The sequence below is a fragment of the Schistocerca serialis genome, chromosome 3 (genome assembly GCF_023864345.2).
Source record: "Schistocerca serialis cubense isolate TAMUIC-IGC-003099 chromosome 3, iqSchSeri2.2, whole genome shotgun sequence".
NCBI classification, from domain to species: Eukaryota; Metazoa; Arthropoda; class Insecta; order Orthoptera; family Acrididae; genus Schistocerca; species Schistocerca serialis.
The window spans coordinates 9,728,051-9,872,229 of NC_064640.1; the positions used below are offsets into that span (position 1 = coordinate 9,728,051).

General features: G+C 40.4%; 2 long non-coding RNA genes and 1 pseudogene across 5 annotated transcripts; 1 reads left to right on the top strand and 2 right to left on the bottom strand.

The window, feature by feature from the left end:
* Nucleotides 1-41,059: 41,059 nt before the first annotated feature.
* Nucleotides 41,060-105,384, top strand: LOC126469664 (uncharacterized). Of its 4 annotated transcripts, none has more exons than XR_007586040.1 (5): nt 41,060-41,189; nt 41,262-41,358; nt 54,830-54,964; nt 60,930-61,060; nt 102,850-105,384. It is a non-coding gene; the product is annotated as an uncharacterized LOC126469664 (long non-coding RNA). The 4 variants fall into 4 exon arrangements; XR_007586039.1 differs by lacking the exon at nt 102,850-105,384 and adding an exon at nt 78,347-79,704; XR_007586041.1 differs by lacking the exon at nt 60,930-61,060.
* Nucleotides 49,223-49,340, bottom strand: LOC126471750 (5S ribosomal RNA; annotated as a pseudogene).
* A 2,569-nt stretch (nt 105,385-107,953) lies between the features above and the next one.
* Nucleotides 107,954-108,822, bottom strand: LOC126469665 (uncharacterized). Its single transcript, XR_007586043.1, has 3 exons — nt 108,578-108,822; nt 108,318-108,424; nt 107,954-108,151 (listed from the first exon to the last, which is right to left on the bottom strand). It is a non-coding gene; the product is annotated as an uncharacterized LOC126469665 (long non-coding RNA).
* Between the last annotated feature and the right edge of the window lie 35,357 nt (nt 108,823-144,179).

The window sequence follows — 144,179 nt, forward strand, 5'->3', positions numbered from 1 at the left end:
TCATCATCCCCCTTCTTATCAAATAAACCCCCCAAAATAGATTCTATTTGTGGTGTGTCTGACTTGTTATTAACACCAGTATCTTTTTCAGCCCAACTATGGAACTCTGCAATACCTTCAACTTCTGCACTTTCACTAACTACCTGTGCTTGAACACTGTTTTTATTAACTGTATCACTTTTATTCATAGTATCCCAAAACCTTTCATTAAATTCTAATTTATTCATTCTAACAACATCAGTATTTTCATGGTACTTATTCTTTACATTGTATCCTCTCCTTTTCCAGTTTCAGTTATGTGTTGTCCTGTCATAATATTGTCTAGCCCCAAAACTACGGACATCTAGTGGGGCTGTCCACCATTTCCCGGCTGGTTCCCTCGGTGTGTCTGTTTGTTGTTGTCGTTTTGTTCACTAGCTTCAACAAGCCCCGTTCTATCTTGTTCTCTTCCCCAGTACCTATTTATATCATTCCTGTTATCTCTCCTCCATCCTCCCTCATGTGTATTGTTTCTGAAATCATTTTCATATCTCCTGTCTCCCCTATTTGGAGCATTATTTCTAGAATTTTCAAAGCCTCTCCTCCCATAATAATCTCTATTTACATTTCTGTTCCACCCCCCCATACTGGTTGTTGCCAGAACCAAAACTTTGGTTATTTTCTCTTTCCAGGGCCCTATCTAATCTATCTACAAATTTCAGGAACTCTTTCACTGAATTGTCTGCTCCATGCACCAATTCCCACTGCATTCTCTCTGGTAACCTTCTTTTTAAAACATCAATTTGTGTCATAATATCAAAAGAGTTATTCAAGTGAGCAAGTTTTTTCAATTGATCTCTGCAAAATTTTTGCATTCTCACTACTTTCGCTCTATACACTGGTCCATTTAGAAATTCTGACTTTAATCTGACTTGTATGGATGGTGACCAAAATTTACAAATAAATTTAGCTTCAAACTCTTCAAAAGTATTTCAAGAATCATTATTCTCGTTTACCCAGGATAGGGTTTCCCCTTCTAGAAACCTTTTTACTAACTTAATTTTTATGTTATCTGACATTCCTACTACAAACATATCCTTACATTGGTGAATAAAGTCAATAGCATGCAGATTTTCACCAGAAAAGCATTTCACTTGGATGTGCCCATACATTGTATTTTGATTGTAAAACATTTGTTTGGGCATCACAGCGTCTTCCAATTGTGTATATTTAGTGTGTATATTTTCTACTTTTGTATCTAATTTGTGGTATACAGGTTGTATTCTTGTTTAAGGTTTTCTGATGTTTTGTCTATTCTCTGATCTAATCTTTCTACTTCAGTATCTACTCTGTTGTTGATGACAGCACTGCTGTCTGTGTTAGCTTGTATGTTTTCATTTAAACTTTCAACTTTAACTTGAAATTCTTTTCTGAAGTGTATCAACTGTTCTCTAGTGTCATTACTGAGGGTAGTTATAATTTCCTCACACTTCTCATTGAGATGAGAACTTAATAGATCAAAATTCAAACTTAACTTATCCAGTCTATCTCTGTTTTCTTTAAGTTTCAAATCTAATAGATCAAACCTGTCTGTGTTTTCTTTAAGTTTCAAATTTCTTCTTTACTCGATTGTTTAAGTTGCGAGCTTATTTGAGTTACATACCCTGTTAGCCACTCTGTTAAGATTAATTGTTCACCCTCCCCTGGTTCAATTTTTACATTTCCTACGATCTCATCACTCTCAGGTAGAGACATGTCAACTAAAAAACGACGACAACAACAACAAGATACCTTGCTTTTTTTCTGTAGCTCTGCTATGATGTCGTGGTCGGTGTTCCTTGTTGGCTTTCTTCTTTTTTATTCGGTTTTATCGAAGTTGAAGTCTTGTTTCATGAATTTCGTTGACATAATCCAGATGTTAATCTTCTGAGTGGTCGCACTTAGACGCGTTTTGTCACTTTGAAATATTTTCACTGTTGCCACACTGCACAAATAAACTTTTTTGTAGTGCTAAGCACCATCGATGCAGTGAAAGATCCCAGACGAGCCCTCACTTTTATAATGGTCGCCTAGTCATAGATATTGCTATAATCGCACTATTTCACTCCCATTTACGGAGCTTGTTAGCACTTGACGTTAGGTTGGCGCCATTAAAATGCATTGTGGTAATCGCTGCTGTTTGCTGCATCGCTGCTGTCTCTCGATGCTAATGCTGGCTCTAAATCTGGTTGTCTAGGGGTAAAAGATGAGGTCCCATGTTTTTGATGTGCTTTTGATGATAAATAATGAGCGAAACCAACAAATATTTAAGCTTCAAATATTTATTACTCTGGTGGCCATCTTAATTCCACTGTCCACCAAAGACAATGACACAACACAAAGTAGCACTTATTTTACATGTTCTTTGCAATGTTTATCCACCTCGAACAATAACACACATACACTTTACCAAAGTGACATTCAGACTCCGCTCCTTACCCTTCTTGCTGCTTGTATTTATAACCTTGTCAAAGAACTACTAAAAAGAGATATAGTTGATAAGTCACATGTACATCTGTTATCGTAATTTGTGCAGAAAAGTTATTAATTTACATCGAGTGACATAATTTAACAGGTTATTAAAATGCAGACAGATTTGTTGACTTGACATAATAATTCTTTGTTACAAAAAGGTCGTTTTTTAGACGTTTGTCAATTGACTTCTCTAATTTGCATAAATAAGTAAATAACATGAATTATTAAGAATTACATTGGTTTTCGTCTAAAATATACTGTGAATACTGAGTGAAAATGGTCCTAGTGAACAAATAGGTTTCAGTGGGTGATTTTTATTTAAGGAGATCCAAAATCCGTAAGTTGGCCACTATTTTTCTTACTTCATATTAATTATTTAAGATGAACTTAGTTACATGATGACATTTGCTGTATCAGTAATCAAGTGATATTAACTTTTGTGTGGGTCAGTTATTCAGTATAATTTAATAGGTTGACTGTTTATGGAGACATGTTATGTAATCATTGTTAACATACACAATAACTTTTCTACAATCATAAATACTTGTTACACTGGTTGAATTTGGAGGGTATCGCATACTTCAGTAAAGTAAAGCCTTTAATAGGTTCCGTTACACCACCCAACCTTACAGGAAACATCATTTGGTTGGATTGCGTCAGGAATGATACCTCCTCATTCAGTTAAGACTAATGCTCGACGAGTACTGTCATGCCTTGCATGCAATACCAGTCTTAACATTCTTGTCGAAAGGTTCTGGCAGCAAGAAGTGAAGTCTGTTTCTGTGCACACAAAAGAAGAGCGATTGTGTGAGGAGAATTTTGCGAAAACTATTCAGAGGAATGCAAATGGTAGATCTCGGTGAAACTACCAGTGAAAGATAATCATGCATTAGATTAGATTAGATTAATACTAGTTCCATGGATCATGAATACGATATTTCGTAATGATGTGGAACGAGTCGAATTTTCCAATACATGACATAATTGGGTTAATTTAACAACATACTTAAGTTAATATAACAACTTAATTTTTTGTGTTTTTTTATTTTTTTATTTTTTTTATTTTTTTAATATTTTTTTCTTAATTTATATCTAAAAATTCCTCTATGGAGTAGAAGGAGTTGTCATTCAGAAATTCTTTTAATTTATTCTTAAATACTTGTTGGTTATCTGTCAGACTTTTGATACTATTTGGTAAGTGACCAAAGACTTTAGTGCCAGTATAATTCACCCCTTTCTGTGCCAAAGTTAGATTTAATCTTGAATAGTGAAGATCGTCCTTTCTCCTAGTATTGTAGTCATGCACACTGCTATTACTTTTGAATTGGGTTTGGTTGTTAATAACAAATTTCATAAGAGAGTATATATATACTGAGAAGCTACTGTGAATATCCCTAGATCCTTAAATAAATGTCTGCAGGATGATCTTGGGTGGACTCCAGCTATTATTCTGATTACACGCTTCTGTACAATAAATACTTTATTCCTCAGTGATGAATTACCCCAAAATATGATGCCATATGAAAGCAATGAGTGAAAATAGGCGTAGTAAGCTAATTTACTAAGATGTTTATCACCAAAATTTGCAATGACCCTTATTGCATAAGTAGCTGAACTCAAACGTTTCAGCAGATCATCAATGTGTTTCTTCCAATTTCATCTCTCATCAATGGACATACCTAAAAATTTGGAATATTCTACCTTAGCTATATGCTTCTGATTAAGGTCTATATTTATTAATGGCGTCATACCATTCACTGTACGGAACTGTATGGACTGTGTCTTATCAAAATTCAGTGAGAGTCCGTTTACAAGGAACCACTTAGTAATTTTCTGAAAGACAGTATTGACAATTTCATCAGTTAATTCTTGTTTCTCAGGTGTGATTACTATACTTGTATCATCAGCAAAGAGAACTAACTTTGCCTCTTCATGAATATAGAATGGCAAGTCATTAATATATAATAAGAACAACAAAGGACCCAAGACTGACCCTTGTGGAACCCCATTCTCGATAGTTCCCCAGTTTGAGGAATGTGCTGATCTTTGCATGTTACGAGAACTACTTATTTCAACTTTCTGCACTCTTCCAGTTAGGCACAAATTAAACCATTTGTGCACTGTCCCACTCATGCCACAATACTTGAGCTTGTCTAGCAGAATTTCATGATTTACACAATCAAAAGCCTTTGAGAGATCACAAAAAATCCCAATGGGAGGTGTTCGGGTATTCAGATCATTCAAAATTTGACTGGTGAAAGCATATATGGCATTTTCTGTTGAAAAACCTTTCTGGAAACCAAACTGACATTTTGTTAGTACTTCATTTTTACAGATATGTGAAGCTACTCTTGAATACATTACTTTCTCAAAAATTTTGGATAAAGCTGTTAGAAGGGAGATTGGACGGTAATTGTTGACATCAGATCTATCCCCCTTTTTATGCAAAGGTATAACAATAGCATATTTCAGTCTATCAGGGAAAATTCCCTGTTCCAGAGAGCTATTACACAGGTGGCTGAGAATCTTACTTATCTGTTGAGAACAAGCTTTTAGTATTTTGCTGGAAATGCCATCAATTCCATGTGAGTTTTTGCTTTTAAGCAAGTTTATTATTTTCCTAATTTCAGAGGGAGAAGTGGGTGAGATTTCAATTGTATCAAATTGCATAGGTATGGCCTCTTCCATTAACAGCCTAGCATCTTCTAATGAACACCTGGATCCTACTATATCCACAACATTTAGAAAATGATTATTAAAAATATTTTCAACTTATGACTTTTTGTTCGTAAAGTTTTCATTCAATTTGATGGTAATACTGTCTTCCTCTGCTCTTGGTTGACCTGTTTCTCTTTTAATAATATTCCAAATTGTTTTAATTTTATTATCAGAGTTGCTGATTTCAGATATGATACACATACTCCTGGATTTTTTGATAACTTTTCTTAATATAACACAGTAGTTTTTGTAATTTTTGATAGTTTCTGGGTCACTACTCTTTCTTGCTGTCAGATACATTTCCCTTTTCCGGTTACAAGATATTTTTATACCCTTAGTAAGCCATGGTTTGTTACAAGGTTTCTTACGAGTATATTTAACTATTTTCTTGGGGAAGCAGTTTTCAAATGCATTTACAAAATTGTCATGAAATAAATTATATTTTAAATTGGCATCAGGTTCACGATACACCTCATCCCAGTCTAACTGCTGTAGGCTTTCCCTGAAATTTGCAATTGTCAAATCGTTGACTGAACATACTACTTTGGAGGACTGTTTAGTATTGCTGAATGGAGCTATGTCATATATTGTAACTAGCTGTGCACCATGGTCAGAAAGACCATTCTCAACAGGCTGAGCATTTATCTGGTTAAACTTATCTTGGTCTATAAAGAAGTTATCTATCAGTGAGCTGCTATCCTTTACCACCCGAGTAGGAAAATCAATAACGGGTGTCATATTGAAAGAACCGAGTAATACTTCAAGGTCATTTTTCCTATTACCCTCTTTCAGAGAATCTACATTGAAGTCCCCACAAATAATAATTTGCTTCCCCCTGTCTGACAGATAGCACACCAAGGAGTCCAAATTTTTCAGAAATAGATGAAAATTTCCTGATGGGGACCTATATATAAATGTGACTTTATTTAATTTAAGCTCACAGGCACATGCTTCTATATGTTTCTCTACACAAAACTTTTTTGTTTCTATACTTTTTGCACAATGATAACTTTTGACATATATGGCAACTCCTCCTTTCTCCATATTTTCTCTCATTACATGTGCAGAGAGCTTATAACCACTTACATTTACCTTATCCATATCAGTAACAATGTGATGCTCAGACAGGCATAGTATATCTGTTTCATTCTCAGCTTCTAAATCTTCTAAACAAACCAGAAGCTCATCTACTTTATTCTTTAAACTCCCAATATTTTGATGAAATATACTTACATTATTTTTAATTATACTTTTATGAGAACCTTTCCTTATTCTAACATTTGCAGTACTCTCCTGTCTGACTTTCTCATTGTGCTTAGGCCTAGTTCCTATACCAGTGGTCACATGGTGTTCAGAGAGGCAGATTATGTCAACTGGGTTGGGTGACTTTAATTCACCAATGGAATTACCTAGGACTGAGATACAACTTGGTGGAGATAAAATTTCTGGTGATTGGTGAAAATTTATAATTGATAGCTGTGATTGGTGATCCAATGTGCTAGAATTGTGCTGTTTAATTTCTTTCCTAAACTGAAGATTTGTTTCAATCCTGACCTCTCGTAGAACTTGACATCTTTCTGTCTTACCTATCCTAAAAAAGGTGCTGCTCCAACACCTGTAACCACTGGTATTTTACCATTCATGGCAGTGCCTCCCCCCCTTAAATTTCCTGCTATTACCCCAGCCAGTTTCCCCTTCCCTTTCCTGTTGAGATGTAGGCCGTGCCTGGTATAGTCCCACCTACTGAGATAATCAACAGGAACCACACCAATATGAGCCCCCGCACCCGATCCAAGCAGCCGTTCCAACTCCAAATTAACTCTCCCAACAGAAGAGTTCAAATGAGGCCGGTCATGGCGTCTCAGGACAGATACAAATTCAACATTGGTGTGTCTCGATGCTGACGCAATCTTTACCAGGTCACACTCTATACTGTACCCAGGATCTCTGTCGATGCTGTTCCCTGGCCCTCCCACAATAACCATGGTGTCTTCCCTGGTAAATCCTTACAGAGTGAACCTAAATCCTCTGTCACCTGATCCAGACTAGCACTTGGTTTGAAAAAATTTGTGACCTGGTATTCTGGTCCTAATTCCTCCTGCAGAAGTTGGCCTACACCTCTGGCATGAGAACTGCCTAACAACAAAACATTCTTCCTTTTCGATGACTTTCCTACATTCTTTTTCAATTTCCTATTGAAAGTTTGTTGTGTCCTGTCTACACCTACCTCTGCTTGAGGCTCACCAGTTTCTAACTGAAGCAACAGGTCAAACTTATTTTTGACATTCACCACAAAACTGTCAGACTTAGTTCTAGGCCTATTCCTTCTGCTACCTGTTGCCACTTCTCACCTCTCTTTGCCCTTCTCCCTCCGTAACCTGTCCAGATCTTCCCTAGCCTGATCTAGCTCAGCCTGAAGGGCAGCAATTTTCCCCTCCTGTTCCACTATCTTCCTATCTCTGCTGCAAATCCTACATAACCACTGATGAGCCTGATCCACTTTCCCAACACCCACGCCACTGCAGTCCCCCCAGTGAAAAAAACTACTGCATCCATCACACCAAACCCCGGAACTAACAATTCTACGGCAAGTCAGGCACTTCTCACTCATGGCAAAAATAATACTTTAGCTAGAATAAATCAATTAAATTACCGAAAATCAAAAAAGACGTTACAAGAATTAAGCCTATTCACAAATGTATATAAGCAAGTTTCTGATTTAAAATTCCGCTGTTTTTCTGAGATCTGTATTAAAACAACGAAGGTATACGCTATTTATTATATATTTCACTCGATGGAATGCAAAAAGGACAATTAAACGAGATACTTTAACTTTGATTCTCCAAAAACGTTACGAGAATTAGGCCTATAAACAAATGTATATAGGCAAGTTTCTGATATAAAGTTACGCTGTTTTTCTGAAATCTGTATTAAAACAATGAAGTTATACGCTATTTACGGTAGTTTACTTATTTGTTACCGAGAAACTAGTTAAATTACCGTGAAACAAGAAACAAACACGTTTACAAAAATTTAAGCCTAAGCGCGACTACGCGAAGTTACGATCTTTTCGTGTTTTCTGAAAAAATACGCAAAGAAAAGTCAAACCTTTAACGGCAAGACTAAACGATACACTAATGCACGTATTTAATTTGATGTCGGCGTTAAACTAAATTATATTCCTGTCTAAATCACTTAACTTTCTGGAAATGGTTTCTGGCGTCACTTACTCGGCGGCCATCTTGGAACGACGACATGACTAGGAGAGTCCGTAAAGAATGCTACATGCTGTTTACAACGCTTAGAGTGAAGGCTATAGCGACAGCCAGAATTAAGGGCACAGTATGTCAGTTTCATGAGAGAATATGAAGACTTGGGTCATATGGAACTGGTGACCATAGATGGGGAGAATTGCATGTATTACATGCCACATCATGCAGTGCTTAAAGAATCAAGCAGTACTACTAAACTTAGAGTACCGTTTAACGCCTCAGCAAAGAGGTCATCGAACACTTCCCTCAATGACATCTTGATGGTTGGACCAACAGTCAAAGATGACTTATATTCAGTTGTCCTGCAGTTCCGAACACATAGATATGCTTTCACTGCTGACATTACAAAAATGTACAGACAGATTGAAGTTGGAAAAGAAGATCAAGGCCTACAAAGAATTCTATGGCGTGAGTCTCCCAACGAACCAATCAAGGCTTATCGTTTAACTACAGTCACTTGTGGTACAGCAGCAGCGCCCTTTTTAGCAACAAGATGTCTATTAAAACTAGCAGAAGATGAGAGAACAACATATCCAAGAGCTGCAACCATGTTAGAAAGGGATTTCTATGTAGATGATGTTTTGAGAGGTGCTGACACCATGGAGGAGACACACAGTCTGCAGGATGAGCTTATTAGATTACTTCACAGTGGAGGGTTTCCTCTTCGTAATCAATCTCGCGTCAGGCCATCCTGATTTAGGTTTTCCGTTCAAAAATGGTTCAAATGGCTCTGAGCACTATGGGACTCAACTGCTGAGGTCATTAGTCCCCTAGAACTTAGAACTAGTTAAACCTAACTAACCTAAGGACATCACAAACATCCATGCCCGAGGCAGGATTCGAACCTGCGACCGTAGCGGTCTCGCGGTTCCAGACTGCAGCGCCTTTAACCGCACGGCCACTTCAGCTGGCTAGGTTTTCCGTGATTTCCCTAAATCGCTCCAGACAAATGCTGGGATGGTTCCTTTGAAAGGGCATGGCCGACTTCCTTCCCTTTCCTTCCCTAATCCGATGAGACCGATGACCTCGCTCTTTGGTCTCTTCCCCCAAACAACCCAACCCAACCTCTTCGTAAATGGTGTGCAAACGATTCAACATCGCTGGAAAACATCCCACCTGAACGTCGTGCAGCTCAAACACCGTGGAGTCTGGGCAATGAGCAGCAAGAAACAGTGAAGACTTTGGGTCTGTTGTGGCATCCTTATAGCGATACCTTCCAATTCCTAGCCAGTGATGCAGAAAACAGTAATGCAAGATGGACTAAAAGACATATACTTTCTCGTGTTGCCTCTATATTCGATCCTTCGGGACTTCTAAGACGAGTGATAGTGACTTGCAAGGCGTTTGTACAACATCTCTGGCAAAGACAAACAGAATGGCACACACTGTTACCAGATGACCTGAAGACACAGTGGGAACAAGTGAATAATCATCTACCATCACTGAATAGCATTCATATCGAACGAACGGAGGGTGATCAGCAACAGAGCTAAGTGGTTGGAGCTACATATATTCTCAGATGTCTCCGAGCAAGCATATGGAGCCTGCATTTACCTTAGAAGTGTCTGTGAAGAAAATAAATTCCCCATCAAACTTTTCACTTCTAAATCCAGAGTAGCACCGATCAAGCAAATATCACTGACAAGACTTGAATTGTGTGCAGCCCTACTATTAGCTAGATTAATGGAGAAGGTCAAATCTGGGCTACACTCAAACATCACCAAAACTTACTTTTGGACAGAAGCATACTAGTGTTGAGTTTGTATCTGTTCTTGGGCGCCATGGCCAAACTCATATGAACTCTTCTGTCAAGGGAGTTAATTTGGAGTTGGAACAGCTGCTTATGTCGGCTGCAGGGTCACACATTGGTGTGGTTCCTGTTGATTCTCTCAATAGGTGGGATTATACTAGGTATGACCTTCACCTCAACAGGAAGGGGAAGGGTAAACTGGATGGGAAAATAGCAGGAAAGTTAAAGGGGGGAGGCACTGTCATGAGTGATAAAATAACAGTGGTTATAAGGCTCAGAAAAGACCCTTTTTTAGGGTAGCGAGGACAGAAAGAAACCAAATTTTAAGAGAGGTTAGGACTGAGACAAACCTTCAGTTTGAGAAAGAAACCAAAAAACATAGTTCTAGCTTATTACATCAGCATAAACAGCTATTGGTTAAGAATTTTCAACAGTCAGCAGATATTTTAACTCTACCCAGTTTTAACTCAGTCCATGTGAAATGTCAGCTATCTTTATTGCATCAAAATATTCGAGGACTGAGAAATAAAATTAATGAATTAATTATCTGCATAGATGAATTAGTCTTCAAACCCAGCTCATAGACATTCACAAATTTTGCATAGAACAGCATATGGAAGCATGTGCAACAGAAGTACAATTTCACAAAAAATCCTTCATAATATTAAGTGTATATCGAGCACCTGCAGGTAACTTTAATCTGTTCATAAACCACCTTGAAGCTGTACTGGCGCATTTAACAACCAAAACAAGGAAATAGTGGATGCTGGTGATTTCAATGTAGATTTCCTTAAAGACTCTCCCAATAAGAACTTATTTGAGTTAGTAACACTATCATTCAACTTAATTCCCACTGTAAGGGTTCCCCACCAGGGTAAACAATTGCTCACAAATTGCCATTGATAATATCTTTATAGAAAAGTCCAATGAACAAAATTATATTACAGAACCAATAGTCAATGGCCTCTCAGACCATGACATACAGTTCCTTCTGTTAAATGTTAATACTGAACAGGATATAAAATCTGTTAAATCTGAGTTCAAGAGGGTAACCAATAAGCCAAAAATTGATTATTTTAGGACACTCCTCAGAGACATTCACTGGACTGATGTTTACAGTGCTCATGGCTTGAATTAAAAATATAACACTCCTGCTAATAAAGTGCTTACCTTATTCGAACACTGTTTGCCCCCAAAACTTACCAAGGTTAGAGCAAAGTCTACAAAGAAGCCATGAATTACTCAAGGAATAGGGATATCTTGTAAAACAAAAAGAAAACTGTATCTGTCAATCCTAAACAGTTCCGATGCTGATGCTATAGCACATTACAAGAAATACTGCAAAATATTAAAGACTGTAATACAGACATCAAAGCAAATATATTACAAGGAAAAGATAGTCATATCAGATAACAAAATAAAGACTATATGGGATATAGTTAAGGAGGAGACCGGTAGAACCAGACATGAAGAGTGACAAATAGCATTAAGAGTAAATGATTCATTGGTGACAGACGTGTATAGTGTTGCAGAACTTTTTAACAAACATTTTATAACTGTTACTGACAAGATGGGATTGTCAGGTTCTGTAGATGCGGCTATGGAATACCTCAGACCAGACATCTCAAGTAACTTCCATAATATGAATTTGACCCTCACTACCCCAGCAGAAATAATATCTATCATAAAATCTTTAAAATCAAAAACATCTGGTGGGTATGATGAAATATCAACAAAGTTAATTAAAGAATGTGATTCTGAGTTAAGTAATATATTAAGCTATCTGTGTAACCAGTCATTTATCAGTGGAACATTTCCTGAATGGTTGAAATATGCTGAAGTTAAGCGACTGTTTAAGAAGGGAGATAAAGAAATAGCATCACATTTCTGTCCAATTTCACTTTTGCCAGCGTTCTCAAAAATTTTACTAAAAGTAATGTACAATCAGCTTTATAACAATCTTATCTCAAATAACATACTGTCAAAGTCACAGTTCGGATTTCTAAACGGTTCTGATATTGAGAAGGCTATCTACACTTACAGTGAAAATGTGCTTAATTCATTAGACAAAAAATTGCGGGCAACTGGTATGTTTTGTGATCTGTCAAAGGCATTTGACTGTATAAATCACAATATCCTTTTAAGTAAATTAGAATACTATAATGTAACAGGAAATGCTGCAAAATGGTTCAAATCTTATATCCTTGGCAGGAAACAAAAGGTGTTATTAGGAAAGAGACATGTATCAAGCTATCAGGCATCATCCAACTGGGAACTAATTACATGTGGGGTCCCACAAGGTTCCATTTTAGGGCCCTTACTTTCTCTTGTGTATATCAATGACCTTTCATCAGTAACATTACTAGAAGCCAAGTTCATTTTGTTTGCCGATGATACAAAGATTGCAATAAATAGCAAATCAAGTGTAATCTTAGAAAGGTCAGCTAATAAAATATTTGTGGACATTAATCACTGGTTCCTAGCCAATTCTTTGTCACTAAACTTTGAAAAAACAACTACATGCAGTTTAGAACGTGTAAGGGGTGTCCCACGAGTATATGCCTAACATACGATCACAAGCAGATAGAAGAAGTGGACAGTGTTAAATTCTTGGAATTACAGCTTGATAATAAATTTAACTGGGAGGAGCAAACCACAGAACTGCTGAATCATCTTAACAGTTTTCTATTTGCAATGCGAATTGTGTCAGACATAGGGGATATAAAAATGAAAAAGCTGGCATACTCTGCTTACTTTCATTCCATAATATCTATTATATGGGATTATTTTTTGGGGAAATTCATCAAGCCAAGCTAAAGTTTTCTGGGCAAAAAAATTTGCAGTATGTGGTGTGAACTCAAGAACATCCTGCAGAAGCCTGTTTAGGGAACTAGGGATACTAACTACTGCTTCCCAATATATTTTTTCCTTAATGAAATTTGTCATTAAAAATATATCACTTTTGCAAACCAACAGCTCAATTCATGGAATCAATACTAGAAATAAGAGTAATCTTCACAAGGATTTAAAGTCACTTAGTCTTGTACAAAAAGGTGTGCATTATTCAGGAACACACATTTTCAATAACATGCCAGCAGCCATAAAAAGCTTAACAGCCAATGAAATTCAGTTTAAGAGAAGCCTAAAGGATTTATTGGTGGCCAGCTCCATCTACTCCATTGATGAATTTCTCAGTAGAACCAACTGATTTGTGCGTATATATGTATAACTACAATATAACTTCTCTACAATATCAGTGCACTAATGTGTTCATTGTAAATATGTGTGTGTGTGTGTGTGTGTGTGTGTGTGTGTGTGTGTGTGTGTGTGTGTGTGTAAGTACAATCTAACTTCTGCACCAGTTCAGTGCAGTAACTTGTTCATTTTAAATAAGTATTTAGTAATTGAATTACACGTTTATTACCTTATAAATAAATAAAAAACTTTTTTTACTTTAAATTCAGTGCATTAGTATTTGTAAAATGATTCTTTCATAAAATATTCATTAAAAAATGATGACCATACCACTTGGGACCTGTGGAATGGTACATCAGCCTATTTGTTTGAGTTGTAAATATTTGTCATGTATTGTTGTTTTTCTGACATGGTCTACATCCTAGAGGACCTCCTCACTATGGATCAATAGGAATGAAAGTAAATCTAATCTAATCTATACTGCTGTCTTAGCATTGTTGGTGAAGGAACCAACATCATGGAAAACGTTTGTTGGACATCGTGTCTCTGATATCCAGCAACTCTGCAGTAGAAGACCGGAACCACGTATCCTCTAAGAGTAACCCTGCTGACATCATTCTGAGAGGAACTGCACCACAACAGCTAGGTGACAGCAAGCTGTGGTGGACAGATCCTTGCTGGCTCCATCAGCCACCATCACCATGGACTGTTAAAACCATGAAGTATGCATACGAATCAGCTGACGCACCAGAGAAACGTGTTCAACTTGTTTGCTTACTCGCAACTACTTTCATTGTGAATGAGATAGTCCAACATCATTCTTCATGGTCAAAACTGCAAAGAGCTACGGCGTATGTGCTGAGATATATAAACAATCTTAGGCGGCAACCCACTGAGTGGCTTAGTGGAAACCTAACAGCAGGAAAACTTCACACAGCTTCGAAGGCAGTCATTAGCATGATGCAACAGCAAGACTATTACAAGGAAATTGAAGAACTACAACATGACCAACCAATCGCCAAGAAAAGCAAACTGAACTCACTTCACCCCTTTCTGGACGAGGAATGGTTGTTAAGGGTGGGTGGCAGATTGGAACAATCAAAGGTTTCTTACAGTCAGAAGCACCCCATGATTCGTCCACCTCAGCATCGTGTCACTAAATTAATAGTCATGAGCGAGCATCTTCGTTTGTTGCATGCTAGATCTCAGCTGCTGTTAGCAAGCCTCAGACAAAGGTACTGGATACCCAATGGAAAATCTGTAATCAGGCAAATAATCCACAACTGCCTTCCTTGCTACTACTTGAAGGCAACCACTGCAACACAGCTCATGGGACAACTTCCGTCCGTGCATGTAGAGCAGAGCAGACCTTTCCTTAATTATGGGGTTGCCTATGGAGGGCCACTACACGTAAGGAATGGGGGAAAGAAGGGCAAAACTAGGACAAAGGTCTACATTGCCTTGTTCGCTTGCATGGCAACAAAGGCAGTACACATCGATCTAGTCACTGATTTTGTCCTCCCAAGCTTTCATTGCTGCTCTTCGAAAATTCATTTCAAGACTAGGTGTTTGCATAAACATGTATAGTGACAATGGGAAGACGTTTGTGGGTGCAAGGAATGAGCTGAGTGAACTGCATGAACTGTTCAGCTGTCAGTTTCACACAACCTAAATCCAGAACTATGCATCGCAGAATGGTATCCACTGGCATTTTATCCCACCTCATGCCCCGCATTTTGGTGGTCTGTGGGAAGTAGGCATAAAAGTCATCAAGACACATTTGAAGAGAGTCATGGGAAACCAAGTGCTGACGTTTGAAGAATTATACACACTTCTAACACAAATTGAAGCATGTTTGAATTCCCAACCCATTACACAACTTACCTTCAACCCAGATGAATTCTCATACCTTACTCCAGGCCATTTTCTTATTGGTGAACCCTTAACAACTACCCCAGAGCCAGGCTTTCTTGCAGTGCCATCATCCAGGTTGTCAAGATGGCAGCTCATCCAGCAGTGCAAGCAGCACATGTGGAAACGGTGGTCAAGGGATTATCTGTCACAACTACAACAGAGAACTAAGTGGTCATTAACAAAGGTCAATCTACAGCCAGGTACATTGGATCTACTGAAGGAAGACAATTTACAACCCCTCGTGTGGTGGTCTGGGGTCATTGTTGGTACACATCCTGATCCTGATGGTACGGTACGAGTTGTTTCAGTGTACACAGCAACGGGAACTTATAAACGACCACTGTCGAAGATCTGTGTTGTTCCACAGGAAACATAGACTCTAGTACACATCACTATCAACTAACTGAAGTGTTTCTTTTGTTTACACTGGACAGTTTCTTCAATCATTTTATTTCCTTGTTTGTTTGTGTAATTTGTGCTATATGTGATTATTTGTTTTTAGTGTAATTTAGTCCGCAGCTCGTGGTCGTGCGGTAGCGTTCTCGCTTCCCGCGCCCGGGTTCTCGGGTTCGATTCCCGGCGGGGTCAGGGATTTTCTCTGCCTCGTGATGACTGGGTGTTGTGTGATGTCCTTAGGTTAGTTAGGTTTAAGTAGTTCTAAGTTCTAGGGGACTGATGACCATAGATGTTAAGTCCTATGGTGCTCAGAGCCATTTGAACCATTTAGTGTAATTTATATAAATTAGGTGGGCAGAATGTTCTGCATTGGTGCAACGTGACACAAGGGTGCAGCAGCGACCGGACGCTTGCTGCAGGTAAGGATTTTTTCTGCCCGCCCGTCCACACAATGTACGGCCGAACTGGCCGGGACAAGGGGGACCAGACGGGCCATGACCGCCAAGCAGCGCGCACGCTTCTGTAACTGTGTTTCTCAATGCAGTCTACAAATACAGTCCACTTTTACCAATCGTATATGTACTTAATTTTTACTGCCTTTCCTTTGCAACGAGTGATATGCATTCGTTTGGAGTGTGGAAGGAGCGAGGCAGCACAATATTTACAGCGCGTTTTGCGGCTGCCTACAATGTTGGAAAAGGGAAAATCATGTTGTTGACATCCTCCTATGGATTATATCATGCAATAGGTTCAGGTAAAGGTAAAATTTAGGACTGGTTCTTTATCGAAAAGGAAACCCCCTTTTAGTAGCTGTCACCACACCTCTTCTTTACAGGCCATTAGACCTTCTCTCCTGACATGGCCATACTAGGTTATATTAGAACAATTATAATTCCAAGCACTAGACCCTTCAAAGACTGATTACTCCCTTCTCTCTAGGACTTACAATTACACTTATTTAAACACTGACAATGGCATCTTTCGAATTTCCCAAATCTTTTACATTCAAAAGTCCACTAAGGACTCCCTTTGATGACACATCTTAATGCACCAAAGAGGCAAATCTGTCAAATTACAACTTAACAATGAAGAGATTCATTAGAACGATTTCGTTACTATCATTATCCACCTTTACTCACGCACTGAGACTACTCCTTCTGAATATTCTTCTTGGGATACTGATTAACATTGAAATCCATTGTATATCTATTTTACAGTCACTTCACTAGCAGTTATTGTCATCCTGTTAGATCAAGGTTATTTTCAACTTGCCGTCGCCTCCATCACCTGTTATTAAAAGTTTACGAGAACCTGATAACAAAGAGTGCACATATACATTCACACACCACATACAAATAATCAAGAACGCCTTAGCACATCTGACGTAAATCTCACTTATAGGGGATTAGAAACTAGTTTTTACGGTACCAATTCAGGTTATCTGATCACTTTGGCATAATGCTAGGATCTTACCATTCCTTTTACCATGTTTTATCATCTGTTCACTTTTTCTTCGCTCCTGTCGTTCTTCTCTTATCCATGTTTTTGCTGCATCTGACACACACTCTTACTTCCTCTGGAACACATTACAAAGCATACTCTATTCCTGGAACTCCCTAATGAATCTCACAAAAACCTCTCATCTCCACTAGATGCTCTGGGATCCTTGAGCCATTAATATGTGCTCCTATTGGCGCAATCACCATCCTCTCTAACTCCCTGCTTCCTGAGCAGTAGCCAAGGGCAAAAAAAATTTAAAAAAAACACACCCGCACACTTACGGCGCTACTAGGACAAATCCTCATCAATAAACTCTCCTTCATTCACATACTTTAGATATCCTCAAAGAAAAGTGTGTCTATCTCCCATATCAACAGCACTCAAAATTTGACCACTACCCCTCAATTAATCTCTCTACACCCACTGAACACTCATGTGACTAGAAATTGCCCAATAAGAAATTTTTCCTTCATTCATGGAATTCTTTTATGTTTGAAACATGGTGCACACCTCATGACTTTCCTCCGCAAATAGTTTCGACTTCGACAGCATTCTCGTGGACCACTCTCCCCGCACGTAACGGCCCCACATACACATTAAAAAACTTGCTAGCAAGAAACCTGGGTTTCTTAGATAAACGATTACCTTTAACTAACACTTTGTCTTCAGTTTTCAATATTAAGAGGCGTATCTTTCCCTTATGTCTCTTCTGCCGACTTTGAGCCTCTTTCTGAATCGCTTTAATTGCTAAGTTGACAATTTCACTATGCCTTAGCTTCCCTCTTGGAAGAAAATCCACCAACTCTCTCATTCCATCAGGTGGTGCCCGATTCGGCAGCACCATGATGGGACAGAGGCCTGTACTTCCATGTGGCAACTCATTAATGATGTCCTGGGAATCACCCAAAAAGACATCCCAGGTTCTGTGATGTTGATTGCAGTAAATCCGACAGAGTTTACCCAATTCCTTAACAACCATCGTGGTCGAGTTCGAGGCCAGGTTGAATTTGCATATAAATACGTCCTAATACGTTTTCTCTTCAATGTGGAATAGCACAGTTTAGACCTGTCCATTATCAGCAATCATTTTCTATACATGTCCTACTTCTTTCAGGAATTGTTTAATAAAAGAGGTGGCTATGTTCCTCGCCTCCTTAGGGGTACAAAGGTCACATACTTCGACACTAGTTCTACCGCAACAAAAACGTACTGATATCCGTTTATTGTTCGCGGCAAAGGCTCGAACAGATCCGTGGCCTCAAATTCCCTTAACCTGGCCGGCATAATCGCAAAGAGTGGAGCCATACACGAGACTGTAGACGACTTCACTTTCTCACACACTGCACACGTGCATAATACCTTTTCTACTCTCCACTCCATACTAATAAAGTACACCGATTCCCCCAATTTCCTACTACACTTTCGGGCTCCAAGGTGATCATAGCCTAGGTGATAGTACCAAATCAATTTGTTTACCATTTCTTCTGCTATACAGCTGGCCATTGTGACCAAGCGGTTGTAGGCGCTTCAGTCTGGAACCGCGCGACCGCTATGGTCGCAGGTTCGAATCCTGCCGCGGGCATGGATGTGTGTGCTGTCCTTAGGTTAGTTAGGTTTAAGTAGTTCTAAGTTCTAGGGGACTGATGACCTCAGATGTTAAGTCCCATAGTGCTCAGAGCCATTTGAACAATTTTTTCTGCTATACATACCACCCAGTCTACTTATCCAGATGTTTTCTGTAGAACTGGATTCCATCCTTCATTCTATAGAATTTTTGGAGGCCTCTCTCCCATTGATCATTTAGCTTTCCTTTAATTATTCGACAATTGGGATCTTTGTCCTGTTCGCCTCCTACCTTAGTCATGGCATTCCCTACAAAATTTCGAGGGCCACACCTCGCATATACAGTAGTTCATAAATATTCTCGTCAGGTTCAGCATCACCTTTCTGTGTAACTCCAACGGGACCTCTGGATAGAGTGTCTGCCACCACGTTTTGGGGGCCTGGTACATAGATAATCTGAAATTTAAATTCCTGAAGGAACATGACCAACCTCATTAATCTCTTGTGGGTTAACTTAGCTGTCATAAGGAATTGTAATGCCTTGTGGTCCATATATGTTTTTGTAACTCTTCCAAACAGATAGTACTGGAATTTATCGAAACCCCATACGATCGCTAATGCTTCCAGTTCAGTGACTGTATAATTTTGTTTGGCTTTATTAAGCACCCTACTCGCGAAAGCTATCGGTTTAGGCACTAATTCGCCATTTTCATCCCATTCTTGGAACAAGGCCACACCCAGACCGCTCTGGTAACTGTCTGAAGACATGCAAAAAGGCTTACTAAGATTTGAGTGTGCAAGTAAAGGTGCAGACAATAATGCCTCCTTCAAACTTTCAAACTCCCTTTGTACAACCTTATCCCATTTTCACAAACTCTTCTTTCCGGTTAGGCTACACAAACATGGGGTGGCAATCTTCTTAATCTTAACGAACCGCTCTTAAAAGTTAATTAACGCCAGATAGGCTCACAGCCATTTCTTCATCTTTGGCACTGGATATTCTCTAACTGCACTTAACTTCTCAGGATCAGGGTGTATACCTTCCGGTGTCACTATATGTCCTAGAAATTTTATCTCTCCCCTGCTGAGTTCGGACTTTTGGAGATTGAGTGTAAAACTGTACCTGCCAAATGCTTGTAGTACCGGATTCACGACTTTGTTGTGTTCTTGCCATGTCTGTTCAGCAATCAATATGTCTTCGACATAAAGTGTTATCTTCTTCCGCAATGATTTGGGAGTGACAGAGCTCAACGCTCGAATAAAAGCGGCTGAAGACTCACTAAGGCCGAATGGCTATTTGCGAAAGACATAACAATGCCCACACCAAAGGAATGCCGTATATTTTCGGCAAGATTTATCGCTCTCCACCTGCCAGTAGCTGGCCCTCATATCCAGTGAACTGAGAACAGTCACCCCACGGAACATTTGCAGTTGTTCATCAATTGTTTCAGGCCAATCGGATCGATGTCCCTGTTGATAATAGTCTTCAGTTGCCTCGAATCCAGTACAAGTCTCACTGATCCATCTTTCTTGGGAACAGATATAATGGGGTTATTATAAGAACTTACACTACGTTCAATTACTCCTTGTTCTAACATGGAATCGAACTCTCTAGATACTTTCTCTCTGTTGGCAAGTGGTGCTGTCCATGTCCACCGTTTATTCTTGTTTTCAATCTATACAATTATTCACATGCACACCCTATTATTTACCAATTAGTTAGGATGTGGAGCATTGTCTAGGTTGCTGCTTGCAACTGGGGGTTAGTCATGAACCAAGAGATCTGTGCACAAAATTTATGAATTTGCTAAAAAATTACATCACACACTTAGAGCCTGAAGTAACTCATACAAAATAACTGTATATTCTAGTAGGTTTCACACAGAATCATCATCTAAATTTCTCACCAGCATTTATGACCACGTGTTGAGCTAAGCAGTTGGGGTGAGGCCCCATGTTACCTTAGCAAGACCAGTAAGAAATTTAAAGCTGCAGAATGCTACTGCTAAAAGTGGAACTATATGATTTTTGATGGTAGTGCTGCTCTCGTGTGCTGAAGGCACTAACTGATTGCATTACTACAAATGGATAACGTGAGCCCTCCATGCTCACCTCTGGAAAAGAAACCATAACTAAAATTCTAATTTTTTTACAGGCAAATTTCTAAAAAAGAACAATGGTCGGAACGACATGCTAACTATTTTCATCCTGAGAAGAAGCGGATTAATAACAATATAATAACTTATACCTCATCCCAAAAATACTTTGGTGGCAAAGATGGAGATCGCCCTCGATTCCAACCACTCAGTTCAACAGCTTCCCCCAGAGTGATCCTGTCATGGCGGCCATCTCCATCCGTTCTCCTCCACCCTGGAGGGGAGGGGAACGTGTTACCAACCCTCAACTACCCCTGGCAAAAAGGTACATGAAATGGTTTAAATGTCTCTAAGCACTATGGCACTTAACATCTGAGGTCATCAGTTCCCTAGACTCAAAACTACTTAAACCTAACTAACCTAAGGATGTCACACGCATCCATGCGCGAGGCAGGATTCTAACCTGTGACCATAGCACCAGAGTCGTTCCAGACTGAAGCGCTTAGAACTGCTCGGCCACAGTGGCTAGCTAGCAGGTGCATCATCGCTGCCTTTACCCCAAATTTATGTTGGCACTAACCAACCTACAGAGTGACCATATCTCTGCCTTGCTGCTACTAGCAGATGAACGCGTAATACAAACTCGAAGTCAATTAACCCAAGGCAACATAGAGGGGTTAAGGAAAAGAACACATGCAACAAATGTGTCGCCACAGTTAGTGGCACACTGCAGTTGCAAGTGCAGTTTCATGTGCAAACACCAAGTATTTAGTGGCGCAACCTAAGAGACACCATTTCTGTCAAGCTACAAAAATTTTGTCTTAGTTGTACTTTGTTGCACCACTTTCCTTCCACCACTGCTCCCCGGTGGCTGCATTTGGAAACATGAGCGTTCTGTCGCAGCTACCGTAGAATAGTCGCTGCTGTAAGCCATTCAGTTTCAGTGTGTTTTCATTTAATTACTGAAAAAAAGTGAAAACAGATACACTTAGCTTCTGGAACTACAAGTTGATTTTCTTTATCAGCGTGTGTGTGTGTGTGTGTGTGTGTGTGTGTGTGTGTGTGTGTGTGTGTTGCAAACCAACTATGTATCTCACAATCTAGAACACTTTCGGATGAATAGATAAATAAACTTAATATGTAACCAAAACAATAAGTCTTATAAACTTTGTAGTCAGCGAGACCAAGTACTGTATAGATTGTGAATTATATGTGGGAAATAGACTCCACGTATGACGTGGCAGCCTTTAAATTGATAATTAGTTATTCAAAATGCTTACATCATCGAATAAAACAAATTCTAATATCTTGCAAGTGTGGTGTGTCTGCAAATGATGTTTACATACCATCTGTTGCTCATTTTGCCATAGCAGACAGCATTTTCATCTCCAATACAGTAGTACAAGTTTATATGCCAACTAGCTCTGCAGATGACGAAGAAATTGAAGAAATGTATGATGAAATAAAAGAAATTATTCAGATAGTGAAGGGAGACAAAAATTTAATAGTCATGGGTGACTGGAATTCGAGTGTAGGAAAAGGGAGAGAAGGAAACGTAGTAGGTGAATATGGATTGGGGCTAAGAAATGAAAGAGGACGCTGCCTGGTAGAATTTTGCACAGAGCACAACATAATCGTAGCTAACACTTGGTTTAAGAACCATGAAAGAAGGTTGTATACATGGAAGAACCCTGGAGATACTAAAAGGTATCAGATAGATTATATAATGGTAAGACAGAGATTTAGGAAACAGGTTTTAAATTGTAAGACATTTCCAGGGGCAGATGTGGACTCTGACCACAATCTATTGGTTATGACCTGTAGATTAAAACTGAAAAAACTGCAAAAAGGTGGGAATTTAAGGAGATGGGACCTGGATAAACTGAAAGAACCAGAGGTTGTACAGAGTTTCAGGGAGAGCATAAGGGAACAATTGACAGGAATGGGGGAAAGAAATACAGTAGAAGAAGAATGGGTAGCTTTGAGGGATGAAGTAGTGAAGGCAGCAGAGGATCAAGTAGGTAAAAAGACGAGGACTAGTAGAAATCCTTGGGTAACAGAAGAAATATTGAATTTAATTGATGAAAGGAGAAAATATAAAAATGCAGTAAAAAGCAGGCCAAAAGGAATACAAACGCCTCAAAAATGAGATCGACAGGAAGTGCAAAATGGCTAAGCAGGGATGGCTAGCGGACAAATGTAAGGATGTAGAGACTTATCTCACTAGGGGTAAGATAGATACTGCCTACAGGAAAATTAAAGAGGCCTTTGGAGATAAGAGAACGACTTGTATGAATATCAAGAGCTCAGATGGAAACCCAGTTCTAAGCAAAGAAGGGAAAGCAGAAAGGTAGAAGGAGTATATAGAGGGTCTATACAAGGGCGATGTACTTGAGGACAATATTATGGAAATGGAAGAGGATGTAGATGAAGATGAAATGGGAGATACGATACTGCGTGAAGAGTTTGACAGAGCTCTGAAAGACATGAGTCGAAACAAGGCCCCGGGAGTAGACAACATTCCATTGGAACTACTGACGTCCTTGGGAGAGCCAGTCCTGACAAAACTCTACCATCTGGTGAGCAAGATGTATGAAACAGGCGAAATACCCTCAGACTTCAAGAAGAATATAATAATTCCAATCACAAAGAAAGCAGGTGTTGATGATGATGTTTGGTTTTTTGGGGCGCTCAACTGCGTGGTTATCAGCGCCCGTACAATTATCCAATCTTTGCTCAGTCCAATTTCGCCACTTTCCTGGATGATGATGAAATGATGAGGACAACACAAACACCCAGTCATCTCGAGGCAGGTGAAAATCCCTGACCCCGCCGGGAATCGAACCCGGGACCCCGTGCTCCGGAAGCGAGAACGCTACCGTGAGACCACGAGCGGCGGACAAAGCAGGTGTTGACAGATGTGAAAATTACCGAACAATTAGTTTAATAAGCCACAGCTGCAAAATGCTAACACGAATTCTTTGCAGACGAATGGAAAAACTAGTAGAAGCCGACCTCGGGGAAGATCAGTTTGGATTCCGTAGAAACACTGGAACACGTGAGGCAATACTGACCTTACGACTTATCTTAGAAGAAAGATTAAGGAAAGGCAAACCTACGTTTCTAGCATTTGTAGACTTAGAGAAATCTTTTGACAATGTTGACTGGAATACTCTCTTTCAAACTCTAAAGGTGGCAGGGGTAAAATACAGGGAGCGGCAGGCTATTTACAATTTGTACAGAAACCAGATGGCAGTTATAAGAGGCGAGGGACATGAAAGGGAAGCTGTGGTTGAGAAGCGAGTAAGACAGGGTTGTAGTCTCTCCCCGATGTTATTCAATCTGTATATTGAGCAAGCAGTAAAGGAAACAAAAGAAAAATTCGGAGTAGGTATTAAAATCCATGGAGAAGAAATAAAAACTTTGAGGTTCGCCGATGACATTGTAATTCTGTCAGAGACAGCAAAGGACTTGGAAGAGCAGTTGAATGGAATGGACAGTGTCTTGAAAGGAGGATATAAGATGAACATCAACAAAAGCAAAACGAGGATAATGGAATTTAGTCGAATTAAGTCGGGTGATGCTGAGGGAATTAGATTAGGAAATGAGACACTTAAAGTAGTAAAGGAGTTTTGCTATTTGGGGAGCAAAATAACTGATGATGGTCGAAGTAGAGAGGATATAAAATGTAGACTGGCAATGGCAAGGAAAGTGTTTCTGAAGAAGAGAAATTTGTTAACATCGAGTATAGATTTAAGTGTCAGGAAGTCGTTTCTGAAAGTATTTGTATGGAGTGTAGGCATGTATGGATGTGAACATGGACGATAAATAGACTGGACAAGAAGAGAATAGAAGCTTTCGAAATGTGGTGCTACAGAAGAATGCTGAAGATTAGATGGGTAGATCACATAACTAATGAGGAAGTATTGAATAGGATTGGGGAGAAGAGAAGTTTGTGGCACAACTTGACCATAAGAAGGGATTGGTTGGTAGGACATGTTCTGAGGCACCAAGGGATCACCGATTTAGTATTGGAGGGCAGCGTGGAGGGTAAAAATCGTAGAGGGAGACCAAGAGATGAATACACTAAGCAGATTCAGAAGGATGTAGGTTGCATTAGGTACTGGGAGATGAAGAGGCTTGCACAGGATAGAGTAGCATGGAGAGCTGCATCAAACCAGTCTCAGGACTGAAGACCACAACAACAACAACATAAATGTGTATGTGGACCCTGATTTATCCCAGTGTGAAACCTACTTTTGAAGCCAGTATTTCGGTTTAGTCTTACCTGCATCTAACTCATGTCACAGTTCTAATGCCATGACCTACCCTATAACAATGATTCCAACCCATATGATGTCAACTGACATCATATTGAAAGGTGTGGTACTACGCAGAATTTGTGGCATCCTGTGTCAATGGTAGCTAACGGTGCCACTACAGAAGGCCACATTAGTTGCTCTTTGAACCTGGCTTAAGCATAGCTCACAATCAGCAAACAACTTCCTGTCGATCTGAAGTTCAGAAAAAAATACGAATCTCTAAAAAGGGGTACCAGAAGATATTATACCCACCAGGGGCAACAGAGACTGATGACTGTGGTGGTGTTACATGGAGCAGGAGTTTCATTTAATATTTAGTACAATATTAGAAATGATAAACTTACCAGTGAAACATCAGAGTCGATTTCATTCTGATGCAACTTTCCAAGGTAATCTAACATTATACAAATACAATGTGTGTATTAAATGTATTTTATTGCTTCTCTGTTATAATTCGAAAAGAGGCAGAAGCGATTTGTAAATATGAAGTACAGGGTGACACACGGGAGACGGACGATTTTTAATGAAATAACACTCAGCCACCTTTAAAATTAATGCATGTTTATTTACACAAAATCAAAGCTCATTATTTGCCATTTTAGCTAAAAAAGTTATTTGTGAAAAATAATGTCGTCGAGGTGGTGTCCATCATTTCAAATGCAGGACTCAAGTCTCTTCTCAAAATCCTCCATCACACGGACTAAAATCTCTGTTGGGATGGCAGCAATTTCTTGAATGATTGCATTCTTCAACTTGTCCAAATTTCGTGGTTTGTGGCTATAGACACAGTTCTTAAGGTACCCCTACAGAAAAAAGTCACATACTGACAATCCGGGAGACAAGGGAGGCCAAGGAACATTGCCAAAACGTGAGATAATCTGGCCAGGAAACATGCGTCTAAGAACTGTCATTGAAGTGTTTGCGGTGTTCGATGTTGCCCCATCCTGCTCGAACCAAACCCGTTTTAAAGGGATTCGTTGTCTTCTTAGTTCTGGTTTCAAGAATGTTTCAGGCACACAGATGTAACGAACTGAATTACCAGTAACAGTAACTGTGACCCCGTTCTCTTAAAAAAAATAAGGTCCAATAATGTCAACAGAGCCAAGAGCACACCAGACTGTTACTTTTTCTGAGTGTAGAGGACACTGGTGGATAAGGTGTGGATGCCCTGGAGCCCAGTAACGTAGGTTTTGCTTATTCACGATCCCGTTTAAATGAAAATGAGCTTCATCGTTCATCAATTAAATTTCATTTTCATTCGATCCCAAAATCACTTGCATTCTGTAAGCGAAGTCTTCTCGTACAGCAAAATCAGTTTCCTTAAGTTGTTGGACAATGAGCATTTTGTAGGGATGTAATTTTAATTCTTTATGCAAAATTTGTCTAACCGATTCACGATTGATTCGTAACTCATTAGCATGACGTGTAGCTGACCGTCCTGGGCTTCTGACTGCTCTTGCCTTACCCTTTCAACATTTTCTGGTGTCGTTACTCTGCGTCTCGGGCCAGGATGCTTCTTATCCAGTATGTTTACAGTTGGTCTGAAGTTTTCCACCCATCTGAGGATTGTGTTACGGCTCGGAACAGCTCCATGTCGACCGACATTAAAGCGTGCACGAAACAATCGCTGCATACCAATAATAGACGCCACTTTTCACGAAACTGTCATAGACAAACACTCGATGTTGCTAGTCCCACTGCTCCATAGTGACTGAGAAAATAAAATGGCGTCTTGTGTGGATCAGAACTATCCCAACCACAACCACCTCCCACCACCACGCCCTCAGTACTATGCAGTTCAAAACCATCCGTCTCCCATGTGTCACCCTGTACTTTTTGAAACATTAATGTTTGTTATTCTTTATTCCTATCCCTTTATTTTCAGCGTTTACAGCAAATTCAAATAAGTAAGCTACAGATGTCACATTGTGTAGTTTGGTTGACAGTTCTCAGGTTTGTTATTCACAGGCTAGTTTGCTGTTGTTCTGGATCATTAATTCACAGAAGTAGAACTGGGCAGTCAGAATGTTTATGATGTTCACCACCGTTTGTACATACTTTTGAAGTTATTTGCATATACAAATCCAATTTCTGCAATGTATTGGTTGTTAATAATTGAATGGCAACTGGAAACTAAAGTTTTAATGTTGACAATATTGTTTATTAACTATTTTGGTGTGTGTGTGTATGTGTGTGTGTGTGTGTGTGTGTGTGTGTGTGTGTGTGCGTGTGTGTGATTACTAGTGTACAATCATTTCAGCTTCAAACTGCCAATTTTTATTTTCAGATTCAGTTTAGTGATCCTGAAACTTGTGGAGTGAGTATACCATTAAGCACACCCATTTACTCTACAGGTAATACATAAGAACTGCTTCATAAATATTAGATTATTAACTTACAGCACTTTATGTATTTAATTTACCCAGAAAAATCTCCTAATTGTGAACATTGTAAATGTACCGGCCTCAGATTATTGCAAAGTCGTTAAAACAGAATGATAGATTTTCGAGTAATCTGATACAATTATACAGACATTCACCAGGAAACCCTGGCTGTTTCAATAAAAGAAAATAAGAGGAAAGTTGTGTTGTTAGTTAGTAGCCAGGAAAGAGGTGTGGGCTAGATCTTGTAGGAAAAATTAGGTGAGAGGTGCTAAATCACAAGTGTTTTCAAGCTCAGTGCATGTCTTAGCCAAGTGATAGAAGATGTAGGATCATTGTGTTAGGGTTTTACAAGGAGTGGAAAACAGTTGGCTCAAATGGCTCTGAGCACTATGGGACTCAACTGCTGTGGTCATCAGTCCCCTAGAACTTAGAACTACTTAAACCTAACTAACCTAAGGACATCACACACACCCATGCCCGAGGCAGGATTCGAACCTGCGACCGTAGCAGCAGCGCGGCTCCGGACTGGAGCGCCTAGAACCGCACGGCCACCGGGAAAACACTATTTACAGGGATCAGAACTATTATATTGAGTGTGACCTGTTAAAAATAGCAACTGCAACGAACCATACAAATGTTGGCTTGGTTGTTGGTTTAATGCGGTACAATCAGCTCCAATTTAACAGCTCTGTTACGAGGATCAATATGGAGTTACATAAGCTGCTTTGGGGTGTCTACTTTGTCAGGCATAGATTTGGTTCCTGTTCATACTATGATCAACTGTGATGATGGGATATTACACTATGATGATGAGACATCGAAAGGCATGACCTGCATCTCAATAGGAAAAGGAATAAAACTGGCTGGGATGATAGCAAAATCTTTAGAGGGGGGGGGGGGTACTGAAACTCATGGGAGTACCTCATTTTTAGGCTAAGATCAGTGTTCAGTGATTCAACATCGAATGAAATTAAGCTTAATGAGAAGCTCAGACAGACCAGTATAGATGTTAAAATATCACAATACTCATAAAAGTACAGTGAAAAAGAATGTTAGTGTATTGCATCAGAATATCAGGGTATTAAAAAACAAAGTAGATGAGCTACTTGTTTGTTCAGAAGATTTAGAAACGGTGGGTGGAACAGATGTACTACACCTGTCTGAACATCATATAGTCACAGATATGGAAAAAGTAAATGTAGGTGGATATAAGATTTGAGCACATGTACGTAGAGACACTATGGAGAGAGGAGGAGTTGCCATATATATATTAAAATTTATCATACTGTGAAAAATTTTGAAAACTAAAAAAATTTTGTAACATATAGAAGCATGTGTGTATGAGCTTAAACTGAATGACTGTACTTTTATAATTGTAGATGTTTATAGGTCCCCATTGGGAAATTTTCAGCTAATTTGGAAAAACTTGGATTCTTTGTTGCTTTATCTGTCAGACAGAGGTAGCCAATCATTGGTTGTGGGGATTTCAGTGTAGATTTTCTGAGAAAGTTCGATTGTAAGCGTAACCCTGAAGCATTTTTGGTTCTTTCAATTTGTTGTCAGTAACTGATTTTCCTACATGGTCAGTACAGGAAAACAGCACACAGATAATGCTTTTATAGACCACAATAAATTTAATCAAATAAAAACTTTTCCTGTTAAGAATGGACTGTCTTACCACAATGCACAACTAGTTACAGTACATGACATAGATTCATGCAGAAATGAAAAACAGTCCTCCAAAGTAGTGCAAAGTCCTGCAATTAACGATTTAACAACTGGAAATTTTAGGGAAAGCCTTCAATAGTTAGACTGGGATGAGGTGTACAAGGAACCTGGTTCTAATTTAATTTTAACCTATTTCATGATACCTTTGTGAATATATTAGAAAACAATTTCCCTCAGTAAACAGTGAAACATACTTGTAAGATAAAAAGCTATGGCTTGCTAAAGGGATGAAAATATCTTCTAAAAAGAAAAGAGAAATGTAGCTTATAGTTAGAAGGAGTAATGATCCAGAATCCATCAAATATTATAAAAACTACTGCACTGTACTAAAAAAAGTTATTAAAGAGTTCAGAAGTATGTGCATTACGTTTGAGATTAGCCCCTATGATAACAAATTCAAAAAGAATTTCGAATATTGTTAAAAGGCAAACAGGGCAGCCGAGAGCACAGGAAGGTTGAATTTCTATCACACTAAATGAAAAGTTTGCTAACAGAAAGTCAGAAATAGAAAATATTCTTAATAATCATTTTTAAGTGTTGTGGCATATAAAGTTTATTTTACAGTGATTCAATATTGAGAAAATATAGCCATAAGTGTGTAAAAGTAATGTAGATAGTATATTGATGACCACTTGGAATCCAATGACATATGAAATTGCTTTATTTCAATGAAAGCGACTTTATGTATAGCGATGCATGATAGGATTTTAGAAAGCATTCTGGAGCACAGTGTTCGGTATAAATGCTAAAAATCAAATGAAATGAGTCTCGGTCACGTTTTCAGATTTTTTTAATTTGTTTGTAGCCGGTTTCGGCCCTTTCCTCAAGCCATCTTCATCTCGCTCCATCTACCGCCATCATCAGCCAGACTTTCGGCCAAAACGCTGAAGATGGCCTGACGAAAGGGCCAAAATCGGTTGCAAACAAATTTAAAAATCAAGACTTTTTTTATCTGATTTTTAATGCATAATAGGCTTCAACAACAGACTTAATGATGAAATTAAATTATGCCTAGGTACAAAAATTGTTAAAAAGGATATAGTGAAATTCCATGATGATCAAACAATCGTAAATGGAACTTACTGTTTACTCCTTGTCATGCAGCCTGTCTAATGGTGTTCTGCAGTAAAAGTGGAGATACTGTTATTCTAATGGTTGCATACCATCATTTGTTTTCCTTGCCCTTGACAACAGAAATGAAATCTAGTGTGTCAAGACTAGAGAAAATTGCTGTAAACTATTGATTCTTTAGAAACGAGCCATTTGTGGACCCATATCTAAGGCATCACTTCATTTAATTGGAAAAACTGAAGTATTAACCACAGTAAATATGTACATTTTAAAAGAACCACTATTCATTAAAAGATAGCACTTCAACATATATTTTGATTTGCATCAGTACAACACAAGAAATACAAATATTACATCTGCAAACTTCTGTATTAAGAAGGTACACAGTATGGAGGATTAATAACTGGTCAACACACTGCCTATACCAGCTCTGATTCTTCCTGCAGTAAAGACAAAGAACTTTCCTTCGCAAAACCTGTTTTACATGCAGTCTGACAATTATTGAACTATATGAAAAAAGACATGAATTGATTACAAATTACAGTGTGCTTACACATTATTCAACATGTAAACATAACTATAGCTAATTAGATTTAGGTTATGACAAGTTCGATATGCCTGCCATCATTGGCGATGATGTGGCGCAGACGAATAGCGAAATTCTGCATGGACTGCTAAAGTGTCGGGACATCGATGGTGTCGATGACCTCCGGAAAGGCTGTTTACAGCTCAGCAGTGGTTTTGAGGTTTTTGCTGTACACCTTGTCTTTAATATAGCCCCACAAAAGGGGTCGCATGTGTTCAGATTGTAATGGAACCTAATAAAAGCTTTACTTTATCGAAGTATGCGATACCCTCCAAATTCAACCAGTTTAACGAGTATCTATGATTATAGAAAAGTTATTGTGTATGTTAACAATGAGTGCATAACATGTCTCCATAAACAGTCAACCCATTAAATTATACTGAATAACTGACCCACACAAAAGTTAATATCACTTGACCACTGATACAGCAAATGTCATCATGTAAAAACACTAAATTCATCTTAAATAATTAATTTGAAGTACGAAAAATAGTGGCCAACTTACGTATTTTGGATCTCTTTAAATAAAAATCGCCCAGTGAAACCTATTTGTTCACTAGGACCATTCACGTAAACACTCCTATTTTAGATGAAAACCAATGTAATTCTTAATACTTCATGTTATTTACTTATTTATGCAAATTAGAGAAGTCAATTGACAAACTTCTAAAAAACGACCTTTTTGTAACAAAGAATTATTCTGTCAAATCAACAAATCTGTCTGTCATTTTAATAACCTGTTAAATTATGTCAGTGATATAAGTTAATAACTTTTCTGCACAAATTACGATAACAGATGTACATGTGACTTATAAACTATATCTCTTTTTGGTAGTTCTTTGACAAGGTTATAAATACAACCAGCAAGAAGGGTCGGAGTGGAGTCTGAATGTCACTTTGGTAAAGTGTATGTGTGTTATTGTTCGAGGTGGATAAACGTTGCAAAGAACATGTAATATAAGTGCTACTTTGTGTTGTGTCATTGTCTTTGGTGGGCAGTGGAATTAAGATGGCCACCAGAGTAATAAATATTTGTAGATTAAATATTTGTTGGTTTCGCTCATTATTTATCATCAAAAGCACATCAAAAACACTGGACATCATCTTTTTACCCCCAGACAACCAGATTTAGAGCCAGCATTAACATCGAGACACAGCAGTGATCCAGCAAGCAGCAGCGATTACCACAATGCATTTTAATGGCGCCAACCTAACATCAAGTGCTAACAAGCTCCACAAATGGGAGTGAAATAGTGCGATTATAGCAATATCTACGACTAGGCGACCATTATAAGATCCAGAGAATATGGCGGCCAATTGAGGCCTATGCCAGTAGTCTCTCAGTATCTCAGAGCCAGAATGTGGTCCTCAAAGTGCTCCTCTAGAACATCAAACTCTCACCTGCTTCGATGGGGTCCAGCTCAGTCTTGCATGAACCACATCTTGTCGAAATCAGGGTCACTTTGAATAATAGGAATGAAATCATCTTCTAAAACCTTTACATGTCATTCGGTAGTCACCATGCCATCAAGAAATATTGTATTGATTATTCAATGATTGGACATTACACACTACAGTCACTCGTTGAGGGTGAAGAGATTTCTCGATCGCGAAACGCGGATTCTGAATCCCCCAAATGCGCCAATTTTACTTATTGGCAAACCCATCCATTTGGAAGTGGGCTTTGTTGCTAAAGCAAACCGTACAGAGCGTACTAATTCCCATTACACCTCATGGCCAACCATGCAGTTTGAACATCATAACGCAAACCATTGAGAAGTTATGACGATTTTATTTGATACAGTTCAATAATTGCCACCGTGTATCTGAATGGTGAAATACCATTTATGCATACTTCTTGTCTAATATTACTCGCTGACAATTCTTGAGGAAGGTAGGCCGTGTTAATCTATTGCACAAGGATTGAAATTTTCTGTTTTTTCTGTATGCAGTGAATATTTGTATGTCGAATAAACGTTTACTATTATTCATAAGTCAGTGACTGAATGTTGATTAGAGGGACCTCTAAATTACAAAATAGACCTACACTAATATTTCGCATACAACGATTAAAAGTTATTATTTTGTTGCAACTGGAAGTGTTGCTAAGTCATATTTTCTGCTTGTGATATAACATGGCTGTGGGAATATTTAAAAAAAACTACTTTTAGGTTGAGGGGAAGGGGGGGGAGGAGGAAGAGAAAAATTTGGCACCCTCTTTTTGCTACTACTAAACTCTAAATGTTCTCTAACAACTGGCAAAAATATTAACAGGAGTGCCGCCTATAATATCTGAGAGAACAGTGAGGCTTTTACTTTGATTGGGCGTATTTTCCCACAGGACAAGGATACATTGCTTTCTGATGCTGCGATAACACCACAGCAATAAATATGAGATACCTTCATGGGCATATTTTTCCAGTTTATTGTAATGAATAATAGAATTATGGAATGAGACACATTTGCAGACTTTCCTGTCAATCAGATGCTGCAGTTTCTGTTTCATAAACTCACAGTCATCATATTCTTCAAATTAATTAGGACGACGTCGCATATTCTTTTGTTTTCTCATTGTGATAAACATTTCTGCTAAAATCTCTTCATCAATAGTCTGATTCAATAATTCTTGGCTATACTCTCAAAGTGCCATCGGCTATTCTCCAAATAACATCGCTAACAAGACCAAAATCTTAGTTTATTGCAGGCTAGGCGCTGTTCCGTACTTGTGCAACATGCTTTCTGTGCTAATTCGAGAATAGAGCTGTGGTGTGCGTACTGTAAGACCTTCGGTACACACACCATCAGATTACACTGTTCTACAAAAAAAAACTTTTTTTCTATTTCTGATGAAAAATATTGTGATTCTAGTTGTATTTTGAGTGCTGAATTGAAAACTGTTTTTGGTTTTTTTCTCTCAGGGATAGTTTATGAGTAATCGCAATTTTATTTCTCTTTTCAGTTTCTGATATAGTGCAGCAAACGTGAGGTGAAATTCGACAAACAAATGCACATCTTTATGATGTTATAAGTTCATCACATTAATGGAGGGTTGGATCTAACATATAACACAGTAACCTTTGTGTATACACTTTGAAACATTTATTTGACATGAGAAATTACAGAAAATTGACAAACAATGAGCATCTGCCTTGTAATGCACATCACTTTTTTCTCTTGTATTGTGAATCTTTCTTCTCTCAAATGATATTCCAGCAATAATCTGCTAACATAGAAGGTACCCACTTCCCTTCATAGCGCCTTTCTATGGTAGAAATGTCTTTATGGAATCTTTCCCCATGTTCATCCGATATGTCACTACAACTATCTGTGAAGTAGTCCAGATGAGAGTCCATCATATGTACCTTCAAAGACATATTGCATCCCAAATCCTGATATGCTTTGATAATATCCTTCACCATTGCTTTGTAGTTAGTATCTCTTCTTCTTCCGAGGAAGTTTTCTGACACCGTCTTGGAACAGTCCCATGCGGTTTTTTCTTTATCAGTTAAACATGCTTCAAAATTTGCATCTTTCTGCAGCTCCCTGATTTGTGGGCCCACAAATACACCTTCCTTTATTTTTGCAGCTGAAAGACGGGGGAATTTGGTAGCTAGATATGCAAACCCACAGCCTGTTGGATCCATGGGCTTCACAAATTGTTTCATCAGGCCAAGTTTGATGTGAAGCAGTGGAAGTAGTATATATTCAGGAGCTACCAGACTTTCACATTGTACATTCTTTTCGCCAACTTTCCATCTTCGCCTAGGCCATTTATTTTTCACGTAGTGAGAATTTCTGTCTCGACTATCCCACTCGCAAAGAAAACAGGCTTACTTTGTGTAGCCTTGTTGCATTCCCAGTACCATAGCAATTACCCTGAAATCTGCACATATTTTCCATTTGTGTTCATTGTATTTTAATGAATTTAGTTAGCATCCTTTGTACGAATTCGTAATTCTCTTTTGTCAAACTAGCGTAAGCTACTGGAATAGAGGGTATTTTATTTCTGTTATGGAGCAAAACACCCTTCTGACTTGTTTTCGATGCATCTATGAAATGTCTCCACTCCTGTGAAATATAAGTGAAGTTCAGCACTTTCATCAGGCCAGCAACGTCATTGCAAAATGCCAGTGCTTCGTCAGTTGAAAAATAAGAAATAAAGGCATGTTCTCTGTGCCTGAACACACTGATTTTAGTACTTTGGTGCAGTAGATTATACTCTTGTAACCTTGAACCAAGCAGCTGCGCCTTTTGTTTACTTAGTCCTAGATCACGTACTAAATCATTTAAATCTGCCTGTGTTAACAAATGTGGCGATGACTCACTTGTGCAGTGATATAAAGAATCATCATCTGTGATTTCTTCAGTACTACTTATTTCACTGTCACTCGGAATTTGACCTCGAGCTCTTGAAGGTAGTGGAAGGTTGTCGGAATGCTGCACTGGCATTCTCGCTGAAGGCAGATCTGGGTAAATAATGTGCCTCTTCGACTTTTTGTTTGTAAAACCTTGAATTTTTGTTAGACAGAAATAACAATCAGTAACATGGTCCTTAGGCTCCCTCCACACCATGGGAACAGCAAATAACGCCACATTATCTTTACCTTTCCACCACTGAGTTAGTTTGCAGTAACATGTAGCACAACAGAAATGTGGTGCCCATTCTTTATCTTGGTCTCCTACCTCTACTCCAAAGTAATGTTTGTATGCTTTCTTTATGACTGAAGAAATTTTCTTCCTATTTCTGGCAAAAGTGAACTTCCCACAGATGTAGCAGAAGTTGTCCGGCTTATATCGACATCCACGACGACGTGGCATTTCTGCAAATTTAAAAATACCACTTTGGTAATACACCTGTATTAAATTAATAGTAGGGAACTAGAGGAACGCTGATGTGTAAAAACAAGCGGTCGTTTTACCTTCAGCACCAGGCTCAATCAGTTTACACACAGGAACTAAAAAATTCAACCGTGCTCGGAAATATGACAGACAGTTACTTGTCAGCCAAAACACCCACTCGTTAAGACTGACACAAATTGCGGCTAACACCACTGTAAACTCGATGCACCTGCCCCTAGGAGGCGTGAAGCTTTACTGTCGAGGCAGCGATCGGCTGTCGCCGTTCGAGTTAATGAAATGTTTCAGGTGGTCTTAATGACATAGGTGTGGCGGGGGATAACCTAATGATGTCTGATTCTTCCACCTGCTGTTGCACAAGAAATTATCACGTTCTATCACTACTGGATGCGGCAACATACCCGTATTTCTCTATAACGTCTCTGTGTTTGCCATGAATTGTGAATATACATATATATACATATTACATAAAAAGTATCCCTGACAACGATATTTTGTTTACATATTTGAATTTCCCACGGTAAAATGGTCTAGAAGCACATACTTTAATATCAGAAATAGAACCCATGTCGAACAGTGTTATTTGACTTGTCGCTCTAACGAAGTAGGCGAGTGTTAGGAATATGTCTTGTGGCCTTATTGTGGTGTGTTTATCTTCTGCCGTTAGGTCAGACAATAGAAATGCCACTTGCACGCTTAGAATAGCAGATTGACGGTGACCAACTTTAAATGGAACTTGATTAATTTTCACACACATTTATTAAAATAATAACAAGCATAAAATTTACTTAACTTGGTTCTGGATGCTATTTACAATTGACAATCTGAAGTTCCTTTGGTATTGGTACATTAATCTTATTCTCACATATATCTCTGATACTTGACAAAAGTGTCTATTCATTTATCTTCATGGCTATGTACAGGAATATGGTAATCTTATTAGGCCCAGACGTAAACTTGACTATAGACTGGTAAAGACAAATGTAGAACTCGTACAGACTGGTACAGACTGGTGCAGACAAATGCAGACTAATGCAGACTGACTAATCGGAGGTCTGTACATGCGTTATAATACCTCGCATGTTTAGGTATCACTGCGCGAGTGTGATCAGTGAGGAGAAAAGATTCTACGTTAGCAGCAGTCTCATTGGCTGCATGACATATTAATATGCGGATCGGCGGAAGCAGAATTTGGTCCGTCTCTAAGGCAGCGCCATCTCGTATTGGGGAGACGGACGAGCGCTGCGCCTGCGCTGTTGTGCTTAGCAGGGCGCGCTCTGGTGCGAAAGTTGTGTACGCGCTGACTATCCGGAACTATGTACACAACAAGACCCTAATCGGGATTTATTCGGTGTTCATTCAGTCGGCCCTAACCATGCAAATCTCCAACTTACTGAACAGCTACAGATCCAAACCCACATGGTTCACAGAAATTGACAAAGAAGTGAAAAACAGTGGAATTAGAACGGACATGATAGACAGAATACATTTTAGAGAAGCAACACAAAAGACAAGATTTCAGGAAAGAAAGAGGTCTGCAAAAGGAAGAAAATGGACCCATAAAGAAAAGGATTGACACCCTCGAAAGATGAAGGAAGTCTGGGAGCAACAAAAATTAAACATAAAGATACAAAACCAATGTTGATATTTGGTATCCTCCAAAAGGGTTATTCAAATAAATAAATAAATAAAATGAAATATTTATATCTCAAATAAAAGTGGATATTTCCACAATCCAGACGAGGTACAACACAGCAATCTTCCCCAGCCACTGTAGCCAAAACACTAGCTCTAAGCAAAGGAGTCAATCACTTTGAAATAAAACCGCGTTCACATACGCAACAAATATGTCACCACAGATGGTAGCATACTACAGTTGCATCGCAGTTCCAATGCAGTTGAATACGTGAACTCCCAGTTTTTAGTAGCGCAACTCAGGAGACGCATCATTTTCCACGCCACAAAAAGCTCAACTTGGTTGTACTTCGTTGCGCCACTTTCCTCTCCCACTGCTCCCTGGTGGCAGTATTTCCAAGCACCAGTATTCTGTCACAGTTATCGTGGCGTAATTGCTGCTGTAATCGATTCGATTTCAATGTGTTTTAGTATAAACCTCGTGACTTGTGACACAAAGCATTATATAAATTGTGGGTTACATGCAGGAAATAGTTCCCTACTATGATGTGGCAGCTGTTACACTAAAAATTAGTACTCGAAATGCCTATATCAACGAATACAATAACATTCTCAAATCTTGGAAGAGTGGCATGTCTGCAGATGTTATTTTGATGCCAGCTACTGGTTATTGCCACTCCAGACAGCATTTTCGTCTCCGAGTGTTACTTCTGTTATAAATGTGTTTGTGCCCCCTGATTTATCCCTGTGTGAAATCTATTTTCAGGTCCAATATTTGGGTTTCGGTTAGGTCTTTCGGATCACAATACACTATTAACATACATAAATTACTCTATCCCCAAGGCAGTAAATTATAAGTGGGGATACAAAAGGCACTTCTATACAGAAAAAGTAAATAGTTTCATCCAGTTGTTAGCTAATGAAACCTGGGAAGATGTCTTTGCACAAACAACAACCGAGGAATCTTTCAATGCTTTTTCTAGTACATTCATGTCCCTATTTGAGATGTGTTTCCCAAAAAAGCTCACAAAGATCAATGTCATGCCTAGGAACACAAGCCAGTGGATAACACCTGCTATTAGAGTATCTAGTCAAACACTAAAACATATCAGTCAACTCAAAAAAGATAACAAAGATGAACACTTCACAGATTATGTTAAGACATACAAGAAAATTTACAGGAAGGTGATCAAAAAAGCCAAGACAATGCACAATGACAGTGTAATTGCTGGGTCAGCAAACAAATCAAAAGCTATATGGAATGTAGCAAAAAAAGAAATAGGCACAAGCAAAAATATTAGAAATCCAGAGGACTTTGTTTTAAAAGATGATCAAGGTGTGCTAGTCAGAAATCGTACTTTAGCAAATTACATTAATGACTACTTCATAAATAGTCCAATCAATCTGCATAAAAATTGTTCTAAGATTAGTAGAACATCAATCCCAGAAGAACAAAGTGTTAATTCATTATTGTTACCTCCCACAAACAAATTGGAAGTTAATCGAATAATAAAAACAATGAAGAATAAAATGTCCTCAGGGATTGACGAGATACGTTGCTCAGTCATGATGAGATGTGCTAGTGTCATATCAGACCCACTCTCACACATCATAAACATATCATTTTCAGAAAGTGTCTTTCCACAACGATTAAAAATTGCAAAAGTAAAACCATTGTATAAAAAGGGCAATATACATGAAGTGGGAAACTATAGACCAATAGCTTTATTATCGGTATTTTCAAAAGTAATAGAGACAGTCATGAAAAACAGAATTACAAATTACCTCGAGAAATTCAATCTATTGTCTGTAAACCAACACGGCTTTCGCAGAGGAATGAGTACAGAGTCAGCCATCACCCAATTCATTGAAAATATTGTAACAGGGGTAGATAAGAACAACAGTACAATAGGAATAAATTTGGACCTCTCAAAGGCATTCGATACTGTCCAACATCATATCCTGCTAGACAAATTAGAATATGTCGGTATACGAGGAGTAGCTAAAAAGTGGTTTCAGTCATATCTCCATAATAGGAAACAGGTAGTAGAAATTGCAACAACAAACAGTAAAAACCAAAGTATTGTTTACAGATCGGATATTCAGACTGTGCCAATAGGGGTACCACAGGGGAGTGTTCTAGGACCTCTCCTATTTCTTCTTTACATAAATGATATCAAGATTCCAGTAAATGGTACTCATATAACCCTGTTTGCAGATGACACAAACATTGTAGTAACTGACATAAACCGGGTATTGCCAACATCTGCAACCAGAGTTATAGAATATTTGCAAATTGGTTTGAAGTGAACAAATTAACCATAAATATCTCTAAAACTAATTATATCCATTATAGGAAAGCAAAGTCACACTCTGATCTAGATCTTAGAATACAAAATAAGGAAATTGTGAGAGTTGCTACCACAAAATTCTTAGGTGTACATATAGATGAAAATTTAGACTGGAAATCCCATATCCTGTATCTCTCGCATAAGTTAAGCTCTGCTTGTTTTCCTTTACGCGTTATTAGCTTTGTATGTAGTAGGGAATGTAGCAGAGCTGTTTACTTTGCTTATATACATTCTGCTATTACCTATGGCCTCATCTTCTGGGGTCATAGTAAGAAAAATCTCAAAACCATCTTCACTCTACAAAATCGAGCTGTTAGAATAATTACCAACAGTTCAAGGCTAACTCCTTCAAAGCAATTATTTAAACAGCTGAATATTCTACCCCTACCATGCCTCTATATACAGAAAAGCGTAATTAATGTAAAACGAAATATTAACAATTTCCAATCCAACACGGATCTACATACTTACAACACAAGAAAGTGCAATGACATTCATATAAAAAGAGTTAACAAGGCTTTGGCGCAGAAACAAACAAACATACAAGGAAGCAGATTGTATAACAAACTACTGGTAAAGATAAAAGAAATAAAAAAATTGTCTTCATTTAAAGAAGCAGTATTCATATTTTTAATGACCAACTGCTATTATAGTGTAAAAGAATACCTGGAATAGCTTCATACTAAACAATTATATTGATGTACTCTGTGCCAATAGTAATTTTTATCTGACTGTTGCTATGATCTAAATAAATAATATGTACAAAAGTGCTAGAATTGTATGTGTTATATCTAAATGTCAACTGTGTAGTCCATGTAAAAAGTCTTTCTCATACATCAATGTAAATAATCAAAGTTGTACATGCTATTTCAATGTGGTCTGATGTTATGTAGTCCACTATGCACATATGTATTTTGTATAGTATTGTTCACCCTATATGTGTGTATATATATATATACTATGTATTTTTTGACGAAATCCATGCAATGTAAATTGTCTCTGGATGAATAAACTACTACTACTACTTGTATTTAACTCTTGTCACAGCTGTAATGCCATAGACTCCACATAACACTCGTACCCAGCCATATGATTTCAGTTGACACCATACTGAAAGGTGTGCAACTGCGTAGAATTTGTGTGAACGGTAGCTCACGATGCCGTTGCAGAATGCCACGAGCTCTGGTGGCACATTAGTTGCGTGAGTTGGGTGTGTGTACCCTTATCCGACGACCATTGGAATGTCTGTGCGTAGAAGTGCTTTGCAGATCGATTGAGTGTGGGAAGGAAGCTAGCCGGGCGTAGTTTCTGGAGAAGATCTGGAATCTGACAGTAGTGGCGAGGCATTAGCTATTTTGGTAGTGTGATGTATTTCAGTTGTTTATATTTCGTATGTGTATTGCAATTGTTGTATATACATTGTTTTTCAGGATGCTCCATTCCAACAGGCTGGAATTTCGAGTGGTAGCAGTTTGCAGGGCATAATAGTCGCAGGAGAAGCGCCCGAGTCGGACGAGGAACGCGCGGGTAATATTCTTTGGTAAACTCATTCGCAATTTTATGCAGCTTATTGAATGTGCAATACTTTAAAGACGATGCTGTGTTGCGCCTTGTATCGATCGCACTTCATCATGTAATGGTATCTACCGTAAATTGTTTTTCCGTGTAATATGAAATATGTCAATAGCCCATTAATAAATATTGAAGTAATTGTGGAGAAATTATTTTCGAAATAAATTTATTTTATGACGAGCAATTTAAGAACTAGATTACAAACTACAATGATAAGTGTTTTCGCACAGAAATAGCGCCTAGCACTTGGGTCAAACGTAGTTACTTTCCATTCTACACAACCTAAAACTACATAGGGAGATAAAAGAAAATTGGTCTACCCTATGTTAAATTAGCAGTACACAAGCCCCAATTCATGTTTTGTGCTGTGTGTACTGAACAGCTTGTACCCATTTTATAAATGATAGATTGGTGCACAACCAAATAGTTTTTCAGCATTGTTTAGTTTGAACAAAGAAATTGTTTGAAGTACAAAATAATATCTTAAGTGTGATTGTGTTCTGGCTACTCTTTCCATATGGGGAGATACTGTCATTTCATCTCTAAACTTCTTTGATGGGGATAAATAACATAGTGCCTTACAGTATGGACACTCTTCAGTGGGTGTCAGAATAATTGACTGCAGGCCAGATGCTTTTACAAATAGTTGAAAAGAGATGAACGGTGATTAAGTATATATTGAAGCAAATGTTAACAAAATCAATTCCATGGTAAATTTATATCATCATTTGAAAATAGCTTTCCATATAAGCTAAGCAGAAAGAACATTAAACAGTCATGTTAAAAAAAATGGATCACTAGGGGGGATTAAAGTGTCAGGTGAAAGGAAAAGGGGAATGAATGTGTTGGCAAGAACAAGTAGAGATCATGCAGTAGTTGCACACTATAGAAACTATTCGAAATTACTAAGAAAGATTATTTTAAAAAAAGTAACATGCACATAATTCAGAAATCGGTTATTACGACAATATGCATAAGGGTATGTGGAATGTAGGGGAACTAGACACGCAACGCCAGCCACAGAACAGGGTGACATCACCATTGGATTGAATGGAAGGGCTGTAAATAATGTCACAGGCAGCAAATATATTTAATAAGTTTCTTAAATATAGTATGAAGCCCAGAGAGACACAGTTAAAGAGAAAAATTGCAGCAATGTGTGGAAAAAGTAACACTTGTAAAATTCAGTTCTATGAATCTCTAAAATAAATTCTCATCTGGTTTTGATGGTGTTTCAAATTGGGTAATATAAATTTGTTACTATGTAATAAACCGTCTTATCTGGGATATGTGATGCATGAGTAACTCAAAGCATTTTTCCAGACTGAAATATGGCATTGTTTTACCCCTCTTTAAGAAAGATAAGATATGTTGATAACTACTGACCTGTTTCACTGCTGACATCAATTTCCAAAATCTTTGAGAAGGTGATTATTATATACTAGTATCTCATCTTAGCAACAATAATATCCTCAGCAAATCACACTTAGCATTTCAGAAGAGTTGCTCTACTGAGAATGCCATTCGCATCTTCACTCTCCAAATGTTACAAGTATTAAAAAAGAAAATAGTGCTGGTTGTTATTTTCTATGGAAGTTTCATGGGCTTCATGATATCCACAACCAATGTGTGATGTCATATACAACCAAAAGAATGCAGTTACTTGTTTTTAACCAACATAGTCTTTTGATGTAATTCTGGCTGGGCAGAAATCGCATAAGGGGTTTCACAATAGGTCCACAATTGTTCCTCATATATGTAAACAATCTTCTGATACTCAAGAAGCAGAATTTTTTTCTTCAGGTGAGACTAATATTGTAGTCAGTCCAAGCACATCTACAGAAACAGAAGAAATGGTGAGCAACATTCTTCAAAGTGCCATTGACTGGTTTTCTGCAAACAGTCTCACCCTCAAGAGAAAAAAAAAACAAAAAAAAAAAAAAAAAAAAAAACAACATATTCACTTCTACACATCAAGGGGTACGTAGCCAAATAACAAGTGTAACGAATGGTGAGGAATTAGAGTAATAAACAGGGTGGAAACTTCAAAATTCTTTGGTGTCCACAATAATGAGAATTTCAACAGGAAAAGGCACATTTTGGAACTACTAAAACAACTTAATTAGCCACATTTGCACTTGGAATCATTGCAAATCTTGGGAGAGAGAAATCACTATGTTGTCATATTTTGCATATTTTCATTTACTAATGCCATAGGGAATAATGTTCTTGGATGACTCATCTTTAAGGAAGACTGTCTTTGTTGCTCAAAAACATAGTGCATTAATATGTGTTGCTCACCCACATTCATCTTGTAGACATTTGTTCAAGGACTAGGGCCTCTGCTACTTCACAGTATATATATTCTCTCATGAAGTTTGTTGTAAATAACCCTCTACAGTTCATAAGAACAATGATGTATGTAATAACCATTCCAGAAGGAAAATTGACATTCATTACTCCACATTAAGGTTGTCATTAGCACAGAAAGTGGTGCAGAATGATTCAACAAAAGTTCACTCATCCAGTGATACAAAGTGTCTGAGAGACAACAAAGTAAAATTCATTAACAAACTGAAAAAGTTTCTCCATGACAATTACTCCTAATCTGTAGAAGAATTTCTGTTATGTAAAAGTTGGTGGATAAGAATTACATCTGCATATTTCTTTAAAAAACTAAACTTCAAAATGTTCAGCATGTAGCCATATTTGCAGGCTCACTATATTCACATTTATGAATAGAAAATGTTTGTCCACGGACCATTTTAACAATAATGAGACAAATCATGAGCTGCATTACAAAAAATGCAGTTGCATAGAGATGTAGAGAAAATTATAGTTCATAAAGAAAAATGTCTATCGCCAGTCACACACTACATGTCTGTGGAAATAGTCTCTTCAAAGAAATCACCTACCTTTGCTCCAGCGATTAGGGAAAGCCATGAAAAAGCATAATTGGGTGATCAGGTACCGAAAATACAGTTTTAATAAGTGTAGATAAGAGGAAGAAAATGTCAGGAGTGCTGGATTTTTAAGAGCAAATATAACTACCAAGAAGAAAGTAAGGTTTACAAAAATAATGTGAACAATATTACTTATGGTATTACATACTACAGAATACCTAAGTAAAGGAGAAAAAGAAAGGAAACCTTGCTGTAATCACTGCCAGCTTTAAAAGCTCTACATTATGCAAAGAACTTATCTTCACATTTCTTTGATTGTTAAGTCACTTTTTACAAACAGTTTTTCTCCATGCTTTTTCTGTGAACAGCTAATTCTGTCATTTACTAGATACTCCGTTTATTACCTACACTGCGTTCATACTTTGTAGGCCATAATGTTGAAAGTAGTGTATTATTTCCTTTTCCATATTGTTCATGTGTGCACTTTATTAGGTGTGGTGAGAAGATAGATTATGTAGTTCTAGAACCATGTGTGAAATTTTATTCTGAAGTCTAGTTCGCAAAGTAATTCTTTCCTTGTAATCTCCCCCATTGGTTTTTGTTGTTCACCTGCTTGGCTATGTGACGGCATTGAACTGTCATTTCAGAGAAGTCAAATTTCCATGTGGCCATTACAGTCTTGTTTCATCTGTAATTAGCTCATTATTGACATTACTGTGAGTAATCTTCGTGTGTTCCTATGAACATCTGTGAAATGTGCTTGTACAAATTCCTAGGTAACATTCTGTGGTTAGACCCACCTCCCCAAAATCCTCCAGGGAACAAAACTGGCTTATGCCTCTCCTGCAATAACTTTTTTCGTGTTATATTGCCTTAGATAGTCACACCTAGGTATATCTTTGCTGCAAAGAAGGTAGTAAGAGGAGTACCTTGAGGAAGTGCAATTGGTCTGTTCAATCAGAATGTTCATGAATGTTCGAAGGACAATGGAATTATGTATGGAAGTATCGCATACTTTAAGAATTGTTCAGAAAGATGGTACCTGTAGCTGATAATCTCTTGCTGTTGAAACTGACAGGTAACTGTGGAAATGAACAAAGCATTCCAAAATACTCAAAATATCCACGGGTGTACTGCCGGTCTACAGTGTCCAACACTGAAGACCGGCAGTACACCCGTGGATATTTTGATTATCAAATACGCTGGGAGAAACTCAATAACATTCCAAAATACGTTTAAAAGGTTGCTATTATTTGACCACACTATCATAAACCAATCACTAGAACAGTTAGCAAATTATCCATTTGGAGGAATTTGGAGAACACTCACCAGCACCAATGTTTTTTCATCTAGTTTTATATCCCGATCCAACGCTCTCCCAAGTTTTATATCCTTACTTCATAATCCATGACAATGTTTACAATGAAATGTTTTTTGACAAGGCAGTGTTATTGCTGGCTGACATGCAGAATTCTTGCAGCTGGCAGTTATGCTGTTGCTGTTAAAAACAAAAAAGTGAAACTGATACGTACAACAAGTGTCATGTATTGGTGATTGCTGCAGCGTAAGTGATAGAAATGAATATGTAAATGGTAATAACATATTTGAAGGTGAAAAATGAAGTATGCTAGGGAGCAGTGAAAGTGGCAGCTGGAGGGGCAGGTGTAGAAGGCACCCCACTCCACCTTTCTTGCATAGTTTTCTCACTTGTGATCTCACTGCACACCTCAGTTGCGACAGGTCAGAAGCCTCTGCCCAGCATGTGTCTAGCCAATCCCAACAAACTGTCAGCAGGCAATGCTGTCTGCCACATGTGCGCTCAGTATGTTATGTGGTGCTGACTTGAGAATGATAGTACCTGCAATCTGCAGATAGCCCATTGTAGTATTGAATTTAGGATAAGAAGCAGACTGACTTCATTTAAACAATTTATTATTGTCATGAAGCATGTGTCAGGAAAATACTTCCGAAAATACTGTAGTGAAACATCAGCCTCTATGTGAATATATTCTCTTGCTTTTTAGAAGGTATATTGCTGCCAAATACATTATTATTGCTGATTGGTTAAATTTTAAACCTGTTTTAGATTAAGTGAACTTTTAAGTGTCTAATTTTAAATGTTGGTACAAAGCAGAAAATACTCTGCTCTCCGGAACTAACACTGACCAGCGGTATATGCTGGCAGTTATTCTTCCTTGTACTGATAATTTCTTGGGAAGGTGAGGAAAGGGATCTGAGAGAGGGAACAGAGTTCACAGCTTTCGGGATGGTAAGGAAGAAAAAGCAAAACATTTATTGCTGTTACATGCGATGCTTAAGTAACACTGTTCATTTATTCATGAAATATTCCTGCTGGATTTGCAAGGTACAAATATTAGCTTTGGTCTGTTGGTAAAGCATATTCAGATGATCCTGCATGACAATGTCTGTTTAGTTTGCCAGTCAGTTCTTACAACCTGCAATTGCCTTTTGATTGAGCTAAGTCTCATCGAGAGAGATATTCTCTTCTTTCCTACAATGTTGGATATCTCCATCAGAATGAGTCTTCCATCGTTGCACTTTCTGTACCTAAATCACAAAGATTTTGGAATTTTACCACTCAAATGATGGCCCTTTGTGACAGCGATCATGTTGTGTGAAACATGTGCTACCTTTTGCATTGTAGAATACTTTCCACAGTGACAGAATTTGAATATAAAACAACTTCTTTCTGGAAGTCTTCCAAATTGTTGAGTTGTTCTTCCACTTATCTTTTCATGAAGACTGAAACTTCATTTCTTCACCACAGGTTTACATTGCTTGTACTTCTACAAATATTCTCTGTAAAGTTCATAGTGAAACACCACATGCCCTTGTTGTTGCTTTCTGCAGTGCCCAGAAGATTTTGTTTCTTCTGGCAGCATGAATGAAGTGCAGCATTACCACATAAATTATGTAAATGATAGGTAAGCACTGGGTAGCTGTTGCTTCTTAAGATGCTGCCTGGACAGTATCCATGATAGAAAGTACCCGTGATCGAAATGGCACAGTGGCAGAAGTGAGAGCTTAGTCACAGACTAAGCCGGACTAGGCCAAAGGTGTCCAATTGTCACTTACAAATGGAGGGAAGATGCGGGATGGGAGGAGCTGACGTACTCCCTTCAGCTGCCACTTTCACTGCTCCCTAGTGTATAGTACAAAACACCCTCACCTCCTTACAGCCCCAAATCTTTGTTAAAGTGCTACAGTTTGCTGCTGCTGCTGCTGCTGCTGCTGCTACTACTACTACTACTACTACTACTACTTCTTCACAGTTCCTGAAACACTTTCACTATTGATAATATTGTGATTGTGGTTAAAATAAAAATAAAAAACAGCCCATAGTCACATTGTGATGTCTGTGGTGTGTTGTATTATGCCATTTAACTGACAAAGCTACATTTATGGTGCCCCTTGCCATCATATGGGTTAACTGAAGTGTAAAATACCACTACACAAACTCTGTCAAATGGCCATCTTCCAGCCTAATCCAGACCATAGGCTGCGCTACCGATCAGTCTGTCACCACAGCCTACATTCTGAAGATGTAGATGCTAGAGAAATATTATCAGTTTTCTGTTCTCTTTTTGTTTGCAAATTGTGACGTCGCACGCTACATCGCCATTACATTATGGAACAAAGTTGAGGTCCGGTATTGGTAGGCTGAGTTGACCCAGCCATTCTGTCAACGTACCATTTTTCATTCTGTGAAGCACAATTCTTACAGGTTAGATGTGCTCTATGTTACTAAAATGACAGTGATCTAGGATGTGGGCATAAAACAGTAATTAGATCCTTCTGTCACCCACCAGACTCATCTCCCAATGTAACTGAAAATTTTTAGAGAAAACCTCAGTTTGATTGTACATAAGTTTCACAATCAATAGGGAAAATTACAGTTTTGCAGTGGTGGGTGTGATAAGACATCCTGTGACGCATTTATAAATGCTGTTCTGAAAACTGCCTAGAACAGATAGTTCAGAACCCACTCATGATGGAAATATTTTGGATCGAGTGGCAGCAAATAGACCTGAGCTCTGAGGATGTCTGCATCGAAAATAGATGAGTGAAACGGGTTTAGCTGTCAAGAGAGCAATGCTTGAAGCCTTCAGTGACTACTATAGCAGAATATTGTCAAATTATCTTTCACAACAGCCAAAGAAATTCTGGTTGGATGTAAAGGCTATTGTGGCACCAAAGTTAGTATCCAGTCCCTAGCGAATGATACTAGAACTGAAGCTGAGGGAGTAAAAAGTGAAATGCCTATCTTTGTTTTCAAATATTTATTCCTTGTACCACTGTAAAGAGGAGTGAAATAAGTATTAGTGTCAGTGGTGTTCAAAAACAGCTGAAATTGTTAAAGTTGAACAAAGCTTCAGGGCACGATGGAATCCCTGTCAGGGTCTGTACTGAATTTGTAGCTGAGTTAGTACCTCTTCTAACTTTAATCTGTCGTACATTCCTCGAACAAAAAACCATGACCAGTTCTTGGACGAAAGCGCATGTCACACCAATCTACAAGAAGGATAGTAGATGTGATCCACAAAGCTACTGTCCAATATCCTTGACATAGATTTGTTGTAGTCTCAGAACATATTCCAAGCTCAAACATAATGAGGCTTCTCAAACAGCATGGATTCTGAAAACATATATTATTTGAAACTTGGCTAATACTTAACATACTGAGATCTGTGGATTAAGGCAGTCAGATAGCACTCTTGTCTTCAGACCACAAGTGGCCCATCGGGACCATCCGACCGCTGTGTCATCCTCAGGTGAGGATGCAGATAGGTGACCGCTCTCCCAGTCGTTATGATGGTTTTCTTTCATCTGAGCCGCTACTATTCGGTCGAGTAGCTCCTCAATTAGCATCACGAGGCTGAGTGCACCCCGAAAAATGGCAACAGCGCATGGCGGCCAGGATGGTCACCCATCCAAGTGCTGGCCACGCCTGACGGTGCTTAACTTCGGTGATCTGACGGGAACCGGTGTGTCCTCTGTGGCAAGGCCATTGCCAAGGCAGTCAGATAGATGCAGTATTTTTTTATTTCCAAAAAGCATTTGACTCGGTACCACACCTATGCTCATTGTCAAAAGTACAATAGTGTGGTATCAAATGAAATTTGTGACTGGATTGGGGACCTTTTGTTAGGAAGGATGCAGCATGTTGTGCTGGATGGAGAGTCATCGTCAGATGTAGAAGTAACATCAGGCGTGCTCCAAGGAAATGTGTTGGTGCTCTTGTTGTCAATGTTTTATATTAATGACCTTGCAGATGATATTAATAGTAATCCCAGGATTTTTGCAGATTGTGCAGTTAACTACAATGAAGTAATGTATGAAAGAAGCTGCAGAAATAGTCAGTGAGATCTGGATAAGATTTCAGAGCGGTGCCAAGATTGACAACTTGCTTTAAATGTTCAAAAAGTAAAATTGTGAACTTCACAAAATGAAAAATATATTATGACTATAGTATCAATGAGCCACTCTTGGAAGCAGCCAACTTACACAAATATCTGAGTGTAATACTTTGTAGGGGTATGAAATGGAATAGTCACATAGACCCAGTCATGGGTATAGCAGATGGTGGACTTCTGTTTATTGGAAGAACACTGGGGAAGTACACTCCATCTACAAAGAAAATTGATTACAAATCAGTCATCTGACTCATTCTCAAATATTTCTCAAGTGTGTGGCATCTGTACCAAATAGGACTAGAAGGGGATATTGAACCTATTACAAAGAAGGGCAGCACAGATGGTCAGAGGTGTGTCACAGAGATTCTGAAGAAAGTGAACTGTCAGACTTGAAGAGAGGCATAAACTATCCCAAGAAACATCTGCTAATGAAGTTTCAAGAATCAGCTTTAAATGAAGACTCTAGGAGTATACAAATCTCTTTGAATGACTCACATAGGGATCGTTAGGACAAGACTAGAATAATTATGGCACAAACAGAGGCATTCAAACAAGCATTCTTGCTGCACTCCATACATAAATGGAACAGGAAGAAACCCTAATAAATGGCACAATGTGGCATACCCTCAGTCATGCACTTCAGTGGTTTGCAGAGTGTAGATGTAGATGTAGTGACAGCCTTAGAACTCCATTTCCATATTCACAAAACCCTACAATTTACCCATGTTGTCTAGAATCCAAATATTCTTCCATTTTAGCCAGTCAGTAATGTTATGTTTTCTAGAGAAAATTTAGTTGCAAACTGTTGACTGTTATAATGTATCATCGATAACATTAAATTTTCCAGTAGGGAATCCTCAAGCCAGTGCTGAAATATTTGAAATCACTTCCTTAGACTTCAGTAGGCATGAATGTTGCACAGCTTCATCTCCCTAAAAAGTAACAAATATTTGTTACTAGTACATGCTTGCAGTCTGCAGCTCATGGTCTCGCGGTATCATTCTTGCTTCCCAAGCACGGGGGCCCGGGTTTGATTTCCAGTGGGGTAAGGGATTTTCACCTGCCTCAAGATAACTGGGTGTTGTGTGTTGTCATCATCATCATTCATCCCCATTATTGTCAGAAGAAGGCAATGGCAAACCACATCCTCTAGGACCTTGCCTAGTACAGCGGTGCCGGTCTTGTACGTTCTGTCAAGGAGTATGGGACTACATCATCATCATCATCATCATCATCATCATCATCATCACATGCTTGCAATTAAATGCTTAGTTTTGATGGTTCTGAATCATTTTTCCTAATGGTTTTCTGTGTTATCAGAAATGTCATGTGAATATTTAGCCTGCTCATGATTCTTTCAGTATTTAATCTCATTCAGAATCTTCGTAAATATTATTGCAAGGCTGTTCTTATGCCTTGCACCATGATTGTCAAGAAGGTAAAGTTCTTTATTTCGTGGTTGTACAGAAAAATGAGAATAATAAGAGGATTTGACTTCTTGCTCAATAAAGTAATAAGCTGAGTCTGGAAGCCTTCTACGCATTGTAAATGTAGAGTCAAAGTTAATGTTTTGAATGTCACAGCACAATGGTAGCTGTGTTTTACAATTTGCAAACGTGCTTGAGTGAGTAGTAGTAGTAGTAGTAGTAGTAGTAGTAGTATTCCTCACATCTCTTGAGATGGTTAGAAAGTATCACGAATTTGGCAATTTGTATTAACATGATCAAATATTATGATTGGTGCCTATCATGCTTGGGCTTGTGGGTCGGTCCTTCCTTCCTGATAAGATTAATGTCTTGAGAGAGAAAAGCACAGAAATCTTAAAAGATTCAATTCATAGCACTGCATAGTAGTAAAGTTGCTGTGTGGGTACCAGAGGCTTTTACTGTTCACAGAACTTTTCTTAAGAAATCTGTACAAGCTTGAGTTAATATTCACACTACAGTGATCGGGTCGAGAGGCTTGTTTGATACTGGTTGTTGGCTTTGAACAGTGGTGTTACATTAGTGGCTGCTGTGACCTCAGAGCTTTTGGTGTGTATTTTCAGTTTGGTTCTAAGTTTGCCAAGACAATACGTGTGGAAGCACAAAACCTGGTGTATGACAGACTAGTCTGTAACTAATCCCATTTGAAAAAAATCACCAGTGATACCACATTTTAGCTGTTCACAATGTTCATCCTAGGTCACTGGTCAAAGCTGACAACCAGACCAGAATCAAATATTCCCCTTTATCCCAGAAAGGGCCAGAACTAGGACTTTTGGCCGGTGGGGAGGGACGGCAATCTTAAATTTCCTCTCTCCTTGTTTCATCCCCCCCCCCCCCCCCCTTAAAATTTTTTAGCTAGTTGGTGCTGTATGGAGATTATACTCAAATTTCTTAAACCTTGTGCTGAAACTTTTTTCTCCAGAGGAAACAGATGGGGATGGCAAGGAATATTTTTAAGGCTGTAGTAAGATTGGGATCATCTTTTCCCTGCCAATTTACTTTTATAAATTAAACTTAATGTGGATGATGCAGTGGTATCTTGACTGCCTTTATCTATTGCCAGTGCATGCTGCTCGAAACTTCCAATTTCAAAAATGAATTCTCCTGGTAATGATCTTCTATGTAGGAACTGCCAGTTCACACCACACAAAAAGCAAAATTACTAATTTTCTCCAGTGTCTCAAGCCTGGTACTTGGCTGCATTATCACTATGTCAGTTATTTCTAACCGGGACATACTGAACAAATTTTCCTGTGAATGTTCAAATACTTTGTCCTCAAAGAGCTTATTGGCCATTTTTTTCTTTCCGCTAACTGTTTTCTCCGAGAATTCCATTAAAATCTCATTATTTTCTACTAATACTGTGGCCTCAGAAATAGCTTCAGAAGTCCCTAGAAGTTTTGTAAAAGCTCTAAAGGCCTCGACTATTTTGAGCAGCTTTAGCAATCTAAGGTCTTCTCTTTGCAGAAGGGGGGTGAGATGATAGATATCATACTGGAACAACAAGATAAAACAATGAATTTTTCCTCTTATTCCTTAAAACTGATTTTACCTTAGTGTTAGTTTCTTTTTTTTACAAGTTATAAGATTCAACTTCTTCAGGCGCCTTTATAACTTTATTAAAATGCATGTAAAAAACTTCAAGCACCTGTACTATTGCAGATAACTTCCACATGCCGTGTGATTTTAATGTTATGGAAACATGTTTTTTTAATGTCTCGCTTCTCAAAATTGAAGCCACAAAGAATAGGTATAAATGATGGATAGCTCCAAAAAATGTTTGAGCATCGACAGATGCATCGGCTGTGGGTGCTCCTACTAAGTGTGGGCTACATTTGTTATAAAATAGACCAGTTCTTTCTTTTCATGTATTCTTAACTAGACACCTTTGTACTTTACAGCAAACGTGTGCTCCATTGTCATTGGACTGCCCTCTGTAGTAGTTCATGTTCGAACCACCCTGGTCTATTTTTTGCAGTATTTCTTGGCTAAGACCTTCATCTGTTTTCTCTATAACTATAAAAAAAGGACAACAAAACCCCCCCTCTCCTGAGCCCAGTGGCCACACACTGTTATTCCTCCAGACTAAAAGATGTGTTGAGTAATGTGCGAGTTTGGCATACAGACTACTGACCTTACATCATAGCTGCGAAAAGTGAAGTAGGAAGTTACTTTTCAGTGGACGTAGTCATGAAAATGTGTTGCTTGGGAGGTAGAACAGCAACCTGTGTTTCTTGTGTTTTTTGCTTAATATGGAAACCATTGTCCTATAACATCTGTACTGCCAATCAATATGTTTCAGTTGACAACCCTGTTAAGTACAAAGCAGTAAAATTGTTAGCCTGGTCACCTTGCATGTCATGGCTACACATTTCCCAGCTGAAAAGCCAATACAGTGAGTGTGAGTCTGAGAGAGATTTGTCATTGGGTGACAGCAATGCTCCTAACATGTGAATCTCATAAATACGTATCGGGATTATTTTAATTGAAGCATAGAAAATTTACTTGTGACTGGTTGATACAATCAAGTCTGTTACAACATTTCTCCTATTTATGTGATCTACAGTACATTCAGTTGTATATAATGTTGCCTTTAGTAATGCTGAATTTGTGATAGAGATCCTTCCCAAAGCTGTGTGTGTGCTGTTCACTACTCATATTATTCGTAATTAATTTCGTAACTTATTTACCGTGTACCATTGATAACTTGCCACTGCAGTGGGCAAATGAACATGTCTTACCTAGCTTTTATTGAGAAAGCTTCCAAATTACACTAAGCATATACAAGATACGAGCTCTTTCAGGACGTCTCCCAATCCTTGCCTGATTCTTCCTCTCCTGAATAATAGCAATGATTTCTTGCCATCCTCAATTTAGTGTGATTTGCTGGAATATTGTTGCTGTTGTATTGTGTGTAGATAAAAGGTTTTGTTCCAGTGCTTCTTCTCGGAGGTATATCTGCTATTTTTCCAGCCTTCTAGCAGAAAGTTATGATTTTCAGGTATTTATATCTCGTTTTTAGTTTACCTGTACTTGTAGTTGGGGAGGGAGGATACTTCAGAGTTTCAAGTAATCAGTGTTTTTGGAGTATACGTAAAGCCACAGAATTTGCAGAACAAGCCATTTGAGTGCTCCACTTTTAGAAAACAGATAAATAGAAATTTAAAGTGTCTGTTTTAATTTTTGTTGCGATACTACGGATGTGAAAGACATTTGTAGTTACACATGTTAAGTGTCGTATTGATAGCAGCACCATCTTGAGTTCCGGCTGGTTAACTTTCATTTAATGTTGGACAGTATCAGACTATTGTACATTACTCACTTGTCTGCCTCCCACCACCGTTTATCTAATCACTTGTTGAGTGGTTATTTAATAATCTGAAAATAATTCTCTCATTCCTAATTAAACCAAGAAACTGCCTTCAGTGAATTAAAAAAAGTTGGATTTATGTCTTTAATTCTTAACAACATTCAGCAACTGGCACTTGTCTTTCCTATTCTTTAACCCCCCCCCCCTCCCCCCCTCCGTCCTCTCTCTCACACACACTCATCATTTTTAGTTCAGAAATCTCAACAGTAATGTCCATTTCCCATATTTCAGAACCTGGTACTGTGAGCAGCATCAGTAGTGCAGCCAGTATTTCTTCAGAATCTTCGCTGACAGCAGATGTGAAGGAAGGATATAAGGGAAAGGAATCAGAAAGCAAATATAGCTGATTGCTGCATAAAAAATTGTGTGAGTTTATCATAGAATAAATAATGCATGAAGTAATACTATATGCATAACTGTGTGTCTGTAATTATTGCTTTTGTGTGGCTTTGGTAAGTCTGCTTTGTGTAAAGGAATGAAGTCATTGAACTTATTTAAACATGCGTTTCAAACAGTAACATGATTGAGGAGAATATTGTCCTTATAAACTTGTAATTCAGATTTCTAATTTTCATCGCAAATTATTTATTTATCCATCTGTTGATAATATAAATTGTATGGATGCTATGAACACACAAATATTTACAATACAAAGATTCATGCTAAGAGGTAAGTGGTGGCTGAATCTAGTTCAATGTTCATGTAAAGACCTGTTCTGTCAGTACTGATAGATTTCTCTGTTTGCAAAATTCACACAGAACAGTCAAGATACCCTTAGATTTAAACAACTCACGTTGAGTTTTCTTGCTACTTTCTGTCATGATTTGTACAAACCTTTTTTGTAGCTTAAAGATTGTTTGTATATTCTGCTCATTTCTTCCCCAGAATATTATCCCATAACAAAATAGAGACTGAACATATCCAAAAGAATAGAAAAGCAACTGGAATCACTCAATAGAGGAAAGTCCACTGGACCTGACGGGATACCAATTTGATTCTACACAGAGTACGCGAAAGAACTTGCCCCCCTTCTAACAGCCGTGTACCGCAAGTCTCTAGAGGAACGGAGGGTTCCAAATGATTGGAAAAGAGCACAGGTAGTCCCAGTCTTCAAGAAGGGTCGTCGAGCAGATGCGCAAAACTATAGACCTATATCTCTGACATCGATCTGTTGTAGAATTTTAGAACATGTTTTTTGCTCGAGTATCATGTCGTTTTTGGAAACCCAGAATCTACTATGTAGGAATCAACGTGGATTCCGGAAACAGCGATCATGTGAGACCCAACTCGCTTTATTTGTTCATGAGACCCAGAAAATATTAGATACAGGCTCCCAGGTAGATGCTATTTTTCTTGACTTCTGGAAGGCGTTCGATACAGTTCCGCACTGTCGCCTGATGAACAAAGTAAGAGCCTACGGAATATCAGACCAGCTGTGTGGCTGGATTGAAGAGTTTTTAGCAAACAGAACACAGCATGTTGTTCTCAATGGAGAGACGTCTACAGACGTTAAAGTAACCTCTGGTGTGCCACAGGGGAGTGTTATGGGACCATAGCTTTTCACAATATATATAAATGACCTAGTAGATAGTGTCAGAAGTTCCATGCGGCTTTTCGTGGATGATGTTGTAGTATACAGAGAAGTTGCAGCATTAGAAAATTGTAGCGAAATGCAGGAAGATCTGCAACGGATAGGCACTTGGTGCAGGGAGTGGCAACTGTCCCTTAACATAGACAAATGTAATGTATTACGAATACATAGAAAGAAGGATCCTTTATTGTATGATTATATGATAGCGGAACAAACACTGGTAGCAGTTACTTCTGTAAAATATCTGGGAGTATGCGTGCGGAACGATTTGAAGTGGAATGATCATATAAAATTAATTGTTGGTAAGGCGGGTACCAGGTTGAGATTCATTGGGAGAGTGCTTAGAAAATGTAGTCCATCAACAAAGGAGGTGGCTTACAAAACACTTGTTCGACCTATACTTGAGTATTGCTCATCAGTGTGGGATCCGTACCAGATCGGTTTGACGGAGGAGATAGAGAAGATCCAAAGAAGAGCGTCGCGTTTCGTCACAGGGTTATTTGGTAACCGTGATAGCGTTACGGAGATGTTTAATAAACTCAAGTGGCAGACTCTGCAAGAGAGGCGCTCTGCATCGCGGTGTAGCTTGCTCGCCAGGTTTCGAGAGGGTGCGTTTCTGGATGAGGTATCGAATATATTGCTTCCCCCTACTTATACCTCCCGAGGAGATCACGAATGTAAAATTAGAGAGATTAGAGCGCGCACGGAGGCTTTCAGACAGTCGTTCTTCCCGCGAACCATACGCGACTGGAACAGGAAAGGGAGGTAATGACAGTGGCACGTAAAGTGCCCTCCGCCACACACCGTTGGGTGGCTTGCGGAGTATAAATGTAGATGTAGATGTAGAAAATATGTTGTTCTTGTGCACGAGCTACTATATGCTGAATTTATTGTTCTAAGTGCAAAGCACGTTGAAGCTATTAGCTTCCCAATGGCAGTATTATTTTCAGTCAACTTAATTGTGCGTCAACATGAATTCCTAGAAATTTTCTATTTGATACACATTCTTTGAGCTCATCTTTCACTTTTAGAGTTACTTTTGGGTTTTCTGCTTATGCAGTAACCAATACTTTTTTTTATGTGAATTTGTTGTCTACCTACGTGGCGGTGTATCACCGATAAGAATGTTACTGTAATCGGCAACCAGTAATGTTTCACCATGTTTGACACTCTGGGGAAAATCATTGATATATATATATCAAGAAGAGTATTGGGCCAAGCACATTTCCTGGGGCGGGGGGCTGCAATATTAATGTATTCTGGGTTAGTGAGGTGTTTTATGATATGGTTGGAGTTTGTTTGAGAGATCTCTACCCGTTGCACTTTGTTTTTCATGTACAAATGAAACCATTTATTTCTTTCCTCCTTACACCTGTAGTGTCCAGTTTAACAGAATTGTGTGGTCTACTGTATCAGAGGCTTTGCTGAAGTCAAAGAAGATACCTGGTATAAAGGCTAAAGAGATACCATCAAACTAACGACCAATTTCACTTTTGCTGGCTTTCTCAAAAATATTTGAAAAGGTTGTGTTCGAGTGTCTCCTTAAGCATATGACTGCAAATGATATATTGTCCAAGTCACAGTTATGATTTCTGAAGGGTTTTGATATAGAGAAAGCTGTTCACACCTACAGTGAGAATGTACTTAATTCATTAGATAATAAATTACAGGCTACTGGCACTTTCTGTGACATGTCAAAAGCCTTTGACTGTGTGAACCACAGCATTCTCCTAAGTAAATTAGAGTATTGTGGTGTCACCGGCAATGCTGCAAAATGGTTTGAGTCTTATCTATCTAACAGGAAACAAAGGGTGTTGTTGTGAAATACCTGTGCAGTAAGCAGTCTGTCTTCATCTGATTGGGAATTAATTACATGATGTGTTCCATTTTGGGCCATTGCTTTTTCTTGTGTGTATAGTAATGACCTCTCATCTGTTACATTGCCAGATGCTAAGTTTGTTTTGTTTGCAGATGATACAAACACTGCAAAAAGTAGCAAGTGAAATTTTCACTGACATTAATAAATGGTTTAAAGCTAATTCTTTGTCATTAAACTTTGAGAAGACCCACTATATGCAGTTGAGAACCTGTAAGAGATTTCCTTCCAGCATGAGTATAACATATGAAGACACGCAGGTCGAAGAAGTTGACAGTGTTAAATTTCTGGGATTACAACTTGATTATAAATTCAGTTGGGAAGGGCATACCACAGAATTGCTGAAGTGCCTGAACAAGTCTGTATTTGCCGTGAGAATTGTCAGACGTAGGAGATACAAATACAAAAAAAAATTGCATACTTTGCTTACTTTCATTCTATTATGTCATATGGGATCATATTCTGGGGCAACTCGTCAAACTGAGCAAAAGTTTTTAGGGTGCAAAAGCGTGTAATACGAATCATTTGTGGTGTAAATTCAAGAACATCTTGCAGAAACCTGTTAAAGGAACTTTGTATTCTAACCACTGCTTCTCAGTATATTTATTCCTTAATGGAATTTGTTTCAAGTAATACATCTCTACTTCCAGCCAATAGCTCAGTACACAGTATCACTACTAGGAATAAGGAGAATCGACGTAAAGGCCTAAAATCACTTACCTTGGTCCAAAAAGGGTCCAATATTCAGGAACACACATTTTCAATAAATTGCCAGCAACTATTAAAAACTTGGTTTCAGATAAAGTACGGTTTAAACAGAGTTTGAAAGACTTTTTGATGAGCAACTCCTCATACTCCATAGATGAATATCGTAACAGAGACTGTTAAGTCAGCTTAAGTAAAAATATCTGTTAGATTTCAGTTGTGACAACACTTGGTAACAACAGTCAGGATTAGATATTTTGCGTACGGTAAATTTATTAATAGTGGATAACAGTGCTACGTTCTGACAGTGTTAATTCTGTAAATATTAGCTGTCCCAGTTTACTGCATTGTATTAACTTACTTTTGACTATCTCCTGACAAATGATCAGGGTAGTAAGTACTATATTCAAATGTTTTATGCCATACTTTGGCATGTTCCACACCCACGAGAATCGTCTCATTTTTTGGGTCTATGGAACGAAAACTGAATCTGATGTAATCTATACGATCTCCTTTGTTTAGTGCTTCCGGTACATTTGTAAAATGAGCTGTAGCTGATGGTCTGCTTGTGCCAGGCCTCAAAACAAACTGTCCTTTACACAGAAGATTGTACTTTGTTAGGTACCTCACGAGCCTCATTTTTATTGTTGATTGTATTACTTTTGAAAACAATGACAACAAAGAGATAGGCATATAGTTGTATATCTTTTCAGGGCCGCCTTTCTTATGTAGAGGCAGTACACTTGCATACTTTAGTGTCTCTGGGAAGCAACCTGTGGTGAATGATTCATGTAAAGCGTCTTTGATGTCTATACAGTCTTTTAGCAAGCACACATGCACTTCATCAATACCTACTGAGGTTTTATTTTTTAGGTTCCACACAACTTTGTCTAGTTCTTCTGCTGTGGTGGGTCGCAGCATCGCTACATTTGGAACATATTTCAGTGTTCTACAGGCTGTATTTTGTCAAATTTGTGTTGTAGTTTGGTAGCTATGTTGCTAAAGTATCGATTTGTGAAGCATGCTAGTTTTTGGGGTCATGTATTGTGGTACCATTGTGCTGAAACTGTATGTTTACCTGTTTAGTCATTTTTTCTATTTTTTTCTTGTTTGGTGATATTCCAGGCTGCCTTTATTTTGTTTTCTGCCTTTTCTATAAATTTGTCAATTAGCAACCTTTTTGTTGCTAGCAAAACTTTTCTGTGTATGTTTTACATGTTTGGTAGTATTTTTGAAATGCAGGATCATTTCAGTTGTTTTTTATGCTGATGAGGTGCTTGAGAGCTGGGAGGAATTCCTTATCACTGTTTTTTATGCTGCTGAGGTGCTTAAGGGTTGGGAGGATTTCCTTATCCCATTCGTCACCCAGTTGCTTTTATTTTATGCTTTAATGACTCGGAGTGCTTTTGGGAACACTTCTTTGAACTTGACTTAAATATTGATGGAACCTTTGAAATCTTCCCGTCCGCACTAGTGTCTGTGTACACTCCTCCCCATCTTTCATTGTTCATTTGTGTGGCAAATGCAACCCTTTATGGCTTAGAGAAAACGGTTTCATCTTGTACATTTATGTTTAATTTTAAGAACTGACTGGAATGGTATGAAAGTCCAAGGTTATCCATTACATCATCACAATTTTCTTTCTCAAAGTTGGTTAGTATATAGTCAGTGATTAATGCTGAATGCTCTGTTACCCTTGTGGCTGTGGTTAATCAGTGGTGATATTCAATACTTATACATAATGTTGCAGGACCCATCTAGTTTCAACGTGTTGTGTAAATCTCCGCAAATAAGCATTTTACCTTCAGATTAGAAACCATGTCCAGTACTGGGAATAGTTTTGCTGTGAAGGTACAAGGTGGTTTGGTAAGTCTGGTAAATTTCCATGTAAGAAGGGAATATTTTTGTTGAGCCTTCATAGTTGGTAAGTGTGATTATTCCAAAGATCATATAAAGAATTTAAACCATGTACAGCATACAGTTCATTGTTGACAGCCGTCTGATTTGGTCTGTGTGTCAACTGTGATTGAAAATGAAGGAAACAGTTTTTGCTGTTGCTAGATGTTTTCATTTGAAGGGTTGGACTGGCGCACAAATATAGAGAGGTAGATGAAGTTCATGTGGACTGTGCACCATCATTGAAGACCATTTACTTTCAGATTAATAAATTCAGATGTGGTCGGACAAGCACTGAAGACGAAGCGTGCTCCATCTGTCCAGTTGTGGTCACTACAAAGGAAATCGACAAAATCCGTGGTAGGGTAATGCAAGACCAGAAGCTGTGTGCAAGGTAGGTGCTGCGATTGCTCATAGTTGACCAAAAATGCATCTTATCAATGTTTGAACACTGTGTCTGGTGATATTTAGTCACAATCCACAAGAATTTTTGTACTGAACTGTGACTGTTGATGAAACCTGGATCCTTCATTACACACCACAGCCGAAACGATGGATGCACCCTGGTGAAAGTGCACTGAAGAAGGTAAAAGACCATTTTGTTAACTGGTAAGGTGATGTCCACTGTCTTCTTCTTCTCCTCCTCCTCCTCCTTCTCTCTCTCTCTCTCTCTCTCTCTCTCTCTCTCTCTCTCTCTCTCCCCCCCCCCCCTCCCTCCCCCTAGGAATAATCCTCATAGATTATTAGGAAACAGTCAGAACCGTAACTGGACTCTATTATGATTTATTATTGGATCATTTAAAACTAGCATCAGCTGAAAAGAGACCAAAGTTGGCACGCAAAAAAGTGTTCCTTCACAAAGATAATACACCATCCCACGCGTCAGCGATAACAATGGTGAATGTGCGTGAATTGGGCTTTCATGTTGTTCCTCATCCATGCTGTTCATCAGACTTACCCATTTGCCTTTTTCCTGTTCCCTTACTTGAAACTTTGGCTTGCTGGGAAGAAACTTTTATCGAATGAGGAAGTGAGTTGCAGTCGAACAATATTTTGCAGAGTTTGATAGAACCTATTTTTTGGATGGGATGGAAAAACTGGAGAATCACTGGACCAAGTGTAAATCGTTCAGAGGAGATTGTCTAGTGGTAAGGTGAAAATCAAGGTGGATTGTTTATGAAACAAACATGCTTAGTACAGTTAGTCTTTGAAGCACAGATGGCTGTCATGTCTTTATAACTGATACCTCTACATGTTTTTCCTCACTTCATGAAATGATGTCACTTCTAACTTTATACATAATCCCTTCCTTTAAAATGGTGACAGGAGCCGAGAAAGCGTATGTCGTGCTTGAAATGCACTCACATCAGTCAGTCATAACAGTGCAACGACACTTCAGGATGAAGTTCAACAAAGATCCACCAACTGCTAACTCCATTCAGCGATGGTATGCACAGTTTAAAGCTTCTGGATGCTTCTGTAAGGGGAAATAAACGGGTCGGCCTGCAGTGAGCGAAGAAACGGTTGAACGCGTGCGGGCAAGTTTCACGCGTAGCCCGCGGAAGTCGACGAATAAAGCAAGCAGGGAGCTAAACATACCACAGCCGACGGTTTGGAAAATCTTACGGAAAGGGCTAAAGCAGAAGAAGCCTTACCGTTTACAATTGCTACAAGCCCTGACACCCGATGACAAAGTCAAATGCTTTGAATTTTCCGCGCGGTTGCAACAGCTCATGGAAGAGGATGCGTTCAGTACGAAACTTGTTTTCAGTGATGAAGCAACATTTTTTCATAATGGTGAAGTGAACAGACACAATGTGCGAATCTGGGCGGTAGAGAATCCTCACGCATTCGTGCAGAAAATTCGCAATTCACCAAAAGTTAATGTGTTTTGTGCAATCTCACGGTTTAAAGTTTACGGCCCTTCTTTCTTCTGCGAAAAAAACGTTACAGGACACGTGTATCTGGACATGCTGGAAAATTAGCTCATGCCACACTTGGAGACCGACAGCGCCGACTTCATCTTTCAACAGGATGGTGCTCCACCGCACTTCCGTCATGATGTTCGGCATTTCCTAAACAGGAGATTGGAAAACCGATGGATCGGTCATGGTGGAGATCATGATCAGCAATTCATGTCATGGCCTCCACGCTCTCCCGACTTAACTCCATGCGATTTCTTTCTGTGGGGTTATGTGAAAGATTCAGTGTTTGAACCTCCTCTACCAAGAAACGTGCCAGAACTGCGAGCTCGCATCAACGATGCTTTTGAACTCATTGATGGGGACATGCTGCGCCGAGTGTGGGAGGAACTTGATTATCGGCTTTATGTCTGCCGAATCACTAAAGGGGCACATATCGAACATTTATGAACGCCTAAAAAAACTTTTTGAGTTTTTGTATGTGTGTGCAAAGCATTGTGAAAATATCTCAAATAATACAGTTATTGTAGAGCTGTGAAATCGCTTCAATCATTTGTAATAACCCTGTATATCTTCTGAGTTGGGGGGTTGGTTAAATGACCCAATTAATAGTTTAGTCAGATTGTCAAGTATAACCTCTACCCATACTATTTTGCAGGAACTATCTACTTCAATTTCACTACAAGGAAAACTACTTCTGATGGCAATAAATACTCCACCAGCAGTTGTATTTAATCTATGCTTTCTGAACACTGTTAGATCATTAGAAAAAATTTCTGCTGAACTGACTTCTGGTTGTAGCCAGCTTTCTGTACCTACAACTATCTGAGCTTCAGTGCTTTCTATTAGGGCTTGGAGCTCTGGTTCTTTCCCAACACAGCTATGACAATTTACAACTATAATACTGATCATTTCTACAACTAACATACTGTGTTTTACCTGCCCTGTTTTAGACGGACACCCTTTCTGTGGTTTCCTGAGGCCGTCTAACCTAAAAAACTGCCCAGTCCCTTCCACACAGCCCCCGCTACCAGTGTAGCCACTTCCTGTGTGTAGTGGACTCCTGACCTATTAAGTGGAACCCGGAAACCCACCACCCAATGGTGCAAGTTAAGGAATCTGCAGCCTACACAGTCACAGAACCGCCTGGGCCTCTGATTCAGACCCTCCACTCGGCTCTGCACCAAAAGACCACAATCGGTTCTATCGATGATGCTGCAGATTGAGAGCTCCGCCTTAACCTCTCAAGCAAGACTGGTAGTTTACCATTTCTGCTAGCCACCCTAAACCAGACAATCTGCTCCAATTCAAAGCGACACATGTCATTGGTACTGACATGAGTCACCACCTGCAGTTGGCTGCACCCTGTACTCTTTGTGACATCTGGAATGACTACCCCCTAAATGCACACAGAGTGCACACTGGCTTCCTTCCCCTCCTTGGTAGCCATGTTCCTAAGGGGCCTCATTACGCACCTAACGTAGAAGCTCCCAGCTACTGGCAAACACACCCTCTGTGAATGCCCAGACCTTGTGGGCTGAGAAGCTTCCTCTGTATCCGGCTAAGAGATGTCAGCGACAGATAACGCCCAAAACCTGTTCGTCAAATGAACTGGGGAGGCCCTATGATCAGCCCTTCGGAAAATATTCATTGCCTGCCAGACTTTGGAATGATCTCCCACTTGGCCACCACAGAGACAGGCTGGACAGTGAAGGGGGAGGCATGGTTATAGCGATAAAAAGTGCAATACTATCAAAGGAAATTGACGGAGATCGGAATTGTGAAATAATTTGGGCGAAGGTCATAGTTTATAAAGCAGGCTCGAACACGGTAATTGGATGTGTGTATAGGTCCCCTGGCTCAGCAGCTGTTGTGGCAGAGCACCTGAAGGAAAATTTGGAAAATATTTAGAGTAGATTTCCTGACCATGTTACAGTTTTGGGTGGAGATCTTAATTTACCAGATATAGACTGGGAGACTCAAACATTTATAGTGGGTGGCAGGGATAAAGAATCTAGTGAAATTTTTTAAGTGCATTATCTGAAAACTACCTTGAGCAGCTAAACAGAGAATAGACTCGTGGCGATAACATATTAGACCTTCCGCTGACAAACAGACCCGAACTATTTGAAACAGTTAATGCAGAACAGGGAATCAGTGATCATAAAGCGGTTACTGCATCGATGATTTCAGCCATAAATAGAAATATTAGAAAAGTTAGAAAGATTTTTCTGTTTAGCAAAAGTGACAAAAAGCAGATTTCAGAGTACTTGACGGCTCAACACAAAAGTTTTGTCTCAAGTACAGATAGTGTTGAGGATCAGTGGACAAAGTTCAAAACCATTGTACAATATGCATTAGATGAGTATGTACCAAGCAAGATCGTAAGAGGTGGAAAAGAGCCACCGTGGTACAACAACAGAGTTAGGAAACTGCTGTGGAAGCAAAGAGAACTTCACAGCAAACATAAACATAGCCAAAGCCTTGCAGACAAACAAAAATTACACGAAGCGAAATGTAGTGTGAGGAGGGCTATGCGAGAGGCGTTCAATGAATTCAAAAGTAAAGTTCTATGTACTGACTTGGCAGAAAATCCTAACAAATTTTGGTCTTGTGTCAAAGCGGCAGGTGTATCAAAACAAAATGTCCAGACATTCTATGACCAAAATGGTACTGAAACAGTGGATGACAGACTAAAGGCCGAAATACCAAATTTCTTTTTCCAAAGCTGTTGCACAGAGGAAGACTGCACTGTAGTTTCTTCTTTAGATTGTCGCACAGATGACAAAATGGTAGATATCGAAATATATGACAGAGGGATAGAAAAACAATTAGTCTCTCAAAACAGGAAAGGCCGCTGGACCTGGTGGGATACCAGTTCTATTTTACACAGAGTACGCAAAGGAACTTGCTCCCTTGTGTACTGTAGGTCTCTAGAAGAGCATTGCGTTCCAAAAGATTGGAAAAGAGCACAGGTCATCCTCATCCCCGTTTTCAAGAAGGGACGTCGAACAGATGTGCAGAACTATAGATCTATATCTCTAACGTCGATCAGTTGTAGAATTTTGGAACACGTATTATGTTAGAGTATAATGACTTTTCTGGAGACTAGAAATCTACTCTGTAGGAATCAGCACGGATGTTGGAAAAGACGATCGTGTGAAGCCCAGCTCGCGCTATTTGTCCACGAGACTCAGAGGGCCATAGACATGGGTTCCCAGGTAGATGCTGTGTTTCTTGACTTCTGCAAGGCATTTGATACAGTTCCCCACAGCCATTTAATGAACAAAGAGCATATGGATTATCAGACCAATTGTGTGATTGGATTGAAGAGTTCCTAGATAACAGAACACAGCATGTCATTCTCAGTGGAGAGGTCTTCCGAAGTAAGAGTGATTTCAGGTGTGCTGCAGGGGAGTGTCGTAGAACCATTGCTATTCATAATATATATATAAATGACCTTGTGGATAATATCAGAAGTTCACCGAGGCTTTTTGCAGATGATGCTGTAGTATCTTGTGAGGTTGTAACAATGGAAAGTTGTACTGAAATGCAGGAGGATCTGCAACGAATTGACGCATGGTGCAGGGAATGGCAATTGAATCCCAATGTAGACAAGTGTAATGTGCTGCGAATACATAGAAAGAAAGATTCCATATCATTTAGCTACAATATAGCAGGTCAGCAACTGGAAGCAGTTAATTCCATGCATTATCTGGGAGTAGGCATTAGGAGTGATTTAAAATGGAATGACCATACAAAATTAATCATCAGTAAAGCAGATGCCAGACTGAGGTTCTTTGGAAGAATCCTAAGGAAATGCAATCCGAAAACAAAGGAAGTAGGTTACAGTACACTTGTTCGCCCACTGCTTGAATACTGCTCACAGGTGTGGGCTCCGTACTAGATAGGGTCGATAGAAGAGATAGAGAAGATCCAATGGAGAGCAGCGTGCTTCGTTACAGGATCATTTAGTAATCGCAAAAGCGTTACGGAGATGATAGATAAACTCCAGTGGAAGACTCTGCAAGAGAGACGTTCAGTAGCTCGGTACGGGCTTTTGTTGAAGTTTCGAGAACATACCTTCACCGAGGAGTCAAGCAGTATATTGCTCCCTCCTACGTACATCTCGCGAAGAGACCATGAGGATAAAATCAGAGAGATTAGAGCCCACACAGAGGCATACCGACAATCTTTCTTTCCACGAACAATACTAGACTGGAATAGAAGGGAGAACCGATAGAGGTACTCAAAGTACCCTCCGCCGCACACTGTCAGGTGGCTTGCAGAGCATGGTTGTAGATGTAGATGAGGGGTCAACTTCAGTGCAGGCAGTATCCAGGGTGGCCACAGCAGTGGGCCGAACAGGGGACACGTGTGACATGCTCGATGTCTGTCACATCACCACATCCTACCCTCCACAGTGGTGCCCCATGGCAGCAGCCTCAAGCTGTGTGACTGAATCCAACGCAGTCTGGAGCTGTGAGCAAAGGGTCGCCAACTCGGCTCACATCTGTACACACAAATCACAGTTCCTATCCGTTACTGCAGTTGCTCCCGTTTGAAGCTCGTAAAAATATACAACAAATGAACTGTGTACTCGCCTTCTTAGCAGCAGGAACACGAGGTGCTCTGTCACTGAGGATCTATCTGACACTGAGCTATACTAACCAAAACAAACAAAAGTCTGTACAATACGAGGGTCGATAGCAGCGGCTTGCAAAACAGCCTTTGTGTAGTGAATATCTTGAACGTATTAGTTTCCCTGCAGAACTTGCCTGGACAGCTGGTGTCCGGTTACTTCACTTACGGTCATAACAGTTCAGCCTGTTTAGCTGCCGCACATTTTGGTTACCAGTGTAAATGTATCACCTCAAATGTGTCATTTATCATTGCTTGCAATAAATTACTGCCGGTGACCTCTAGGAAACACACGATGAATAATTTGCTTACATTGGTACTAATAATTAGCTACGCTTCTGCTTCCCACCTCACACCCATTCAGTGTCAGTGTTCCATTCGTTTGAACTCTTGCACTGATTTTCCAGTGTGTCGCCTCCTGCATTGTCATTGAGTGGCATATGCTGTGGCTGGAAAGACTGAGACCATGCTGTCGGCTCTCTTACAAAGGTGCATTTAGATGAGCCATGTTTTATGGCAATATTTGGGGGCAATAAAATTGCCATCAATGTTGCTTCAATAGACTTCAACCTTGCAGTATGGCTGTGCAGTAATGTTGGTGTTACAGGCTGTTGCAGGTAGTTGACAACTTACTGCCGAGGGGTTGCTGGTGTCTTCTACCAACGATGGAGAACATTTCGTGTTGCGAGGCAACGTCTGTGTCTGTCCTTGTCTGTAATTACTTCCCTTTTGCTCTCATCTTTGTTTCCTAATTCTCTCTGAAAGTACTTCAGTCACATGTTTTGCTTTTGTTTGGGAGTTTGTACATGTACCCAAATGTGTTGCAGTTGTTTGTTGTGTACAGCAATGGAGAGGTGAATGAACAAAAAAACTATGAATTTTATAAGTGTGATTCATCTAAAACCTGTTTTGGGATGTCAAAATTAATGTATAATACAAAAACTGTGATCCGAAAAAGATGGAAAGCTGTTCCCGATCAGCTAGGCATCACACTCGACAAAGCATACATAAAATTCTGAAGTCCTCGAACTTAAGTCAGATGCGAGGCAAAATAGTTGCATAGGAGAGTGGAACTGTTCATTCATGTGGTTTGCATTTGATGTCATGAGTTTCATACAGTCTTAAAGCGTACCTACACTACTGGCCATTAAAATTGCTACACCAAGAAGAAATGCAGATGATAAACCGGTTTCATTGGACAAATATATTATACCAGAACTGACATGTGATTACATTTTCACGCAATTTGGGCACATAGATCCTGAGAAATCAGTACCCAGAACAACCACCTCTATCCGTAATAACGGCGTTGATACGCCTGAGCATTGAGTCAAACAGAGCTGGGATGGCGTGTACAGGTACAGCTGCCCATGCGGCTTCAACACAATACCACAGTTCGTCAAGAGTAGTGACTGGCGTATTGTGACAAGCCAGTTGCTCGGCCACCATTGACCAGACGTTTTCAATTGGTGAGAGATCTGGAGAATGTGCTGGCCAGGGCAGCAGTCGAACATTTTCTGTATCCAGAAAGGCCCGTACAGGACCTGCAGCATACGGTCATGCATTATCTTTCTGAAATGTAGGGTTTCGCAGGGATCGAATGAAAGGTAGAGCCACGGGTTATAACACACCTGAAATGTAACGTCCACTTTGCAAAGTGCCACCAATGCGAACAAGAGGTGACAGAGACGTGTAACAAATGGCACCCCATACCATCACGCCGGGTGATATGCCAGTATGGCGATGACGAATACAAGATTCCAATGTGCGTTCACCACGATGATGCCAAACACGAATGCGACCATCATGATGCTGTAAACAGAACCTGGATTCATCAGAAAAAATGACGTTTTGCCATTCTTGCACCCAGGTTCGTCGTTCAGTGCACCATCGCAGGCGCTCCTATCTGTGATGCAGTTTCAAGGGTAACCGCAGCCATGGTCCCCGAGCTGATAGTCCGTGCTGCTGCAAATGTCGTGGAACTGTTCGTGCAGATGGTTGTTGTCTTGCAAACGTCCCCATCTGTTGACTCAGGGATCGTGACGTGGCTGCACGATTCATTGCGGTCATGCGGATAAGATGCCTGTCATCTCGACTGCTAGTGACATGAGGCCTTTGGGATCCAGCACAGCGTTCCGTATTACCCTCCTGAACCCACCAATTCCATATTCTGCTAACAGTCATTGGACCTCGACCAACGCGAGCAGCAATGTCGCGATACGATAAACCGCAATCGTGATAGGCTACAATCCGACCTTTATCAAAGTCGGAAACGTGATGGTACGCATTTCTCCTCCTTACACGAGGCATCACGACGACGTTTCACCAGGCAACACCGGTCAACTGCTGTTTGTGCATGAGAAATTGGTTGGAAACTTTCCTCATGTCAGCACGTTTTAGGTGTCACCACCAGTGCCAACCTTGTGTGAATGCTCTGAAAAAGCTAATCATTTGCATATCACAGCATCTTCTTCCTGTCGGATAAATTTCACATCTGTAGCATGTCATCTTCGTGGTGTAGCAATTTTAATGGACATTAGTGTACATCAAATCAATAGGAAGTGGTTTAAGAAATAAAGTGTTTGACAGGACAGTGTTCGTATTCTCCCAAGAAATTTTAGGTGGTAGTTCTGAAGTGTTACAATATCACTTCCATTGTGACTGAGAATGAAGCATTATTGTGTGAACTGTTTTGTAAATTTATAAAATAGATGTAATATGATCAGTTTTTTATGTGACATTGTTTTGTAAGATGATGATTTCTGCCATTTGGAAAAAGGCATCCACTTGAGGACTCATTGCAGAAAATGATAAATAAATACCCAAAGTTAGTATCAGCTTTTACAAATTGTTGTTGTTGTTGTGGTCTTCAGTCCTGAGACTGGTTTGATGCAGCCCTCCATGCTACTCTATCCTGTGCAAGCGTTTTCATCTCCCAGTACCTACTGCAACCTACGTCCTTCTGAATCTGCTTAGTGTATTCATCTCTTGGTCTCCCTCTACGATTTTTACCCTCCACGCTGCCCTCAATATTAAATTGGTGATCCCTTGATGCCTCAGAACATGTCCTACCAACCGATCCCTTCTTCTGGTCAAGTTATGCCACAAACTTCTCTTCTCCCCAATCCTATTCAATACTTCCTCATTAGTTATGTGATCTACCCATCTAATCTTCAGCATTCTTCTGTAGCACCACATTTCGAAAGCTTCTATTCTCTTCTTGTCCAAACTATTTATCGTCCATGTTTCACTTCCATACATGGCTACACTCCATACAAATACTTTCAGAAATGACTTCCTGACACTTAAATCTATACTCGATGTTAACAAATTTCTCTTCTTCAGAAACGCTTTCCTTGCTATTGCCAGTCTACATTTTATATCCTCTCTACTTTGACCATCATCAGTTATTTTGCTCCCCAAATAGCAAAACTCCTTTACTACTTTAAGTGGTTCATTTCCTAATCTAATTCCCTAACCATCACCCGACTTAGACTACATTCCATTATCCTTGTTTTGCTTTTGTTGATGTTCATCTTATATCCTCCTTTCAAGACACTGTCCATTCCATTCAACTGCTCTTCCAAGTCCTTTGCTGTCTCTGACAGAATTACAATGTCATCGGCGAACCTCAAAGTTTTTATCTCTTCTCCATGGATTTTTATACCTACTGCGAATTTTTCTTTTGTTTCCTTTACTGCTTGCTCAATATACAGATTGAGAACAAATGTTAACCTTTTAAGTGGGCATGACTGTTATATCCGTCCATGCTCTGCTATTGCACAGTGGGTTCGACGGATATATCCATCCACTGCGTTCTGTGGCTAGTAGCTAGTGGGAATGACGAGTTATCAGCCTGCTGTTGACACTGTGGTATTAGTTGAGCTTCGTCCACTAGATGGCAGCTCTTGTCACGCAACACAGTGTGTTCTAGGCTAGTTATAACATTGTCCACCCGAGCGCGCGTCGAGAAAATGCGTCCTGTGAAGCAGCCACAAAAGCGCACCTTTTTCGTCTGTATTTACCGCAGCGTTAGTGAGTGAGCTTTTGCAATGGCGAAAAGAAGTCGTTCACCAGATTCGGCGATTGAGAAGCTGTTTTTAGAAAGTGACGAAAATTTCAGTGACAGCTATGAAAGTTTTCAAGATACAGATGTTGAGGCTAGTGAAAGTGACTTCGATTCGGAAACATCTGATGACGAGACACTACTGCAGCAGACGGTACCTAGTGAATTTGTGCGTGCTAGTTCAGTTCGTATTCAATATTTGTTCAGTGGTAATAGTGGTACAGTTGTGCCTTTAAAACAAAATTATGTGACGAGTTGTTTTATGTGTTTTGTGGATGATGCTTTGTGCACAATGATAGCTGAACAGACGAACTTATATGCAGAACAGTTCATAGCTTCTCATCCCAATTTAGCAGCACACTCCAGGGTACACAGTTGGCAGAATACTACACACAATGAGGTAAAAACACTTATTGGAATTCTTTTACTTCAAGGAATTCTTCACAAACCAGACCACAAAATGTACTTTTCAAAGAGGGAATCAGTTGACACACCTTTCTTCAGGAAAGTGATGAGTGAAAAGCAGTTTCATCTTCTATTGAAATTCCTCCACTTTGCTGACAATACCTCATATGATCCACTAGGCACTATCAGCAGAAAACTATTCAAAATTCACCCCATTATGGAGCGTCTGTGGTGTAAATTCAGATCATTGTACATGCCAGAAAGGAACATCACCGTTGACGAATCGTTGTTGCTCTGGAAAGGACAGCTTGGATGGAAGCAATATATTCCATCAAAGCATAGCAGATTTGGCATCAAATTGTACGAACTCTGTGAAAGCAGTTCTGGGTATGTATGGGACTTTATTGTTTACACTGGAAAGGACACTAATTATGGTAGCCACTATCCAGACCAAAAAATAACCTCTCGGAATTGTTTTGGAGCTTGCACACGATCTACTCGGGAAAGGCCACTGTATTTACCCTGACAACTGGTACACCAGTACAGATTTGGTGGACAAACTAACCAGCAATAACACGGATGTTGTCAGCACAATGCTGCAAGACAGGAAGGGGTTCCCTGACTTCATAAAAAAGGAAAAACTGAAGAAAGGGGAGTACATAACAGGGTACAAAGGCAAGCAGATGGTAATGAAATGGGATGACAAAAGAGACGTTTTTATGGTCAGCACCTTCCATGACGGTACATTTGTTAATGTAAACTTGAATAAGGGAATCGTTCAAAAGCCACAAGTTGTTGTTGACTACAACAAGAACAAGAATATGGGGGGGGGGGGGGGGGGGGGATAGGTGCGATTCTCAGTTAGAGAGCTACCAGATGGCCAGAAGCAGGCTGAAAAAATTCTTCAGAAGCTTTTCCACCACTTGTTGGACATTGCATGCTACAATGCATACATTCTGTACAAGAAGCATGGTGGCGAACAAAGTAGAATGAGCTTCCTGATTAGTCTTGGTGAACAGTTGACCATATCTTCACCACATCAAGGTACATCAGTAGGACGACGACCTTGAACACCAAAAGCAACACACCTTACTGCCAGGCGTTTTCCAAACCTTCTGCCACCCACAACGAAGAAAAGACCAACAAGTAGGTGTTTGGTGTGTACGAGAAAAGGCCTTTGCAAAGACACTTCATACTGGTACGCAGAATGCGAATTTTCCTTGTGTGCAGCACCTTATTTTAAAATGTTTCACACTGAAAACGATATGTAATATTGTGAAAATACAGTTTTGTTAACTTCCGCAATATATTTTATTCATTTCAACCTAATATCAATTTAAATTCAACAATGAAAACGTGAAGGAAAACCTGAGAACAGTGCGCAGCACCACCGCGAACGGGCGCGCGGATGTATATTACCCACTGTGGAATAGGCGCGCGCTTGCGCAAACTACCCACTTAACAGGTTAATGGGAAACATCCCTGGATTGTAATACAATGATTACTACTAGACAGTCTGTAATACATGCTATAAGTACATTTGATTCACGATTGTGTGGTTATCTTTGGAATAATTATAAACAATGTAGGTAAAATAGTCCAGTCAATGAAGGAAAATTAAGGGAAAAATTCATATGACTACAGATTTTTGTACAGTGTTTGGAGGGAGTGCCATCAACAACTTACTAAAAATCCTGACTGATGGGTGGACGGTATTCAGAGGTCACTTTTTACGTTTTTTGTTGAATAACTCGAAAACTGCCGTTTTCTAGTGAAAATGTTTCCCAGCACAAAATTAAACTACAGGAAAGTTCCTATTCATAGGACTGCATTGTAGGGGATGGAAAAATCACAGATTATTAAAAATATTTTTAATGGTGTAAAATTAATGTTTATTTTTAAATGAAGTAGGTTAAAAACAAACACTCAATGTGTGCCACATATAAGTGCAGTAGGACCAGATCAACAGATAAATTGTGTTCTTGGGATGTAACAGGATGGAGGTTAGAAGTGTGAGGGAAGGTTGCCAGATTGTGGTCACACACTTCCATCCTGGATAGGCTTGCAAACTGAACAGTGAGCAGGCCCTTCCCCACTCTTATCTATCCCACTATACCACAAGAAGTAATTACAGGTTGTTTCATGAAGTCATACCAATCCTTCTGCAGTGCATCTTATGAATCACTGGCAACACAGTGCACATACATACCTGGTGAGCGTTTATTTTCTGCAATGTTTGTTAACACTACATGGAATACAGATAGAGAGTTACTAATAATACTAATGCAAAAACCACACATGATCTACGTCTATGTAAATCTGTGCTCTGTTCCACACTGCTAGAGGGAAAGTTGGTTCTTAGTGATTCTGTGCAGCAGCAGCATTTTTCTGGGATAGACAACTTCCTCTACCACGATTGCTGCTCGCTTTTCAGTTTACAAGCAGGCTATATTTCTCCTGCATTTCCTGTCCTGTTCTTCGATGTGAGTTGACAAAATAACTTCACTGAGCTGGTTTTGATATAATGGAATTACTTTCATTTTATTGAGTTCTTATTTACAGTTGTTGGATGAGCTTTTTTATATAAAAGTTCACCAGCTGGAGCTGTCTTATCACACTGAAGAGCACCTGCATCAAGCGTAACATGCTGTCAATATATATTTGACAATGTAGATTTCATTGTCTCTACTATCACTTGATGGAATAATTTTCATGGAATGAGAGATACCAAATGAATCACTGCAGCCCTAGCCCTCCCAATCTCTGAAGAGACTCAAACGCCTCAGTTGGCTTGCTCTGCAACAGAACCAGGTTATGTAGATGTTACGTGACTTAATATATTTCAGTACATGTCAAGCAATGCATTAAAATAGATTACTGTTCTAGATTTGAACATAATCACTCCGTTTCATCAGACCACATCCACTTTCCGAGAAACACTGTGGATGTGTGGCAAGTTACTGTATCACACTCTAAAAGTGACAGCAATTCCTGAATGGAAGAGATTGATGCAATCTACCCATAACACAATTAATGCTGAGAGAAGTGCAGAAACTTTCTGGTCATTCATTAATTCACCGCCAAGTGACTACGGCACAGTTCCACAATACGCTGTCACTGATAGGTAGCAGCAAGGTGTCGCATCCATGAATTCAATCTGTTTTCCACCACCACCACATAGGTAGCTGACATCACCACACTTACAAATTATGTGCTTCTCAGCCATTGTTTATAGTGATGTATGTTACATAATAGCTAATTTAGCAACTACAAATCAGTACTTATATAATAAACTGAAAATAATTCCACTATATAAACATGAAATCAATGAAGTTATTTTGCCTACTCACATAAAAGGACTACACAGGAAATGCTGGCAAGGTACAGTCTGTAAACTGAAAAGCAAGCAGCGCATGTGGCAAGGAATTCACTTTTCCTGGGAAAACACTGCTGCTGCCATACAAGATGACTAAGGGTGAATTTATGCTCATGCAGAGAACAGTGTGAAGAGATTTAAGTGATTTCTGTCCATATGTGTTTCTTGCATCAGTGTTGTTGGTAACTCATGTCTGCATTCCAAGTAGTGTTAACACACTTTGTGGAAAATAGTACCCTTACGCATGTCTGTGCACTGTATCCCCAGTGGTCCATAAATTGCACTATGGAAGGGTCAGTATAACTTTGTGAAACAACCTGTAGTTACTTATTGTGATCTGATAGAGTAGAATCTCTCTCTCTAGTCTGTTACATCCCCAGAGCACTATTTATTCCTCAGTCGAGTCCTACTGCACTTCGATGTGGTACAAACATTTAATATTTGTTCTTAACCCACTTCATTTGAAAATAAACATTTATTTTATGCCATGTGACACAGAAACTGTTATTCCTAGAGAAAATATGAATAGGCTCTTTTTTGTAGGATATTTAATGCAGTTTAACCCTAAACTGGGACCCCTATGTTCAATCTTGGTTTAAAAGACAAAACTCATTTGAAATTTTTAATTTATGCTGTATAACATCTGTTTTTACAATTATTTAAGTGGTGTTTAAATACTTCTAGTTTATTTTATTGCACTAAACAAAGCCTGCAGCATTTTACTATTTATCACACAAAAGCACATAATTTTGTGTGGTTCGTTTAAATAGTACACATAAATAGACTGTTAGAATACTGAATTTTACACTCTGAAAAATTATACAATCTCTGTAGCAAATTAATTTCCAAATAAAACTAAATTCCATGGTTTAAATTTGTGCATAAAAATTCCACCCAATAAGTACAAAAAGGAAGTCCGTCAAATTGACATTCATTGCTGGGAACTACATTTTTCTTATCACCACTCAAAACATGTTAGATTTTAACAGACACTTTAAGTATCTCATTGAAGAAACAGACAGATCCCCATCACAACTGTCCTGAAGTCCGTCCTCTGGATGATACTCTTGTTAGACAGCAGAATTGTGATCACTGGCTAATGTAAAATCGTTGTCTTTTTCGGTTATTTCTCAATCTATATCACTGACACCTTCCTTCATAGACCAACTAACAATTCATCAAGCCCGGGAAAGTTAAAAATGACGCATCCGTGCCAACACATTTTGAGCTACTGTACTGAACAAACCAGGTACCTAGTTCACGAGGTGCGGTCTGAGAGACCCCAACATGTATCAGTAACATGTGTCAACAATAAACACAGAATGCGATAATGCAGCCGACAACAAAACATCGTAGGCTTGGCAGTTTAAGCAGGGTAGGAGTAGTATAGAAGTATTCCACAACTGGCCTTGGAGAGCGAGTTAGAAAATTTTCGTGCGGTCCGAGAGACCACACCTCATGAGTTATGGGTTAATTTCATCCTGGCGAATATTTTCTCTAGAAGCAACAGTTGTAGAATTATTCTAGGGAAAACATCAGAGAAATTTCAATTACAAAAATATTGTCATTCGGAAGTATAATCCCTTTCCTTTAGGCTGCATTCATGTTCTGTAGTCATTTAAAAAGTCAGTTATACATCATCATTTGCTCTTAGCTTCAAATTTACTATTCTGAAAAAGAAAGCTTTTTGCACATGCTGTTGCTGGTACTGCTGCTGCTAATAATGATCCTTCTCCCCAAGAAAGCTCTATGTAGGCTTGTTTGTTATGACCTTGATTCATTAAGAAAGTAGCTGTTGTGAAAAGGATTTTGCTGGATAACCCCAATATTTTAGTACAGCTGTTTATATTTGGCAAACATTTGATTTTTCAGTAACTGCCAGTGTTATCTCACTCTCCTTTTGAGTGATTGTCAAAAAGTGTAAGAAGAACCTTAATGATGATGCTCAAATCTCCGTGACTAAGAACTGAAGCAATTATTATGTACTGATAATCAATATTTAACATTTCAGTTTTCATCAGTGGTTGATCTATATAGTTGGTAGTTAAGTGACAGTTTCACAGCGGAAATATTCATTTGCTGTAGTGGCCTTTTTGATATACAGAAGCACTTTGTTTGATGAAACTTCCTGGCAGAATAAAACTGTGTGCCGGACCGAGACTCGAACTCGGGACCTTTGCCTTTCGCGGGCAAGTGCTCTACCAACTGAGCTACCCAAGCACGACTCGCGCCCCTTCCTCACAGCTTTACTTCAGCCAGTACCTCGTCTCCTACCTTCCAAACTTAACAGAAGCTCTCCTGCGAATCTGGCAGAAGTAAAGCTGTGAGGATGGGGCGTGAGTCGTGCTTGGGTAGATCAGTTGGTAGAGCACTTGCCCGCGAAAGGCAAAGGTCCTGAGTTCGAGTCTCGGTCCGGCACGCAGTTTTAATCTGCCAGGAAGTTTCATATCAGCGCACACTCCGCTGCAGAGTGAAAATCTCATTCTGGCACTTTGTTTGATGTTTGTAGTGGTGTTAGCATTCAAGTAAATATATCCATTCTTTTGACCGAAAATAGTGAGGAAAGTAAAGTAATGTTTCTGACAAATTATACAACAGAACGTACATATTTTGAGAATGAACAGAAGGAAAGGAAAGCAAAACGTTTTCCAAGCAAACCACCATTTTATGAGAAAAGTAAAATTTATTCTGAACTTAACCTGGCTTCTATTTTTGTTTATTTTTTGATCTTTGTTCTGTATTTTAAAATGTCTAGATGGAAACTCTTAATTGTAAAATGCTTTCCCCATGGGCGACAGTTTTTATCTCTTAAAATGTATTGGTTATCCTTCAACATTTTTAAAATGATGTGTGAGTTGTGAATAGGGTCCACTTCCAGTGTACTTATTTATTCTCATCATGTAACAACATTTAAATGACACCATCTGCGTTCGTAAAGAAACTTGGTACAGATGTAAAATGCCATTTTTCTCAAATATTCTATAATTTCATGTTAACCATTGCAATGGTATATTCGATAAATTTTATTACTATGACTGTAGACTCACAAGATTGTGCAAAATACCAGTTGTAACAAAAACAATTTTGTGAATGTAGAATATTTCAGTTGAATATTTGATTTCAGGTTGAAGGAAATGCGGCCAGTAATATTATAATTACGTAAAGATGAATTCTGAAGAGTCAAATATTGATTGATTGTAAAAAAATTAATTTTGTGAAATTGAGTGGGATACAGTTTGCAGCACATTACGTGAAAATTTGCTGTTTCAGGTGAACGTAACATTTCATTCCATAATAATATATCGGAGTTTGCATACAGCACCCTCACAAGTGTAAGTAGAGATTTGAACTTGACAAACCAACAGCTTCTCAGATATCAGGCACAACTTCAAGAAGCAGCTACATTTCTTCACATATTACAGTTACATCTCACTCAGCTGCATATTAAAATAGCAGCAGTAAGCACTTCTGCTTTCATACCTCAAATTTATGTGCACCAATGTGAAGAGGAATAACTATGATGAAACAACAAATGTGAAACACAGACTCTGTCATCCTAATACACATTTTACAATTATAGTTCACTAAGTGTTTTGCTAAAACATTCAGTAAAAATTTTTTTCTACCCAAAGGCATTGTGTTCTGCATTGCCAATCAAAGATCCTAGTACCTGATGTGACACATAAGTGACACAGATGTGATTTCTTTTTGCTGGGAGCTAATATCTTGACACCATGAAAATGATTGTAGGATTTTCTCAGTAGGATGAGACTTCTGAAAAGAGGTGGACTTAATATTGTTCTTGTGTTAGGCAGAAAAGGGCTGTAGAAAAAAGATTATAATTCTAAAAAATTATTTACTTTATAGTACCTACCCCCAAATTTGTTGTTTGATGTGGAAAGAATCCATTCGGCCACACAAGGACAACTTCAAGGGCACTCAATAGAGAACTGAAGTGGATATTGGATAATTACTCCCACAATGGTGGAACCATATGCTTTTTAACCAACTTTTAAGAAAATGCAGTGAATTTTCTTAAATGCAGTGGCAAGAAATCAAGGGTACCATTATTCTGCTGAGGTATATAAAAATAAAGAGGTGAACTGTGGTTTATAAAAGGCAAAACAATTCAGTTTTCACTGAAATTATTTAATGTATTTCTGAGAAACATCCACACTTCTGTAGAGGCATACATGAAAGGCATGTACATCATTTACCACTTCATTACAAAGCAGACTGCTTGCATACAAAATGTATGTATTATTAAGATTGGGGAAGTACATACATCAGATAATCATGCTACTGAAGGAGTAATATTTGTGAAAGACACAAATAAAGGGAATTACGAGTGAGTATTCTCAATAGTGGATATTCTCAATAGAGAGCTGAAAGTGGAGCAAGTGGGAGAGGTGCATTCTTCACTGCAACAAAATTTGTTATAAATTATGATATATTACCTAAATCATACAGTGAGCTCTGGGATAAGCAGATGGGAGAAGTGGAAAAATCAAGCAGACTGTAAATAATGGTTTAAATAGTATTTATAGTGTAATTTCCTTAATCTTGGCTTTTGAATATTTACTTTGTAAGATTTGGACACAATGGAATTGTTGCTATGATGAGAATTTGTGGGTAAATAAAAAAAATTAAATGAACAATGGTCATTGTATAGCAAGAACAGCATACATCTGACTTCTTAGCTCTGTTTTAAAATGTAGTGACCACCACTTAAGAGCCATAAAAACTCACTAATGAAATGTGCTGGACAGGAAAGTTCATAGAAGGCACTGCCACGTACTAGGGACGGGGACAATAGAAAGCAAATTTCTGGGATCATATGTGTAGTAAAATCAGGGCTGAATTGAAAACATCCTGATTATATCAGATGGATACAAACAGAAATAAAACGTTGATAGTTCATCCAGCAGGAATCCTACAGCAGAAGCAATATTGTTAACTTTCGGCACAACCAATTATTGTACCTTATGAAACAGAAATTGTAGGTAGAAAATGCCAGACAATGGTGGTGGGGCAAATACAGATTCATATTCTAGAGGAAAAACCTTTTTTCACAAAGCACCTAGCATCCAGCGCACGCTGGTATATTGATTATTCATATGATTTTGAAATGCATCCCTGTTGGGTTTTGAACATTTTTGAACACATTATAAGTTGATATCTGAATGTATTATAAATTGAGTTTTGAATGCGTGCATATTGTACATGAGGTTTCTGCCAGGAGAATCCCTGTTGCATCCAGAGATAAACTTTCCTGCAAACAAAAGGGGACGGGGCTATACGAGCTGAGCGGAATAAAGCCGAATGGGTGAACGCCAATCACTGTTTATTTACGTTGTTTGCGAATGATCAACATTCTTATAATTACTAGTGAAAGCCATACATTAAAACTACCAGAGTGGAAATAAATGACTAACAGGTAAAAAAGATTACGTTATCTTCTCGGTGTATCAAAGCAAATGAAATTTTGGCAAAGTTTTTGGCCAGACCGCAACACCAGTAAGGGCCAGTTGTACAGTCACTGGCTAGCAGGTGCATAAGTTCTGTTGTGGGAGTACTGCTGAAAACACATTGGACGAACACGTAATAATGCCTAACCAGAGAATAAGTGCGGTATAACTAAACTGGTGATTGTGGCAGGGTTAGTTGACCGGAGAATAAGTTTTGTCACTGGCAGGAATAGCTACAGAATTAGTGATGACAAGATTGTTCGTTAGAATGAGGAAGGAAAAGAAATGGGGACATCACACAAATTACGGAAGAATATGACAATTTGAAATTTTTACAAAAATTTTGTAAAGCTGGTGCCTATGAATATAATGTGAAACTATTTCCTAACATAAAGCTTTTTGCTTGTAGTAGGCCTTGGCATGTGATATTGGTACTTCGTGAATTATATGACCACTTGTTCCAAAACAGTCTCGTTTATTTGGTGTGTGTTACAATTGCTGCAATATTAGACAGTATTTCATTTTATCTGGCAGATAGTGACAAAATACACGTAATCAACTTGACAAACCACACCAGTCTTGGTTACTATTTGTATTAACAGCTTTTTTGGTATTAGACAATGACATTTCGTTTTTTCATGTAGCAAAATGTTTGACGAGCTTTGATGAGGTATTAGATTCTTTCCCAGAAAGAAAAGCACGCCATGTAAAACTGTTGCAAGTTTAGAGAGGAAAAAATGCTAGGACTTACGGATTGAAGAAACATGCACTGTCTTGCATGTCTCTTGTATTTACTGGTTTTATGTATTCTATATTTAATATTTCATACAAAAGTGAAAGTTATTAGCTAATAGGCAATAAATAGTGCTAATTTTCTGAGGAGTTCTTGTTCTCTTGGTTACAAATAATCCCATCCGGAATTAATTGAGAGTTTTATAACGAGGGGCAGCATGTCAAACTGGCCAACTGGAAACAGGAGAGGCACCACGGGACATTCTAATTTCCACTGACCTAGATGTAGTTTGATGGCATCCATTACAAAATAAACACGTTTGAATTTTACAGAACGAAATACAGTGATGTGCTATAGAAGAATGCTGTGTGAAGAGGCGTAGCACTGCACTTTGGGACACTTAAGACCAAATAACGTGGCTTACATTTCTTCAAAGACATAAGTTTTCTGTTTGAGACTCTTCAGAAAGATGTGCGCTACAAAATGAACACTTTTTGAAAAGTTGTTCTAGTATTTGGCGTCCTGACTCAAACGCTGGAGGGAGGGGGGGGGGGGGGGGCACTATCTAGTATTGCCACGGTTTGGAAATACCATAGATTCGGGACTGATAAACAGCGCAGTCTGAGTTGTTGTGGGTAGCCTCCACATGACTCATGTTTACGTTTAAGTTATTTTGCTGTTTCTTCTTCATTTATTGGTCTCGCATCAAATGAAAACAAGATGGAGCTATCAAGTGAATTAAAATACATTCACGTAATTACGGAAGGCTAAAATAAGTTATTAGTTTCAGATTTTATTTTATTTCCATCTTTCTGACAATCCAGCATTATTCGTCTTGCACAACAATGAAATTACTTTTGTCAGTTTGCTAAAGAAATTTTGCTTTTATTAACCTTTCTCGCTGAGGGCAGTAAATTTATTTGAAGCAAAGTGTTTCATTCCACACTATTGGCTAGTTTCAATTGTCTGCTGAGTTTAAAGTGCATGTTTTCATCTTCTGGCACATATGGCATTATGCCATACTAAAGAATCAAACATTAGGTAATAAAGTACTGGTACTCAAAGAAAATTTTGCATCTGAATCTGGACATAAAAGTGTACACTTTAAGCCGAATCATGCATTTTGGTACAGTTCATGAAATTCCGATGCTCTTGGAGTGTCCTCTGATGTCTTGTTTCTTTTATGGCATAATGTAAGATATTTTAATGTTTTACATGTACGAACATATGGGCTCCCTGCGTCATTGTAGTTGCACAGGTGCGGTGACGTGCAATATCTGGCGCTCTCTGGCTATTACTAAAACTAACCTATTTCTAATACGTTGCAGGAAAATATTGCAAAACCTCTTTGAGGACGACCATTTAGAAAAATTTCGAGCCCAGAAGATCAGACATTTGTGTAGTCATTAAAAATTGTACTGTCACATTTGTGTGATGTATCTTAAAGTGTAACATGCATAAAAGATCAAATTTATGTGTGAAACCTTACATTCTCTTAAAGCTTATTAATCTTTGAGGCGAATATTATATGTAAAAGCTTTGCTTTTCTTCTAGCAATGCCATGTGTAGTAATTTAAACCATTAACTTTCCCTGTTTGTGGCCGTGTTACTTGACTAATGTTGCTATTGGCGGACTACATCACGTGTCCTATGTTCTGAATATCTGCCGTCATTGGCTGACGAGATCACAAGACATGACCTATCACTTTCTTACACAAGCACCTCGCAGTCTAGATTTCAATGCTTTGGAAAGTAACACGTGGTGTTTGGTGGAATTGGTAATACGAAAATATGCAGCATACATGTTACTGCAAATCGTAGATCTTTCCAAAAAGTGATTTTTCTCCCGTCTAAGTTTCATTTGGTAATGTGCCGGGAAATTCTATGCTGGCATATAAAACCATAATGATTCAACGGATCGACAAGTTTTACAGTTCCGAAGAAAAGTATACTGTCACTTTTTAAGTGTATTTTCACCCGGGAGAAAGTTTATTTTGAGCTGGGAAATCTGGGAAAAATTCGGGAATTTTTTTTCCTTGTCTGTGTATACACCCTGTATTAGTGCACAATTATTAATAAAACATCCAGAAATGAAGAATTTCTAACTGATGACACAAAGGGGCTTCAGTGCGAATGGCAGAAATTGGGCTGCCATGAGTTACTCCAATATCTCTGAGGCGAAAGAAATAAATTGCCTTTTCCACCAGCATATTCCCATGAGTACATAGCCAGTGAAGCTGCTAAGCATAACTTATGCTTCGATGTCTGAATTCTATGCTCCACATGTGTTATAAAGAGTGGCCCTATGACATAGTTGAGGGGATGCAAGGCCTGCTGCCTAAGGGATGAATTTTGAGTAGAAGTTAATCTTCTTGAGGACTACTTACATTTTCTAGTAGGTTCTTTGGATTAGAGTGTGCATCAATTGTGGCTACATGTCATTCTATGCGTATGCATGTTATGTGTCTTGCATTGAGTGCATACACTATAGTTGTACAACCAGAGAAGAGCCTCGACAGATAAATTGGGCTTAGCAAGGCTGCTTCATGGGCCTGCCGCAACCAGTCATATTTGTTTCTATGTGGCAATGTCTCTTTGATATGGTAGTCGTTCGCCCTTCACAGTTAAAAACTGCTGTAGTGGGCAACAGCATTAATGGGGCTCCTGGCTCTGTGGCTCACAAGGAATGTTGCATTGTCAACTTGACTGAAAGTGCACAGGCAACAACTATGTTATGTTCCTGCACATTGGCAACATCACGGACCAGCCCACCAGAAACTGTTCCCCCAACTGAAGAACAAGAACACTTGAGAAATAGGTTTCCTTGCCTGGTTGGGAAATATTTGGATCCTTCTAGATGTTTCAGCCATTTTGACAAAACTCGCAGAATACACAGAATACCACAGAAATCAGTCACTCATAGTTTCATGCACAAAAACCAAAATAGAATGCTCAAATATAACAGGATTTCACACAGTACAGAACACAGAAATAGACCAAGCACTGATTAGCCAGCTGTCCTGCACGTTCCCGGCCCAGAGGCCACTGTTGTGGACTATAATAGTGCTGTTACATGTCAGGAATCTTCTTTCACCATTCAGAGTACAGGTATTCCAGTTTTTCTTCCAAAACTTCTGTTTGTCAAAATTAATCTTTAACTCATTGTCTTAACATGGATTGTAAATTTTTGAAATGCCATACTTTGTTCTGGCCAGTAAAAATGATCTTGTTGAATTACTTGGTGGGGCTTACAGCATTTGTTCCAAGTTGCAGTAAGTAACCTAGAAATATTGAAGTGTTTGGAACACCAATTGGGAGAGGTAGATACTTTATAATATTCCTCCTAATAATCTGGACAGCTCTGCCAGTATAAAAATTGGATATGAATTTATGATGAAGTGCATGTTTATTGTAGACTTTGCCCCATATAATGGAAGTGTTCTACTCAGCTCCTTAATGACAACTATTTGCGTCCCCCCTGCGGGTCCGGGGTAAGAATAGGCCCGAGGTATTCCTGCCTGTCGTAAGAGGCGACTAAAAGGAGTTTCAACCGTTTCGGCCTTCCATGTGATGGTCCCCCTTGGGGTTTGTCCTCCATTTTTCAAAATTCTACAGAAGTACGAGCCTTTTGGAGAAGGACGCCTTCCGTGGTGTCTCACTGGTCCTCAGTGCACTAAGACCTTGGCACTCAGCACTGTAACGGCATTGTAACCACACCCACTATTCCTCAAATTGGGCCTAAACGCCTGATGGGTTGCACAAGTTCCGCCCATAGTGCGTCCCCATCTGTACCTACGATCATGATGGACTTTCCATGGCACCCGAAATCCAGCACGGTAGCCAGCCCGTTGTGGTGGGGTCGTCATGTACCCTCTAGGTTGTAGCCCCCTGACAACACAGGGATCGTACTGCCGATACCTGAGCTGCATCCTCCCCACGTCGACCAAGGAGTAGATGCCCGTCTCCTTGGGGCATCAGGACTCCCGGCAACGGTCATCCTGCCAGGTGGCCCTTGCTGAGGCTGGGTGGCGCCCGTGGGGAGAGCCCCTGGTCGGAGTGGGTGGTATCGGGGCGGACGTTTCGCACATGAAATGTCAACATGTATCGGGTCGCTCTGCGGCCGAGTCTTTTAAAAAGAAAGGTACTGTCTCGGGTTCTGGTTCTCCTGCCCTTTCCCCCTTGGCCACTCCCTGGGAGGAAGGACAGGCCCGCCGGCTTGGGGCGAAGTACTTCCCCCGCTATTTAGTCTGTTTTTGGACCGATGGGGGGACGTTCGCCACCTCCAAGCCCATGTTCTTTGTCTGGCACATTGAGGACATCTTCGGGGAAATAGAGGCTCTCAGTACAATGCGTTCGGGGTCCGTTCTTACAAAGACCACCTCCGCCACTCAGTCGGCGGCGCTCCAGGTGTGCGACTGACTAGGGGACATCCCAGTGTCCATTGTCCCGCATCTGGCACTGAAAAGGACACAAGGGGTTATTTTTCATCGGGACCTCCTGCTGCAATCTGATGAGGAGCTCGGGGCCAACCTGGAGCGCCGAGGCGTGCATTTCGTCTGGCGAGTCCAGCGCGGCCCCAAAGACCGTCTCATCGACACCGGGGCCTTTATCCTCGCCTTCGAGGGGGACGTTCTCCCGGAGAAGGTAAAGGTGATGTGCTACCGGTGCGACGTGCGACCTTACGCCCCGCCTCCTATGCGCTGCTTTCAGTGTTTGCACTTTGGGCACATGTCGTCACGGTGTGAGGCTGAGCCCCTTTGTGGCGATTGTGGACGTCCTCTTCGTGAGGAACATACATGCACCCCACCACCTCGGTGCGTCAATTGTCCTGGCATCCACTCGTCTAGATCTTTAGACTGTCCCGCTTATCAGATGGAGAAGAAGATTCAAGAATTAAAAACTTTGGATCGCCTCTCTTATTCTGAGGCCAGGAAGAAGTATGACCGCCTCCATCCCGTGATGTTGACAACTTCGTTTGCCTCAGTCGTGTCCACTCCTTCCACAGTATCCTCACCCCTATCCTGTCCCCGCTCCACCTCCTCACCCCATCCGGGGTCTATGCCTCCGCCTCCCAAATCCCTCCCTTCCAAATCCTCCTCCCTCGTGGCCCCTGCTCCCTCTGCCCCAGGGGCCACCCTTCCTCCTCCTCCTCCTCCTCCTCCTCCTCCTCCTCCTCCTCCTCCTCCCCCTCCGCCACCTGAGAAGCGATCCTCTTCTCAGGCGTCCATCGGGGAAACGTTCCGGACCCCGGCTTCCGAGGTCCGGCGTTCCAAAACGGACCCTGCGCGTGAGGACCTTCTTCGGGTCCAGCCCACCATCTCCGTGCCACATCGGACTTCCCAGAAGGCCTCCAAGAAGAAGTCTTTATCCCCCTGTCCACCCCGGCACGTTTCATCTGACGCTCCATCCGTGAGTCGCTGCTCCCGGCCGTCCTCAGTTTCGCCGGGACGCTCTGCTGCCAGGCGCTCAGCTGGCCTCTCGTCGACGAATGCTGCTGCCCCTCCTACGCAACCCGGGAAAGCGGCCGCAGCTGGCGACGACTCGATGGAACAGGATCCGCCTCCCGCTGGTTGTAGCGTTGTTCCCTCGAAACCTGGCCCTCCGCGGCCGTCGAGGTGACCAGCTCTTCACCCGTTTCATTCCCCCTTTTTTCCGACTAGCGATGGCTTTGTTACATTGGAACATAAGAGGTATTCGATCTAATCGGGAGGAATTACAACTGCTCCTCCGCCTGCACTGTCGGCTCATCCTTGGTCTCCAGGAAACCAAGTTGCGCCCAACTCACCGTATTGCTTTTCCCCACTATACCTCAGAGCAGTCTGACCTCATCCCTGTGGACGGTATTCCAGCTCATGGTGGTGTCATGTTGCTCGTTCGGGACGATGTCTATTACCATCCCATCCCATTGACCACCCCACTCCAAGCAATAGCTGTCCGTGTTACTCTTTCTGCCTTTACTTTTTCCGTTTGTACCGTCTACACTCCATCGTCATTCGCAGTTAGTCGGGCTGACATGATGCACCTGATTGTTCAGCTTCCTCTGCCGTTTTTATTGTTTGGCGACTTCAATGCCCATCAATGGTCTCCTGCATCCTGTCAGAGAGGCTCCCTCTTGTCGGATGTCTTCAACCATCTCAATCTTGTCTGCCTCAATACTGGCGCCCCGACTTTCCTCTTGGACTCTACTCATACCTACTCCCACTTGGACCTCTCGATCTGTTCTACCACTCTTGCCCGCCGGTTCGAGTGGTATGTCGTTTCTGACACCTATTCGAGCGACCACTTCCCCTGTGTCGTTCGTCTCCTGCACCACACCCCATCCCCACGTCCTTCGAGCTGGATCATACCGAAAGCTGACTGGGGACTTTACTCCTCCCTGGCGACCTTTCCGGACCACGATTTTCTCAGTTGTGACTGTCAGGTCGAATACCTCACGGCTGTTATCATCAATGCTGCCGAACGTTCCATTCTTCGTACTACCTCTTCTTCAAGTCGCATTTCCGTCCCCTGGTGGAACGAGTCTTGTAGAGACACTATCCGTGCTTGACGACGTGCTTTACGCACCTTTCGCCGCCATCCTACGTTGGCGAATTGTATTGGATACAAACGACTCCGAGCGCAATGTCGTAGAGTCATCAAAGACAGCAAAAAAGCTTGTTGGGCCTCTTTCACCAGCTCCTTCAACAGTTTTACTACCTCTTCTGTCGTCTGGGGTGGCATGCGCCGGCTGGCACTCCTCGGTACCTGGCCTGACTTCAGGTAATGAGGTCCTTGTTGATCCTGTGGATGTCTCCAACACCTTCGGCCGCTTTTTCGTGGAGGTTTCAAGCTCCGCCCATTACCACCCTGCCTTCCTTCCCAGGAAAGAGGCAGAAGAGGCTCGGCGACCTTCCTTCCACTCGCTGAATCTGGAAAATTATAATGCCCCCTTTACTATGCGGGAACTCGAACGTGCACTTGCACTGTCCCGGTCCTCCGCTCCGGGGCCAGATGCCATTCACGTTCAGATGCTGGCCAACCTTTCTCCGGCAGGCAAAAGTTTTCTTCTTCGTACCTACAATCGCGTCTGGACCAAAGGTCAAGTCCCCATGCGTTGGTGTGACGCCGTCGTTGTTCCTATACCCAAACCCGGGAAGGATAGACACCTTCCTTCTAGTTACCGCCCCATTTCTCTTACAAGCTGTGTCTGTAAGGTGATGGAGCGCATGGTTAACGCTCGGTTAGTTTGGATTCTTGAATCTCGACGGCTACTTACCAATGTTCAATGCGGCCTTCTTCGCCGCCGCTCCGCTGTTGACCACCTTGTGACCTTGTCGACATTCATCATGAACAACTTTTTGCGAAAGCGCCAAACGGTAGCCGTGTTCTTCGATTTGGAGAAGGCTTATGATACCTGTTGGAGAGGAGGTATCCTCCGCACTATGCACAGGTGGGGTCTACGCGGTCGCCTGCCCCTTTTTATTGATTCCTTTTTAACAGATCGAAAGTTTAGGGTACGTGTGGGTTCCGTATTGTCCGACGCCTTCCTCCAGGAGAACGGAGTGCCTCAGGGCTCCGTCTTGAGTGTAGCCCTCTTTGCCATAGCGATCAATCCAATTATGGATTGCATTCCACCTAATGTCTCAGGCTCTCTTTTTGTAGATGACTTTGCAATCTACTGCAGTGCCCAGAGAACATGCCTCCTGGAGCGCTGCCTTCAGCGTTGTCTAGACAGCCTATACTCATGGAGTGTGGCAAATGGCTTCCGGTTCTGTGAAGAGAAGACGGTTTGTATCAACTTTTGGCAATATAAAGCGTTCCTTCCGCCATCCTTACATCTCGGTCCCGTTGTTCTCCCATTCGTGGAAACAACTAAGTTTCTAGGGCTCACACTGGACAGGAAACTTTGTTGGTCTCCGCACATCTCCTATTTGTCTGCCCGTTGTACACGTTCCCTTAATGTCCTCAGAGTTCTTAGTGGTTCCTCTTGGGGAGCGGATCGCACTGTCCTGCTTCGCTTGTATTGGTCCATAGTCCGATCAAAGCTGGATTATGGGAGCCTCGTCTGCTCGGCCATCCCTCTTACGCCGTCTCAACTCCATCCACCATTGGGGGTTACGTCTTGCGACCGGAGCATTCTACACTAGTCCCGTCGAGAGTCTTTATGCTGAAGCTGCCGAATTACCATTGACCTACCGGCGCGACGTACTGCTTTGTCGATATGCCTGCCGGCTGTTGTCAATGCCCGACCACCCCTCTTATCAGTCCTTCTTCGCCGATTCTCTCGACCGTCAGTATGGGTTGTATGTGTCTGCCCTGCTGCCCCCTGGAGTCCGCTTTCATCGTCTGCTTCGACAATTGGATTTTGCCCTCCCTACCACCTTCAGAGAGGGTGAGAGCCCGACACCACCGTGGCTCCAGGCTCCGGTTCATATTTATCTCGACCTCAGCTCGCTCATGAAGGAGGGTACTCCGGCTGCAGTGTATTGCTCACGGTTTGTCGAACTTCGTGTGCGACTTGCCAGTCACACCTTTATTTACACTGATGGCTCCAAAACTGACGATGGTGTCGGCTGTGCCTTTGTCGTCGGGGCCGGCACCTTTAAGTACCGGCTCCTCGACCAGTGTTCCAGCTTTACGGCCGAGCTTTTTGCTCTCCATCAGGCCATTCAGTATGCCCGCCGCCACCGCCATTCATCGTATGTCCTCTGCTCTGATTAACTCAGTGCTCTTCAGAGCCTTGGAGCTCCATATCCGGTCCTTCTCTTGGTGCAACTGATCCAGCAGTCCCTCCATTCTTCTGCTGCTGATGCCTCTCCTGTCAGTTTTCTGTGGGTCTCCGGCCATGTAGGAGTGCCTGGGAATGAGGCTGCAGATGCTGCAGCCAAGGCTGCAGTCCTCCTGCCTCGGCCAGCCTCCCATTGTGTCCCGTCATCTGACATTAGTTGGGTTGTTTGTAAGAGGCTTGTGTCTTTGTGGTGGGATACTTGGTCATCACTTCAAGGAAACAAGCTCCGGGCAGTAAAACCGTTAAAACCGTTCCCAACTGCTTGGACAACCTCCTCCTGACCATCTCGGCGAGAAGAGATCCTTCTGACCAGGTTGCGGATTGGGCATTGCCGGTTTAGCCACTGCTACCTGCTCTCTGGTGACCCAGCCCCGCAGTGCCCTTGTGGTCATGCATTAACAGTGCGCCATGTTTTATTGTCGTGTCCCCGTTTTAGTCAATCTCGTGTTGTCCTGTCCGTGCCATCTACATTACAGGATATTTTAGCTGATGACGCTCGAGCAGCTGCTCGTGTTCTTCGTTTCATTACTTTGACTGGCTTGTCCAAAGACATCTAACTCCTTCACTTATTTTATCTGCATCTTTGTAAGAACTTTCTGGGTACTAGATTCTATGTGCTCTAACAATTGTGACTGGGTGCTATTCAGAATGTCAAATCTCGTGAAGCACCATGATAAATGTTGAACTGTGCTACTGTCTCTTAACCCGTATGCAAATCAGTGTACTGTTGCTGCAAGAATTACTCCATTATAGGAGTGATGCTATCAGGTTAAGACTTAATATGCATAGAGACCTTTAGTTAAGCTGTGCATAGACAAGCCGCGATTGTGTGCAAAATGCAGTTACGTACATCAGTATGTGACTTTAAATGTCGCCATTTGTAATTGACCTGCTTTAACCTCTTAATTACTATGGAAATAAGTTTATTTGTAAGAAGAAATGACATAAAACTAAAACCAGTTTTGATGTTATTCAGGAAAAAATGCAATTTGTCTATTAAATGAAGTTGTATTTGCTCTTCAGTTTTACTTTCTCTGTGATTAATGTTTGTTTTAAACTTTGTATTAAAAGAATCAATATTAAATTGAAAAACAATGCAAAGGTGACCAGAATGTTTATTATTACATGGTTAGTTAGATATAATACAAGAAAATATTTTATTCAGCTCTAAATGAAAGCAATAATGTTTTTTTCCATTTCAGTGATATTCAGTTTGTTCATATGTGCACTTGCTGTTAAATATTCCAACAAAGCAGTGGCACTAAAAAATATTGCCATTAATTCTATTATGTGGTTCCTCTGTAACACTCAAAAACAACATTTTACACTTAGTGTACATGTTGTAACATCAGTGCCCTGCATACAACCACCAATAAATGTTGACTGGCACTTTGGATTGTATTCTTCAAATACTATTACTTTGGCAGCGTTTATTCACAGAGTAACGTGTGTGAATCCATGTTTTGTCTAAATAAACTACTGGGCTCCTCATGCATAATGTTTCTGTAAAAATTGTATGTAGTTAGTCTTTTTTGAAACCGTCAACTCATTTGTAATGATAACTCGTTTCTGTAGGCAAGATTTAAAAACAAATTTCATGTACAGATACTTTTTCCACAACTGGAGATGAATGGCAGTGCCCTGTAAGGTGCCAGCTATCTGCCATATGGCTGCTGCATATTAAATATGAAATAAGTTGTATTTTATTTCTATGTTCTTTATCTTGTAAGAAACACAATCAAAGCTGTAATCAGAAGGGAAAGTAGAGCAACAATAAACAGAGATAGAAGAAAAAAATGGTTTTACGTTAGGCTCAAAACAACAACAACATACTAGATGGTGACCTTACATGCTATGGACTTTCGCAGAATGTGGCCATTTCATCTGGTAGTCATCTCATGAATGAAAGGCCACCAAGATGAACAGTTTACGGGTAAGGTACTACGTACCTTAAAACACTGAACCATTCAGTCCAATCCCACACCTTCCGCTCTACTCTGAATCTACATCAGTACTCCGCAATCTACCTGTCTGTGTGTGACGGAAGGTACTTCCGGTACCACTAAGTGATCTCCCCCCTCCCTCTCACCCCTCCTGTTTCCACTCATAAATGGCACATGGGAAGAGTGATTACCTCCAATTTCTTGAATTTTGTCCTTATTGTCACTTTTAGAGATGGGTGTAGAAGAACTTCTACATTATCTGACTTGTCGCAGAAAGAACTCTCTCAAAATGTCAGCAGTAAACGTCTCGTGCTCAGTGCCTCTCTTGTAGCATCTGCCATTGGAGATTTTAGAGCATTTCTGTAATAGTCTTGCACAGACTAAACAATCCTGTGACAAAACGCATCACTCTTCTCTTTCCCTCCCTCCCTTCCACCCGAGTCCTACTGGGTAGAGGTCCCAATTTGATGAACAGTACTAAAGAATCAATCGAACAAGTGCCTTGTAAGCCATGTCTTCAGTTTATGCATGAAGTTTCCATTAGATTCTTCCTGTGAATATGCCTGGCATCTATTTTTCCTACTATTTGTTTTATGTGGTCATTCCACTTAAGGTCGCTCTGGGTAGTTAATCCTAGACATTTTACTGTAGACACTGCTTGCAGCCATTTGTCATCAATAGCGTAGTTGTACAGCAGTGGATTTCCATTCATATGTATTCGCAATATGTTACATTATTTATGTTCAGGGTCAACTGCTAGAGCCTGCACCATTCATCTATCCTATATAGGTAAGTCTGCAAATCTGTATGAACTTATTATGGTCTTGTTACTTTCTTGTAGAAAACCATATCATCAGCGAACAGTCTTAAAGGGCTTCTGACACTTTCTACTAGATCATTTATGTACATTATCGCACTTCCTTGGGATACCATGGAAAGTACTTTTACATATGTCAATTTTCTTCCATTAAGAGTGATTTTTGTGTTCTATCTGCAAGGAAATCTTGAATCTGGTTGCAAATCTGGTCTGATACCCCCCCTCTTCCCCACTGAACAGCAGTGCAAGAGGGTGTCAAATGCTTTTCTGCAGTAGAGGAATGGATCAACCCTAGCCCCATTGTCTACAGCTCTATGGAGGAACAGAGTGAGCAGAGTTTCACAAGGTCTCCATTTGCAAAATCCATTGTTGTTTTTATAGAGGACATGTTCGTTCTCCAGAAAGTCGTAAAAAATATTCCATAATTCAACAGATGAATATCAACAGTTTTGGCCTATAATTACATGCATCTGTCCTATGACCTGAGCTTTTTTGCAGTCCCTTTGTTGCTCCAGTGATGGATGATAAACTGCTGCTAGAAGAGGTGCGAGTTCCTTCAGATAATCTTTGTTGAATCTTACAGGTATCTCATCTATTCCTGATGTCTTTCCACTGCTAAGTGATTGTAGTTGCTTTTCTATTCTGCGATTGTTTGTCAAGATCTGCCATTTCAACATTCATACGATGATTGAAAGAAGGGTCCGTATTATGATATTCCACAGTGAAACCATTTTGGAAGGCCAAATTCAGTATTTCGCCCTCCCTGTTCTCTTCCTTTTCAATGTCTGCATGGCCGCTGAGTGACGGGATTGATTATTGTGAACTGCTTAATAATTTTACGTAAGACCAAAACCTTTTATGGTTTTAGTCAGATCAGTGGACAAAATTTCACTTTCCAGGCCACTGATCAGTTCTCTCATTGCTCTCCTTAACCTCATTTTTTTCCCTTCAGCTTTTGATTGTCTGCTAGGTATTTACTTCTCTTGGATCTGTAATGCTCTCTTTGTGTACGTAGCAGTTTTCTAACTCTTGCTATTAAATCATTGTGGGTCTCTCCTGCCCCTTAAGACCTTGCTCAGAACATATTTGTGTGAGGCATGTTGAACGATGCTTTTTAATTTTTCCAATTTTTATGTTGACTACTCAGGTACTGTGCTGTTTGTATGCTTTCACTCTTCCTACCCTTCTTAACATTTCTTGTAAAACCCGTAGTCGTAGTTGCTATCACAGTTTTCCTGTGCATTAACTGATTCGGTAAGTTCAGTTCTGTTTCTGGCTAGGTGGTCTAAGATAACATATTCGTGGGTTAACTATCTGCTTGAAGCAATTTTTGGACCTAACAGTCACAATAATGCCACACGAATGCCTGTCTCTGGTACTAGCTTTGATAATCTGACTGTCTCCCAATCCGTGGATGGCAAGTTTAAGTCGCCCAGTATTACAATAGCTTGATCCGGAAACATATTCACAGAATTTTCAGTATCTCTCTGGAACGCCAGAGGGAATTGAGAATGGCCTACGAATCTAAACAGGACATGTCATTCGTACCATCACGTGCTACTATTTGTAGCTGGTTGCACCCAGTGCACTCGATAGCCGACAGCAGGGCCTCCTCCATAGTTTGGAAAAAGACCGCTTAGTTACATACAGGGTGCAGACGCATTTTTTCCCCACACTGCCTTTTATTTCTGTGAGGAGATTTAATTACCTGCCTAACGTTGGAGCTCACAGTGACTAGCATTCCCATTGTTTGCACTGACACAGACTGGGCAGGAAAATCGGCTGCTGGCCTACCAGGAGAAACATCCCATGCTTTCTCAGAAGTGTTATGAACACTGGCTAACACCTCTTACCTGTTTCTGTGGTTTAAGGAGCCAGACGTGTGGCCTGTTCCTCTTTTGCCTTCCATCCAGACACGTGCGGACTCACCACTGTCCGCCACACACACTCGAGTGGAGACATAACAGTCAGATGTTGTGTATCACAAGACGCAGTGACAACCTGGTCACTAGAGGATTCCGACGGCACCAGAGGTGTCACAGGTCACAACACCAGCATCCTGATGTTGCCAAGTCTTTGAGAATCAGCCAGAATGCTGTTGACATGGTCAATGCAGATTCCACCTGTTTACGGTCAGCAGCCAAGTTTCCTTGTGTCCGCTCACAACTAGCACTGCCCCTATGCCTATTGTGCTGTGTAAAAACTGAATAAGACAAAAAATGTAAAGAAAAGAGTCAGGAGTAACTGAGAAAGTACAGACAGACTTCTGCAAGAGAGAGAATTACTCAACAATGGTGCTGCTGAAGTTCGTATGTTCACAAAATATAATGAGAACAAACACTAGAATATGCTCTGCAGAGTTCTCACTGTAGGCTAAGGTCAGAAGCTGTACAGGCTCTTAAAATACACATTTCTCTACTAAAACTGGATTTGCCGACAGTTACTTTTTAGTAGAAACACTGATCAAACTCTACGGTGTGTATTAACACAGATTTAAATGGACTTACATGATGTGCCGCTTCTGGCAGCAGGGAGCTACCTGAGAAACTTGCCTCACACCAAGATATACACCAAAATTAACAAAAGAAAACTTGAGAATGAATTCGTAAACACTAGTCTTCTCAGAAGTCCATTAGAATACCACTAATCTAAACCTCCCCGATGTCAGTTTCTTTGTAGCTTTCAATTTTGTACGACATAAGCCGTAAAGGTTTTGTGAAGTTACTATTTCTTTGTATTAATAATATTCCAAAAACTGCCACCAAATAGCACAGTCACTCATGCTGTCAGGGCATATTTATTGCGAGAACTCGATCACTTTTTCTGTGGATTAAATACTTCCAATTCTGCTTGTCCCAGCATCTTTTCCCTTCTACCATAATTTGTGCACCATTTACTTGCTTAGTTTCCACATTTTGTCACGTTTTCCATCATCTGCATTGTCACAGCATTCTCCTTCTGTTCATAAATTAATTCAATTTTATTAACAGCAAGCTTCCACTATAGGCTAACAACGTGCACTGCTTTAATTTGAGCATGGCGGAACCTAGTCATGTTACCAATTAGTATTCACTACTGCCAGGTATATGGTTCACCTGCTGAGTAATATTGTACTTACGGTGACTCACTCGAAAAAGTTTATCCCTCATGTAAATATATAAATAAAAAGAACTTACATCCACAGAAAATAAGTTAACATTCTGTCAATAGTTGTCACAGCTACATTAGTAACGTACAAAAAAGGAGTGACTATTGGTGCCCAACTGCCTTGAAATATTTCACAGTTCTTCAAATGGCAGATCATGCCCATTGTATTTTGGCTTTTGAAACTAATATACAAGGAATAAATAAGACGCTGCACTGAATTTGCTGGGACATACATAAAATACTCTCAAATCCAGGATTCAAGCTTCCCTGTCAACAGCACATGTTAAAAGTAATGAGTTTAGTACAGATTTCTTCTACTCTTGCCAAATGCGTGACTTATCTCAAATAAAATGGTCAGATTTTCCTTTTACTCTTAATGTTGCAGGCCTACCAGGGTGCATACATGCTATTCCCTGAGAAGAGAGGACTACACCCCCTTTTATGGCTCAGCCCATCAACCTGTTCTGCGAGAGTCTGATCCTTTTGTTCTCTGTCTCAGAGCGCCAAGAAACCGTGACCTCAAAAATGTGTTTACACTCTCGACAGTCCCATGAAGCACGCTTTAGAAGTAGTGCATTGGGAAGGTCCCGAGTATTCTAAAACTTATGCTCTTATATTTCCTATCCGTTCTCCCTGTTATGGGTTAGTTGACACTCAAACCTTGGAGTTGATCAATCTCTTGTACAACTTGATGACTGCCATGAGGCCTCCAGCAGCCACAGCAGAGCATCGCATCTGGTGCCGAGTGTCTGCCGGTAATCACGCAATCGCAAAAGAGCCTTCCCCCCCCTCCCTCCATGCTGTGAACCTAACATCCAGTTGTGTAGAGTCTTAGAATATATTCTGAGCTCAAACCTAATGAGACATTGAGACATCTCTAACAGAATGACTTACTCCATGTCAACCAGCACGGGTCCTGAAAACATCAAACGTGTAGAGATTGCCATCTTGATTTAAATGTCCAGAAATGGAAATTTGTACACTTCACAAAGTGAATAAACGTAATGTCCTGTGACTAGAATATTATAGAGTCACATGTGGAATTGCATAACTCATACAATTTGTAGAGATATGAAATGGAGTAGTTACATAGGCTCAGTCATAGGTAAAGTAGGTGACAAACCTCACCAGATGGGACTGACAGGGTAAACTGAATGTATACAAAGGATAGCACAAATGGTGACTTTTTTTTCTGTGAGAGGGTGTCATAGAGAAGCTGAAAAACCTGAATTGGCAAATGTTAAAAAGATAGATGGAAGTTACATTGTGAGAGCCTACTTACAAAGTTTAAAGACCCAACTTTGTGTTGAATAGGAATATACTACAACCTCCTAAGTATTACTGCCATAAGGATAGTGAAGACAAGATTTGACTGACTGCAGCATGCTCAGAGGTGTTAAAAACATGGAATGCTGCCAGCAGACACAGCAGCGGCTCACGCTTGCCAGCAGCCACATGCTCCACTTTGTTTAGTACAGAATATCTTGTGGTGGTGTGTAAAGTTACAAAAAATAAGTTCAAAATGTTGAACAAGATATTGTACCTAGTTTCCTGTGCACCAGTATAAACTCAATCAAGAAATACAAATTAATGCACAGTGCTGCACTATGTACTCCACTAAACATAGTGAACTGTATGGCTGGTGGTTGGCTTAGGGTGACGAGTGTAAACCTCTGCTGTGTCTCCTCTCAGCCTTGCAGCAGTTGGTGTGCTAGCAATCATTCTTCCTGCACGCTATATGTAAATGGTACAGGAAGAAGTCATAAAATACTACTAATAATTTTTGACAGTTCCTGTTTCTGCATTTGAGCAATTTAAAAATGTGGACTGTATAAATTACTATGAGAAGAGCAGCCATGAACAGCTTGAAGAGTTGCAGAGTGTTTAACTGCAACCTGTACCATTCACGTCCTAAAGAAATTCAGCAATTCTGTAGGCCAAATGTGAACAGTGGTTCAGATTTTCTAGATTTTCTACACATTTCTTAGTGTTGTGGCAGGAATGCTTTCTTTTCTCTGACTTATTGAGTCTTGGATGGTGATACTGTATGTTGTAAAATATTCAGTGTGCCTTGTAACACTTTCAGGACAAACATCTAGACCGTGGGTGGGCAACAGGTGGACCGTGGTCCAGACTGAACCATGATTGGTTTCAATCATACAGTGCTAATGACATAAGATTCAGCCTATTATCTGCAGTGTTAGAAAGTCGCACAGAACAGGGGCCCTCATACATTCAGTATTATTATCAGTATGTCAATATAGTGACTGTCTGAGAGTGAATATTGTCATATTTGCAATACTAGAAATATTGATGAACAGTACTGAAGCCGACCAAAATATTCTCAGTATTACCAATGTGTATTGAGTGTGTGTGTGTGTTTTGTGTGTTTAACAACTTGGCATTCTGTTCACACTTTTCCAGTTTGATTTCTGTATAATAGAGCCAATATACGAAGTGTTCAAGTGATTTAGACTTCCAAACTTTTTAGAATGAACAAAGAAATGATGTCATGATTTACTTAGTGTACTAGAAACAACCTGTGTGTATACGATCAGTCATCAAAAGTATTTTTGGACAAATATTTAAAAAATGCATGCTAATAGTACTTGTGGATAACGCACACTATACAGGGTGTCCCACTCAAACCTCCCTGATTTCAAAGACCCAGGGAAAAAACCACAGTAGATAAGACAATGAAAAATGCACCACATTGTAGAACATATCAAAGAATTTATTTATTTATCGTCAATCCACCTCTACGTGTGAACCATTTGTAGTGCAAAGAATATAGAGTCCATATACAATTTCTTGCCAAGTTCTTTGTAACATTTCCTCTGTTATTGTTGCAATCGTATTAGTGATACAATGTCACAACATAGGAATATCGTCCACTTTGGTCGCATACACGCGGTCCTCCACGAATCCCCACATGAAGAAATCTAGCAGCGTAATGTCAGGCGAACGTGGTGGCCAGGCAGTGGGTCCTCCACATCCAATCCAACGATTGGGAAATTTCCTATACAGGAACTTGCAAACAGCCGTTGACCAATGCAGCGGAGCTTCATCTTGTTGAAAAAATGATGTTTGGTTGAAAGTCTTGTATCCGAGGGTACACAAACTGCTCTAACATGCCCAGATACTGACCCATTCACTGTTTGTTCCACAAAGAATGGTCCAACAATCCTGTCGTGCATTAGCTTGCGCCAGACATTTAGTTTAGAGCTATCATGAACATGTTCAGTGATGACGTGCGGATTTTGCGAACCCCAAATCCGAACATTATGCGTATTAACCCTTCCTGATATATGAAAGGTTGCCTCATCTGAGAATAAACATCTTTCCAGGAAGCTGGCATCCATATCAATACACTGCAGCATATCCGCAGCAAATTGCTGTCGGTGTGGTTTGTCCTTCAGCGTCAGATGTTGCAGAATTTGCACTTTGTAAGCACACATACGGAGATGCTGGTGAACTACACGATGCAGTGTTGATAAAGGTACATCAGGTTGCCTAGATGCTTGACGAATTGACCTATGTGGGCTCCTGAGAAATGTTTGTATGATATCCTCCACTGTCTCTTCTGAAACTTCGTAACGTGCCACCGCCAGAATGTTTCAGAACACTTCCTGTTGCCAGAAACTTCTTGTACCATTCCTTAATTGTTTTCACATCAGGTGGATCACATTCATACACACGACAATAATTTATTTGCACAGTAATCGGCGATTTTATTTCTGAAAACCACACTACTGCTTGCGCATGCTACTATGGAGTTGCCATTTTCACTTCATGTGACCATGCTGCACTCTGACAATGATACTTAACACTTTTGATGCAGGAATATAAATTCTTTGAGAAGCTCTACAATGTGGTGCATTTTCCATTGTCGTATCTACTGTGGTTTTTCTCTCCTGGGTCCTTGAAATCGGGGAGGTTTGAGTGGGCGACCCTGTATTTTAAACACTCGAATGACCTGCATATCGCCAAAACTCACAAAGTTATTCCTAATTGGTTGCCAACTGGGATTTCCTATCTATCTTGTTGCCGCATTTTTTGTTTCTATTCTTTCTCGTATTAACATGAGTAAATAATTCCTGTCCATTGTGGACATATTAGAATACTACAACTGTTGAAACTGAAAGTAATTTATAACAAATTAGTGGCAACCAGGTGACTTTATTGACATGTACTTTTCCATAACATTTCAGAATGCCTGGCATCCCATTTTAAGATGTTTGCATTTATTTATGTAACATGAACATAGTTTCTCTACTAACGGCATTGCAGAATTTTGCACCGGAAGTTTTTAAAACAGTTATTTTGAAATGTTGTATGTAAATAAACAATACTGACACACACATAAATGTAAACATCTGAAGATGGGGTGAACTTTGTCCGATAAATGTTAATGATACAGGCACAAGGAGTGATGCTGTTGCATCATGGGATGAGGCAGCGTGCGAGCTTAAGTAAGTGTGTGAATCAGGCCCGCAGGTCACAAATGGTTGCCAATTCCCGATTGAGACTATAGTTATGAAACGCATCCCTTCCTTTACTGAGCATGTCTCGAGTCGGAGCATTCACTGCTGGTGTTGTATACAGTGTCACAGTTCATCCAGAGATACTGGAAAGGGGGGGGGGGGGGCGGCATGAACGGAGAGATTCTGACAAACCACCACACGAAAAAAAGAATCCGATACCATGAGATCACGATACCTTGGAGGCCAGTGGTGCAATGAGAGATCCATATGCCTGTTTAAGGTGTACAGGCAGCAGTGTTGTACTCTTGACAAAACTCATGTCACTCAGTTGTAACTGCATTGCACCTGTTGAAATGGAGACACAAAACGCCATTTGTTTTGTGATGTGTGCCATCTCAATTTGGCCTATATGGGATAATGAATGAGCTAGCTGCACCAGGGAGACCCCTGTGGGCATGCAAATGAACCTGCAACTTACTATTAGCTCCTGGTGATAATAGTGAACAGTCTGCTGAAAATTTCCATGTTATTAACTGCTGCATGGGTATTAAACTGAAAACAAAGTGGTTGTGTATCAGAACATGAGTAACACAGGATTTCTAACACATGGATGTTCATTTCAGCAGATCATTCCTCAGAGTATGACTGTACCGGCACTAAGTGTCTTATTTTACTATGGCACTGGCAGACTGTTGCAGAAATGGCTGTTACGTTGGTTATGTGAAACAGAACATAGTGGGCATGGAGGAACTGCATGCGGCTGATGTGGACTGCCTGTTCTTGACTGCCACAGAAGCAGGGTAATTCTTGTTATGTCAAACTGTGTGGTGGTGGTGGTGGTGGTGGTGGTGGTGGTGGTGGTGGTGGTGGCGGTGGCTTGTTGAATGATTCAAATGCTTGTTCCATTTACAGAATTTGTTCTGATGTTGAATCAGTTTTGCCATTCTTGATGTACAAATGAGCACTTGCAGTGTAAAACACAGAGGTCTACCAGATACCACGCGTTTATTTAGAGGTCATTCAATAAGTAATGGAGCACTTTTTTTTCCCCTTCTGAAAGCAGGTTGGTTTGGGTTTTGTTCAGGATTCCAATACACCATATTACTATCCACTCTTTGTGTATAAAACCCTATTTTTCAACAATCGCCGTTCAATGCAATGGCCTTATGGCACCTTATTGGGAGCGCCTGTATGCTCTCATGGTACCACTGATTGGCTCTGACACCAATGTCTTGCTGCATCATCCATGTACTGCTTCCCAGGAAGTGCATTCTTCATTGGGCCAAACAGAGGAAGTCGGAAGGTGAGATACTTGGGCTGTAGGATAGATGAGGAACAGTCCAATGAAGTTTTGTTGGAGTGATGACAGACACCTCACCCAATGACTCACCATGCTTTTCTTTACTGCCGGGTCTCTGTAGACATTCTGCAAGTGCCTATGAATATTTGCAATGTTCTGGTTCTCCACCAAAACAAACTTGGTAACAGCTCTCTGTTTGGAACATGCTTTTGATACAGGTGCCATTTTTTGAAGGTTATGTATAGCACCACCACCACCTATCAAATGTTAATGAAACTATGGGGGCAGAAGTGAGAATATCCCACAATGCCAACAGCAAATTTCACAACCAAAATTGTCCAAGGAAAAAAGTGTATCATTACTTATTGAACACCCATCTTACAGTAGTTGGCTGTTGGCATATCATACATTTCTACAAATGACAGTAAATCATCAGCATCTGGTGTCATCATGTCTGACTCTGATGAGGGAGGAAAAAGAAGCCTTCTGGCTGTATGTTTCATCTACATTAAACACTGAGAATTGTTGGTGTAATTGTCATTCAGTGTGATTCCTAGTCCTGTTGGTCACTCTCGAGTTATAGGGAAGCTGGAGGCAACACAGCAGGTGGAGAAGGTAATGGTAGAAGATCTTTGTTGGGTAATGGAGAGCACGTGGTGTGTAATCCCAGACTTCTTTTTGCTGTTTGTGGTATTGTGTTTCTTGCTGTGTTAGTTTTTGTTGCTGTTTTTTCACTGTTGCTGGTGCTGTCACTGCTGCTTCTGTTCCTGAAGCTACCGGAGCTGTTTTCTCGCAACATCATTTGTTGTCACTGCTAACTTATCATTTTTCTCTTTATTGGTTCACTTGTAAAATTTTAACTACTGTGTCAATTTTGTCAAATCCAGGTCAAATTTTATTGAAGTTAAACACTATACAAAAACATTCATGCCACAAGGCATAGTTTGTAAATCAGTAGGCAAATAATAATAATTTCTGCATTCTGCTCCCCACTCTCAAATGAATCCATAGCAATAGTTGTTGTAGCTTGACTGATAAGGGTTTCAGGTGAGCCCAGAAGCTAAGTCCTTGAGCAGCAGTTTTGGTAGATGAATTTGTGTGGTGAATGTTGCAGGTGAATAGCTTGTTTGGAGTCATTAACCACAAGTGACCATGAGCTCTTCTGCAACAATCACTGGCCATGCCAACGTGGATGCAGTTACATCCCCACTGCACAATATGCTGCCCCATGATGTATCAGCACTCCCAGATGCTTAAATTCTCTGGAGAGCTTGTATTGTTAGTGCTGCTGGAAATGAAAACTCATATCATGTTTCACAGAATCTAAATTAAAATCATATTTCCTAATATGTTCAGTGATGAGAATTTTCCTATAAAATTATGCATCAGTGTAAATGTAACACAGCACTCAGCAACAGCTGTTCCAATGCTGTAGCACTCAGTATAACTTTGGCTGGCAGCACTAAAATATAAAACACCAACAGCCCAGTGTCTGCTGAAATCTACAGATTCAGGTAGTCAAGGTAGGAAAAATGTTACACACTATAAAATACTTAAATAGCTTGAAGCTAGCACACATCTTGGTTTGTTTGCATGCAAATCTTCATATCATTAACTCATCATGTGGAAGGTTGGTCAACACTTTCTCAAATCCTCTTGTTCTGCCATGATTCTTGCATCGTGTCCATTCAAGTAGCATCTACAGGATCAGTTCTTATTTGCTTTACTCTAGTGCACACTGACAATGTCAACTGCTAAAGAGCATATATGCAAAAAGTTGAACCTTGTTATAACTGAAAATCTTCAAATACATACAGGCTGTGGCGTTGAAGGAAAGATCTGTCAGTGCTTTCTAGTGATTGTTCGTAACTAAATGAAGTGCTCATAACATGCGAAATGTATAAAATATATCATTGCAAACAAACTTCAAGTTATTATTTTGTGACCTTTAACAAAACAAATATTTCATAAAATATGAAGAGCTATATTTAATTAAAGTCACAATTTTTGAATGATGTACAGATTTTGTTCAGTCAGTCAGTTTCTTGGCTTTTGTCGTAGCATCATATAACAGTTAAGAGATTTTTAATAGCACAAAAATGTGCTTTGTAATGCTACATAAATTAATTGGAAAGAGAATACTGCTAATCACTAACCAACTAGAAAACTGGTGTTGCTATTAAAAGGGTTACATGATAAAATCACATCAACTTTGATCCCTCTCCCATTTTCTATAAAGCAGAAAATTAATTTGACATTGCAACCACCTGCTCAGTACAACATTGGTGTCCACCTTAGGAATGCTTTGCGAAAATAATTGTGCTGACATGAACTCCACAAGTGCTTGATATAGGTTTCTGGATGTATGTGACACCAGATGTTTTATCACAGGTAATGCAATTATTATCAATTATGGGCCAGTCGTTAGTGACCAAGGAGCGAGTGCATGATAGTGTAGCATGTGTGTTCCGTGCAGTTCAGATCAGTCGAATTTGGTGGTTAAGGACATCAACATGAATTCGCTATTGTGCTCCTCAAAGTACTGTAACATTCGACATAAGTTTTCTGGGTATGGTACCATGTCATAATGTATAAAACTACTGCTGCTGGAGAAAAACCAACATTTCGGCCACGGTTGCAGCGGCCTCCTTCCGGGTATACTGGTGCACATATAGGCCCAGAAGAAGGCTGCTGCAACTGTGGCTGAAACGTTGGTTTGTCTCCAGCAGCAGTTGTTTTATACATTATGACACGGTACCATACCCAGAAAACTTATGTCAACTGACTCAGGCTGCGGAAGCCTACACAATTATATTACTGTAGCATTGTTCTGTCTTGTAACGTGGACAGTTATCGTGTGCTGGTAGATGTGATTGCTGTCAGGCCAGACACCAATTCTGAAGGGATGCAAGTAGTCTGCAACAATGTTCAAGAGGTCCACAGCCACCATGGTATCTTCGATTACTAGCACACTTCCCTTTAAAGCTGAGCCAAATGTGCACCACAGCATAATACTGCCCCCCACCAGCTTGTGTCCATGCAGTGTGTGTTTCGAGCAGCTGGTTACCTAGATACCAATATTTCTGAAAGTGGCCATCTACATGGTGTAACAAGAAATGTGATTTCTCTGGCTATGTGACATGTTTCTGTTGGTCCATTTTAAACCTCCATGACCTAGTGCCCACTGCAGTCGTAATTGACTATTTCATTGGGTCAGCATGGCAACATGTAAAGGTTGTCTGCTGTGGAGACCCATGATCAACAATGTGCTGTGATTGGTGAGTTCGGAAACACTTGTCTGCAGCAGCAGCAGCAGTATTGTACTCTGTTGTCATCTGTTGCCAGATATGCCACCTGTCATGCTGTTAAGATTGTGTGTTGAGTTATGATGTGTTTATGTGGTACAACTTCTCAGCTACTTGTGATTTCACTGTCCTTAGACTTGTTCACAGATGCTCAGAAAAGTAGCATGCAGACAGCCTTTCAGCTTCGTTATTTTCTAAATGCTCATTCCCAGGCACCAGGTGAGAACTGGACTACTCCAGTTGGGACTGTATGTGTACATGTGGTTTTAATGTTTTTACTTATATTTACTGTACTGAAGATGGCCACACAGTGACTGAAATCTGAATTTGCAATAAATGTTGTTTGTGACTGATCGCTGTACCCTTTACTTCTTGAAACCCCTAGTTCTGCAATTTTGTGTCCTGCGATGCACTATTCCTTGTAGCCTGAAAGAGGAGATGCTATTGAACTCAATGAACAATTGATTGTTAGTAGTACATAACTACACCAAACTCCATAGCACTGCTGTCCTGCAGGACAATGGTGCACTGCTGAACATATTGACAGCTACAAGGCCACTGCCAGTGCAACAAAGCTGCCTGCTGTGGCTGCTGGCAGCCAGACGACAGTCAACATTTAAAGGGGTTACTGGATGGCAGTATTAAGTCTTAAAGATAAGAGCATATTGTTCCAACTCAGACCACAAGAAAAGACATGGTTGTGAGAAACCACCAACTATTTATTAGGTAACAGCATGAGAGCGTAACATAAGTAGAACAATACAGACTAGTGACATGTACAAAAGAGCAGTCGGTTATCAGGAGCCAGTTGCTGTCGGCCTCTGGTTGACTATCGGTGCAATAGCCATATATGTGATGTGTGCCATGATAGTGTCAGTGGAGGTGTAGTAATGGGTGGATTACTTCTCTTTCGACGGCTGGGTGGCCGAGCGGTTCTAGGCGCTACAGGCTGGAGCCGCGTGACCGCTGTGGTCGCAGGTTCGAATCCTGCCTCGGTCATGGATGTGTGTGATGTCCTTAGATTAGTTAGGTTTAAGTAGTTCTAAGTTCTAGGGGACTGATGACCTCAGCAGTTAAGTCCCATAGTGCTCAGAGCCGTTTGATTACTATTCTTTCCTTGGGAGGGGGGGTGAGGGGAGAGTGATCACATGCCAGCTCCTCGATGACACGCTGATGGTGACATATCCATAGTGTCTGAAGCAGTTGTCCTGGGCCCAAACCAGTGAGTAGGGGCAGAAGTGTAGACACATGCGGGTTCCTCCCCCATGTTACGTTACAGGGCCAAGATCAGATTTGGGGGCGCGAACCGTGAAGACATTGGTGCCACTGCAGGCAGCAGCAGGAGAAGGTATACTGGCCGTGCAAGATTTCGCCCAAGCTCCTGCCCCTGGTTGGAGTCATTTTTTAAGAACTGAGAAAGGATGTAATGTCCTCTTCTGCCAGAAATTCTGCAACATATTTATGCATTTGCATTTTGAAAGTCCACACGATATGTTTGACCTTGCCATTGGATGCGGATGAAAAGGAAGTACCGTAATGTGGTGGATGCCATTGCACTAGTAGAAATTTTGAAAGTATTGAGCCAAAAATAGAAGACCATTGTTTAAAACCATTGTGTAAGGTATGCCTTAAATAGAAAAAAATGCTTAACAGCACCTTGACTGTCGCACCTGCTGTAGTAGAGGGACAACAAACAACATAAGGAAATTTGGAAAACAACCAAAAAGTGTCTAAAAAAGGTCCAAACTCTATATGGATTTTTTCCTAGGGTAGTATGGGCCCTGGCCAGAGGGTAAAAAATAGTGTGCAGTGCTGCCTGTTGATTTGAATCGTTGCAGCAGGCATTCCACCTCGCAATCAATACCAGGCCAGAAGACATGCTGATGTCTCAATTTTGTATTGTGAGAGGCAACCCAGTGATGTTGATGTAACAAGTTGAGAACCTCCTTATGCAGTGTTGCTGTAATCACAACATGGAGAGTACCGCTTTCCGTTGACAACAGAATGACACCACGGAACACAGAAGACATTACAGAAGGCACAGAAGTTCCACAACCACAACAGGCTGGGTGCCCAGCCAGGTGGACCGTCAGGCCACCCTTGTCGTATCGTGCCAACTTGTTAAAGCACTGGATCCGCAGCTAATGCAGATGCAGTCCTGGAGCTGTTAATAGGGAAAGCATCGACAGTCTATCCCTCTTTTGTTCAAAGTTGAAACCACAATTTCTCCCCAATGAAACATGGATCAGCACTGGTGGGCAGCTGAGATGGAACATCCACGTTTGGGTGCTGTAATGTTATGGTTGGTCAAACACTGCTGTGACTCTGAATGTATTATATTAATAAGAAGCAACATTGCCTTTTTCTCCTGAAAATACCAAGTAACGTAACAAATGTGTTTGATTCTGCTTCCAATATGACAGTTTTGGTTAATACTCCACATGCCTACAGGGCTTTGCAATGTTAACACAGCAGAACTCGGACATCTGTATAAGTGTAGAGAAATGAACAGTCATACGAATGCCTCACTTTTGTTCCGACACAGTTCAAGACTCGGGAGAAAAGTTTTACACCTGGTGTTCTACATGGCAACTTCACACACAAGAACTTTTTGCCGACACTACTACCACCTACATAAGTAAGCTTTTCCTGTGTCACTTTCAAGTAATGCACTTAAGCTATTCCTGATTTAACTGGAAGATCTGTACTTCCCACTTTCATATCAACAGCCTCAAAATGCATATTTTAGACTTCGGGATATGTTACAGGTCAGTGTCACACCAAGATTGTGGAGAAAGGGGGGGGGGGGGGCACGTCGGTATCCAACAAGTGTTTACCAATAAATAAGTGGCGGAAAATTACGGGTATAGGACGGCTTAACATGTGGAAAATGAGATTTTTATTACTCACTCAATGTATTTAACATTTATTATTCCTTTAAAATCGCACAACAACTTCAATAAAACACTTCAATCAGTCACACACTTATTTTATAATTATTTCACTTTTAAACTGCAAATCCTCTAAGAGTTGTCTTGAATCTTCACGAGTCTCTCTCAACAGCCTTGATGTGGATAGATATGTACAACCAGTAATCAGTCAGAACTGCGTCTGCAAAAACACAAGGATTATTAAACAATTTTTGCTGTCACTAATTACTAGCAATATAATTGACAGAGTAGATTGCTAATATTTGCTATATCACATTTGCTATATCACATTCGCAGGAACGATCTCACTGAAGTAATTAAGTCCATCAAAACGCTTAGAAACTAACCTCTCGTCTGACGAAAACGGTCTAAAGACTGGCAATTTCTTCAGATCTGTTGACAATGATATTTTGAATTATCACTTTACTGAGTGACTGAAATGTAGTTCAGGTACCTATGAACATAATATGTTAGAATTCATTTTCTAAACACGAACTATTACGGTACTGTGCGGCTACTTACATTAATTACACTATTAATATTCTCACAGTTGTTACTTTAATACAAAATTAAAGCCAACGGAAGAATAAACGTAAAACATAGTTACCAATGACAGGTTTGTTGAGATGCAATTTTCTGTGTGGACAGATGTAACTTTTTCATACGGTGGTACGTCGCAGAAGTCACAGAAATAGCAGTGGCGGAGGGATACGCGACTTAGGTTCCTTAACTGCGACAAATCACAGTTAAGAATAACAGATACTGAAAAGTAGCATTCACAGAAATCACTGATGTCGGAAAATCGCAGTTTAGTCCATCACTACTGTGGTGTTATACGTAAGCTCACAGAAGTCAAGGACACACTCTGACACAAGTGCTGCTGCCATCTGTTGGAATTCTACAGATTAGAGATGGGCAAACTGAAACACGTAACTGTTTCAAAACAAATGAAACAGTACAATGTAATGTTTCGATACGCTGTTTCGAAACAGTGAAACAGTTTGTTTTGTAATTTAATAAACCTACACATTTTAGCATCTTGAATGTCTACTGTATAAGTATGTCCATATAAACACGAATGAGGTGCGAGAGCGCTAATCATATCGCAGAAAGTATGAAACTATCACTTAGGCGTCCTGGCAGTTTCGTATTTCATGCAGCAAATGCGCTGCTTTCGTGTCGTGTGACTTTCATACTTTTCAATTGGCTGAGGACAGCCATAGCTGAAGACAGAAGAACCACCACGAACGGAACTGGAGGTGGGAGCAAACTGCAGAAACAACGGATATGCTACTGGGATTCCCACATTCCGTTAGTATGGGTAATATACCCATCCTGCTAATTTCCATGCACACAAAGGGAATCATTGTGGATAATAGGCACAGTGACTATAGCCTTACAAATAATGCCAAATAGTTCGAATAAATAACAAAATATAACAGAAAAAATTTTGTCTTTCAAGGTGTTTCGAACCGTTACTATAAATTCACCATGCTTCCCAGCCCTTCCCGTTCACCATTACACTATCAGTGATATGTCAAACAGATTGCTTGCAATTATACCTACATCAAATTTGTATATATGTCTTAATAACTGTCACTCTACGCCTTTTTTTTTTTATTCACAATGTTGTAGGCTTACTTGCGTTTCTTAATATGATTACTGTACATGAACAGAGAAGCGTATGTTATAAAAAATAGCGTAATTGAACTGAATGATTTTCACATATTTATTATTTTGAATGTGAGTAGTATGCGTTGTTTTATTGTTTGGTTAGTGTTTATAAAGCAGATGATACGCCATTTCGGGATAGGACCGTCAGCTAGAAACGAAGCTTTATTTTCGGATATCTTAAGCTTCATGCTATTGCTTGCCAAAAAGATTTCGACACTCTTGAAAGTGTTTCACGAAGTGGTATATTGTGTTTCAGTACCTGTACCGAGCCCGAATCTCGTCCGACACAGAGCGGAATGAAACATCACTGTTTCGATACAATTAGTCCGTTCCAAGCACAGGTGGACTGAAACAGCAAGATTTTGAAACAACGATACAGTTTCTGTGTCTGGCTCGAGATCGAATCTGGTCCGGTTATCCGAGACGGGGGCGGAATGAAACACCACTCGAAACAGTGAACCACAGCCGTTCCGAAACACTGAAACAGTTCCACGTATCGATACACTGTATCGAAACAGTGGCCAAGTCTACTACAGATTTACGAGCGAATAACTTACATGTAGCAAAAATGCTACAGTATGCAGTGTAGGGTTAAGTTGTTGCTGCTCGAGAAGCTGTCTAGATGGGGAAGAGGATGGGGAAGTTACACGAAAAAACAGTCACTGAATGTGAGCACATGAAAGTTCTACTCGTCACCCCTTTGTGTTCTACCTCTGAAGACAACAAAAGACATTATCATGATAAACCAACAACTATTTATTGAGTCACAGAGTGACAGCATAATGTAAGGTAGAATGCTTGACGCTATATGAGAATAAGAATAAATTTTCAGGCAAGTTTGCAGATTATATTAGTTCCCGGGGGGGGGGGGGGGGGGGTGTTGCTGTATATTATTTTTGTACCTCACAGAACATATGGTTTGGTGCAGAAAGTTCAGTCCAGTAATTAGTGTTGCACACAGGTCTCCTGTTTTTACCTCTTGTTGAGCTGCTTGATGTAACTGAAGAGGATTTTCAGAACTTTAATGCCAGTCGTTCTGTGAGTTCACCAGTGGCTTAGCGTGAGGGGAGACTTTGAGACGTAGTCTCCCCTGTATTCCTGCGTTAAAAAGATATAATAGTAATTCATAACATAAACTATAAACAACTTTCTACTAAGAGCACTAAATGTGTGGAGACATCAATTTTGTAGCCGCACCCTGAGTATTGGTGTATCTGCCTGCTTGAGACTCGACTGCTATGTCTCTGCCTCCCTTCCCTTCCCTTCCCTTCCCTTCCCATCCCTTACCTGACTGTGTGCGCCTGAGTGTTAGTGGCATTCTCGGCTCCCCTCCACTTTTCTCTCTTCCACGAAGGCCGGTGCGCTGCACTGGCTAGCAGGTATCCAGACTAGTCTCTGCTGCTTCTATGCTGGCTTTTAACACGGAAGTGATCAGTCGCGCAGTTTGTGTTCATAGTCATTCTTGTGTGATTTTTGTGCATATTTTCGTTGTGTCGCCAACCTTACAGAATATTTATTAAAACGCCTTTTTCTACATTAACGTACGAAGAAAAGTACGAACTGAAGGACAAACGAGCTACTCCTACAATCAGTGTAGTTTTACGTGAAGCCAAACAAAAACGCACTTTTTAGACAGCCTGGTACGAAAAGTATGCTTGGCTGACTGCGAATGCAGTTAATAACAGATTATATTGTTATATATGTTTTCTGTTCGGTGGTGAAAAGGAATGATGCAATGAGGGCATTTGAACAATAAAAAAACTTTGACAGGAAAGCACAAAAGCATCGGATATCAAAACGTCACCTGCAGAACAAAGAATCATTTCAGTTATTGGGTAAAAGTAGAATTGAGCACGCCCATTCTGAAGCTGCTCGTCTGACAGCAATAAAATACAACAAACAAGTTGCATCCAGCAGGAGAGTATTGGCTCGTCTTTTTCAGGCAATTGTATTTCTTTGTAAACAAGAACTAGCCTTTCGCGGCCATCGAGAAGATGAATCCTCCAGCAACAAAACTGTCTGGAATTGTTGGATTTACTACCTCAAGGAGATCAGTTAATCCGAGACCATCTGGCATCATCTTCAACCTTTAAAGGAACTTCTCCAGATATACAGAATTATGTAATAGAAATGATAACTGGTAGTTAATGAGAAAATAAAATATGAAATTCAGAACTGCAATTTCATTTCGATTCAGGCTGATGAAACATTAGGCGTGTCATGCAAGAGTCAAATGAGTATAATATTCAGGTACTGTAATGCAGACAAAATTAAGGAAAGATTCGTTGGATTTTACGATGATTCTGGAGATAGAACTGCTGAAGGTTTGTCAATCATTATCCATGCAGTATTGAAAGAATGGAGGGTGGAAGGAAAAGAAAAACATATGATGGCGCTTCAGTAATGGCGGGCAGAGAAAGAGGACAATAATTGGTGAAGCAGTTCTGTCCCTATGCGCTGTTTATTCATTGTTACGCACACCAACTGAATTTGGTACTGTTACACGCCTCCAAAATCGTACGACAAGTACGCATGTTTGTAAGTGACCTTACTGCATTCCATTAGTTTTTCAGCAAATCATCAAAACGAACTGTATTGCTAACTGGGAAAGGATTTGAACTGCGACATGCAAGCAACACTAGCTGGAACTTTCGTTCCAGGGCAGTTTCAAGAACATCTAGTCATTTCTCAGGGCTATATAGTGTTTTTAATTATATATTTGATGATACACACTGTCAGTGGGATCCAGAATCTTTGAGCTGTGCTGTGGGAATGAAACGACGGATGGATGATCCTACGTTTATCTACTTGCTTTGCTTCCACCGAGGGTGCTTTGATCATCTCTATAATGTTCTTCAGTCAAAATCTGTCAGTATAACTGCTTGCCACGACGAAATAAGAACTGTTTTGAGAAACTTACGACAATTAAGAACGGAAACATTCGTTGATGAATGCATTAAATTCAGCTTGTGTTTGAATTGCAAATTATCATTCAGTGACAGTCAAGACATCTCTCAGGGCACTAACTTACGAGATACTGGATTTGCAAATTGTTCAGATGGAAAGGTGGTTCAAGATTTTCCCCAAATTCAGTTTGTTGAACTTTTGAACGAAAACTGTTTCCCGAATTATCGAAAAGAATTCCCAAAGTTGAAACTGCTTCATTTATTAGAAAAGTACCCTTTTTTCAGACAAGATCAACTTGAAAATGAACTATGTAACATAAACGCTGATGAGAAAGAACACTTGTCTCCAAGAATCCTCTTAAAGTACATTGCCAACAATGATTTGGACACCGTTTATGAAGAAACAACAAAGTTCCTGCGTTTGGTTTTGACCCTATCCGCAACTACAGCAAGCAGTGAACGAAGCATGAGTGCTCTTAAACGAGTGAAGAATTATTTAAAGAATTCAATGTCCAACTTCCGACTGTCGTGTTTGAGCACGTTAGCAATAGAAAAGACACTACTTGGAGAGCTATCCAGTGATGAGATCTTTGTAGACCGAGTTATGGACTTATTCGTGGAAAGAAAAGACAGGCGCATTGCACTTGTGTACAAGAAAATATTAAGTATTTCTTCTCTTGCTGCTGGAATTCTACAAATTTGTCATCGTTTCTTGACCAAGTTAGTTATTATTATTTTATTAGTATTATTATTTCATTAGTATTATTTTATTATCATCAGTGGCGGTGGTAGTTTTAGTAGTAGCTGTTGTTGTTTTATTTGATGCATTTTGTTTCATTTGTTTAAATTATTGTTTATTGTACTATTTTGTCTCCCTATAATAACTCCAGAGTCTCCCCAACCTTTACAACCACGCTACGCCACTGGAGTTCACATACCCTAATAAATGCAGCAACACTTCGTCAGAAAAAAAAGAACATTTCAACTTCTCCATCTTACACAGACAGAAAAAGCCAGTTGCAGTACTGGAGTGAAGCAGAAATATCTCAGATTGTCAGTTGATGAACTTCTCCTACTTTTCAAGCTTCCAATTTGTGCAGCTGCTTTATTAGTAGATGCTACAGACACACCAGTCAGAAGTGCTATTTTCTCGAACTTATTTCCAAGGCCATTCATAATTATGCTAGTTCATACTAGTTTAAAACCAATTCGTCACGTGCCACACTGTCTGAGCAACGAACTGGAGTGTTTTATGGTGATCACAACATGCCTGCAGGTATGCTGGTTCCTTTGCAGAGCTAGAAACATTGTTTGTGTACGTATGGAACACCCAATATTTTCAGTAATTTAGTGATACCAAAATGTCTGTGGCCTTTCTGTTCTGCCTTTTGTAATATGGAGAATATTTAAACCCATTAGTCGGCTGTATATACTTAGAATTTTTCCCGTGCATAAAGCAAATTCTGTCGTATTGTTGCAAAGAAATGCATTTAATAAACATTAATTTTCAGGTGGAATTGTTTGGCAGAAATGAAGTTCAATACCTAGTTCGCATTGTTGTCGTTATGGACTCTTCATTTTTCCTGCAAAAGATTTATTACTTATAGATGGCGACACCAGTGAGGTCAACGCATTTGCCCAAGCAATACGTAGCATGCATCCAATAGTATCTTTTACTACTGAATTTGAAAAAGAAACCTACATTAACTACCTTGACCTTACTATTAGGAAAGTTCACAACAAATAATTTTTCGATTATCAGAAAACCTTCTTGTAAAGATAATATCATCAGTGCCAGTTTCTACTATCCTCACAGGTACAAAAAGGCCTCCTCCACCTCCATGATACACCGGCTCCTTCGTCTACCTTTGGCCAAAAGTAAAATATGTGAAGAACTCAGCGCCCTTACAGTCGGCTAAAGAAACGCATAAGGGCGGGTCCACAATGAACGCGCCGCGCCGCGCTGCGCAAAACGGCTGTGCACGCTCAGTGTGGACGGCGAACCGCGCTGCGCCGCGTCGTCCCGCGCAGTTTTCCGGCTGTTGTCGGTACATCAAAGGACACACACACAGAGTCGGTAAAGAAGGAACGAAACCAGTCCTATGAAATTAATGGCAGAATGTCCCTGCAAATAGAAAAATGTTTTAGGAAAACTGATGTGAGATGTGGCTTTCAGGTTAACACCATCCTACAACTGCAAGTAAAACGTAAACTCAAAAGGACGTATGACAAATTTTATAGATGCAGAGTACATAGGATTGGTTGTGGTAACTGTGACAAGTATTATATCGCTCAAACAGGCCGCTCTTTGAACATGAGGTTTAAAGAACATTCACAGCCACGGAATAAAACTGCTTTGGGTCAGCATTTATCTGAATCTGACATTCCTTAGGGAACACTGAGAATAGTATGCGTGTTCTTCATTTATTAGAAGAGCTTGTAATTTTTAAAGTGTAAAAATAAGCGCCAACAAAAGTGCTAAATTGGCTGGGCGATTTCATGCCCAGCATCTAATTTGCTTTGTCTAGAATGTTCAACGCTAATCAGATGACGCCTCTGTTTTATTTATCTTCCTGGTAGTTTCAGGTAGGACAGAGTGCCTTATGTATTTACTTCATTTTCTTACGTTGTGCGCGTAATTCTAGTGTTTTCTTGTTCTTCTCTGTTTATATAATATACTTCATTAACTAGGTAATCTTGCTCATGCACTGGACAGGGTTTTATCATTCTTTTCTTGGAAGGGCGTGCTGCGGGGTACGAGGGGCCCTCTAGCGGTCACATTCCTCTAACCATTTTTTGCCTATGCGGTGTTCGGCGTTCTGGCGTTAGCGCCAACAGAGGGTGCTGATTACGTGGAGCACTGTGTTTTCATTCATCGGGTTTCTTTAGCTATTTGTTTTGTTATTTTTATATTACTCTGTGTACTCGGAAAGCTGTTTATTATTTATGTCATTATCTATAAAATCGCCCCATGAGCGTATGTCAATTGCTGTCTCTTAACTTTTTCCTTGTAAAGAATTAACTATGGGTGTGTTTTATTTCATTGCATTTTGTTACTGTAATGCCTCACCTTATAAGCCCGTTACAGACTTCACTGATTGTTCCCCCCCACCCTCTGGTTTCCTCCTTCCTCTCCACCCCCGGCCCGTTGCCGCGCCTCTATCGATGTATCCCTCCCTCTTTCCACCTCCACACCCTCCATCTCCTTCATCAGGGCAATTTCCAACGCCTCCCCCTCCCAGATGACGAACTTCGCCGTGACATATACCCTTCCTTTCAACTATAACCCGGCCTTGTTCCCCCCCCCCCCTCCCCAGGGCCCCCTTCTCCTCTTTCCTCCTTGTCCCGGAGCGGATTTTCCTCCATCCTCCCCTCCCCTGAGACCCTGCACCCCATACTTGCCTCTCTCCTTCCCACATCCCTCCCTACCTGGCCCTCTTCCGCGCGCCCCCCATTCCCCTCCCCCATCTCTTCCCCTCCCTCCCTTCTTCAGGTCTCCCTCATCTCCTTGAACCTGGCAGATCCTCTGTATTGATCATCATCAGTGTGCCACATCAGTGTTGTGCTTAGTGCTGTTTCTCGTGTGCGTCAAGAGGTGTGATTTTAATTGTGTACTGCCTTGGGGTTCGCCGTCAGTGTTACGTTGTGTGCTATGCCATCTGTCAACACCTTTATGCTCCAGTCATACTGTGCCTTGTGTTCTTTTAATCGTCGCAGTGTGAGGCTCTTTGTGTGTGCTACTTTTAAACAGTTTTTTCTATCCATTTTACAGTCACACCGATTTTTTTTTTTTTTTTTTTTTTTTTTTTTTTTTTTGCCTTCCATGATGTTCTCCCTTTTTTATATCTATGTTCGCCTTCTTCTCTCCTTTGCTGTTTTTAAATGTCTTCTATTGTTTTGTTCTATGTCTTTCGGCTGAAGAGCAGCGCATATGCTGCTGCCAGCCCGCCCCGATGGGGAATTGAAATACAATAAAGGAAAAAAAAAAAATTCACTGATTGTATCCCCCCTTTATTTTACATCGCACAATTATCATTTAAGAATATGTGTACGCTTACATTAGCGACATGTGGCGAATTTTCAACACAAACAGGCCGGCCGAAGTGGCTGAGTGGTTCTAGGCGCTACAGTATGGAACTGCGCGACCGCTACTGTCGCAGGTTCGAATCCTGCCTCAGGCATGGATGTGTGTGATGTCCTTAGGTTAGTAGGTTTAAGTAGTTCTAAGTTCTAGGGGACTGATGACCTCAGAAGTTAAGTCCCATAGTGCTCAGAGCCATTTGAACCACATTTGCAACACAAACATTTTGTGGCTACTGTATGGCAAAAGTTTGTTTTGAACAGTATTGCTGCTGACGAGATGACTATTATGTATACTATTATTGATATATGTTTGACAATGCTGACGCTGATTTGTTTTGCATTTGACGATGCCACTATGGCTCCAGTATATTAGGGCATGCCTCATCATAATTAAAGCGCGCAAATGCGCATGTATGTCAATAATACTTTTCATCACGGTCTATATTATTGTTTTAAGCTGTAGACAATCTGCTTGTTGTATTTATGTTTTTCCCATGTTTTACTGCAGATCTGAAAATGGTCGTTATACAACAAAACCGGTAGTCTGATGACATAAAAATTTGTGACCATAGGCGTGAAGTAAAGGAAATTTATAAATTTGTATCCTGTATTTATTCTGCAGTGCCATTTGTTGTTGGTAAAATATTCAATAATAAAATTGCTCCAACTGCTTTTTGTTGACTTCTCACAATTTTTGTTGTGTACCTGATTGCATTCAGATTGAATTTCGTTGCTGTTCATCAAGTACTGCCTGTGGCACCTTGTAACTTTGAGGAGGAAAAACGAGATCTTCCATTGTTTTAGCCTTGGTGGGATTTTAATCGCTCTCAGTGTATTTGGTCTGATGCAGAACATGCGTGTGAGGGGGATAATTCTCAGTGCCTAATTACTAAGCTCTGCTTGTTCTCCTGGATGGTCACAGTTGAATTCAGGTTTGGCAAACTTGGGATTTGTGAGCAAGGGATGATCAACTGACACCATTAAGAGGCACACTGGAATGTTATAAAAGACATCTCTGGGAATTAAGACACAGTTGGAAAAAAAACTGATAAAAACGTTTTTTTCGAACAAAATGTATTTTTACAAGAAAAGCATTTCTTAAACTGTTTTTCTAAATAGTTGCCACTACTGTTCAGTTATTTGTCATAGTGGTAAACCAATTTTCCTACGCTCTATTCATAGAAAGATGACACCAGTCGTGAGTCACGACAGTGAGTGGCGTGGTCGTGCCCTGAAGGGGGGTAGAAGGAGGCTCGACATGAACAGGCTTAAGTCTGTTGAGAGAGACTGTGACAGCTGAATCTTTCATCTGGATGTCATGGGTGTTGGCTGAGTGCCAGAGAACTGGGTACGGGCCGGGATATGGAGGTTGGAGGGGAGCACGGACAGTGTTATCTCGGAGCATGACGTACTCGCAATTGTCCAGAGATTTCGGGACGTGAACCTTAGGGCAGGAATGGTTGGCAGGACGAAGTAGCGTCTGACGCGGTCCACAAAGGAAATTAAATCAGACTGAGGGAGAGAAGCGGAAGGGCTCACAAGTTCGCCAGGGAGAACAATGTTCTAGCTGTATACGAACTCGGCTATTGTGCTTTTGAGGTCTTCCTTATAGATCGCACGAATGCCAAGTAGCACAAGGGGAAGGGCCTCCGTCCATAGAGAATTGTTGCATCAGAGAGCCGCCTTGAGAATGAGCCCATTACTTTGCGGATGATATGCTGTGGTATGGACGCACCAGATGCCGCAAATGTTACAAATCCCGTTGAACAGGGCCAACTCAAATTGTCTGCCTTGGTCAGTCGTGATGATAGCTGGACATCCGAAACGCGATACCTATGACTCGACGAAAGCTTGAACAACAGTTTCTGCCGTAATATTGGGGAGGGGCAACCTCGACCCAGCGAGTTGTTCGGTCGATAGATGAGAGAACATAATGATTGCCGTCAGAGGAGGAGAGAGCGCCAACAATGTCAATATGAATATGCTGGAAGCGCCCAGGAGGGATCAAAAAGGAGCCGGGGGTGGGGGGGGGGTGAAGGGTGCTTGTGTACTTTGCAGCGTTGGCACGCGACGCAGGAGCGTGCCCATTGCTGGCAGTCCTTGTTGACATTTCTCCACACAAAGCGCTCTGCTACAAGGTGGGCGGACGCACGAACACTGGGGTGGGCTAAATTATGCAGTGTGTTGAAGACAGCTCGACTCAGCTTGGTTGGGATGAGGGGGTGTAACACGCCCGTACTGTCGTCACACCAGATCTCACCAAAGATGCCAGGGAAGGTGCTGCGGATGAAGTGTAGTGAAAAAGTAGAGTCTGAAATCAGGTTTTGTGTTTTCTCGTCGGCGGGTTGGAGGTTAGGCAGTTCAGAGAGGTCTAACAGCGAATGGACGGCGTCGACTTGTGAAAGGAAATCAGCAACTACATTGTCAGCACCCTTTATGTGTCTGACATTGGTGGTGAACTGAGATATGAAGCCCATGTATCTGAAGTGGTGAGGAGGCGGGTCAGCTGGCGGGTTTGTAATGGCCGCAGCCAGGGGTTTGTGGTCCTTTAAAACATGGAAAGGGTGTCCCTCAACATCTGTTTTAAAATGCTTAATCACTTCGTAGACCGCAAGCAACTCCTTGTCAAACGCGAAATATTTCCGTTGTGCATTGGTGAGATTGCGCGAGAAGAACTGCAGAGGCGAAGTTTGGCCATTGATTGTCTGGCTAAGGACCACGCCAATGGCAGTATTGCTCGCGTCTGTGGTGATGAAAAGCTGCGCATTGGGATGAGGATGCACAATGGTGCAGGCCTCGGCAAGAAGATTTCTGAGGGCAGTGAAAGAGTCAGTCATAGCAGGGGTCTATGGAACGGGCCGAGATCCAGAAGTCTTGGTGCCTGCCAAGGCATCTGTCAGTGGAGCCTGAATCTCCGCAGCCTGAGGTGATAATAATTAACAGTCCCCAGAAAGCACTGGAGCTCTTTGAATGACGAAGGTCTGGGTAGGTTCAGTATTGTTTGTACTTTCTCAGGGGGGGCAGCGAAATACTGTCGGCAGAGATCCAAAAACCAAGAAAAGTGACAGTGCATTGATGTAGCTGCAATTTGTCCTGGTTGCTCTCGATGCCTGCTGCCGCGAGAGTGTTCATAACAGTTTGCACATGTCGAATGTTGTCCTCGATGGAGGAGCTGAACACAAGAATGTCATCAAGATATGCAAAGCAGAATTTTAGGTCGAATATCACTTCGTTGATGAAGCGTTGCCAGGTCCGGGTTGTGTTTTTCAAACCGAAGGGCATGAATCGAAACTGAAATAACCCGACTGGGGTTGTGATTGCTGTCTTCTTGATGTCTTCAGGTGCCATGGGGATCTGGTGGTAGGCCCGTTTGCAATCAATGACAGAGAACATGATCACACATGCGAGGGAACAGGTAAAGTCGGCAATGTTGGGTATGGTGTAGGTGTCCATAATTGTTCTAGCATTTAGTCGACAGTAGTCTCCGCACATGCGCCAGGACCCGTCTTTCTTGGGTGTCATATGTATGGGCGTAGACCAGCTATTGGCAGAGGGTTCAGTGACACCGGAGCTTAGTAGTTCAGAGATCTGATTTTTAAGGTCAGAGAGGCGCTCGGGATAAAGTCGACATGGTTTACTAGAGATCGGGGGACATGGCGTGAGGCGAAGCTTGTGAACCGTGCCAGTGGTGATGACAGAAATGTTGCTGGCAGCGCGGGAGGCGGTTTGTTTAGAAAGTGTGGTGGGCGGTGCAGGCGAAGCGTGGTCGTGGTGTTCAGAGCCACTCAGCGGATCCAACAGGAGCCGAGGCGGAAAAGTGTCCCAGGAGTTAACGCAACAAGACGGCCGCCGGCCCGAAGCAGTGGCATTATGGTCAAGTGAGCTCGGTAGAGTTCGTGAGCCGTTAGTGAGTCCATTGTCTAAGAGCACGGTCATGGGGGAAGCGCTTGGCGTGAGTGCACTGTTTGTATTTTCAGTGGCAGTTGCACAGCGGCGCGCAGGAGCCAAGGTTGCGTAGTTTGAGATGCTGTCCACAAGAGGCGGGATAGGAGCAGTCAGTTCGGGAACACGTGACACTCGTTGTGCATGCGCACTTGTGTCCGGCTGAGTGTCAAACACTGCCGTGTTTAGGGGGTGTGGCCCTGCGGAACTGTCAGTGCACGTTATAGCAGACTTGATAGCACAGTTGCGAGGGGTAGCGGGAGGTAAGCACACGGAGGCTCGATTTCTGGGACTGCAAGCAGATTCGGCGCATTTACTGACCTTGCTTTGTCCTTGCTGTAGTGTCTGTAATTCCTTTGCTGCATCGGAGAGCTGGAGCTGAGTTTCGTGGAGCCGGAGGGAGAGCTCAAAGTTTTCCTTGTGTAGGCGAGCGACGTTTTCAAGCTCGACAAGGCACTTTTGCATTGTTTCTTGTAACGTCGTCGGCAGAGACGAGCATGTACAGATGAGATGAGCTCGGACTGATGTGTCACGTGGGGGTTTGCTCGACGGAGCACAGGGGAAGTGAGTCTTGAACGGGTGATGAAACATGGTGTTTCGCACTAGGTCCGCTGAGAGTTTGTGGTGTCACAAGAAGTCAATGCCCAGTATAGGTTCGTCAATTTCGTACACTAAAAAAGTCCACTTGAGTTTGCAGTTTGCGGAGAGTGAAACGACATGGCAAATTGAACCTGAGCATGTAGTTTAGTTGAATTCACGGCTTGCAGTGAAGTATGATGAGGGCGGATGTTCAACGACACTAAGGACGTAGGCAGCAGTGAAACATCAGCGCCTGTGTCCACTAGGAAAAAGTGTCCCGACGAAATGTCTTTAATATAAAGTCGTCTGCAATTATCCGGCCGTTCCTGGACAGAATGGAGCACTGGGGGGTGGCTGTCATGTTGTGCACAGGAGACGGCACCCGGACCTACCTGCGATTTGCGTTTGGGAAGCAGCAGGGTGGTCTGCAGTTCCATGCCGCCTCACCAAACCGTGTGTGGAAGTAACAGTATGGATAGTGCGGTTGCATTTCCTGCGGAAAGTTTGTAGCCAGAGGCGGTGGCCGAGGTTGAGTGGCTGCAGCAGGTTCGGCTGCAGGAGGGGGTGTGACCGTAGGCGGAGCCGGTGATGTCCCAGTTGCTTGTTTACTGCTTCCTGGAGCGAGCAGAACAATCGGTACAGTGCGGCCCCAGCCACAGGACGATCAGCCTGAACCTGAGACTTGTCAGGTAGGCAGTGGCTGGTGAAATAAAGCAGTGATGCATCATGTAGCTTGTCAGCAATTGTCATTCTTTGCTCGACAGGTTCGGAAGACCTCTGAGCCAGAGCAAAGCTGATATGAGGAGATAGTTTATCTGACCAGATGGCGAGGAGAGCTGTGTCAGAGAGTAGATCGTCACTGACCAGGGCACGTAGCCGTCTCCAAAGCTGGGAAGGTTTGTCGTTGCCTAGTTGCTCGACGTGGAGCACTTGCCGTATTGCTGCCTCACTTGAGCGTGCAAGCTGACATAGAACTGTCTTCTTGGCTAAAGAGTACTGGATTTTTGCTCTGTCGGGATTAAATGGCGGCAGCGTCGGTAAGTGTTATAGAATGTTCGGAAGAACAGGCTGAGTTGAGTTCGTCGGGGCACTGCCTGAAACGAGCTGTTGTTGCTGTAGTATTCGAGGAGAGTGTGCCTCCAGGGAATGTGGCGATGACGGCTGTTCGGGTGGCAGCGTGAAGGTGACGCTTTGTGGTTGAGCACAATCCGTTGCGGCGCAAATGGCTGGCACGGGTGAGACACCGTAATGTGTCGCTTGCGGTTGTGGAAGCTCAACATATTGCGGGTGTGTTCAGATTGACACATCGCGGAAGACCGACGTGGATGAGGCACCAAGATGCGCCGAGAATGGTAGCGGAAGCTTGACTGGAGCCGGCGCGAGGGTGGCAGGTGAGAATAACTTCAAAGTTTGAGAACGCATGTTAGTCTGCGGAAAGCTCGACGAATGATCAGAGCCGGGGCCACCTGTGTTGCAGGGAGGCTGCGGAGGTGTGGGCTGTCCAGAAGCACAGTGTGGGAAATGATGTCGAACTTGGGATGGAATGTGTGAATGTTCACTGTTCATAGTCTCTCCACTCAAAATGGTGTGCGGATAAGGTGAATGTCGTGGCACAAAACACTGAGGCGTAGCAGTGGGCCGGAGATGGAGGTCAGGCACAGATAACAAGTTATTGTTCCTGTTGCAGGCCGAGGTATCGAAGTAGGAAGGCATGTGCTGATGCTGAACCGAGGCAGGCACGGGCGTGGTCGGATGCTGAGGAGGTTGACCTGTGAATGAAGCAGTTCCAGCCACGTGGCAGGAATCTGCGTGGTACTGCACGGATTGCGGCATGGCAAATTGTTGTCCTGGTGGTGATAGGTTGTCCAACGAAGCATTTGCAGAAATCGGCATTGGTCCCGCACTGCACGGAGATCCGTAAGAGGTAACTGCACCGTCAATGAGGGATGGCACATGTGGCAGGACCAAAGGCGTCTGATAGCCAGAGTCATGCACACTCCTAACCACACATACTGTTGCAGGCTCGAAAACGTCCAGTGAAATCGGCGTAATCGTGGAGCGAGAGGCATCATGTTGCAGTCCTGGCGGGTGTACATCGCCCGCAACACGACGCATGTCGATCACAAAATCCGGCATTATGCGCTGGGCCAAAGTCATTGTGCGAATGCTGTGTCAATGTAATACACAACAGTGCTAAGCCTTTTCATCCTACAAATCAGATATAGGTCACTTTAGGAGTCTCGTTTCCATATTGGCTATTTAAGTATGAGTGACAGTTTGAATTTTTCATGCAGTTTATCGATAAGTTGGAAGTGTCAGTACAAACTATGAGTCCTTGCTACTGACATTTACAGGCATGCATAACCTTACAGCTGAAATTATATTCTACATGCTGTCTACTTCTTCCGAGCCTCAGGTACATTATTTCAAACAGTTTCAGCAATACGAGTACTTCTAATCCTTAGTACCGAAACTGCACCTTTGGCAAAAAATCGCACCATCACACTTAGAAAAAACTGAACAAATCTCAAATATTTATACAAGAAAGTCAGTTGAAACGTACATGTGAAAGAATGGATTGCCATTATATGAGATGTTTACTATTATGCATAATGGTGCAGCATTCAAGTAGAACATGGGGTTTATGGAACAATTTTTTTTAATTTGTGCACTGCGTTGGTATATGTACCCTGTTCTGGCAATGGACAGGAGGTGACTTGCTGGCACGTGTGCGCAACTTCTACCACTGTATTAACAAATTCTGTGGAAGCATAATAAACCTTTTATCTGCCCTTTCACTCCCCAACAATCATGACTTGGAAATATCGATCAATAATATGACCTTTCTCATTGTTGTGGATACAACTTCTTTTGGAGTATTTTTCTTATTTAACTTTACTGCCCCGGGGCAATGCATTTTTAGACTCAAAAAGGCTTTGGCTACCAAACAGATGTAACAATTTGCTACAGAAATATGATGCATCCATTTTTATAATACGCTGAAGAGCCAAGCCAAAGAAACTGGTACACCCGCCTAATATCATGTAGGGCCCTGGCAATCATGCAGAAGTGCTGCAACATGACGTGGCATGGACACGACCGTGAAGTAGTGCTGGAGGGAATTGACACCATTAATCCTGCAGAGCTCTCCATAAATCTGTAAGAGTAGAAGGGAGTGAACATCTCTTCTGAACAACACTTTGCAAGGCATCAAAGATATGCTCAATAATGTTCATGTCTGGCAAGTTTGGTGGCCAGTGGAAGTGTTTAAACTCAGAAGTGTGTTCCTGGAGCATCTCTGTAGCAATTCTGGACATGTGGAGTGTCGTATTGTCCTACTGGAATTGCCAGAGTCTGTCGGAATGCACAATGGACATGAATGGATGCAGTTGATCAGAAAGGATCCCTATGTATGTGTCACCCGTCAGAATCATATCCAAACATATCAGGGGTCTCACATCATTCCAACTGCACATGCCACACACCATTACAGAGCCTCCACCAGCTTGACAAGTCCAGGCGAGGTATAAAGCTTTGTGTCGAGTAGTCATCAAGGGTACACAAGTGGGCCGTCAGCTCTGAAAGCTCATATCGATGATGTTTCAATGAATGGTTCACACTTGGACATTTTTTGATGGCCCAGCATTGAAACCTGCAGCAATTTGCGGAAGGGTTTCACTTCTGTCACATTGAATGATTCCCTTCAGTTGTTGTTGGTCCTGTTCTTGCAGGATCTTTTTCCGCCCACAGCAATGTTGGAGATTTTATGCCTTACCAGATTCCTGATATTCACAGTATACTTGTGAAATGGTCGTACGGGAAAATCTCAACTTCATCACTGCCTGGGAGATGCTGTGGCTCATTGCGGCTGCGCTGACTACAACACCACGTTCAAACTCGCTTAAATGTTGATAACCTGCCATTGTAGCAGCAGTAACCGACCTAACAACTGCGCCAGACACTTGTTGTCTTATATAGACGTCGCCAACCACAGCGCCATATTCTGCCTGTTTACATATCTCTGTATTTGAATATGCATGCCTGTAGGAGTTTCTTTGGTGCTTCAGTGTATATGGCATACAGATTTAGCCACGGACATTATAATATATTACATGGTGTTTTTGCAGTATAATGGCTTCATTAAATTGGAAATGAGATACCATTACTATCACTGAGTTTGTAGACTTGATAATGATGTGACAATCAACTTTTTATGTGGCATGAGTTACAAATTAAAACATTTCTAGAAAAAAAATCTTAAGTTACTCCTCCACGGTGGTGGTAGATGTAAATAAATATAGACTGATCTATACATTTGAGAACTTTTCCTGGAAATGATCATAAAGCTTGCTTCAACTAATTAATGTTATCTTTGGCATTTGTTTCAGGTTAAAAATTGCCAGATTTCACTCTAAGAACATCAACGAGAGAAACGTATAAGGGGACTGCAGTCATGAGATTGGTGGAACACTGAAACCGTGCGGTCAGCCGACTCCGATCATGGTTGTACGTGTACGTGGTTATCCTGTCGGAACACCGCCTCGAACTAGAGCGCCGCTAGATGAAAGCTGCAATGGAACCATCCATTGGATGACTACTTTTAATGTATGGCACTTCCCAGTTTGGCAGTACTCTAGAAAATGCGTTAAAGAATGTCCTATTTACAACTCTATGCTCCGTGATTCCAAAGGAGAACATAAAATTGTCTACGAGCAACAGTTTTTTATTCCTGTGTGCGATGAAGGTGGTAGAGAACAACTGATAAGGACTGCTCCGAATGGTGATAGTGAACAGGAAGAGATTCATATAACAAATAATGGATATGTAGGGCCTGGTGGGTATGTAGTAGATGATAGGTTTGCAGGACCTTGTGAAACTGATGGAGAAGAGGAATATGTATGGGTTGAAGTATCTCTTGAGGATGATGAGGAAGATGGTTCTGTAGAAGCTGATGGAGCTGCAGAAGCTAGGGGCACTGCAAGAGCAGGACAAGGTCGACCTAGTGGTGATGCAGGTGGCACAGCAGCAGGAACAAGTTCAAGAGGGTACAAGTCAGAAGGAAGAGGCGGAGGAGCAGGAACAGCAGCAGCACGTCGTCCACCAGAAGCCAACAGATCCCCAAAAGTAGAACGTAGGGGATCCTGCATGCGCATAGCTACCCATCCTCCTGTCGCTAACCAGTTTGCAAATGCTACAAGTTCACCAGACACAGCACTGTCCCAGTCGAATACTTCTTCACCTGAAGAACTGTCAGAAGCTAAACCTATTCCACTTGGTCCACAGCCGTCTACAGGAAATAGACCACTGGCAGTAGTTGCCCCTGTGAATGCCGATTATAATCTTGCAGTGCCACACGCAGGTTATCATCACTGTCGTCACCATCGTCGCTGTCATCGTCGTAACAGTGCAGTAGGCAATGGTAATTTAACAACCACTGATAACTCACGTGGGAGAACCGATGTCAATGCCACTGCCACCAGAGACAACAGTCAGTGGATTGAGATTATCACCATCCGGGCAGCTAAGGAAGAAGTCGTAGGAAGCGCCAGTGGCCCGAGTGCCACTGTCCCCGGGAGCACCAGTGGCCGGAGCGCCAGTGGCCCGAGCACCACAGTGCCCGGGAGCGCCAGTGGCCCGAGCGCCACAGTCCCCGGGAGCACCAGTGGCCCGAGCGCCACAGTCCCCGGGAGCGCCAGTGGCCGGAGCGCCACAGTCCCCGGGAGCGCCAGTGGCAAGAGCGCCACAGTCCCCGGGAGCGCCAGTGGCCCGAGCGCCACAGTCCCCGGGAGCGCCACCGTCCCCGGGAGCGCCAGTGGCCCGAGCGCCACAGTCTCCGGGAGCGCCAGTGGCCGGAACCCCACAGTCCCCGGGAGCGCCAGTGGCCCGAGAGCCACAGTCCCCGGGAGCGCCAGTGGCCCGAGAGCCACAGTCCCCGGGAGCGCCAGTGACCCGAGCGCCACCGTCCCCGGGAGCGCCAGTGGCCCGAGCGCCACAGTCCCCGGGAGCGCCAGTGGCCGGAACCCCACAGTCCCCGGGAGCGCCAGTGGCCCGAGAGCCACAGTCCCCGGGAGCGCCAGTGGCCCGAGCGCCACCGTCCCCGGGAGCGCCAGTGGCCCGAGCGCCACAGTCCCCGGGAGCGCCAGTGGCCGGAACCCCACAGTCCCCGGGAGCGCCAGTGGCCCGAGAGCCACAGTCCCCGGGAGCGCCAGTGGCCCGAGAGCCACAGTCCCCGGGAGCGCCAGTGACCCGAGCGCCACCGTCCCCGGGAGCGCCAGTGGCCCGAGCGCCACAGTCCCTGGGAGTGCCAGTGGGCCTAGTGCCACCATCCCCAGAAACACCAATGTCCCACATGTCACCCTTGCTGGAAATGCTAGTGGAGCAGGCACCAACACTGTCATCAGAAATGCAAATCCGACCACTGTCATCAGAAAAGCAAATACGACAACGGTCATCAGAAAAGCAAGTGGCACCACCGCTGAAAATACAAGTGGCCAGAGTGCAGCCACTTCTGAAGACAGCATCGCTGAAGACAGCATCGCTGAAGACAGCATCGCTGAAGACAGCATCGCTGAAGACAGCATCGCTGAAGACAGCAGTGCTGAAGACAGCAGTGCTGAAGACAGCAGTGCTGAAGACAGCAGTGCTGAAGACAGCAGTGCTGAAGACAGTAGCACCGAAGACAGCGCCGAAGACAGCGCCGAAGACAGTAGCGCCGAAGACGGCGCCGAAGACTGTAGCGCCAAAGACAGTAGCGCTGAGGACAGTATCACTGAAGACAGTAGCAAAGAAATCATTCTTTGCCCAAAATGTTTTAATTTAGAGACATTTAACAAATATTTTTATTTTATTGGTCCTGGCACTGTTACACTTCGACCTGGCAAAAGAATTATTGAGGCAGACGATACTAAAGAGTCCAAGTGCGAAAGAGGAAATATGAGAGGTGACAATTCCAAACGTAGCAATGTCACTCCCACTAACACTAGTTACAAGAAAGGCAAGGTTATCTATACCAGCGTCATAGTTTCTCCTAAGGGGGAATCTTCCAGACGGGAGTCCATTTCCCGTGAGAGAAATAAAAGGGATAATTTATGTCTTGAGGATAGGGTTGCAAAACGCAAGAAGATGTAATGCGCTGCAGTTTTCATTTTGACTGTATGGAAAATAAAAGCAATTAATTCAATTAGTTTGTATTAATCTATCTAGAGAATAAGTGATTGAATGTGCTCACAAGTGGTGCAATATGTTAGATATTACCTTAACTGTCTGTTCTATCAGTTCTTGGAGGAATATTTTATGTATTATGAGTGTAGACACACACAACATTTATGTAATATTCTACAGTATTTATTTCATAAACCAGTTTTTGTGTGTTATATTATCATTGGCTACAAAGATAAAATTGTGAGGCAGTGAAATTTTATCTAAAACAAATTAAAATAGTATGAGTAAGAGGAGTAATTTACAACATGGCCTGGGTGGGATTATGAGTATCAGCAGTTAAAGTGGCAAATCAGGGAGCTGTGTCTGTTCATTCAGTATTAAGCTTGGGCAGATGAGCATATGTATATTAATTTCCATTGTTTCAATGTAGTTCATCTTCCTTCCTTTATGGATGTGATGTAATACTTCATGTTGCACTTTGTAACTAGGGCCTTCTTTAAGCAGGTGGTCTGCACAAGTGGAATCTCCTGTTTCAAGTTTCCAGCTCCTGTGGTATTTCTTCAAACGAGTGCACATTGCCCTGTCAGATTGACCTACGTAGAATTTGCTACAATCACAAGTAATTTTATATTTTCCGCACTCTTTTGCAAACCTGAAGTGTTGTCGTTCTGTCTTTACCAGGAAGTGTTGTCGTGCTGTCTTTACCATTGGCAAAAAGTGTCTAAGTGTTGTGTGCATAAAATGACTCTTTAAGTTCCTGGATTTAAGCTTTATGACTACATTCAGTGAGACTTTCCCTAAATATAGAATCGTGCACCATTTGTTGTGTTCTTGAGGTGGTGGGTTGAGAACAGGGTAAAGAAGATACTGTGCCGTGTCACAAGGCTGCGAGTGTGATGGAGTGGTTCAAGGAACATGGTGCTGGGTTCCAGTTGATGTGCTGGACCTCTAACTGGCCAGATATGAACGTGATCGAACACATCTGGGTTGTGATTGAACAATGTGGCGTGAGAGCTCATTGTGCTGCCTCCCCCCTCCCTCCCCAGAATTTATGGAAATTAGGTCTACCATGGCCTCATTGCTCCCATGCCATGATGCTTCATCATTGTTATCTGTGCTAAAGGAGTGTATGTCTGGTCTTGTAGCTGTCATTATATACATCAAACAATCTGCTAATTCTCTGTGCAGTTTGTTTCCAACTATGTCACCACAAGCATTTTCACTGGGTTTGATTTCCATCGGTCTTTTACAGTAAATTCTTCCCATGTTAATTCTTTTCAGTAAGTTTTCAAGGTAAACATGTTGACTAAAACATTTTGTCATGGTTCCTCTGTATATTGCTAAGGAATAATTTTGGTCCCCCAAGTTCTCACATTCAAAAGCTTTACTTCTTCTCAATATTGGTGATTTACCTTCTATGATTCCCAGCAATTACATCATCTAGATACAGTATCAAGTAATTAGTATAATAATCAGTGCTTTCAACATAGAGATATCTATCAACTTAGGATTGTTGAAATCCAATTTCCATCATAAATTGTCAAATGTGGAGTTATAAGTTCGTGGTGCCTGCCTCAGTCCATATAAAGTTTTATTTAGTTTGCACACAAGTCCTTCCTTAATCTATATATCATGAGGAAATTCCATATAAATTTCTTCAGTCAGTTCTCCATGCAGGAATTCATTGTGTACATTCATTTGTTCCATAAACATGTTCGTATGCTACACTAAGAAAAATTCTCATCCTGTGGAGCATATGTCCTCTCATAGTCACATCCTTTTACCTGAGCACACCCTTTGATAACTAAATGTCCTTATAGTCTACATTTTGATATTTCCAGATGCAAGTCTTTTTACTCTGAAAACCCACTTACTGTCAATGTCTCTTATTTGCTGGAATTGGTATCTAAGTCCAAGTTCCAATGGTGTCCAGTTGTTTCTTTCAAGAAAAAGAAAAATTAATTTTACAGTACTTGGGGCCCAGACAACTTTGGTCAGTGGTTCAATGCTGCCTTTTTGCAGCCTCTGATCTTGTTCCTGCTTTTGCCACACAAAACTTATAGTTTCATGTTTCAGTCTTCCTTTATTATTTTTGTCCATTCTTCTTCTTCATATTGACATTGCACACATTAAACTGGGAAATCCTACCCCACCCACCGTATTCCTCCGATTACAATTGTTTTCGATCAGTGGCACACGACCTGGCTGACCACTCTTCTGGTCACATAAACAAGGAGAAAATTCAGTCTAGGTGCACATGTGTCATTGTCAATCTAGAACCTATATGCTCAAAAACTTGAGCTATTACATATTTTTTGTGTAGATCTGTGCACCACAAATCAGTTATCTACAGATGAATAGCTGCTTGTCTTCAGTGTTTGTTTTTAATGTCAGATTCTAGTAATTTGTTACACATTTAGATGACAGACAAATCTAGCAACCCACACATGTGTGAGGAAGAATAAGGATGATTTAGTGGCAAGTGCGAGTAGAGATGACACAGACACGATGTTTGCTTTCAAATACTTGGGGTCACTATGTTTTCTATTTAAGTGAGGCACCACTTGATAGCACATTCACATGTAGAAAAAAAATCCATGGAATCAAACCTGATTAAGATTCATATGTGTAAGAAGGTGTATGCAGCTGCAAGATTTCATGCAATTGTAGATAGGCTAGCAGCACTTTACCTAGTTATGTTTGGTTGATCCCATGTGGCTTCACAAAGATTCATGTAATATGTAGTTGTTTTGTCAGATTTGAAATGGAAAGCATTCTAACTGTAGTTAAAATATTCTACCAGAAGTCAGAAATTGATGACACACAGTGTTACAGTGGCTAAAGATCCTGCCATTTAAACATTACTTTAGAAGCAACAATAAACCTCTACTAGATTCCAAAGCCTGATGGCCACTGTTTTAGACCATAAAGTATGAACTCGTACTATGTTTGATGTTTAGTATGGTCATACTGTTCTTTTGAAAGTACCCTACTACCTAAAAGAAAGTCTTTATATATTGAAGTGTAGGTTTTTGCTTGTAGTTAGTATGTTGCAGTATATCTGTGTTGTGGGAACAAATCTTAAACTGGTGGCAATTTACACAGATACAATTTGTCCTCAATATATAGTTCTGATTAAAAAACAAATACTATAATGCTCTCTCACATAAACTTGAAATCATGATCTCTACATGCAAAAGTGTGCTTAGAGTATTAATTGTGGTACCACTTGTGTATTTTACATATGTAGTCAGTCAAATTTTATGAAATATTGCATTTTGATGGTAGGCAATGAAAACCTCGTAACTCTGTTATCAGAGAGAGTTTTGAAAGTGCATGGATTTCTCTGATCTGTCAGTAGCTAGGCTCCTACTATATAGTTACACATGTTGCAACATTATGTGTATGACTAAATATATAAAGAAACCCTTTTTGCTTCTCCTGTAAAGTTTAACAAAATGGAGTTAAAGAGATTTTCATTGCCTACCATAAATTTGTTACTGGGATGGAGGGCTAGGTATAAATTTTGTCCAGGTCTCTGCAAATAATTATGGTTCCTTACTGCACTGAAACCATTGAAACAGAAAGGAACAGCAGAAAAATGCTTCTTATGAAGGATATACAAAATATGGCATATTCTTTAACAAACTAGCTGACTTGGGCCAATGCGAGCAAATGATTTCTCTGTTCTACAAAAAAAGTGTTATATATTAAAAACTTTTTGTATTGGTTATTGGTAATATATACAAATCTTTTAAGTCTACGAAACCTTATGTCTTGGTGTTCATTTGTACAGGCAGTGCAATGAAGAGAATTTAGTGTGATGCAACACACTTTTCAGATGTAGCACAATACATATTTCTCTATGAAAAATAACGTAGTTTTAGTTAATAATTGTGAATTCTGCTGTTTCATGTGCAAAATCAACTGTAATGTCAAGTAACAGATATATTCAAGAGTGGAAGGATTGTAATTTCAAATTATATAAACATATTACTGTGCAATTTCATAGTTGTAACCCCTCTCATGATCTTGATTAAATGTTTAGTGAAACTTTAAATTTCTCCAGAACAGTTCGTCAAATAGTAACATGCTCTGTATAGTAAACACCTACTGTTAATTAAATAATTGAGCAGTTCTGAAACATTCTTTGTATATAAAATACACTCAACTGTTTATTAAATAGTTCATGTTTTTCCCATCCTAAACAACAATGCAACCATACTTTGACACTTTTTGCAAGATGTTTATTCAGTTACAGCCCTCAATTTACACACAGCGTATTGTGTTGTCAACTCCAGTAAGAACAGCAGTTTGATTTTTCAAGTGCATATGAGCAGCTTTCATAAATTTATTCTATAGTAAAATCTAATAATTCTTTAGCAAGTCATAAGGCATCACTAAAGCTTTTTAGGACTTAATGGCATTATTATTTTTATATTTCAGTATACTGCAAGTATATGAAGACTAACAAGCACCATTCACTATTACAAATGGATCAACATTGATTTTTGCAAAATGTTTTTATTGGATACACATTATCGGTGGAACATTATTCCCCCACGTTTACTACAACACCCGGATCAACTCTCACCAAGACACTCTCACCATCACACACCAGAACACCTGTACCACCAAAACAATCATGTTCAACAATGTTTTTGGGTGCATTATGTGTTCCCATTTCTTGTCATGTGAGGCCACACACAACACACCCAGGAACACCATCGAACATGATTGTTTTGCTGGTCCAGGTGTGGGGAGGAATACTGTTGCATGGAGGTACTACCTCCAAGTCTTTGAACACAGTACACTCACCAGTCAACATCATTGTGACACTCTACTGCTTCCTGACATGTGTCTTTCCAATAGTACATTCGGCTCGGCCCAAACTTCACTTTTGTGAATGTCAATGCACAACTGTATTGAACACCACAGGTGCAGGAGCTTCCAGAATGAGAGGATATTTGGGGAATGGACTGGAATGCCCATTCTCCTGCCTGAATTGCTATCTGTTATCTGTGGGATGTGTTGCGAAGACATGTTGCAGCAGATCCACAAATGACCATCCTGCAATTGTAAACTGTGCTGGGAGGAAATTTTTATTTATTTACTTGGCATCCTTGTATCTCATCATTATAAAAATGATATAGGATTTGTCGTACATTGCCTTACATAGAAAATAGGACATGAAAAGATTTACAATTATATGTCCATAAATATAATGTTATTACATATAACATGAAACCATATGCATAACAACATTCATAATATGCTAGATTAGAATAATAAATGAATACAATTTAGTTTTCAATGAGCATTTTGGGTCATTATGGCAAAGGAAATAAGCTACTGTATATTGAATGCTGGTGATTTTAAGTATTCCTAATTTCCTTTGCTCGTGCACTAAATAAAATTTTTGGCTGATAAAGAAGACTTTTTTGATATATAGCTTTTGCGTGAATTTCTCGATGAAAGTTGTCTCTATTTCTCGTTTTGTAGTTATGGACTTGACTGTTTAACAAAGAATGTTCCTGGTGTGCCTTCATAAAACATATACTTTCATAAATATAGATACATGGTAGAGTCATGATTTGTAGTTCCTTGAAAACTTTTTTACGTGATTCTGTGTGTGTCATACCTCTGATTATCCTTATAGCCCTCTTTTGGAGCACAAATGAGTGTTTGGCCAAAGTGGTTATAAAGTGCTGTGCCGGTTGACCTATTTTTCCTAAAACCATTTTGCCCCTTAACTACAATTTGATTTTTATTGAGAAAATGAGACAGTCTTTCATGCATTACTCTTTCAATTACTTTTGAAAATCCAGATAACAATGATACAGGCTGGTAATTGATAACATCAGACTGGTCACCCTTCTTGTAAATGGGCTTGATAATAGATTTCTTTAGTTTTTCTGGGAAGTCTCCTGTGCTAAAGGACACGTTAATCATGTCAGCAAGTGGAGAATGTATCTATCTTGTGCTGTCCTTTATTACTTTGCCTGGAATCCCCCACATGTCATTTTATTTTTTAGCTGATTTAAGGCATTTTGTACCTCTAATGCAGTAACAGGGTATAGAAACATGGTATTATCATTAATTGATAGTTGCACTCTGGAGCTGAAATCGCATCTTCCTTGAATTAGTTTTGTTGCGATATTTGTGTAATGTGTGTTGAATATGTTGGCTATCTGTAATGGACCCTCAACTGTTTTCCCTTCACTTTTAATTACAAGAATGCTGTTTTTACTTTTTGTGTACCTATGCTCTTATTTATTATCTCCCAGGTTGATTTTATTTTGTTAGTACCTTTCCTGATATATGAGTCATTATTTAGTTTCTTAGCCGTTATAATAACTTTTTTTATATACTTTCCTGTAAATTTTCGCATATTGTTTTAATGCAACAGTATTTTTTGCAGATTTTTTTTTATTCCCTGTGTTACCCATGTCTTTGTTCGGTTTTAATTTTGACTTGTTTAAATGCGATATCATAACAATGCCAATAACTTGCTAGGAATGATTCAAATTTTTTATCTTCATCACAGGTTGATTCTATGTCCCAAGTTATATATTTTAATGTGTGATTAAAAACCCTTATGCTGTCCTCATTTACAAATCTTTTCTCTCTTGTATTTTTCATATACCACTGGATCCTAAAAGGATATATTATATAATGTTAACGTGACTGCCTTATGATCCGAGAACCCCGTATCTTACTTCAGTGAGATGCTTACACTTATTCTTATTGACAAATACTTGATCAATTATTGTTTCAGACCCATTTAAACATCTAGTGTCTTGTCACTGTTACTGTTGCTGTCATATCATAAGATAAGAACACATTGGTCAGTTGTTGTTTACTGCAGTTAGTTTTAAAATTAACATTAAAATCTCCAAGAACAATTGGATTTGTTAATTGCTGTTTGAGCTGATTTAGCAGCATTTCAAGGTTGGGAAGAAAAGTAAAATTCCCTGATGGTGATGTACACTCCTGGAAATGGAAAAAAGAACACATTGACACCGGTGTGTCAGACCCACCATACTTGCTCCGGACACTGCGAGAGGGCTGTACAAGCAATGATCACACGCACGGCACAGCGGACACACCAGGAACCGCGGTGTTGGCCGTCGAATGGCGCTAGCTGCGCAGCATTTGTGCACCGCCGCCGTCAGTGTCAGCCAGTTTGCTGTGGCATACGGAGCTCCATCGCAGTCTTTAACACTGGTAGCATGCCGCGACAGCGTGGACGTGAACCGTATGTGCAGTTGACGGACTTTGAGCGAGGGCGTATAGTGGGCATGCGGGAGGCCGGGTGGACGTACCGCCGAATTGCTCAACACGTGGGGCGTGAGGTCTCCACAGTACATCGATGTTGTCGCCAGTGGTCGGCGGAAGGTGCACGTGCCCGTTGACCTGGGACCGGACCGCAGCGACTCACGGATGCACACCAAGACCGTAGGATCCTACGCAGTGCCGTAGGGGACCGCACCGCCACTTCCCAGCAAATTAGGGACACTGTTGCTCCTGGGGTATCGGCGAGGACCATTCGCAACCGTCGCCATGAAGCTGGGCTACGGTCCCGCACACCGTTAGGCCATCTTCCGCTCACGCCCCAACATCGTGCAGCCCGCCTCCAGTGGTGTCGCGACAGGCGTGAATGGAGGGACGAATGGAGACGTGTCGTCTTCAGCGATGAGAGTCGCTTCTGCCTTGGTGCCAATGATGGTCATATGCGTGTTTGGCGCTGTGCAGGTGAGCGCCACAATCAGGACTGCATACGACCGAGGCACACAGGGCCAACACCCGGCATCATGGTGTGGGGAGCGATCTCCTACACTGGCCGTACACCACTGGTGATCGTCGAGGGGACACTGAATAGTGCACGGTACATCCAAACCGTCATCGAACCCATCGTTCTACCATTCCTAGACCGGCAAGGGAACTTGCTGTTCGAACAGGACAATGCACGTCCGCATGAATCCCGTGCCACCCAACGTGCTCTAGAAGGTGTAAGTCAACTACCCTGGCCAGCAAGATCTCTGGATCTGTCCCCCATTGAGCATGTTTGGGACTGGATGAAGCGTCGTCTCACGCGGTCTGCACGTCCAGCACGAACGCTGGTCCAACTGAGGCGCCAGGTGGAAATGGCATGGCAAGCCGTTCCACAGGACTACATCCAGCATCTCTACGATCGTCTCCATGGGAGAATAGCAGCCTGCATTGCAGCGAAAGGTGGATATACACTGTACTAGTGCCGACATTGTGCATGCTCTGTTGCCTGTGTCTATGTGCCTGTGGTTCTGTCAGTGTGATCATGTGATGTATCTGACCCCAGGAATGTGTCAATAAAGTTTCCCCTTCCTGGGACAATGAATTCACGGTGTTCTTATTTCAATTTCCAGGAGTGTATATAAAATTCCCTGATGGTGATTTATATATGCACATAATAAACATTTTCAGTTTCTTTAACTCTCATACACAGTATTCAAAGTCTTTTCTATGCATTCTGCATTACTATATTTAATGTCTTTTGCATCAAGACCTGTCCTATCATATATGCATGTACCACTTACCACTATCCTTACTATTAACTCTACAAAACACGCTTATCGTTTCAAATTCATGAATAATGGCAGCACATGACTTTGTCTCTTTCAACCAATGCTTGTTTACACATAAGACTGCAGTTTCTTTTAAATAGTCATTTAGAAGGACTTCCGTTTCACCTAGCGTGCTGCCTAAACCCTGCACATATTGATACAAATTCAGTGCACCATTTACCTTACTATTTGTGTGAGCTGCCTGCCAATAAAAAAACATGGAAAGGTTTTGGTGGAGCTGTTTTTCTTCTGAGTCGAAGTCTAATGTTTCCTTCTGATACTTCTTCAGCTGGTGATGGTGTGGATGATGTTTCATCTTCTACTGATCAATATTCTTGCAGTTATTTTTGTCCAACTGTAGTAGATTCTGCTGCTGGTGTGGTTTGTTTGCATTGATAAAGGAGCTGAAACTGCTAAATCATCTTGCCCGTTGACTGGTTCTATTGTACTGGTAGTGGATTTTGCTGCTGTTGCAGATTTTGCTGGCATTAGTGGAGGAGCTGGAACAACATCAACTATATCGTCTTGCCTGGTTACTGCTTCCAGCATCTGGCTACTTTCTTGGCACAGCAACTTATTGCCCATTTTATTAAAATGCATGCCATGCCTTGTATAGCAATTTCTTTCTATGGAATCCACACTTAAGAAATGTGCTTTTCAATAGGCCTTGCATTTTTTCGAGTATTTCCTATTGGCTTTTTTTATTTCTGTGTTTACACGTGACTAATCCGAAAGATCATGCCTACGTGGACTTCCGACAACAGTGACAGTTATCTTGCTAATAGTGTTTATTACTGTCTTAAGATCATGTGTTGCTTTGGATAGTTAGTTTCTAAAGACATCGTTTACTCCTGCAGTGATTACAATATGGAACCCCCTACCACAAGAACTCCTTACCAAAGTTGTGGCCAGCCTGGGAGCACATTGAAGAGTATGTTTTGCATTCTGCTGAGTTCGCCCACCCTATTAAGAGACATGTTCTGGCTTTAGCTTGCTACTCTAAATATACAAGTATCAATTATGATAAATCAGTAGTCACTTAACAGTTTTATAAAATTGTCTTTCTCAAAAAAATACATTTAATCCTGAATTGCACCTCACATCTGTACAAAAATTTTACACCACAATGAGAACATGTCTTTGGTATAAGAATCAAAGAACTATACCTGAGTCATGATTTTCTATATGGGAGAGATTTGATATCACACTAGTTACAATTGGGGGAAAAACAATTACAACAGAGAAAGTGTCGCCAATGAACAAGCCACATGCAAGGAAACTAGTATTAATACTGCCCCTGCCCCCCCCCCAAATAATAATAATAATAATAATGGTACTCCATCTGAGGTGACAGATTGATCTCTAGCATACTGTGAGATCTACGTTACGTTTTAATTATTTATTAAAAAACTCAGACTGGGATTTAGACAAACTCGACACTGTGGATATGAAATTTGAGTCATTTTTAACTTGTTATAAACATACCTATGAAATTGCTTTCCCTCTTAAGAAAATTAAAATAAAAAGCAAGCCTAATACTTGGGTAACACAAGGGATACGGAAATCTGGAGAGTGACTTAGATAGCTAAGTAAATCAGCCAGGCTAAATCCAGCTCTGAAACAGTGTGTCAGCTGTTACAGAAAATTGTACAGGAAAGTCATTAATCCATCAAAAAAGTTAGATAATGACTCATACATCAGTAGAAGCAAGGGTAACAAGAAAATGAAATCAGTTTGGAATGTGATAAATACAACTGTAGGCAGTAGTAAGGTAAGAGACAGCAGCTTTGTTATTAAAAGTGAGGACAAAACTAGAAGTGATTCTTTTATGTATTGCCAATATATTCAACCTTCATTTTGCAAGTATTGTACAAAGCCTCATAAAAACCCAAAGACAAACGAAGATTAAACATAACATCTCCACAAATCCTAAAACTATGTTCCTATACCCTGTAAGTGTAGAAGAAGTACAGAATGCAATCAACAAACTAAAGAATAAATTGTTTTGTGGCACTGATGGCATACCAGATAAAGTACTTAAACACAGCATAAATATTGCTCATCCTCTTGTAGACATAATTAATGCCTCTTTCAGCACTGGCACTTTCCCTAAAGAACTAAAGCTGTCAATAATAAAACCATTATATAAAAATGGTGATCCTCACGATGTAAAAAACTTCAGACCCATATCCTTGATATCCTGCTTCTCAAAAGTTATTGAAAGAATAATGCATGAAAGACACTCTGCTCTCCTGAACACAAGTAGAATATTAATCAGTGAGCAAAATGGCTTCAGAAAAAATAGGTCAACTGAAACAGCTGTATATAATTTCCTAATACTTCTCCTGATCACTATAGATCATAATGAAGTAAACTGTGGGGTGTTTTTAGATTTATCAAAGGCATTTGATGTGATTGATCATGAATTATTGCTTGAGAAACTATAGTATAGCTATGGTGTACACGGTACTGTTCACAGCTGGTTTAAATCATACCTGTCAGACAGATACCAGAAAGTAGAAATAGTTCATGAAGGAACCTCTTACTTTTCAGAACATAAGAAAGTTAGTAATGGAGTGCTGGGACCCCTCTTGTTCTTGATTTTCATAAATGACCTACCAAACTGTTTAACACTAGCTAATGCTGTATTGTGTGCAGACAATACAAGTCTTTTTATTAGAGCTCAAAATGAGACTGACTTGCAACACAAAGTACAAATAACAAAAGAACAAGCAGGAAAATGGTTTAGAGATAACTGTTTATTTGTAAATGAGAAAAAAAAAAAACAGTATGGATGAATTTCAGCCACGTATCGAATAAAGTAAAGCCCAATTTAGTTTTAAAACTTGGTGAACAGAAGATTTTACAAACTTCAAACACAAAAATGTTAGGTATCTGGCTAGACGAGCATCTAAAGTGGGATAAACATATCAAAATGCTAAGTAAATGTTGCTACATGCTCAGAATGCTGAAAAACTGCTGCAGTGAAAAAACAGTAATACGTGCTTATTATGCTCTTATGCATAATCTGTTGCGGTATGGTGTCTTATTTTGGGGTAATTCAAGTCTGGCAAACCGGTCATTCATTATTCAAAAACTAGCATTAAGAATAATGAAAGGGGCTGCACCAACAGAGCCCTGCATGGAAATTTTCAAATAATGTCACTTCCATCTTTATATATTTACGAAAGTATCTGCTTTTTCAAATCTCACCCCCAATTTTCTTCTTTAAATAGTGAGTGCCATGACTACCCAACAAGACAAAACAATGATTTCCACAGAGAAACACACAAAACAGCCCAATATCACAAAGTGCAATATATCACCCCAAAATCCTTTTTAGTGCTCTTCCCTTAATCATCAAAAAGATAGAAAAGTTTTACATATTTAAGAATGAGCTTAAAAAAATGTTATTAAGAGAATGTTTTTACAGTGTTACAGAGTACATGGATTTTCAGAACATAGTGGCCAATGATAATGATAGTTCATATTTGAACAAATGTATGAAAAGTCTGCCTGTACACATTATAATTAATTAATTATTGCTTGTTCTGTTATTCATAGTGGTCAGTGATAATGATAATTCATATTTGAACAAATGTATGAAAATAGTCTGCCTGTACACACTATAATTAATTAATTATTGTTTGTTATGTTATTGTCTACTACAGTGATCAATGATAATGATAAGTCATATATGAAAAACAACTGTATGAAAATAGTATGCACTATAAATAATTAATTATTGTTTGTTTTGTTATTCTCTACTATACGCTGCACAAGATATATATTTATATATGTTTTACCACTGTAGGCCTATGTTATTAATTTTCTGTATAATTACAAACTCATATAATGTATCATGACAACTCCTATATCATTGTATATGATAAAATGGATGCTCAATAAATAACATAACAATAACATAACAAAAAGGGATCTTTCGTGTCCCAGCACAATGTTGTATACAAATCTTTACAGGCCATTAAAACTATATAAAAGTTATTAAAATATATGTTGTAAGGTACTATAATGGCAAAAAATTTGCGTTTTAACTTTATTTAATGACCACAGAAAGTGATATGTCACATCTGTGGACTGTCCTCAGCTCCGCTTTGAACAGTTGTAATGAGTTTAAAACAAATGTCTTATATGTTACAAGTATTAACACATTATTTTCTAAAAATACACATATCAGACATTGACATAACATTAACTTAAAAAGAAATTGTAAAAGGGGCTACGTTTTACAATATTCTAAACTTATGTCTTAAATTTTATGCCATGTCCATAGACACAGATGTTAATTGTTATAAATCACAACAGAGGGCAGCATTAGTATTTTCATAATATTGATGAAGACTAGCAAGTAGCCATTTTGTCAAGGACATTATGTATGTAGTTGCTGACATACTTGTAACAGGAAAGGCTGCAGTTAAGGTAAATTTTTGTGCATGGTTATCTTCACTGTGCTACATCTATGCCCATTACTACTTTACATTTAGAAGTAAAACAACCTGTGATTATGATTGCATGAAAGAAGTGTGTTGATTAGTTTAAATTAATTACATAATAGATTATTTATGAATTGAATGTAGCTATTTAAATTCAGCATTTTATAAAATCTGTCACATCCACAGATGTCACATTCATGGACATGGTGTGACCACAGATGTGACATTCATGTCTATAGATGTGAAACATTTAAGTCAGGCCATAAAATTTTGCACGTTTTTTTATTTCACAATTCATAATTTATAAGTTTAATACATTAGTATAAACTATAAATAGGCCTAATGGCAATAATTCATTAAATGTGCCATACAATAAGTTCACTTAGGAGTTTCAAGAAACCAGATTGCATTACACATCTGTGTTCTCTATTACTCGTCTAAACCTGAAAATACAAAACAGTGCCAATCATTCTGCACTCTCTCTAGTAATCTATGGTATGTTTCACATTCAAAATGTGCTCATCTTAAAACATTAATTTCAAAAGTGCAGCAACTAGTTCCAGCAATAAAAATGTCAATTTTTTAAGTGACAGTGCAGGCACTCAGCACCAAACCAAAAATGTGTTTCATTTTATTGCAAAATGTTTAGTAAGACAGTTAAGTATTGAAAGTTTGTGTTGGCATTATTATGACAAGTCCATGGTAAAGGAAACCCAGATGGTGTTCAACATTGTTGAAAAAGAACTGCCAACAATTTGGTTGCTTGCAGAACTGATTTTCCAAATCTAGGCATTGCCTTAACAGAACTTGAAAAATCTTGTCCAAGAGTTATCCTTTACAAAACTGTAGATAATGATATAACTCACCTTGAAAAGATGCTTCCTGGAAAGTTGCCTGTGCTCAAAAGTACTTTGAGGATACATTAAATAACCTGGAATACGGAGAAAAATTCAACTATCTGGGCAAGATGACTCAGCTGTGCAGAACATGCTGCTAATATTCACAGTCTACATGATACTATTGAACAAATTAAAGTGAAAACAACAAAAAGTATCATTTTTATATATTTATTACTCTCACGATTTTGTAATGTTAAAATTGCATAATATGCATAGGAATACATGACTAATAAAAGAAATTTATGACTATTTACTGTAATTACTTTAAAAAACTTGCCAAATTTATATTTTATAAAATTGATCTCCCTTCACCAAGTGTGTCAGATCCCCAACCAAGAAAGAAACTAGGCTACACTGGCAGTTATTCTGACATATGAAAATTGTCCTCAGGATAATGTGTGTTCCCAGGAATCCCAATTTAAAGTCAACAACTTTGTAATTGTTAAACTGGCTGGTAAGTTGAAGATAAAATAATTTGCATCTATGATTGATTTTAAGCTTAGTGAGAATGAGTATAGTGTTAAATACTTTTGTAGATCAATGAACAATCATTTTATGCCAGAATCTAATCACTCTTATACTGTTGGTAGAGAAGACATAAACACAAAATTAGAACCGTCTGTTATGAATAACAAGCAAAGGTATTGATAAGTATAATATAGAATAAAGATTCTTCTTCCAATCAATTTTTTGTAACTCCTATAAAGTTTACTTTATTATTTGGATCTAAAAATTTATAAGTATTGTAAAAAATATTTTACATTAAAAGTGAATTTAAATGGAAACAATTTATTTAAACAAATGTTAATGCATTTAATGTAATGTATAACAACTTAAAGTTGGGTGTAAATGGAATACAAAATAACTTATTGGTCTAATACTGCTTAAGTCAAAATCAAACTATGGTTATGACTAGACTAATATGTTTATAACCAAAATATAAGCTTATTTTTATTTACCAAAGAAGTGCAACTAATTACCTAATTTGTAGTCATGTCTGTAGACCAATGATCTCTATACTACCTGGATGTTGAACTTCAGCTGTCTAATCGTGCCACCCATAGATGCCCATGTTTTGTTTTCTGCCATACTACAACATGGTTGTTAGGAAATATCACTAGAACACAAAAAGAAAATACTTTTAGATTCTGCTCTCATATCAGCCCATTACCTCACTTGTTGACATCAAGCTCAAAACAACTTTCAATATTAAACTGTTTTATTAAATGTGTTGGAATAAAGAGAAACATTTTTGTTTTGATGCTGAGGGCCTGCACTGTCACTTAAAAAAACTGACATTTTTTATTGGTGGGACCACTTGCTGTAGCTTTAATATTAATATTATTATCTTCAAGGAATTTTAGAGTTTTAGCAATATAGACATCTTTTGCAACAATCTCAATAGTTCCCCCTTCGTCCACCCTAGTTACTATCGTGTTCCCTTCAGAAAGTTTAAAATTAATACTTCCAACTACCCTCTTCTCCTTTAAGAATTTGGGATGTTAAGAAAATTGATAAGGATGTACCATCCGAAGTTCAGAAGAAATTGCTTGATCAGTTAAAAACCTACAGTGAGGTAGTATCACGAAGGGAGACGCAGGGGCGAAAAATTATTAATCCCCTGGCACCCACACTTAGGGTACAAATAAAGGTACACAAAGATGGTTATTCAATACGCCTGGTGGTAGAAGGCAGGAGCGGTCCTTTACATTAGTGAGAATCTCAAGTACAAGAAAATAAACTATCTAGACCAGTACAACAAAGAAGGCTTGATTGAAGTGACAGGCATTGAAGTCCACACCAAAGAGTGTAGAGAGGTTATGAGAAAACATAAAGTTATTGGGATTTATCATCCACCAAAGGCTGATATAGTTAGCTTCGTAGACATATTTAGTAGAGTAGTGGGAC